At 43.1% G+C, this 123,346-nt stretch overlaps 2 protein-coding genes, 1 long non-coding RNA gene and 1 pseudogene across 8 annotated transcripts in view; 2 read left to right on the top strand and 2 right to left on the bottom strand.

Annotated features, from left to right (window-relative positions):
• The first annotated feature begins 1,710 nt into the window (after positions 1–1,710).
• On the top strand, positions 1,711–28,098 carry LOC147016658 (uncharacterized). The gene is made up of 10 exons (XM_085847948.1): positions 1,711–1,753; positions 1,913–2,165; positions 8,747–8,835; positions 13,809–14,196; positions 14,325–14,428; positions 14,628–14,726; positions 18,187–18,282; positions 18,365–18,487; positions 26,178–26,479; positions 26,586–28,098. Exons 1-10 carry the CDS (start codon positions 1,711–1,713, stop codon positions 26,832–26,834), a joined length of 1,746 nt encoding a protein of 581 aa, XP_085704074.1. The 3' UTR covers positions 26,835–28,098.
• Positions 28,099–37,506: 9,408 nt separating this feature from the next.
• On the top strand, positions 37,507–39,129 carry LOC147016657 (uncharacterized; annotated as a pseudogene).
• A 4,410-nt stretch (positions 39,130–43,539) lies between these two features.
• Positions 43,540–104,642, bottom strand: WLS (Wnt ligand secretion mediator). 6 transcript variants are annotated; one of them, XM_085845533.1, is made up of 13 exons: positions 104,335–104,640; positions 104,133–104,248; positions 101,666–101,926; positions 98,726–98,853; positions 98,429–98,590; positions 72,831–72,967; positions 64,319–64,487; positions 59,089–59,186; positions 58,841–58,904; positions 49,931–50,074; positions 45,447–45,530; positions 44,412–44,547; positions 43,540–44,251 (listed from the first exon to the last, which is right to left on the bottom strand). In XM_085845533.1, the coding sequence occupies exons 2-13, from the start codon at positions 104,236–104,238 to the stop codon at positions 44,157–44,159; spliced, it is 1,584 nt and encodes a 527-aa protein (XP_085701659.1). In that variant the 5' UTR covers positions 104,239–104,248; positions 104,335–104,640; the 3' UTR covers positions 43,540–44,156. The 6 variants fall into 6 exon arrangements, 5 of the variants coding, with proteins under 5 accessions (XP_085701659.1, XP_085701661.1, XP_085701660.1 ...); XM_085845535.1 differs by having other exon boundaries at positions 98,726–98,850; XM_085845534.1 differs by having other exon boundaries at positions 104,416–104,604.
• A 14,773-nt stretch (positions 104,643–119,415) lies between these two features.
• Positions 119,416–123,346, bottom strand: part of LOC147016655 (uncharacterized) — a 28,516-nt gene continuing 24,585 nt past the window's right edge. The window contains exon 3 of the long non-coding RNA XR_015049143.1: positions 119,416–121,158. This is a non-coding gene — a long non-coding RNA (uncharacterized LOC147016655). The remainder of the gene's footprint in view (positions 121,159–123,346) is intronic.

Below are 123,346 nucleotides of genomic sequence, written 5' to 3'. Positions count from 1 at the left end.
ATTTATCGGGGAATGTACAGCGATGAGTGAGAAAAGGAAAGTGGAGGAGGTGGGGGGGGGGGTAAATGAAAGTTGAGGTGGGGGGTAAAGGAAAGTTGAGGTGGGGGTAAAGGAAAATTTAGGGAAGGGGAGGAGGGAAAGGAAAGTTGAGTGGGGTGGGGAGGGTAAAGGAAAGTTGAGTGCGGGTGGGGGGGGTAAAGAAAAGTTTTGGAGGGGGGAGAGGGTAAAGGAAAGTTTTGGAGGGGGAGAGGGTAAAGGAAAGTTTTGGAGGGGAGAGGGTAAAGGAAAGTTTAGGGAAGGAGAGTAAAGGAATATTTTTGAGGGGAGGGGGAGAGGGTAAAGGAATGTTTCGGAGGAGAGAAGGATAAAGGAAAGTTTAGGGGTGGGGGATAAAGTAAAGGGGGAGGGGGTAAAGGAAAGTTTTTTTAGTGGGGGAGGGAGTAAAGGAAAGTTTTTTTTAGTGGAGGGGGTGGGGAGAGGGTAAAGGAATGTTTCGGAGGAGAGAAGGGTGAAGGAAAGTTTAGTGGAGGGGGGTTAAAGGAATATTTCGGAGGCGAGAAGGGGAAAGGAAAGTTTAGTGGGGGGAGGGGTAAAGGAAAGTTTAGTGGGGGGAGGGGTAAAGGAAAGTTTAGTGGGGGAGGGGTAAAGGAAAGTTTAGTGGGGAGGGGTAAAGGAAAGTTTAGTGGGGGAGGGGTAAAGGAAAGTTTAGTGGGGGGGAGGGGTAAAGGAAAGTTTAGTGGGGGGGAGGGGTAAAGGAAAGTTTAGTGGGGGGGAGGGGTAAAGGAAAGTTTAGGATTGGGTAAAAGAAAGGGAAGGGGAAAGTATGGAGTTTATATTTCCTTAAATTTATTTCCTTAAATTCCTTATACACTCGTACCTTTAAGTACGCAAAAGCTGTCTTTCCTGGGTTCGATTCCGACTCGACTGAGCTGTCGAATTGGTGACGCGCAGCACACACAGTGCGACGTCCCTCGGATGGACGTTAAGCCGGCTGTGACGTGTGGCGGCATTATTAGGTGGATATTACAGATGCCATGTATATTTAGTGAAGAGTGAGCTCGGTTATCCGAGGTATCCTGATTCAAAATCCAACTTCACGCCAAAACGGTAACTGCTGACCAGTCCTACACACACACACACACACACACACACACACACACACACACACACACACACACACACACACACACACACACACACACACACACACACACACACACACACACACACACACACACACACACACACACACACACACACACACACACACACACACACACACACACACACACACACACACACACACACACACACACACACACACACACACACACACACACACACACACACACACACACACACACACACACACACACACACACACACACACACACACACACACACACACACACACACACACACACACACACACACACACACACACCTATCAGGGAGCAGGTGGTCGGAAGTGTTTATCGATCCGTCCATCAACTACTTATGGACGTTTCGGTTTCATCGACAACCACATGAACCACCACACGATCCAAGGATCGATTACCACAGGGAAGGGTCGTGACCTCACTGTGCCGTACACCGTACATGAAGGCACGTGACCTCACTGTGTCATACACCGTACATGAAGGCACGTGACCTCACTGTGTCGTACACCGTACATGAAGGCACGTGACCTCACTGTGTCGTACACCGTACATGAAGGCACGTGACCTCACTGTGCCGTACACCGTACATGAAGGCACGTGACCTCACTGTGTCGTACACCGTACATGAAGGCACGTGACCTCACTGTGTCGTACACCGTACATGAAGGCACGTGACCTCACTGTGTCGTACACCGTACATGAAGGCACGTGACCTCACTGTGTCGTACACCGTACATGAAGGCACGTGTAAGTGACGGACGATGTGAACGAACGCCGTACGAACACATCACGAGTTGGAGCAAGTTGTGTTACACGGTCGAGTAAAAACACAGTCAGCCACAGTTTGGGTAAATCGAGCGACTCGGCGAAGGAAGGAAAAGCACAGCTCGGGATAAATTCCGGCGAAGGGGAGGAGGGTGACGGAAAGCACGGCTCGGCCAGGGGCCAGGACACGGCAGGGCGGGGCACGGTGCGGAAAGACACGGCGGGAGAGGGAGAGACACGGTAAGAGCGTGGAAATCACGCACAGAGGGTAAGACTTTAATATCGAGAGGGCAACGATCGAGAGCGAAGAGGAAGAAGCACAATGAGCGCACGGAAAGCACAGCAAGGAGGCTCGCTCGGCACGGCTCGAAGCCTCGAAAGTGAAGGCACGGTAACGTAGGCCGGTTCGTGTTGGGTTTCGGGTTTGAGGCCGACGTCTTGGCGCGGAAGTGTGCACGACATGACGTGTTTACAAGGTAACGACGCTCGAGCTCGGTGACGCCGTCATGGTCCTGCACGGTACGGCCTAGTCGCCAACAAAGCCTGCCGGTGGATTGTGCGGGAGAGGTTTCATGGGGGAGGGAACTTGTGCTGGATTTGTAATGGGGGAGGTTTCGCGGAATGGAGAGGTGGAGATCATTATTGTAATGTATCGAGACAAAGTCGACGGATTACGATCGCTTGTCATCCATTTGTTCGCGCGTCCCACACACGTGCATGTTCACGACCGTGCTGTGCCGTTGGACCTCGAGCGCGACACACCGGAAACGGAAGTCGGCGGCGGGTCACGTGGCGCCGGGGTAAAAACGGGCATCGTTTGCACGGCTGGGCCGTGCATGGCGATTGTTATAATTGGGGGATCGTAGTGATTGAAGGCCACACGGCATGGAGCGACACCAAGTCGAAGTGCTTCGAGATGCACGAAAAGTAAAGATGGAGTGATTTTGATTTGAAGGTTTTGCTCTGATTGTGATGATAATGACAGCAATCCATGAGTCAAGGTCAAGTATACAAAGTCAAGGCTCATGGAAGAGCGAGAATTCAGGACGGACCAGCAGAAAGAGGAATGGAGGGGGTTGGGGGCAACAGCAGAAATGGAGGAGGGGTGGGGGTGGGGGCAACAGCAGAAATGGAGGAGGGGTGGGGGTGGGGGCAACAGCAGAAATGGAGGAGGGGTGGGGGTGGGGGCAACAGCAGAAATGGAGGAGGGGTGGGGGTGGGGGCAACAGCAGAAATGGAGGAGGGGTGGGGGTGGGGGCAACAGCAGAAATGGAGGAGGGGTGGGGGTGGGGGCAACAGCAGAAATGGAGGAGGGGTGGGGGTGGGGGCAACAGCAGAAATGGAGGAGGGGTGGGGGTGGGGGCAACAGCAGAAATGGAGGAGGGGTGGGGGTGGGGGCAACAGCAGAAATGGAGGAGGGGTGGGGGTGGGGGCAACAGCAGAAATGGAGGAGGGGTGGGGGTGGGGGCAACAGCAGAAATGGAGGAGGGGTGGGGGTGGGGGGCAACAGCAGAAATGGAGGAGGGGTGGGGGTGGGGGCAACAGCAGAAATGGAGGAGGGGTGGGGGTGGGGGCAACAGCAGAAATGGAGGAGGGGTGGGGGTGGGGGCAACAGCAGAAATGGAGGAGGGGTGGGGGTGGGGGCAACAGCAGAAATGGAGGGGTGGGGGTGGGGGCAACAGCAGAAATGGAGGGGTGGGGGCAACAGCAGAAATGGAGGAAGGGTGGGGTGGGGGCAACAGCAGAAATGGAGGAGGGGTGGGGTGGGGGCAACAGCAGAAAGGGAGGAGGGGTGGGGTGCGGGCAACAGCAGAAAGGGAGGAGGGGTGGGGTGGGGGCAACAGCAGAAAGGGAGGAGGGGTGGGGTGGGGGCAACAGCAGAAAGGGAGGAGGGGTGGGGTGGGGGCAACAGCAGAAAGGGAGGAGGGGGTGGGGGCAACAGCAGAAAGGGAGGAGTGGAGGGGGGTGGGGGCAACAGCAGAAATGGAGGAGGGGTGGGGGCAACAGCAGAAAGAGAGGAGTGGAGGGGGTGGGGACAACAGCAGAAATGGAGGGGGTGGGAGGCAACAGCAGAAAGGGAGGAGTGGAGGGGTGGGGACAACAGCAGAAAGAGAGGAGAGGAGGGGAGGGAGTGGGAGCAACAACATCAAGGGTTGAAGGACAAAAAAGAAGAGGGAGACTTGGACAACGATGACATTGGGAGGGATGGGGAGAATGCACGGGGTGGACAAGATGGGTACAGAAGCAAAGTCTCAGGAAGGGAAGAGGGCTTGGTGGTGGGGTTAATGAGGGTAGAAAAGATCATGGTTTTGGATGGTTGGGGGGGGGGGTATCTGAGATGGTGGTGAACAGCTGTCTTGAAGACTTGGAGGGAAGAATGAGATTGAAGAGTATGTGGAAGTTGGTTCCAGACGTGGGAGAACAGAGGAACAAACAAGTGGAGGTGAGCAGTGATCCCGGATTTAGGTCGTTTCACCAGAAGGGGGTTGTTGGTGGACCATGTGTGCCCTGTAGAAACCTGGGGGAGACGAGGCATGGAAAGAGCAGAGGGTGCAAGACCAGAAAGGAGGTAGATAGAAGACAGAGAGACTTCAGTAGACTTGTACGAAACGTTCATTTAGCACATCATCAATGAAAAGTCTTATCTACTATACAGCTGCAAGTAAAGGAGTGGTTGTGGGTTTTGACCCTGTCGTTTGTGGTTGTGGGTTTTGACCCTGTCGTTTGTGGTTGTGGGTTTTGACCCTGTCGTTTGTGGTTTTGGATTTTGACCCTGTCGTTTGTGGTTTTGGGTTTTGACCCTGTCGTTTGTGGTTGTGGGTTTTGACCCTGTCGTTTGTGGTTTTGGGTTTTGACCCTGTCGTTTGTGGTTTTGGGTTTTGACCCTGTCGTTTGTGGTTGTGGGTTTTGACCCTGTCGTTTGTGGTTGTGGGTTTTGACCCTGTCGTTTGTGGTTGTGGGTTTTGACCCTGTCGTTTGTGGTTGTGGGTTTTGACCCTGTCGTTTGTGGTTTTGGATTTTGACCCTGTCGTTTGTGGTTTTGGGTTTTGACCCTGTCGTTTGTGGTTTTGGGTTTTGACCCTGTCGTTTGTGGTTGTGGGTTTTGACCCTGTCGTTTGTGGTTGTGGGTTTTGACCCTGTCGTTTGTGATTGTGGGTTTTGACCCTGTCGTTTGTGGTTTTGGATTTTGACCCTGTCGTTTGTGGTTTTGGGTTTTGACCCTGTCGTTTGTGGTTTTGGGTTTTGACCCTGTCGTTTGTGGTTGTGGGTTTTGACCCTGTCGTTTGTGGTTTTGGGTTTTGACCCTGTCATTTGTGGTTGTGGGTTTTGACCCTGTCGTTTGTGGTTGTGGGTTTTGACCCTGTCGTTTGTGGTTTTGGATTTTGACCCTGTCGTTTGTGGTTTTAGGTTTTGACCCTGTCGTTTGTGGTTTTGGGTTTTGACCCTGTCGTTTGTGGTTGTGGGTTTTGACCCTGTCGTTTGTGGTTTTGGGTTTTGACCCTGTCGTTTGTGGTTTTGGGTTTTGACCCTGTCGTTTGTGGTTTTGGGTTTTGACCCTGTCGTTTGTGGTTGTGGGTTTTGACCCTGTCGTTTGTGGTTTTGGGTTTTGACCCTGTCGTTTGTGGTTTTGGGTTTTGACCCTGTCGTTTGTGGTTGTGGGTTTTGACCCTGTCGTTTGTGGTTTTGGGTTTTGACCCTGTCGTTTGTGGTTGTGGGTTTTGACCCTGTCGTTTGTGGTTGTGGGTTTTGACCCTGTCGTTTGTGGTTGTGGGTTTTGACCCTGTCGTTTGTGGTTGTGGGTTTTGACCCTGTCATTTGTGGCCTATCTGTTCAATGTTATATTTTGCACCCAAGTATGGCACCAGTACATCGTTGCACACCTCCATCTGGGTTAAGCTACATTACTCTGACCATGTCTCATGCTTGTGATCATCGAGAACCATAAAAATATTTCTCTTCTCTTCTCTTCTCTTCTCTTCTCTTCTCTTCTCTTCTCTTCTCTTCTCTTCTCTTCTCTTCTCTTCTCTTTTTTTCTCTTCTCTTCTCTTCTCTTCTCTTCTCTTCTCTTCTCTTCTCTTCTCTTCTCTTCTCTTCTCTTCTCTTCTCTCTCCACCGACAGTCACAGATCAAGGGTGAAACCGATCCTTTTGATACCAGAGCGAGGCTGAAACCGATAGGTCAGGTGACTAATTGAGATACCTGTTTGGTTACAGTTACAGTGCTGATGCCTTGTGTGATTTCTCGTTAGCTGTGAAAACTTCCTTTGTGGTGCAGCTCCGAGGTTGTTCTGTCGTCCTAATGTAGAGCTCAGTTTTGTTCATTACCATCAGGTGAACCTCTTTATTTGTCCAATGAACCACCTTCGTTGTAGATTGTAGCCTATATTGCTTTGCGTTATGAATGTGAAATGAAAATAGATCCTTTTTCAAAGACTAAATATTGGTTATCATACATGGCTGCATGGTGGCTGCGGTTATGTGGTTTGAAAACCGTGCTTGAATCAGTTGCTTTTGGTGTCTTGCAATTATAGTTGTATGTGTGGTGGTTGAGTGTTCCACCGTTCGTTATCTTCTCTTCACGGACGACGTGATTATCTGCTCCAAGCTCCAGCAGTTTGAGAAATTCATTGTCCTGGGCGTAACCAGCAGGTCCATGACTTGATAGAGGGGGCTTTCTGTTTGTGAGGTGCGAGCTGTGTTTTAGGCAGGTGTTAAACGTTGCTTGTTCCAGTGTGATTGAGGTATCTTTCTTCGTAGGACCTCCACTGTGGGAACTTTTGTTTAATTTATCCAAACCGGATCATGACATTTATCAGGTGTGTGTTTGTCTTGTCATTAGCTAGTTAGTAACAAGTTCAGGATGATCAGAAACAGACGATCTACATATCACCTATTAGATAAAACACAGTAAAAACTGTAAACCATTCCCCACCTCCCCCACCTTCTGTGTGCGCATCCGCACATACAAACACACACCGGGGCTCAGTGACGATCTTGAATAAGAGTTCTTGGAACAAAACTTCACAACTTGGTTCATAAATTGTGATCCCTTCCCCAAACGGAAGTGGATACTTCGAGCCCTGGGAGGACTCTGTTCTACCTTCTGAAACCTGTATATTGTGATAACAACCAACACATATTCACAAACACACACACACACACACACATACATACGCACCCACCAGTCATAGGTTCCATATATTCCTCTTCCCTTTCCCCCTAACCTCTTCTCGCAACATCTTTCCCCTTTTCTCCCCCACACTCACATTTTTCTCCACCATCCTACCCCACACCTCAATTTTCTATTTCTCATTTGAACACCCACCCCACTGCCACCTTCTTTCTCCATACATGAGATGAAGATGTCACCTATTCCATGACCTATCATGAAGTGGATTTATCAAACGTTTGTTTTTTTACATCGTCTCTAACTATAACTTACACTTGGCCATTTGTAAACATTAGTTGGAACTTTTAATCAAGCAGTCACCTAAAAAAAAATTTCTACTTCGGTATTAAGCTGGAGACTCAACTCATCCACCCAGATATGGAAGGAGGAGAACAGGAAGATGCAATCCATTCATCAACCTCGTCCCTCCTGAAGGGCATGGCGTGCTCACTTCAAGCTCTGAATGTTTACATTCCAAGGCAGAAATAACATCGAAGAGATACCCAAGATTATTTAAAGTAAAAAGGCTGGCAGTTCGATTTGTGGGAGACAACATGAGATGGTCATAAGCTGCCACCTTGAGTAACTCGAGGGAAGGGTGAAATTGGACAGACTAGTAAGGTTATTCGATGAACGCACGTCTGTAACGTGAAGAATGGTTGGCAGAGAAAGCTGAAGGCACGAAACTAGATGAAAGCTGATGGAAAACAGAGATGTTGCCCAACTGTCTGCATTGGTCATGGAGCAGGATGCACTCTTCAGCCTCTTGCCATTGATAGAATGAAGAACTTGTCTTGCTGGTGAAGGCTAGTTTCAATCTGCATTGGCAGACAGATAGAACAAAGGATGAAAATGCTACTGTGGGAGGCAAGGAGAAGCAAAAGCTGTTGCTCCAACAAAGGGTTCACACCTAAAATGTGAGCTTCTCCTTGTTTCCACTGGCGGCTAGCATACTTCGCTCAATGTCCTGTTCATTTCATCCATTGTTATGCCATTGATAACCAGGTCTTAGTAGTCTCCAGTGCTATCTGTGGTTCAAGATAAATACAGGAACCCCAGCCCAGTAAGGAGAGCAATACTCCATTACAATATATGTGAATGTGATGGGAGGACTCAAAAGGTATCTTTGCCCATTGGAGCATGTCTAGTCACCATCTAGCTTTGGAGGCTAGTCTGACTATATATAAAATAGTGAATCATGAATGATTGTCAGTGTCATCATGAATGTTCTTTTGTTAGGATAGATTTTTGAATGGAGTGTAATGTTGGTGTCGTACAGGTAGTAGACAAAAAAAATGGAAACGTCTGGATAAGTGAGGGACACCAAGCAACAGCTTCCACACAGGTGTGGCCCATGTGTTAATTAAGCAAGTAACATCCCAGAATGCTTTGGGTCATGTATAAAAATGCTGTACAGGCCTGGTTGCCTATAATTATGGCAAGCATGGTTGCAAGAGGAGACCCCCCCCCCCGACCCCCCCGATGCGCCCATTCACATAGCACGTGTGGTCGCCCAATGGTTTGATGCGTATGATACTGATGCTATCCATTTTGTCATGGCCTTCTCAGTCACCAGATCTGAACCTAAACGAGCATTTTTAGGATATTCTGGAACGATGCCTGAGACAGCCTTTTCCACCTCCATCAAACAGGTGTGAGTTGATTGACTTTCTTGTGGAAGAATGGTGCCGCATCCCTCCTGAAGAATTCCACACGCTGGTGGACTCCGCAGCACATACAGGTCGTACAGGCCACGTCATGGCACAACGCCCGATTAAGTGACTTGACATTGGTGTTTCCGTCTTTTTGTCCACTACCTGTAGTTGTGTTACCATACGTGGCGTTTTGATCCACAGGTTACTTATTGTAGAACATGATATCCAGGGCATTGTGAACATAAACTTGGTTGAATCAATGGATGGGCCTTGCTAACTGTTTTCTTCCACGTATTTGTCACTTCCATTTGTTCTGCAACAATTTTTTTTAATAAAAATGATATTATTAAATTATTCATTTAATGCTACAGATCATTTTTCCTCTTCATTCTAAGTTTTCCTTTGTTTTCATGCAACTATTGTCTTGGTATTCCCATCCTTTTTGTTTTTTAAGGCCTCAATTTTGTTTTGGCCATTCCTGCTTAATATTTTGTTTCTTGCAGAAGACCGTGGTTAAAATACCACCAAATAAATAGAGAAAAAAAAGAATGCTTTCATTCTTGTGCTGGTTGAAAGCTCAAAAATGGGACGTTATATATTTATTAATAGGAAAGAAAAAAAAAAAAGAAGAGATTTTTGGTCATGATCAAAACAGTGGTCTGTTGCCTCCTCCCCTGGGGTTCAAATTTTTTTTCTGATTGAAAAAAATTATCATTTTCTCAGAGCTTTGGATTGATGTGAAGCAACTTTTACTTCATTATTTTTTCTCCTTGAGGAGTGTTTCCATGTTTCAGATCGGAACAGACGGACAGCATTAGCCTACTCGCAGGGACCCGTGGAAATTCCATGGAATGTAAAATGTGACTTCAAGACGTCAGATCTTCCCTCTCTACCCCTCTCCTCAACCCCACCCACTCCTATACACCTCCCCCTCTACACCCACTCTCTTGTCCACCCACCACTCCCCTCTCCCCCCCCCCACCTTCTCTCTCGCTATCCCCTCCTTGGTCCCTCCTCCTAGTAAAGTGCAGCACTCTCTCCTCCACCCTCTCCCTCTCTCCCCCCTCCTCTCCAATCCCTACCCCTCCCTTGTCTCCCTGCCCCCTTATTTCCTCTCTCCCCTTTCCTCGCAACCAGGAAGATCTTTCAAAGGGGATCTATATAGTATTTCAAAATCTTTTAAAGTAGTTATGACATCACTCCCCCCCCCCATCTCTTCTCCTCCCTCTCTTCTCTCCCTCCTCTCTCAACCACTCAACTCTCCTTCCTCTCCTCTTCACATCCCACTCCTTTCCCCACATCCGGGAAGTGTTTTAAAAAGGGTCCTATATAGTGTGCATGCATCGCATTGCGAGAGGTCCGTCAATGTGTTTAGAGGTCCCTCGAGGTGTTCCACATGAAATCAAATTAAATCCAGGGTAAAGACAGAGCAAAAACCCAAGGGAACAGGTCCAAACTCCTCTCTCCATGGTCGAGAAGAGCTTTCAAATATAATATGCATGCATCTCACAATACAGCAGCAAGGACCTGTTCATTTTCCCCCAGATTTCTCCCAATTTCATTCAGAACACCTCGAGGGACATCTAAAGATGCAAACATGCGTCGACTAGACGTCCACGTAATAGACCTTATGAACAACCCTCTTCACTCTCTGCAGATCCGGATAAAATCGCAAGCTGGTCCAACATATAGAACATGTCTTTCAATCCTGACAAATCTCACACTCATTATGTCTCTCTGAAAGGACCATCTGGAAACCCCCCATCTACTTTCTCAACAATCCTCTTGAAGTCCTTTCATTCAAGCTTCTGGGTCTCACTATCTGCCATGATCTTTCCTGGAAAAGCCACATTTCCAACCTGGCCTCCAAAGCCAGTCACCCAGTGCGCATCCTCTGTCGTGCAAAGTCCTTCCTTGGCACACCTGAGCTGCCCACATACAAAGCTTTCATCCGTAGTCTGATGTAATACTGCTCTTCCCTCTGGCTGGTGCTCCTGCGTCTCACCTTTCTTGGCTTCACGCTGTGGAAACCAAGGCATTCAGGATCATTGGTATCTTCCGTGAAAAGGCTGAGTCTTTGGGCTGCTCAATCTCTCACCGCAGGCAGGTCTGTGGTCTTTCTGTCTTCTACTCTCTCCTCTTCAGCCTCGCCCCCTGCTGTCTTCATTCCTCTTTTTTTCCCTGCCTTTTCGAACAAACTCCCACACTCTCTTCTATCCCACTCTTCCCTTCAAGTCTTCAAAACAGCTGTTCACCACCATCTCATATCTTCCCCCAACCAAAATCTTGATCTTTTCAACCCCTGTTAATCCACTGCAAACCCACTTCCTTCAAATTCCATGCTTTCCTTCCTGAAAGTCCTGTCATGTAAGGACCTGAAAGTCCCTGTCGTGTCCATCTTGTTTACCCTGTGTTCCCCATCCCATCCCTCTCCTTTTCACAGATCTCATGCCTCTGTTCCTCAATGTTTTTTCTTTCTCTCTCCTGCCCCTGTTGTCTCCCCCTTGTTGTACATTCTGTGTGTCAGCTCTTATACGAGTCTCGACATTGTATACAAAAAAATTAAATAAAAACCCCTAAGGGGACAGGTCCGAAAGCGACACATCTATTTAGTTATTTAAAATGCAGTTGTTTGTCGAAAGACGTCTAATTTTGTCCGATTTTCTTGGGATTTGTTTTACTTGGCTTGAACCATGTCAGCGACAGTCTACAATGACATTCCAAAAAGGATATTAGAAGAATAAATCGTGCAATAGCCTCAAAGTGTTTAGCTTCGTGACGTTTCAAAGCATGGAAGTTTTTTTAACATTAATAGAACCAGAACCTGAGACCCACAAACACGCGACATTCCTTAATCTTCTCAGGAAACACTCACCTCTCCAAATATCCACCCGTACACCCAATCAGGTAACCACAGCATTGAAAACTGCTACAGAGAAAAAAATAATGGTGGCAATTCGATTTTGAAGCCTTTCCCTGAACAGCGGAAACCCCACCCTGAACGGACAGAATGGTGGAGAACATATATATATATATATATATATATATATATATATATATATATATATATATATATATATATATATATATATATATATATATATATTGTTAAGGTTGTGGAAATTCGCATTACACCATAAAGAGTCCTCAGGTGAGATATATCGGTAAGTTCATGTGTAGTTAGCCCAAACCCGTTGTATAGAGGACATATGTGATTCATTCGGGCTGCGACGCTTTGAGTAAGCCATTTTTCTTTCTCTATTGTTATTTTCGACCATTAAGCCACCAACAACGCAAGCAGCCACTACCTTTACCTTCACAACTCCATCCCATAAACATCGCTTCACCGCCATTCCCAAACGACGCCCGCCAACCTCCAAACCACCACAGAAAACCCCCCACCACCTTCGCCTATCTCCTCCTCCAACCATCGACCACACCACCAGTCAACCCCAAACGTCTTGCTGTCCAGGGCACATTCGGCGATTGGTGCCGAACGCATTGAGCCGCGAGCGCGAATGGCGTGCTTTCCGAGGGAGAAATTCGGATCAGGAAGGCTTCACGCCCCTCTTCTCCATCCAATGTGTGAGCGTCGGGCGGTATGGCCCCACCTCCAAGCGCGATGAACGTGGATTCTTTACGAGAGGAATTCGGATCAAAAAAGGCTCACGCCCCTTTTTGCCGCACCAATGGCTGAACAGAGGGTGGCGTGGCCCCGCCTCCAATCGCATTTTGATCCTGGAATTTGCATATAGGCTCCTCCTGCGCCCTATAAAGATGCGAGCACAAGGCGACTCGCGGGGAGTTCGCGCGGTTGAGTTGCAGGTGGCTGGTCGGGGCAAGTGAAGAGTTCAAGTTTGAGTCAAGTGAAGACGGCGATCGGCAACGAGGTTGCGGTGTGGGGGTCGCTCGTCTCGTCGCGGGGTCCAAGCCAGCCAGCCATTCCACCCTCCCTGAGCATCAGCAATTTCCTCCCCATCCACGCTGAGATAGTGTCGGGGGCCCCGTTCCTCCCCCACCCTAAACGTGGTGCCAACAAAACTGCTTGCGCGGAGCACGCCGGAGAGGGCTCGCCGACCACGCCAGGGGCACGGAGTCGGGCGCAGCTGCGCGAACATTGCGGCTTGCCCGCCATCGCGTCATGAGGATGCGGGTAAGACCTTCTCGGTCTCGTGGACCTGGTCGCTCCTCCAGGATCCATGCACATTTGTTCCACGGACCTTTCTGCCTCCTTGCCTGTGAGGGTGGCTTTCTTTCCTTTGCTTTTTGTATGAGTGATGTGGCGCCGAGTCCCGACAAGTTGAACTGTATAAGTGTTGTAAATAATTGCCCTTTTATTCAGTCGTATTGCATTTTCTTTTGTTGCATCTTGTCTTGACTGTACTATATGTGCCTTCCGTGTTTCCGTAATAAATGTGCATTGCTTGTTGAACTGTTTCCTGCTTTGCTTCGTCTCCTTCCTTTTATTGAATCTCCATCTTGCATCACGTAAGGGATTCGTAGTGGGTTTCAACATCCCGGTAATTAATCGGAACCGTAAAGGCCGACGATAACTCCGCTCGGTTATCCCTGTAATACGGAACGAACCGCTTTAGCGGTTCGTGTCCGGAGTCAGCCTGTGGCGTGGTACAACTCCTCGGTACGCTACTCGCGCGAGTACTTAGGTAAATCCACCATTCGGTGATCGGACCCTATTTCGCGCGGGTGGAATGTGGACTGAGTTGTGGTGAGGTTAAACCCCCACCCGTGATTGGCTCCGGGTGGTAGCTCCCGGAGGGTCATGACTGAATTGTCCGTTCTGGTGGGCGAGGCGGCTGCTATTGGCTACACGCAGTCGTTCGCACGCTGGCGGGCGCGAATTCACAACTATATATATACATATGTGTATACACACACACACACACACACACACACACACACACACACACACACACACACACACACACACACACACACACACACACACACGTAGTATCAGTTCTTTGCTGAACTTTCCTGCTTTTATTCTTTCCATTTCTTTTCCGTATTGACTCTTCTCATTCTCATCAACTTCCTACAGATATCACATCCACATACCCCACTATGTCGAATGTGCCCCAGCCGACACGCTCATTCTCAGCGTGGCTGTCACAGCGGGGAATGGCTCCACGATTTGGTTGTGCAGTCGCACGCTATCTGGGCATCCGAGACCTTGCTGATTTGCGTGCCTGTGCCGAGGAACCAACCATTCGTGCAGAATTTTTGGATGCCGCACGACAGCGTCTCCCATTCGCTTCATATGCCGCGCTCAGACGCCTCGTAAAGACTATGGCTGTGCCAATGCTGCACTCACCCATTGAGACGTCACTTGGTCCGGGTGAGGTACGGCCATTGGCTCCTGCACTGCTCGAAGCCATCGTGGTGACCCTCAGCACGCTGAGCCAGGAGCTGTTGCAAGCGGCACACAGGTCTTGCATCGCACGTGTGACACTGATTATAAAAATTAATATCCAAGAATACAGTGAATGAATTTCCACTTCTGTGGTTTTAAAGGAATACCCAAGGTTCCAGTAACTGCCCAATTCTTGTTTTGCAGGTTTGCAGCATTGGACCCAGGATTGGATTTAGGGGTGGATATGGGTTTTACAGATGTTCAGGACACGGACATTAATCCCGCCTGTTCGACTGCTATTCACGATGGTGCGTGCATATGTGCGTGTGTGTTTGCTTCCAAGCACCGTCCTTTGTCCCTGTTGGATAATTTGTTGCTTGGTGTTTCTTTTGAGAAACTTCTCACTTTCGAAGGATTCTGAAAACATAAGGATGGCATGGACTTCATCTGATGATGCAATTGGCTCTTCGGTTGTACTTGTTTATTGTGAATGATATATGGATGCAGATGTGGAGGAGGAAGAGGAAATGCTTGAGGAGTCATCCCAGGGCCATTACGCACCTGGTGTGTGTTGTGCAGATCCCATTGCATCTGCAAATAACAAAGGTAACTGTGTTCCTTTTTTACTGATGGATGATGTTTTTTACTTACCTGTATTGGCTTTGTCTATGGCTTTTGCATAATCGACGAACTGATGGACCTGTGCATATTATCAGAGAATCCAAGTATCATCTTGAGTGTACAGCTATTTCTGATTCTAACTGAGCAACATGAACACTTAGCAACCCAACATCCCCTTTCCCTCTGGTGGCTGGGACGAGCAAACTGTTTGCATTGAAATTGTCCTTCAACATCTGGAGATACATTTCTCAATCGACTACCCATTTAGAAAAATTAACCTCTCACTGTTATGTTTTAGAAAATTGCAATTTTACAAATAAATAATCATGGAACAACGTTTATGCCTAATACAGGTGTTATCTCTAACATTGTTAGCATGACGTCTCAGATAAGTCCAATGAGTGATTGAAACCCTCTTTGGAATTTCCTGAGAAAAAAACAATATGAAAGGGTATGGGAGTGATGGGTGGATGTATGGGGAATACATTATGGATCAAGGGGTCATGAACTCCATGATTATTTTTTGCATAGCAGATAGAAAACAACTTTTGGCCATTTTCCCTTCATCCAAGTCTTGGTGGCATATTGATAGGACATGTGCCCTCCTCTATCTGTTCCCTTGCCCATAATGGTGCTACAATGTCCTCACCAACCCTTCCTTCCGCCTTCACTTTCACTAACAACTTATTGTCTAATGTTGTCGTCTCACCAAGCGAAATGGAAAGTCATCTTTCCTGCCTTCATGCATCTTTTGCTACTGGACCCAGACGTCCCAATCTCTTGGGTCCACCAATCCAGGCAAGCTCTTCAGAGCGAGATGTCCCTCTGTCTACATATTTTTAATGTATGTTTTTTTCCAGATCATTTTTGGAAGACGACTTCTATTCCCTTTAAACTTTAAGGTTGCGAGTCACCTCAGTCCACAATAAAGAACCAAACAGATCCTTAAACAGACCGGAAGCCTTCTTATTGTCAGCAGGATCTCAAAAAGCATCATAGCCAAAGACCTCATGACCTACCTTTTCTCAAACACCCTGATTGCCAATCACCAATTTGGACTTCCATCTTGACTGCTTTATTCTGGGCATGCTCCTCCTCTTGTCCCTTATTAACCTCCGCCATCGAAGATCGGAGGTTACTGTTTTCACCCATTTCTGTTTGTTTGTTTGTTTGTTTGTTTGAACAGTATTATGGAAAAACTCGACGGATTTCGACGAAACTTGGTGGGGTGATTAGGTATGGTCCAAAGATCATGTCATTAGATTTTGGACTCGGTCCAAAGTCCAATATGGCCGCTATGGTGGCCATTTTGAAAAAAATATTTGAATTTTTTTTTTTTGCATTTCTACATGTTTTAAGTAATTTCCAACCCCCCCCCCCCCAAAAAAAAATTGTTAGAGAAAAAAAAAATTTTGCAACATTTTTTTCAACAAAATTTCGATTTTTTTTTTTTGCATTTCTACATGTTATAAGTGATTTCCAACAAAAAAAATGCCAAAATTATAATTGCGGCTGATTTGGAACTTCAGGTGGATATACCCACGTAAAATCAATTTCTGTCTCAAGGAATCTAGTTATGACTAATGAATTGAGTATGTAAAAGTTAAACGTAAAAGGGAAAGTTGCAAACTATAACTCTGTGAGCACTGTTGACGTCAAATTGAATGAATAGGATATCAGGTTCACTTGAGTGACCGAGCAGTATTGGCGGCGGAGGTTTTGCACTCTACTGAGTGCTCCCCCCCTAGTTTCTTATGCATGCAGTGGCAATGTCATCTCATGCCAGCAATGGATTGATACCTTGACTTCCAAGCAGGACAGTAATCCCAATGGCCATTTCTCTAGCATTCTCAGTGCTTCTTACAACACTGATAATGTCATGAAGAGCACATTCCATTTAGATTTGGCCATTTTCCATTTTTGTGAACAGGGGGGGTTTTTTTTGTTTCACGTGATTTTTTTTTTCTTGTTCTACTCTCACTTTGACCTCAAGGTAATGTAGCCCAGTAGCATTCTTGGTCTAATATTCTTCCTTCTGTATATTATAAGTTACGACTCAAGTTCCTTGGTAAACCCTTCACCACTTTGTGAATGACTGCAATCAATGTTGCTCATCCCTCATCCCAAATAGAGTCTGCTCATTGACTTCCATTATAAACTAAATATGATGCGACATGTTACAGACTACAATATTTAAGCCTCCAAACCAGTTGAGTCCCATGTGACCAACCTGAGACTGAGGTCCATCCTCTGCAGCTCGAATGTGGGCACATCTGCAACTGGAACGGCACTTGGTAGAGCGCATACCTCCGCCAGGCTGAACAATTTACGTTTTGAATCCCACTGATAGGCCGGATTTGCACCCGGACATTTACCAAAATCTAATTGGCTTGTTCTTGTCACCAACCCATCTCATCCACTGAGTTTTGTTTTTTTTCATAATCCATCCACAACTTTTTGAAATACTGTATCATGCTATGTGTCGTTTTTGACCCCATTTCTCGATGGTTAAGAATCCCCTGGAATTAAAAAAAATTCTCGGATCCAGATCTGAATCTTCAACAAAATCGACTCGATTCATCCTTTTCACACACTCAACCTATCCACCACATTTCGTCTGACTCCATCCACAACTTTCACCAGATTCTTACTTGTTCTGTATATCATTCTTAGCCCGATCACTCAACGGTGAAGAATTGCTTAAAAGCTTCACCAAAATCGAAGTAATTCGTCCTTATCACACACACAACCTGTCCACCAAGTTATGGCCGAATCCTTCCACAACTTTTTGGGATATCATGCTCACAGACAGGGATGAAAATGTAACCTCTGTCCACTTTAGGTGCTGAAGGTAATTAATCTTCTTGGGCTGATGAAATCTTCAGGCTGGCATCCAAGGCAGTTGGACGTTCTCTGCTATGACAAGTCCTTCCTTCATATTTCCCACTTGTGAAAGACCTTCATCTCCAGTATTGTGTTGGAATATTCATATCCATTGTGGGCCGATTCACCAGATTCTTACTTGGCTCTTTTTCAATGCTGTTGAGTCTAAAGCCTTAAGACTCAATGGAATCTTGTTTCAGGAGAACACATTGCAAGGTCTGCTGCTCAACTGTTGTAATATGATTGGTGACCTGCCTGTAATTTGCCACCTTCTCAAAGGTCTGGCTTCACCTGTTATCTCCATTGGTAGTTCCTGTTCAACTTCACATGTATGTGAGGTTTTTCCCTTAGTCCCTTTTTAGCCACCACTATTATTCAATGTTAAGACTTGACCTTTGATTTTTTTTTTTCCCCATTTTGAAACATCATACTGAACTTGAAATATCTCTCCCAGAATTTCACTAGATTCTTATAGCATTTAATGTTGTACAACTTTAAATATTGCATCATGAGGAGTCCCAGAAGAATATATGATTTTTGATAAAGACTGTCTTTGTACTAGATCATGGTGAGCAGACATGGTCTGCAGACAGAGAGGGTTCCTGGGAGACAGTACAAGTGAAGAGAGAAGTCAACGGGGAAGCTGATCCCCAGCCTGGTAACTCACGAATGATAGATTATTAGACCAATCATCCATGGTAATTAGCTACCCTATAGATTTGAGTGTTTTGTGTTGGCAGTGCCAAAGGAGGTGGCAGATGAGGATGCTAATACCGGTGGTGGTGGTGGTGGTGATTGTATTGGAAGTGGTGCTACCCTGGAGTGGAAGGTGGATGTGGACTCAAGAAGCTGCACAATGCGGAGTAAGTTTAACACAAATGTTATATATATATATATATATATATATATATATATATATATATATATATATATATATATATATATATAATTATTATTATTATTATTATTCGTCTGTGGGTAGCATGATTGGCTGAGGGCACGGCTGTGCCGCTGACGCAATGCCCTCTGCTGGTTAGGACAGAAATTTTGAATTTGTTCATGGTGGCGGCAATATGTCGCCGCCTATTTGCGAACCACACCGTGGGATCTTTAACGTCCACCAACTAATTCCAGCAGAGGGACTCCCGTTTAACGTCCACCCGAGGGACGGCACACGGCACAAGGACGGCACAAGTCATTTGCTGTTGGCGGCAATGTGACACAAACTCCTTGTTTCCTACTTCTTCACATATGTAGCATAAGAGCAGCAGAGTACAATGTATAGCCTGTGTTGCAGCCCTTTATATAAGAACATTCCTGAGGCAAGCCTTGTGAGGCAGGACCTAACTGGAATTATGTAAGAGTAGGTGGTCCTTGCAAAAGTGGGTGGGGCTTACAAAAGTGGGCGGGGCTTAGCGGAAAGTGGGTGGAGTTTAGGAAAAAGTGGACGGGGCTAAGTAAAAAGTGGGCGTGGCTTAAAAATGAGTTGTGGCTCAGAAGGTGCTCAGACAAGAGCATTAAGAGAGGTTTGTCATTTCATCTCTGCTCAACAAAGATGCTTACCAAGAACCAAGTTCAGGTATATTTTTTATTCCTACACAATATGGTGATGAGTGTTATCAGAAAATTAAGTTATTCCCTAAAATATAAAATGAACAAATATTTGTTGGTTCGCTGTTTGAGTGTAGTGAGAAATATGATTTTTGGTGAAAAATTGGGGTGGTTAAAAGTGGTGAACAGTTGGGTTTTGGTGAAAGAGGGAGGAAGATTTTGGGAAACTTTGGGGAAGAAAAGTCTCGAAAGTGTGGTCTAAACTCTAAAGGAAGTAAAACAAGGGAAATTGGGAGGATTTTGATGTTGGTCAATGAGTTTCCAAAATTTTTCCCATTCATTTACGTGTAACTTTTTAGGGTGCCCCAGAAGTCCCAAAGTCCTATTACTCGTGTTACACTCACAACTCAAGCGATGGATCCCCTCCTTCCACATAACAATATTAATCAAGTTTCTCAAGATACTGTAGTGGATAGTAGAAAAATCGTGCAAATTGTGATACAAGCATCAAATTTGGCATTTCTGTTCTGCGGGGCTTTCTGATCAAATCTGCCCGATTGGCCATTTGAAAATCCAAATTTTGAAAAATTTGAAGAAAAAAAAAAAAACTTCAAAAAAATTTGAAGTCACAGCTGGCTGAAATTCTTGAAGCGCAAGTGAACATCCCAGACAGAGAACCAAAGGGAGATGCAGTCATCATTGATGGCTCAGCACTTATCAATGCCCTACCTCCACGCACTTCAAAGATATTTGATGACTATGCTAAAGAAGACATCATCCCAAAGGTGGAATCCTATGGTGCCAGGTACGAGAGGGTGGACGTAGTGTTTGATGTGGACAAGAAGTTAAGTCTGAAGTCCGAGGCAAGGTCGAAAATGGGGCAAGGAATCGGAAGAAGAGTGACAGGAACCAGTAAGACTCCAAGTAACTGGAGAAGCTTTCTTCAAGATGACAGCAACAAGACTGAGCTGTTTCACTTCCTTGTGGAAAAGATGTGTGAAGCACAGACGGCAAGCACAGTCGTTGTCACAAAAGGAGAAGATGCCATAAGCAACACAAGGAAATCACTGGATGCTGTGTCTCCATGTTGTCATGAAGAAGCTGACACTCGAATATTTGTACACGCCAGGGATGCAACGACGGATGGTAGCAAGTCCATTATCATTAAGGCTAATGACACGGACATACCAGTCATAGCAATATCTGTACTGCCATCCTTACAGGAACTAGGTCTTGAGAACATGTGGATTGCCTTAGGCCAAGGAGCCAAGGAGCGATGGATTCCAGTCCATGAGGTAGTTTCTGCAATCGGGCCTGAGAAAGCTCGAGGGATCCCATACTTCCATGCGTTCACTGGATGTGACGTCGTGTCTGCCTTCCGCGGTAAAGGGAAAAAAACTCCATGGCAGACTTGGAATGTCTTTGATGATGTTTCTGAAACATTCACCAATCTCAGCCAGCATCCAACATTGATTCGTGATCTTGACTTTTTTGAAGTTTTTTATTTATTTATTTTTTCAAATTTTTCAAAATTTGGATTTTCAAGTGGCCAATCAGGCAGATTTGATTAGAATCCCCTGGAGAACAAATGTGCCAAATTTGATGCTCGTATCATCATTTGCACGATTCCTCTCAAAAATTGCTGTTATCTGCCCCACTAAGAGGGAATACTTTCAGCATCAACTTTTCAATTCAAATGAGAACAGTAGCAGATTTCTTGAATCTCAAGACACCTTGTGCTATTTGGTAAACATTGACAAAATTACTGTCTTAATGCAATCTCACCTGCATCAATGTTTCTGCAATGGCCAGTTTATCATGTTTCCTCTTCTTTGCCTGCCTAAATAAGCAATCTTTCTTCCCTCATTTAATACAACTGGCTCAGAACATTCTCAGATCGTGCAGCAGTTTTGTTGGGACCAGTTGAACTTCACTGGAGTCTATGAGTTTTCTTTGGAGGGGACACTTCACAGCCTCTTTTGTCGACCTGACATGGAATTGTTGGAGCTAATGACCAGCTTGAATTAAAAGCTTGTCCAAGCGTCGTCTTTTTAGTGAAACTTTCTATGATAGCCGTAACACGTCCTCTGTGGAAATGTCGACTGTGGAGTTTGAGCACAGTCTACGATGCCGTTCACTCACCTCCCTCTCCTCATCTCAGGATATCCACTTCTCTGCACACTCCTAAACCTTCTTCCAGCTTTTGTTGATGAAATGGATGACTGGAGACTCATTTTAGTGCTGACAAACATGGATTAATCACTCCATTTTGAACGAGAAATGAGTGATCAGCGATCATGCCCCGAGGTGCAGCCATATTATTTTCGAGGATTCAATCTGTCACCATCCCTTAAGTCCTAAAAACCAAAGCAACCACACCCTCATAACCACAATAAATAAAGTCTCATGTTTGTTCCAAGATGTGCCAGTGACATGTGATTAACTATTCAGTGTCTTCGTCATCATCTGAGCGAACTCGGGTACTTATGATGAATTTCTTGCAAGCCTCACAATCTTCCATAAGAATTGGTTGCTGATCCCGAGTCGGCTTTGTCTCTCTCTCTCTCTCTCTCTCTCTCTCTCTCTCTCTCTCTCTCTCTCTCTCTCTCTCTCTCTCTCTCTCTCTCTCTCTCTCTCTCTCTCTCTCTCTCTGTCTCCCTTTCCCTCTCCCTTTCCCTTTCCCTTTCCCTTTCCCTTTCCCTTTCCCTTTCCCTTTCCCTTTCCCTTTCCCTTTCCCTTTCCCTTTCCCTTTCCCTTTCCCTTTCCCTTTCCCTTTCCCTTTCCCTTTCCCTTTCCCTTTCCCTTTCCCTTTCCCTTTCCCTTTCTCTCTCCACACAGTTGAGAACAGAGTGGCCATGAGCCCTCTTGCCTTGCTTGCCCAAAGCAGAAGTTGTGATACAATTTCCTGCTTGCTTCTCCAACAATGACCAGCAAATCTTAGTCTTCATTTTCTTATAAAGAATCAACCAGTGATGTTTAATCCATTTCCATGAGAGTTGCCATGAAACAAAAGCGTTGCGTGTCTCGTGGCCTAAACATGATTAATAAAACAATAAACAGATCAAATTGAAAAGATAAAGACACCGCAACCAACTGAACCATTGTGATCTGTCTTTTTGATGAGTACTCCAGTATTAAATCAGGCTGATGAGATCCTAATCTTTTCACCTGAAATTTATCTTTGGAACTCAGTCCCAAGAATAATTTCACAACCATATTGAAGTGTAGCTCAATTTGCCGAGGTATGTATAGTCTGTGCCTGTGGCAATGCTCCTCCTTGCTTGCAGTGTTTCACCGTGAACGGGCGCATCTTCTCCACGGTCTGTCGAGGGGGATATCAGCCATAATGCACAACCTCACAAAATCAAGGATGAATTCCTCTCGAAGATCTTTTGGTTTGAAGGCCGACGGCAAAGTAACTTGTCATTTTCCTGATTGTTGCTCAGCATCGCCTCCCTCTGGCAATGACAGCGGAGATCGGCATTTTCTTTTTTCATGCTTATTGCTTGCAAGGTGATCTTCAACTGTTGTCTTTTGCAGTCATTACTGTTGTCACAGAACTTGTAGAACAGAATCTGCATGAAAGTCCTCACTGTACTGCTGAGCTCTTTCAAAAGCACATACAAAACCCTAATTGTGTTTATTTGGGTTTGGAAATGCCATTCTCTCAACTGCAACTCGTTATCGCCATGTTGTTAACTTTCCGGGAGCTTTTTCCCCACGGCCGTTTCCTCGGGTGCGAGCGCAAGCACACATCACCCAGATGCGTCTCCATTCCTCATATCCTCCACAATGCCCCATGTGGTACATTTTGTCATCAGGATGGCATGAAAACATGAGGAATAATTAAATTATAAATGTCAGCGAGTAAAAATAATAAATAAAATCATAAATGGCAGGTGGGAATATTTTGGGAACCGAATCCATGGACAGAGCACCAAACCAAATAAATTTTGATTACGATGTCAATGTATGCTTACCTACAAAGGAAGGACATGGACTTGGCAGTACAGTCCTGTATATACATTGTCATTAACACTCCAGGGTTTAAAAAATTTAATTGTTAAAGTTTTTTTTATTATTATTTTGACAATCTCATCAGTATTTGGACAATTTTTCACCATAATAAGTTTATCCAGTTGTACGCATGTGATGACCGACATTTTGTTTGTAATTAGAACCAACCATGACGTTTTGGTGTAATTTGGCTGAGTCCAAGCGAAGCGAGGTCGAGGCCGTACGTGAAACACCCTGCAACCCATGCCTGCAGAAAAGTTTTTTTTTTTGGAACGCCAGACGCATTTTCCATCCAATAATCATGTAACTTTGTTCAAACATTCTCCAGAGGAAGGCGATCCCATGGTGAAAGTTTTGTGTGAATAGCTCAAGCGGTTGTGGAGTAAACGGATTTAAAAGCGAATAAAGATGAATACTTTCCACGTCAAATTGTTTTCTGTCTTCAAGTCACCGATTCCGTGAATTCTGTGTTTTCTGTGATCACAGAAAATCACTGTTTCTACACTAGTAACTGTTTAACCACATGCATCTTGTCTTGGTGTAGAAATGAGCATGACGCACCGATTGCTATTTCCTGTGTAATGACCACAGTGTGAGGGTGGTGAATCCAATGCTCCCAAAAAAAAATTTTCAGTATACAAAATAGTGGCTCGTGAAAAAGAACACAGAACAAAACTAACATAATGGAAAGGGGAGAGACATCAACAGCAGTGCGGAGGAACACGGAAGAAGAATTGGCATTGGGAAGAACGAGAGCAAATGGGTGGATGAGGACATGGGATGAACAAACATTATACAAGCTCAAACAGAGCAAGAGGAGGAAGGTAAAAACAGGGAAGAAACAAAAATGGAAAAGCATGGTGAGGGGGGTGGGTGACATAACCTGGGAAGGGAGAGTGGGCTTGGAGAAAGTTAATGAGGGTAGAAAGGATCATGAGTATCGATGGCAATGACTGAGGTGGTGGTTGAACAGCCATCTCGAAGTTCTGGAGAGAAGAATGTAATTGAACAGACTGAGGAATTTTGTTCCTCAAGTGACGGAAAAAGAGGAACACATTAGTGGAGGTGAGCAGTGAGTCTGGATTTTGGGGGTTTCACCAGAAGTGGGTTCCCGGCAGACCAGGGAGGGAAGAAGCTGCTGCTTGCCTGTCTGAAAGATAAGGCATGTTGTGCAGCAAAGAGATGAGGAGGATTTTCCAAAGAATCAGAAAGATCTTTGATGAAGATGAGGAACAGGCCTGGGTCTAAGATGCTGCTTTGGTGCACTCCTTTTCTGAAACGGAGAGATGAGAGGATGCCCTTGAGATGCATGTGCTGACTATGAGAATGGAGGAAATCAATGATCCATGAGAGTTGTTGGCATCGAGTGTCGCAGACAGAGAGCTCGGATATCAAGGCGAGGTTCCAGACTTTATCAAATGCTTGAGATATGTGGAGAGAGACAGCCCTGATCTCCTGTTTGAGATTGAGGGACTTTTTCCATTGATTGCAGAACATAAGCAGCATGTCCAAGGTTTTGTGACTGGGTCTGAATTCGACCTGATGGGTTGAGATCAAACTGTTGTAGAAAATGATGGATTATATTACTTTGCTTCCCATTGGAAGTAAGTTAATAACCCTGGAGTTGAGGACTTATTTTTGTTCCATGTTTATATATTGCAGTGGTGTTGGCTGACTTCCAGGCAGATGCAGTGTGATGTAGAGCAAATGAAAGGGTGAACAGAGCAGAAAGAGGATGTGCAATCACAGCAGAGCAGTTTTTTGGGGACACATGTGCTGATGCCATCCGGGCTTGTTTCAGGGTCGGGGTTGAGGGTTTCCAGAAACGTCTCCACCTTCTCAGGTGAAGAAGACTGTCAAGATCCCACTGCCGTCAAGTTGCATTGTGGGTGTTTGCCACACCATTTTAAATAATATGGGAACACTAAAACACACACACATTTCTAACACCCTTGATTGGAAGACTTGGAGATTTTGAGTTGGCCAAGTCACAGCTCCACAGACTGAAAGTTTGTTACAAAATCCGGGTTTGAATGATCTGAACAACAGACTCAAACCATTGATCCAGAATGAAGGAATTACTTTTGGAACTTTGAATATGAATGGTTGTGCTTCCCGCATTTTTCAGGTTCACGTGAAAAGCCTGCTTCAAATATGGGAACGTTGATGTAACTTTGTAACGGGAGACTCGCACCGCCCAAACTTGACACTGCAGAGCCTGATTGGCATTGTAGTTGTAGAGAAAAGTGTTTTTCAGTAACTTATCTTCCACTTGTACTGGTGATTTGTTTTTATTTGGGGGCAGAGGGGGGTTTCTTCGATTGAGGTTAGTACCCGAGTCACACTTCTTCTGAGGATGTTTAAAATTATTATTTTCTTCCGAGGAGTCACCCAAAAGGCAGGAGACCCAGAGTATCAGCTTCTTGTTTTTGCAGTGTTTGCTTGTTGTCACATTTTCCCCTTGTTCTTAATTATCCTCACTTTCATTATGATGTCATAATGTGAGCAGGTGCATGTGCCATTGCATTTCCTAAGTGCTATGGCTGAACTTGCTATTACATGCTGCAGAAAGGGACGTTAAATGGTAAACCTATTAAATGATAAAGCCATTGAGCAATGTGGTGAACACACATCACATCTCACATATTTACACAAATTACTTCATACAAACACAAGATTGACAAAACAAGTCACCAGATCTCAACTGGCGCTCAATCATGAATGTATAATCTCTCTCTCGATTGGTTGTTATCGTTCTTTTTCTCAGTATTTTCATCTTTATAAGATTTGATTGTAGTATGGCTCATTGTGACCGTGCCTGAAATGACTTCTCTTTGAACTTTCTCATGATGTGAAGCCATTTATATTTCTTATTCACTTCTTCAAAGTTCTGTTTTTTTTTTTTTTGTAATTATTTTTATTATTTGAGTTTTGTATATATTTCTGGCCGAAGTCTTGATGTATTACGAATTGATTTCCACCCAGCCCGGTCATTCGATGCTACAAACTCGACCTTGCCAGCATTCTGCAATGAGTCTGAACCCAGCCAACCTGGTCACAGTAATACCTCTAGTCACGAGCCAGGTCGCTCTTCATGGGCCCCAGGAATGCCCACTGCTGCACCCTTTGGTCCTGATATTCCTCCGGCATCCCATATCCTCAGCAGTGATACATCTTGTGCTTGGGATGGTATCGGGTTGACGGACAGGTCGGGCTACATCCAGCAAGGTCGAGATTGGGAACCCGGCCTCACGCCAGGTCCAAGCGGCCCTTCCACCATCTTACAAGTACAATGCATTTGATTTCCCCAGAAGATATTTTTTATTGTCATCGTTTCTTCGTGTACATGTTTTTGATTGAAGGCTTTGGTGATTATTTTGTGGTTGCCTCCAGACTTGTGCGATGCCCATGCCGGTGACGACGGGAGAGTTAAAGCGCCATCGTTGCGAGGAGTGTGGATTGTCGTTCAAGCGCACGCAGCACCTACGAGACCACCGGCGACGGCACACGGGCGAGCGCCCCTTCTGCTGCACGCACTGTGGAAAAGCGTTTGCTCAGTACGCCACGTTGTCCAGACACCGACGGAGGCACAACTTGTACATGGCTCGACTTCCACCTCACAACCAGTCAGCTCTTGGTTGATCTCGTGTGAGAGGGACAGAGATGAAAAGAACCATAACAGGGGATGTGAAAATTCGGTGCAAATATAAAATGTAAGGGGAGAGAGTTAGGATGGGTGGTGAACTGGTTAAATAGAATGATCCATATGTGGTAAACATTAACGATGAACAGCTTTTGTTTTATTTCCTGTGTTGAGTTGAGAGAAAACCAGTTCGGTTGACAACACTAATCGTTACTATCTCCTTTGTTGTTTTTTTTTTCACTTTCGAGACTTGTATGAAAAACACCATCAAGCAGTAAATACAACTTTGTGAATTTGATTTGTATTTTTGAGGAAGCCACATATTGCGCTTGGGAGTCTCTGATTAGTTGTGAAACGCACGTGACTCCCCCGCTGACAGACCCACCCCCAAACTGTCCAGCTTGGGTTTGAATCCCAACTTGAAATTGTCATCCTTGTGTTTCACAGGCAGGTTGATTCATGAATGTGTGTGCCGTCCCTCAGATGAACGTTAAACGGGGGGCCCTGTCTGCTGGCATTAGTCATATGCCAGCAGACAGGACGCTCGTTCACCGCTACCTCAATGGACGTTAAATACCCAAAGGTTTCCCGTTTTAACAGTAAGCACATTATCGCCGGCACGATGAACAAATTATAAATTCTTGCGAAAATCTAGAGGGCAGTGGCACATCCGCATCCTCAGCCAATGATGCTACCCACAGCGCTATGCTGCATTCAAAAGAAGATCCCCCTCCTCCCTACCCCCAAAGGCAATTGGCATGTTGCCATTCTCATATCAACCTCTGGTTTATATGCGGTGCCCAGGTTCAAATCCCACTTCCTGGAAGTTGATCTCACTTCTACTGTCCTTGTAATTCATGTAAAACCTGATTCTTCATGTTAATTCACTGAAGTTGTTTGCTCTTCCAACAGTTCATTTTAATTAAAAAAAAATTTAATGGTAGAATGCAGTCAAACATTCAGTAATCAGGTTGAGTAATTCTCGGTTTTTGGAATTTGACTTTTTGTGTTTCAATAATGAAGACATGAAAGGTTGTGCCGTCATCACATCGTCTGATGCTCTCATCGCAGCATCAGACAGTGCTGTGCCATCACGGCTCTTCTTCAGTATTACGTGAACAGGCAAACGGTAAATTCACAACACTGTGCTGATGATGTCCTTACATTTACACTGAAACTTTAGTTGTGCACCACCTGTGAACATTTGTGAAATCATGCAATGAAGGTGATGTAAAACTTTAATTACATACAACACAATCCATATATATATATATATATATATATATATATATATATATATATATATATATATATATATATATATATATATATATATATATATATATATATATATATATATATATATATATATATATATATATATATATATATATATATATATATATATATATATATATATATATATATATACATATATATATATATACACATATATACATATATATATATATATATATACATATATACATATATATACATATATATATATATATATATACATATATATATATATATACATATATATATATATATATATATATATATATATATATATATATATATATATATATATATATATATATATATATATATATACACACACACACACACATATCTCTCTCCCACTTATTACCAGCCAGCCCCTCACCTCTGGTGGCCATTTATCCAGGTCACGCTGTCTTTGTCTACTGTTATCGGCCAGGTTAGCCGAGCACCTCATAAAGGTAACTGCATTGCCTGATGGAGGCGGTTGGAGGAAGAATTTGAAAGTTGGGTGTCTGGGGGTGCCTCTACCCTGGGTTTGAATCCCGACCCAGCTATAAACTGCCATCCTCGTGTTTCACAAGCAGGGTCATTGATGTGCCGTCCCTCGGATGGACGTTATTCGGGCGTCCCATGTGCCGATATTGCTTGGTGGAGTCCTGCTGAGAGCAGACTGAACACCCAGTTCAACATCCATCGGAGGGAAGGCACACTCAATGACTGCACCACCCGGCCTTCCCTGTGAGGCATCAGTCTGAGTTTTTAATGTCCATCAGATTTTTAAAATCGTATCCAGATTCGAACCTCAATTAGATTGCTCAAAAGGCAAAGCCACGACCTCGGCTGCCTTCCTTCTGGACAAATGCAATCCATCTGTGATGCAATTGGTTTATTTAGTTTGTAACAAATGATTGAGACAATCCACCTTCTACGTCATAAACAGTCAGCAGTTTCATGGGATGTTCGTTTGACACGATGATACATATTTGGTACCATTCCTGGAGTCCCACTGTGTTACTTTACAGGTGGTAACTAAAACTGCAGTCTTTGCATCGCATGTCGATATGAGGGGAAAAACAACTACTCCATGGACACCCGCAGCTTAACCACTTCAAGAGCTTACCGATCCTCATGGCCCCTTGTTGTCATAGCAGCTATGCTTACTCAGGCATCAGTCATATAACATTTCCTTCTTTTTATATCTCCACCAACACTCTCCCTTCCCAATTTTATTTTTCAAAATTCTTTCACTGTTCACATATCACCTCTGCTGTGAGTTTGTCCTGTTGTGGTTCATTGCTGATTTTAACCTCCCTCCAGAATGGTGATGTGTTTGTGAGTTCCAGGATGGATTCAGGACATCTCGATCTGGGAACCCAACTCTCTCTAAACACGTACATGTGCTTTCGGTTGACTGTAAGTATTTTGTTGCAACGTCCACCGTCTTACCGGCCAGTTTCACCGAGTGCGATGAAACTGGCCGGTTCGACGGTAGTTTGAAAACGAGCTGAATTAGAGGCTGCACGGTCATCCATTGGCAATGCCGGTCTTGGCCTGATGAACCAAATTAGTCTTATAAGGTCAGCGAGCTGTCATTTTATGGGTGAAGCCTTGGTTCAGTGGAAATGTATTTTTGTTTACGTCCCCACGACAGGTTTTCAAAAACCAACCCACAGAGGATAAACTACCTTGAACCCAAATTAAACCGAGAATGGCACTCAGTGGAGCACATACCTCCACCAGGCCAAACAGTTGACGTTTTGTATCCCACTGATAGGCTAGTTCTGGATCCGGACATGAACTAAAATCTAATCGGCTTGTTCTCGTCACCTGCCGAACTCATCCACCTCATTGTCACAATTTGTCCACAACGTTTTCAGATATTCTGCTGTATATGGTTTTTGACCCGATCTCTCAAATTATGAAGAATCGATTAAATAATTCTCGTCTTCTGATCCAGATCTTCACCAAAATCAATTCAATTCTTCGTCACACACCCAACCTGTCCACCAAGTTTTGTCCGCGTCGGTCCAGAACTTTTTCAGATATCCTGCTCACAGACGCACAGGGGGTGAAAGCATGACCTTCATCCACCTTCGGTTTCTTCATTAAATGTTTATAAATAATAATAATATATTCATAGTACAAAGGAAATTATCGAATCCATCCACTGCAATGACCACTAAACAAAACTGTTGATTTCACCAAGATGTGTGTTCATGAATTGAAGATTGACTAGTGCGTGCCCGAACGTGCGTGACGTGATAAACGTCGTGGCCGTACGTGTGTGGTCAATTGAGATATCATGTCAAACGAAGAAGAAGAAGAATTGTGACGTCATAGCACCGTGTCCTGTCATTGGTTTGGTCAATAAATGGCCATAATTGGGAACCACTTGTCCGATTAATATCAAACCTTGAAAAGGCACATCCACAGGGCCCCAGCAATATACCTGGCAAGTTTCAATTAGATAGGACCAGTGGTTGTCGAGAAACAGCGGTGACACACACACACACACACACACACACACACACACACACACACACACACACACACACACACACACACACACACACACACACCTGGAATATAGATAGAGTAGTACGTGTCCGTACATTCCTCGCCATACGTGCAAAAAATAATATAAAAAATCTTTCAGACCGCTTGTTAGAAACAACCACACAGGCCGTTCCTTTGCTCTCGCGTGGCCGTACGTGCAAACCCCCCCAAAAAACTTTCAAACAACCACAGAGGCCGTTCCTTCGCTCTCATAAACGAAGACTGGATTGGGGCATTGTGTTTATCTATAAATGCGCATAAGAAATCGAGAAATTATTAGAATACAGTCAGTCAACACGATCCGGAAGTGGTGCGTGCCCGTACGGAATGTTCACATGCATTCCACGAATTATCGCTTTCATTGAAGTAACAACTGCTCTGATACTTACACACACACAGAGTTAATTAAAATCCAAATTAAAATCAAGTTTACCTCCCTGTCTCTTTCCCTCCCATGACATTCACTGCCATTGACCATTGCCACTCTTACGTCACTGGAACTAAATGGCGCCCTTTCCCCATCGGCCACGCCTCTGCAGCAACGTGTCTTGTCATTGGTTTGGTAAATAAATGGCCATAACTTGGGAAAGCACTTGTCCGATTAATATCAAACCTTGAAAAGGCACATCCTCAGGGCCCAGCAATATACCTGGCAAGTTTCAATTAGATCGGACCAGCGGTTGTCGAGAAACAGCGGTCACAGACAACACAGACAGACAGACACACAGATTGCTGGAATTATAGGTTGATGAAACTGATCAATGTCTATAACACCAACACCCTGCCGTGTCCCGGTACGAACAAAATCAAACACATCTGTGGATTCAGTAAGTCCAACAGTCGCTGCCCCACTGGTCCAGCCTGGCCGAGGTCACAGTACACCCAGATCCGGGTGGACGACTCCAGCAGACGGCCGGTACAGCCAGGCGGCTCTCCTCGACGGAGGCTCGCACAAAGGACCGCCCAAGCCGCCTGCAAACCGCGACGGTCCACGAAGTCGGCCGACCAGCGAGCGCGGCGCTCGGGCGCGAGACCGAGTCGCGCGACCGCGAGACCGAGTGGCGCGAGCTCGCGGTGCGAGGCCACGTGGTTCGACGGCTCGGTCACACGAGCGGCTGAAGTGGCCCTCCGGGAGATGCACCAGGAGCGGGTGGGCGTCGAGGAGCCGAGATGTGCGTTCGGCCCCGTTGGACACACTCTGCTGTGCACGACAACGTCATGGCCCTTTCGAGCCCGGGCCGAGGTACACTCGGGGTTCTCTGAAGCTGTGCTGCATCGTTCCGAGGAGTCCGCGTCACCATGCGTTTCTGGGTTCCTCAATTCCAGAAGACGCGGTGGCGGCCTCAACGGGGTCCAAGGTCTTTGTGTAACATCATCACGCCAGGTCGTGAAGCGGGGAAGGCTCCCTGAGGAAGAAAAATGCCAAAGCGCTCTTGAGACGAGTGAGTGTGCGTCTTTACCCGCAACATCCCGACTGCAAATTAACACTTGGGGAACTGCACCGTCTTCCATCAAACCGGAAGGAAGCAGTGAGCGGGTTTGTGGAGCAAGAGTGCCGGTAGGTTGGGACGTCACTTCCGGTTCGAGAATCCACGTGAAGAGGAAATGTTTTAAAGAATAATTATCGCTTATGTGATTTTTTTTTGCGCCTCTTATTTATTAATATTGTGCCAAACAAAACTCCTTCAAAGGCAAGTACAAGGATCTGGAGAAAAGTACCGATGAATGCTCTCTGCCACTACACCGCTCGAGTGTCAACACCAAGCGATTGAATTGAAAAACGAAACTCGAGATCATCTGAAAATGCAAAGCCCGTCCGCTGTGTATCCGGACTTCTTCTTCTTCTTCCTCCGTATGCCAAACGGTACCTTTGACCTTTTTGATCAAATTCTTCATTTATCTTCTCCACACAGTATTGTCTCGTTTATAAAGCTTTGTTGAAAATTGACAACAAAAGCTCAAAATAGTAATTAAAATTTCAGGTCAATTGGATGAAAATTGACGATTTCATGTTAGGGAGAGTGTTGGTGGAGATAATATGGAATAGGCAAAGCCGAGAAGCGAACGTTGAATTCTTCTTACATTCGCTTCTTAAATATATCAAATAAAACAGTCTTTTTGTTATGAATAAATAAATATTACCTCAACATTACCTTCACAACAACAACAACACTGCCCAGAACAGGATCTCATCTGGAAAAAAAAAAATCCTCAACATTACCTTCACAACGACAACTACACCGCTTAGAACAGGATGTCATCCAAAAAAATAAATATTACCTCAACATTACCTTCACAACCACAACTACACCACCCAGAACAGGATATCATCTGAAAAAAAAATCCTCAACATTACCTGCACAACGACAACTACACCGCCGAGAACAGGATCTCATCCAAAAAAATAAATATTACCTCAACATTACCTTCACAACGACAACTACACCACCGAGAACAGGATATCATCTGAAAAAAATAAATATTACCTCAACATTACCTTCACAACCACAACTACACCACCCAGAACAGGATATCATCTGAAAAAAAAAAATCCTCAACATTACCTTCACAACGACAACAACACTGCCCAGAACAGGATCTCATCTGGAAAAAAAAAAATCCTCAACATTACCTTCACAACGACAACTACACCGCTTAGAACAGGATCTCATCCAAAAAAATAAATATTACCTCAACATTACCTTCACAACCACAACTACACCACCCAGAACAGGATATCATCTGAAAAAAAAATCCTCAACATTACCTGCACAACGACAACTACACCGCCGAGAACAGGATCTCATCCAAAAAAATAAATATTACCTCAACATTACCTTCACAACGACAACTACACCGCCGAGAACAGGATATCATCTGAAAAAAATAAATATTACCTCAACATTACCTTCACAACCACAACTACACCACCCAGAACAGGATATCATCTGAAAAAAAAAAATCCTCAACATTACCTTCACAACGACAACTACACCGCTGAGAACAAGATCTCATCCAAAAAAATAAATATGACCTCAACATTACCTTCACAACGACAACTACACCGCTTAGAACAGGATCTCATCCAAAAAAATAAATATTACCTCAACATTACCTTCACAACCACAACTACACCACCCAGAACAGGATATCATCTGAAAAAAAAATCCTCAACATTACCTGCACAACGACAACTACACCGCCGAGAACAGGATCTCATCCAAAAAAAAAATATTACCTCAACATTACCTTCACAACGACAACTACACCGCCGAGAACAGGATATCATCTGAAAAAAATAAATATTACCTCAACATTACCTTCACAACCACAACTACACCACCCAGAACAGGATATCATCTGAAAAAAAAAAATCCTCAACATTACCTTCACAACGACAACTACACCGCTGAGAACAAGATCTCATCCAAAAAAATAAATATTACCTCAACATTACCTTCACAACGACAACTACACCGCTTAGAACAGGATCTCATCCAAAAAAATAAATATTACCTCAACATTACCTTCACAACCACAACTACACCACCCAGAACAGGATATCATCTGAAAAAAAAATCCTCAACATTACCTGCACAACGACAACTACACCGCCGAGAACAGGATCTCATCCAAAAAAATAAATATTACCTCAACATTACCTTCACAACGACAACTACACCGCCGAGAACAGGATCTCATCCAAAAAAATAAATATTACCTCAACATTACCTTCACAACGACAACTACACCGCCGAGAACAGGATCTCATCCAAAAAAATTAATATTACCTCAACATTACCTTCACAACCACAACTACACCACCCAGAACAGGATATCATCTGAAAAAAATAAATATTACCTCAACATTACCTTCACAACCACAACTACACCACCCAGAACAGGATATCTGAAAAAAAAAATCCTCAACATTACCTTCACAATGACAACTACACCGCGGAGAACAGGATCTCATCTCGAAAGAATAAATACGAGAAGCGAACGTAGTATTCTTCTTACATTCGCTTCTGACTTTACCTATAACTTGTTCACAACTGTATACGCAATTTCCGGTTACTTCGGCCTGGATTTGGGATCAGCGATCAAATAATGTAAATCACGATTAAAAATTATTTTTTGATGATGCGGGAGATATCTTTATTAAAATCAGTGGATGAAATATACACCATGTCTGATATTATTTGGGTATTTCATGTCTCCGACGATGCCTTTTTCTCGCGGCATGCATCATTCCCCATGACAAAAACCGGAAACAAAAAAAAAAAAACAGAAACAAAACAAAAGCGGAAGCAAAAGGGTCATAGGCAACGACACGAATTCACAATTGGCAGGGTATATTGTGTTGTTTTTGTTGTTTCCTATTCTCTCATGCGCACGCGTTAATATTCACAAGATAGAAATAAAACCCAATGGTGTTTATACACCGCACAGCGTTTAAAAACAACCGGAAGCAAAAGGTCAGAGCTGATGACACAGATTCCAAATAGCCAGGGGTATTGTGTTGTTGTTATTTCTAGAGTGTACAAGGTGCAGTGGGACGCCAGAAGCACGCGAGCCAGCATCTACTCCGCTTCATTGCGCGTCCAGGAGCACACTCCTGCCACCCCTAGCGGGCGAGGCATGTTATACGAAAACCCAATCACGTGACACAGCACACTCCTCCCCTCGTAAAATGACCCGTCACACGATGAACGGACAATCACAACATGACCATCGGAAACCCATCAACACTCATAATCCTCCAAGTACCGCGGCCGCACCCTGACCCGCCTCGGACGGGCAGCGCCACCAGACAGTCCAGGCTCAGACGTCTCCCGGCTCGGTCAAGGTGACACCCTCGCCGGACTCGCACTTTCCGCAACACCAGCCACCCCCGACCGCCCAGCCTGCTCGACGTCCCCGGGTAGGACGGCATCAGGCGAAGACCCCCTTGGCGCCGGCCCAGCCAGCCCCGGCGATACGTCAGGTGCCGGCGATACTACCGGTGGGGGTCCCGCATCGTTCGGCTCAGGGAGGTGTGGGGGGGGTGACGCTGAACAGCGATCATACATTTGGTCCACGTGCCGCTTCCACACATCCCCACCATCAGTCCGCACCATGCAATTCGCCGGACCCAGCACCACAGAGACCACCGCCGGCACCCATTTGGAACCGTGGAAATAATCGCACACCATTACCCGCTGCCCCACCTCGAAGCTGCGCAGCCGCGTCGGACGCGCCATTGCCCCACTCCCCGACCCTCCAGGTCGCAGCAAATCCAGCCTGGACCGCAAAGCCCGTCCATAGAGACGAATGGCAGGCGAATCACCCGTGACAGGATGAACTGCGTTCCTGTAATTGAGCAAAAAGACATCGACCACCGTCTGCACAGGTGCAACACCCCCCCTGCGCAAAGCCCGCTTCAACACCTTGACAAACGACTCAGCTTGGCCATTCGTCTCAGGGTGATACGGTGCGGACCTTAGATGTCAAATACCATTCTGGCGCATAAACTCATCAAATACACCCGCGAGGAACTGCGGACCATTATCAGAGACCAGGATCTCCGGCAACCCTTTATTAGCAAAGATCGTCCGCAGCTTCTCTACTGTAATGTTTGCTGATGTATGCTGCATTACTACAACCTCCGGCCATTTAGAGAATGCATCGATCACAATCAAAAACATCTTGCCATTAACCGGTCCCGCAAAATCTACATGGACCCTCTGCCAAGCTCGGTCTGGCACAGGCCAGAGACCCGAAGCTCGAGCGGGTTATCAGCATCTGTCTGGCACGTGGCGCAACACTTAACCAACTGCTCAATGTCTTTGTCCAACCCCGGCCACCACAACAGGCTACGAGCAAGACTCTTGGTCTTCACGATGCCAAGGTGACTGACATGCAGTTCATCCAAACACCGCTGCCTGAACCTCGGTGGAATCACGGTCCTCATTCCCCACATTACGCACCGTTGGACCAACGACAGCTCCGCTGCGCGTGACATGAAAGGTTGAAATGCCGGTGTCGAAGGCAGATCGCTCCAATTCCCCGTAGAAATCGCCTGGACAACACGGGCAAGCACCGGATCACGAGCCGATTCCACCGCGACCTGCCTGGCCGTGATGCTCACCCATACTGATGAAGAGGTTGATGTAACAACCAGTTTTGTCCTTCTCCAAAGTCAAAGGGTTTACTTTTGACTTTCCTAAAAAAAGAAAGTACAAATTCCAAATGTCACCATTCAACCACCGCTCCAATAATTTTACTGTAATAGAGACATTTTATTGAAACACAAATCTCTTGTGCCTACCTGTAAAAGGCCGAGGTGAAGTCACATCCAGTGAAGGCATGGTATCAGGTCAGTGCTCTGGGAAGTCCCGATTTGCGCTCTTCAAGAACGTCAGCAATGTTGATGTACGTTTCCCATCCCGCAGTCCATGATGATGTTTGCCATCGACTGGACTTCTCTGCATTGCTGTCCAAGGACACCTATCAGAATCACTAAGACATAATCAGTGTCGGATGTCCTCACCATGACATTCCCTGCCATAATATTTGTGATATGGAAAGCAATGGCCAACATCATCATGGACTGTGGCATGGGAAACAACAGGAAGTATATCAACATGACCAACATTGCTGACATCCTTGAAGAGCACAAACCGGGACTTCCCAGAGCACTGCCCTGATACCATGCCTTCACTGGATGTGACTTAACCTCAGCCTTTTACATGTAAGCACAAGATATTTGCTTTTCAATAAAATATCTCTATTAAAGTAAAATCATTGGAGCAGTGTTGAATGGTCACATTTCCAATTTGTACTTGATTTTTCAGGAAAGGCAAAAATAAACCCCTCGACTTCATAGAGGACAAAACTGGCTGTTACGTCAACCTCTTCATCAGTATGGGTGAGGTGGATGGTAGTGTTAATCCACATGTCACATCACAGTTTGTCTGCCGCATGTATGGACAAAGCAAGACTCGAGATGTCAATGAAGCACGACACAACAAACTGATGCAAATGACTGTCAGAGTTGATCGGTTAATTAAGGCACGACAAACTGAGAATGTGATCGCCATTAAAAAATTAGAATACCTTACAACATCTCTAATCATGCCTTTCATTGACATTCAGGAGAATCCTTTCGCAAACATCAAACGGATCGACTGTGCGCAGCTGCCACCTTCTCGTTGGACCCTTGACATGAAGATTCGACGAACGCAGTATGTAACGGCATTGTAGACAAATGCCGTGACAACATCTCCTGGGGACGGTTCGTCACCAACCAATTATGGATGGTCTGTGAATGACAACATCCTGAAGACAACCTGGTTTAAAGGGCCAGCCATACCAGACAGTTTATTTGCGAATGGCAGTAACAACGGAGAGGACGTGGAGGTCGAATGTGACAGCGAGTCGGAGTTAGAATTAGAAAGTATGGGTGAATTATTGAGAGATTCAGATGGCGAATCATGGAGTCAAGATACAGAATCAGAGGAAGAAGATGGAGATTACTGATAGGAGACCACTCCAGAGAATTTTAATTTGTTTGAATGAATGGCTGACATCTGCTTCTGGTCATTCATATGGGCTATACAGTACCGTATTATGCTCAACATTTTCAGTCGCTTTCATCGGGATTGGTAACTCGTGAGCTCAGATCTAATTCTGTATTTTGGAGTTGGAGAAGGGGTTCCAGGTGTCTGGCAGGCATAACCCCACCACAGAAAATGTCGTCGCCATTCATTTTTGTTTTTTCTTTCTTTGCCTCATTCGAAGGACTTTATTGTTTCATCATATGATAATCGCACTACAAAACAAAAATGTACAGACAAAAGAAATCAAATTCTGTACCGTTGCATGTCAAACAATCTTTCTACCTGGCTTCTGTCATTTCTTTCATTTGGTTTACTGTTTATAAAAAAAAAAAAATCTCCATGTTTCAACTCCTGCAAAAGAGCTCTGGCATGCGTTTTCGCACCACAGCTCATCCTTGTTGCCAAAGATTAAATACATCAAGTTCCATCTGTTTTTTATTCTCTCAACAATCAATGAATAGAACTGTTTTGTTTTCATGTTTAAAACATTGATAGCATCTACTGCAATTGACATTTCTATAAATTGTACTCCTGATTAATCCATACCTGTTTCAGCAGTACGCAATTAATCCAACCATAATCTCGGAAACGCTTTCTTTAAATTTACAAACTTAAAGGGAAATAATAGCTTCGGCAATGTATTACATTTAACAGATAACGTCAGCGTCCTCACAACACCCACTTCAAATGACGTGTTATACCTTCAAAATCCCTTCTTTTCCCATGACTTGAAATAAAACATCTGATTTTCAAAAGTTATGTTGCTGTTATTCCATTGTATTTTTATTCTCAATGTTATTCTCATCAGGTTAAATCACAAACTGATCGAGCTCAATTTTGGGGTGGTGGCATTCAGGGGTGTCTGGCAGCCACATCCCACCAATGAAAATGTCTTGCAGTGATCATTCATGATATCTCGGACTATGCCAAACATTTTCCAGTAAGTGTCATCGGTTAACTCACGAGCTGATCTAGCCCAATTTTGAGGTTCCGGTTATGTAATCTGGCAGGCGCACCCCACCACTGAAAATGTCTGGCAGTGGTCATACATGACATTTGAGACTATGCCGAACATTTCCAACTCAGTTTCATCAGATAAACTCGCATAGTTGATCGAGCTCCATTTTTGGGGTCCCTTTCGAATAGCCCTTTTGACCACACCCACCAGAATGTGCCTGGCAGGCATCCATTTCCTTATATAGACATGCACATGAACCATTGCAATATACTGTACATGAAAATTGGTTAACTTGCCAGCTTGGCTGATCCCCCCTGGGCTCCCTGTCTATAGGTGATCCTTACAAAAGTGTGGAGCTTAGGAAAGTGGGAGGGGTTTAGAGAAAAGTGGCCGTGACTGAAGAAAAAGTGTGTGGAGCTTATGAAAAAATGATTTGTGGCTCAGGAGGTGCTCAAACAAGAGCATGAAGAAAGGTTTGCCATTTAATATCTGCTCAACAAAGATACTTAAACCAAGAATCAAATTCAGATATAGTAAATCTCACCACCCACTGGGGTTACTTTCCTCTAAACTTCTGTGAACAGCAAACAGTTAATAACATACAAGTCAATGAGATACATTCCAGCCTCCCAAAATAAGTCCATCATGTTTATCACCCCCTGCTTCTCGTTTCAAATCGTTATAAATTGTGAGGGCCTGCTGTTGAATGCAAGGACCACCAGTAGGCATGTTTTTTAACGTTCATCTTCCAACAATAGTCCATTTTCCATTATTATGTGTTCCATTGTCAACTTTGTTGATGTGGAAAGTGTATGGTTTTATGATTGTTTTGAACCAACATGGGTCCATTAATAAAATTCAGCTTGGTTGCCAGGGTAGCTACCTTGGGGAACTCTTGTAATTTGCATAAATTCAAGATGGCCGCTAAAGGTCAGACAATGGGGCTAAGTTTTTAATCAGTCAACATATAATCCTGTGTAATACCTCATTTCCATATGATTTTGACAAGAGGAATTAGATTTTAGGGCTATTTTTTACGTTCAGGAATAAATAGAGGTTCACATGAAATGTCCATGACTATTTTCTGCTGAAAATTATGCAACACCAATGCAAAAGTGAAGTCATGAATGGTTCACAACAGTATGTTGATAATCACAAAGCATACACATTGTCATGTCATCATATTGGACATCTTAGGAACTGAGGACATAGAGCCGAGTGGACAACTTACGTATTGTTCATTCCCATTCATTGTACTCGTCCCCTTCCGTATCCTCGTCTCTTTCCAGTTCTGCTTCCACACTCCCTTCTTCCACTTCGCTTTCACTGTCCTCCACAGTCTTGTGTGGGTTGAAGCACTTGTCACTGCAACCACAAGTGCAGTATGGCGTGCAGGAGATATTTGCATGGTGAAAACCGCAACTTGCAGTACTGCAGGCCTTCCCCTCTGCTTTGCATCCACACCGCACAACATCCATGAGGTCCAAAGGGGCTGGTGGAGTAGCAGAAGTTGCTGGCACTGGGATTCCATCTCTGATGTCCCATCCATATTTTCTAATGTCAAGTTGAGGTGGGGCCTGCTGATCAGCTGATTTTGCAAGTACTATCTGTAGATGTGCATGCAAAATATGCAGGAAGAGATCGATCTCAGTTGGATGTAATGGCATGAGCTTGAGGGGCTTGCCAGACTTCCTTGTGTACAGAGAGAACCTCATCTCACTCATCGTGGTACCTTCTGGCTGACCATACAGGGCACAGAAGAATTTCCGCCCTGCTTCCATGAGCTGTTCATGGCTTGCATTCAGCTCCCCAAGTGCAGAATACAAACTTTTGGGTCCAATTGGATCAAAGGTCAAGGTCACAAAAAGATTAAAATCGTTTTTCGCTCATAAATTTGTCAAAAATGATCTGATTTACTTTAAACTAAGGCTATAGTGAATGTTATTTTATTTGTCACTTACAATCCTACTCATTCCTATAGTGAAAAATGCATATTTGTGAAGATCGGTAGGGTCTGAAGTTTTGGGGGTCATGGTCATTGGTCAAAATTACATATTTTCCATTATGAATCAAAAAAGGTTAGGAATATGTGTGTTTACAATGGAAGACATATATCAAGTCCTTTATTAACTTTTATTTGACACCATGACCTATGACCTTACTTGGCCTTGAAAGGTCAAAATTATTTTATGGTCATAACTTTGTCAAAAATGGTTTAATTGACTTCAAAGTAAGACTAAAATATTCCTTATTCTATTCTTTATAATCAACATTCAGGTGAAGGATGTATCAAATTTAAATTTGATCCCCAAAATAACTTTGTGTGTCAAATGGGTGGGATTTGTTGTGCGTGGCACCACTTGTTCTTAATGTTATTCTCATCAGGTTAAATCACAAACTGATCGATCTCAATTTTGGGGTGGTGGCCTTCAGGGGTGTCTAGCAGGCACATGGTGTTACCACAGTGGTGTCTACCACTGAAAATGTTTGGCAGTGGCCATTCATGATACCATGGACTGTGCCAAACTATTTCTTGTATGTTTGACAGGGTTAACTTATGAGCTGATCTTGTTCAATTTTGGGGGTTTCTGGTGGATACACTCGACCACTGAAAATGTCTGGCAGTTGTCATTTATAATATCTGGGACTATGCGGAATCTTTTCCAGTTGGTTTCACCGGGTTAACTCACGAGCTGATTTAGGTCAATTTTGGGGTTCCGGTTATGTAATCTGGCAGGCGCACCCCACCACTGAAAATGTCTGGCAGTGGTCATACATGATATTTGGGACTATGCTGAACATTTTCAATTAGGTTTCATGACATTAACTCGCAGAATTGATGTTGCTCCATTTTGGGGTCTCTCTCATGGCCCTTTTGACCACACCCACTAGAATGTGCCTGGCAGACGTTCATTTCCTTATATGGACATGCATATGGACCATTGCTATATACATGAAAATTGGTTAACTTTCTAGCTTGGCTGATCACCTGGGCTCCCGGTTGACTACTCTTACATCGTTTCCAGTGTTAGGTCTTGTCCCACAAGGGTTGCTTCGGGAAATTTCCAAAGAAATTACACCTACCATTATTATATAAAGGGATGCAACACAGGCTAAGTTTAAACTTATTTTTACTTTCATTGAGAATGGACTACTGTGTTGATATTGAATGGGATGATTTGGAGTTTCTTGGAGTCTTACTATCTATATGGAACCAAGCCTTCAAATTTGATGAATTGGATTCAAATCTCTTGTTTATGGATGTGAGATTTTCTTTTCTGATTTACAGAGTTTGATTTAAATATATAATAATTTAATAATCAAATAAATTAATTAATACATTCATGTTTGCTGTCACAGGTAATTGTATCGGAGATACAAAATGAAAATACTGCTTTTAACACAACTTGGGGTGAAATTGTTGATTTGGTTGAAGACCTTGTGAGTGACCAAGACCCACAGAATGAGGTTGACCATGATGACCTAACCAGAGAGTTATATCTTGGTGACCCACAAAATCCTGAAAAAGAGTTTTACATTGATGTTTATTGTGAGTTATTAAGACAATACTCACTGAACAAAGTTCTACCTCTGAGCCAGAATACAAGTTTTACCTCAGAGGCTTACTAAATTTTGGGAAAATGTATCATGAATTCTGCCTTGATGGTTTCAATACCTATGTTGGAGACTCAGGAAAAGGGTTCTGCCAAGATGGTTCTAAATTTGGAGGCTGCCTTGCTAACACAAATTTTCAAAAAAAAACAAAATCAGTTAATGAGTTATCCTTTCGTGGTTTTAAATATGAAACTAACCTTGAAAAATCAGGAAAGGTGATATTCCTTGTAGACTTGAAAAACTTTTTATTTTGAATTGGAATGTGGGTTTTTGTTGAACTTGTAATGTTATACATATCTTGGAGACTCAACAGGAATGTGCTAAAACCTTGGAGACTTGAAATGTGGTTTCTACCAAGACTCTTGTGGTTGTAAATTTATTGATGTGTTTCTTTGTTGGATGGTGCTTGATGAGAGGTAAGTTCAGTTGATGAGAAATAAATAAAATCATATTATTTCATAGAATATTAGAAAAGTAACATGTATTTATTTTTCAGCAATATCAAGAAAGTTCTGGGAAGAAAGTGCTTGAAAATTATTCCTGCTCAAAATCTTCAAACTTGAAAGTCGTGAAAAAGGTCTTAAAAGGCAACGTGGAATAATCAACATTTGCAAGCAGATACTTGACTGCACAAATATGGAAAAATACTACTGCAGTAAATAAATGTAGTGAAAAGATGGAGAACTGTTGCATTTGAAGAGAATGTTTAATTACACATCACCACACCAGGATGCTAGTTATACAGAAACAAAATGACATCAGGTGAGACAAAAGGCATGTTTAGATAAATGTACTTATTTCGTTTGGCATGACAAATGCAGATTAATTTGTTCAGCTACAGAAAAGGTATATGAATTGTGATATCATCTGCACAGTCATAAATATTGCATGCAATGATAAACTGTCCAAATATACTATTCACCAGACATTTTTTACCTTCATGACCAAAGAAATGTTAATTAAAGAAGAAAAAAACCCTCACATGATAAACTAAATATACATGGAAGTGAAGTTCAACATCAAGGCAGTTGAGCTGAAAAATAAAAATATTAAAATACAAAAGAGAGAAATGTAAATTATGTTCTAATACCTAACTAAAGTGCACTAACTTAGTTTAGTTTCCATACAAAAGGAACCTTCCAAGAGGCAAATGTTAAATTGTCATTCTGAACTTGAACCTTCCTCAAGACTCCATACCTTCCCTTTATCATCTGTCATATGTTGAAGTGTATCACAAACTCCCATGTTCATTTCCTCCTTGATCTGATCATCCTCCACCTCTCCAACACTGCACAATACCTGTCTCACTCTTGTGCTGCTTTGCCAGTGAGACGATACACCTCTGTGGGAGTGTTGCTGCTTCTGGAGAGATGGATTTCATCAGTGCTGCTTTCGGCATCTGATACATAAACGAGGTAAAGCACAGAATATTGTCTTTGTAGCCAGAAAGGTAAACAGTGAATGTGAGTCCATATGCTGTGTTATGGGATCGGAGCATGCAAGATAGATGAGTGCGTGACATCAGAAAATATCAACTCTGTTCACATGTTTTGACTTACTTCCACCTTTGTGAGACGGAGCATACAAGAACATGATGGCAAAGACATAGAGGTTCCACATGCCATAGATGCCTGTGAAGAATGCGCTATTCACATGTACTGTTTGCTCTCCCCAGCGCCAGTGACCCTCATTAACCTACAACCGGACATGACCAAAGATAACATTTTAAGTTCAAACATGTTGCTCTTGTGTATGTGTTGAAATATTCCACTGACCACATCCTAGCATACGTCTCTGCTTTGTTTTACAGTTTATGCATACGAAGTTTCATTTATGACATCGAAATGAAACTCCTCTGCCAAATCAAATGTAAAACTTGATTAAATCAGTTGTCAGAGTTGTTTAAATCCAAAAACTTTAATGGAGATGAGACTACAGAGTTCATAGAACACATGACCCCCATGTAGTGTTGAGAAAAATGTCTTTGTAACTCTTACTTTGAGAATAATATGTACAGTATTAGCTCTGTCTGTAAACTTTGAATAATACAAAGATAAATGGAAGAGACCAGAGCTGACCTTTATCCCAACTCTTCTAGGAGAAACTGATTTTGGAATGATTGTTGAGAAAAGGATGTCCCAAACAAACATCTTTTGGTGCCACCATATTGTTTGAATCCTGGTGTGACTCTGCACTCATTGTGTATGGCAAATTTGATTGGTTGAGATGGAGTAAAATTTTGCCCAAGTACTGTTAAAGGTTTTTTGAAGTGCAAACAATGTGATTTGTGTTCTGTCGTGTTTAAATACATATAGTTTTAAAGGCTGCAGAACCATTCCCTGCTCCCTGACTCTGAACCAGAAGTTACCACCATCTTATGTTACATTAGTTTTTTGATGTCATGAAAAACAGTAAGTTTCCTGTTTGGAATCATTTTCAATTTTGTTTCAATGCCAGACAGACAAAGTACTGCAAAACTGCAGGTTTGATGCATGTTCCACAGTTGAAAGTATTACATTCAATTGTTCCTCAATTATTGAGATCAAATCAATTGCTTTAGATCACATTGCACTCTGCATATGGGGGTGAAATACCTGGCTGATAATGAAGAAGATGACAGTTAGTGCAGCACAAGCCAATGTGCACATCATGAGGAACTTGAACCGGAAGATTAATCCCTGGAGCATACACAAGGTAAAGAAAATTATTTGACATTCCTGTCTGAGCACAACTCATGATGCATCATCCCATGTTGAAATTATGTATACTGAATTGATTTTATTGTGTGTTTAGAATTCATTTAAAAGTAACATGCATACTGGGAGGGGGAGGAGGAGGAGGAGGATCAACCATCATGCCACACCACCTTTGCACCCTTCCACACCTGATTTGTACATGCCACAACCTCCTCGACAGAGAGGGTGGAATGGAGGGAGGGGGGTTATGTGCAACAATCTTCACAAGGCTTTTTTTTTTTGTGATGAGCACCCCCTAAATTATCTTAAAGTGGTATTTAAATTAACCCAAAACCCCAATTTTCAGTCATGCACTACTGTGGACTTCCCTTAATATGCATGCAAATTTTGGGGCTGCTCAGTTTCATGGTTTTGGAGTTTTGAGGAGATGGTCAGACACAGTCACAGCCATGTGACCAGTCCAGGAATGACTGAATCACATGGGCTGTTAACCAACCACAAGCTGAGTTTGACTCCCCAAACCAGGATGACATGCCTTAAGTCTCGATACCTCATCAAAGGGCACAAAGCCGACCGAGGGTTACGTTCTCGCATGGCACGCGAATCAGATATATAACTGAACGGTAATCACTTTTACACACTCCTCCAGCAATAATGGAGGCCAGGCAGGAGTAAGAGTTCATGGGTTGATATTGAATAAAAATAGCACCTCAAAATGGGTGTAACCGCTCAGCCCATGCATTGTAAATGGAAGCAGTGATATCATGATGATGCAGTCAGTTTGAGCATGTTGGACATCATCAAAAATCAAACTTCAAGGTGGCTACCGTGGTGGCTCATGAAAATGGCAGCACGCCCATTTTCAAAAGTAACCTTCCTCGACCCAGCCCCAACACACACTGCAAAAATGGATTTAATCGGACAAGGTGTTCTCCTCGAAATCGATGTAAACCAATTTCAAGATGGCTGCCATGAAGGCCACATTGAAAATCGCAGCGCTCCCATTTTCAAAAGTAACCTTCCTCTACCGAACCCAACATACCCTGCAAAAATGGATTTAATCGGACAAGGCGTTCTCTTCGAAATTGACGAAAACCAATTTCAAGATGGCTGACATGACTGCCACAGTGAAAATCGCAGCATGCCCATTTTGGAAAGGAACCTTCCTCTACTCAGCCCCAACATTCCCTGCAAAAAATAGATTTAATCGGACAAGGTGTTCTCGAAATCGATGTAAACCAATTTCAAGATGGCTGCCATGAAGGCCACATTGAAAATCGCAGCGCTCCCATTTTCAAAAGTAAATGTACACATATATATATATATATATATATATATATATATATATATATATATATACATATATATATATATACATATATACATATATACATGTATATACACAGACAATCCTCGCGTTACGACGCATGTCACATAAATTATTTAACATTTATTAAAAAAAAAATTAAGAAAAATCAAGATAAAAAGAAATAAAAATTGAGGATAAAAAATTGACTTGACCTTGGGACGAAAATGAAAAATCGAGCTCCTTGGGGCTATGCAGGTGCCATTGGGCAAACCAAATACCAAAACCCCTGTCAGATTCGACAAACCCCTCGGAGAAGATGGATTTTTATGTCAAAATTCACAATTTTCTAAGTTCGTGACCTTGTGACAAAAATGAAAAAAAAAAAAAAAATCGAGCTCCGTGGGGCTATGCAGGTGCCATTGGGCTAACCAAATACCAAAACCCGTCAGATTCGACAAACCCCCTGGAAGATGCAGATTGAAATCGGCTACCCCCTAAAAACATGTTTTTTTGGTCGTGGCTCCGCCCATAATGGGCGCACCACACCCGTTCTCAGGTTAACACAACTCAATCATGATATAAACCTCCCACCAAAATTTTATCAGGATCGGATCAAAACCCACGGAGCTATGCTCAAGACAGACAGACAGACAGACAGACAGACAGACAGACAGACAGACAGACAGACAGACAGACAGACAGACAGACACACACCAATAACGAATATAGTGGTCACTTATTTTTTCGTGAAACAATATACACACACACACACACACACACACACACACACACACACACACACACACACACACACACACACACACACACACACACACACACACACACACACACACACACACACACACACACACACACACACACACACACACACACACACACACACCTCCTGACTGTTATGGTGAGCATTGTCGCGGATCATGTCTCGCACGGCAAAACCGTATAATCCGCACAGAGCAACCGTCCATCTTCCACTCAGATGATTATTCCTGCTCATGCAAACCATTCAACCAAAAGGCACGTGATGTTATTAGCAGGCAAATAGAAACATGTGGAGTGTGACGAGCACTCCCCCGATGGACGTAAAGTCCAACACCAAAGCGTCACTTCCAGTCAAACAGACAAAGATTAAATGGTCAACATCAGTTAAACATCAAACGGAGCCACCTATCCAGATTTCGGACTTATTTGCCCTCATCAGGAGGGCATACCAATAAATATCTCACCAATGACAACCACATTCATCATTTAAACATCAATCACACCTCCTTTCTGTTATGTGGAGCATTGCTGCGGATTATGTCTCACACGGTAAACCCGCATAATCTGCAAACAATAATCGTCTGTGTGGCAAAGGGAAAAATGGATAGAGCAAAATAGAGAAATCCGGGAGGAAAACTTGCTGCCCTCTGCAAGAAAGCTGAAATAGGGACAGAAGTTCGCCTTTCAGCACAGCAACGACCTGAAGCACACAGCCAAAGCTACACTGGAGTGGCTGAGGAACAAAAAGATAAATGTCCTTCAGTGGCCCAGTCAGAATCCCAACCGAAAACCAATCAAAAATCTGTGGCATGACTTGAAGATGGCTGTCCATCAACACTCCCCAAACAACTTGAGAGGGCTTGAACAGTTTTGTACAGAAGAACGGGAAAATATTGCCCAATCAAGGTGTGCAAAGTTGGGAGAGACCTATCCCAACAAACTCACAGCTGCAATTGCTGTCAAAGGTACTTCCACCAAGTATTAACTCAGGGGGGTGGACACTTATCCAACCAAGATATTCTAGTTTTGTATCATTTATTAATTTTCTGAAATTTGTAGAATTTGTTTTTCACTTGGAAGTTGGGGGTTACGATGTGTAAATGAAGGTAGAAAAAGTCTGTTTCAGTGCAATTTAATTCCAGGCTATAGGGTAACAAAGGGTGAAAATTTTGAAAGTGGGTGTGGACTTTTCATAGGCAATCAATCTATCTCTCAAGCAGCTGTAACCAACTGTGCCTCTCTGTGTCGCTCTCTCAAGCAGCCACTTAATTGAACACGCATGTGCCATAACTGCTGTTCTGGCCCTGTGCCAGGCCACTCTCATAGTGACCGGAGCTGCAGACTTCTTTGATGCAGATTTATCCTGTACATCAGCCCTGTGGTAAGGCTTTTGCGACTTCCTGCACATTCTCATGGCTTGAGCTGCAAAGCACTCGTGTGCTTTGTAAAGACATGTAAACAGAGGATAAGAACATTAAAAACATACAGCCAGAGTTTTCAAAAGAGGACAAAACAGTAGGGAAAGGAAAACAAACATCTCACTGTACATATGCAACACATATGTATGTCATGCTTATATTAAGAAATGCCAATAAATAACTATTGTTCTACGAAACAGTTGTATTAATTCTCAAAAATCATTCCATATACAGGGTGTCCCAAAAGTCTGGATCCATAGACATTTTTCCTAATATAAAATTTGATATTTTACTTTTTCTTTCAGATCCAACATGGTTTTGAAACTAACAATAGAATATCAAATTGAACTCATTCTCATGTACGCAAGACAGGATTCTTCACATGGAGGAGTTGCTGCCGAATTCAATGGAAAGCATCCTGATAAGCATTCAATAACACATGCCATTGTTAAAGTTTTTCAACGTTTTAAGTTCAGAAATGTTCAACGTTCTTGTATTTTTCATATAAACAAGTGTTACGAAGTCCAAGGCCATCAATTTGAGCATTTACTGTAATAAAACTTTAAAATAAATTTTTGCCTATGGATCCAGACTTTTGGGACACCCTGTGTATATGTATATGTATGTATATATATATATATATATATATATATATATATATATATATATATATATATATATATATATATATATATATATATATATATATATATATATATGTATATATATATATATATGTATATGTATGTATATATATATATATATATATATATATATATATATATATATATATATATATATATATATATATATGCTGTACCATGTGAACTCCAATATATCCAAGCATAGCCTTAGCCTCACCCTGGTGCACCAACCTCATAGTGCAGGCGGCGATTGTGGCTCATGGATGGCAAGAAGACACGCCGCCCACTGATGTTACGAAAAACTTGAATGACCATGAAAACGAGGAAGAAGAAATAGAGACCTGCACACACAGCTGCCACCACAATGAACCCCATCTAGTTTGCCAGTCAAGGATCCACAAAGGTTACCATGACAATATACAACCTCCTTTGTTGCAAATATCTTTTTGTGCATAATATTTTGTGTTCTTGCATTTGCTGTACAGTTTTGCTGTCATAGATGTTGTGACAGATTATGAATTAATAATTTGCCAAGCAAAATGGGTGAGGGTTAGGTACAAAACCTTTGTAGATTACACCACCTTAGATTTATGAATGAAAATTAGTCAGATTAAAAGTACAAAAGCTGGCAGCCTGTTTTCATTACTTCTGTGATGGCCAGACCTCTTCCTGTCAGAGTTTCCTCCAGATTCCAAGTGCCTTTTGATGGTGCAGGAAACTGTAATCACTGACACCTTGACCTCTTTGCAATTTCTCTCAAGGAAAGACCTACACTTTTAAGTGTTATAATGGTCTGTCTGTCTTCCTTTGTTAATTGTCTTTTTCTCACCATTATCAAAGCAATATACTACTTCCTGCAGTGCAATATTGTCCAAATGATGTTTCAGAGGGTGTAGCAACACAGTCTGTTCCAACACTGCTTTTATACAGAGGGTTTATAACTAATCACCAAAAGTTGGGACACCTGTAGGAAATGTTTGCATCAACTTTCAAGGCTTAATTTACTTCCATTGCTGCAGAACAGCTGGAGTTACTAACCCATTACTTATTCCCTGAAAAGGCCCTTTCTTAACAACTCTGAAATTTACATTAATTATTTTTCAGTTTTTGGTAACCTACACTTTTTTTTTTAAACCTCTGCAGTTTACCGCTTAGCTTTGTATCATTTCAGGTTATGTACTGGACTGGAACTGCTTAAATTTCAGTAAAAACTCAAAAATGGGGGTGTTCTAAAACTTTTGACCAGTAGAGTCCCTCTCAACACTTTGGAGTCGGCCCAGTGTTCAATTTTAGGGCAATCTCTTCCATATAAACTTTTGTACAACTCTGTTCTTCGATTCACATGGATTTGCAAGGAATTAAGGCACAGGAGGAGGCCGTTCTGCCCATTATGCCTGCACTACACCAACACCAGATTTAATCAATCCACCGATACCCCTTCCCTTCGTGCACAGCCTTTTTTTGGCTACTACACTGGTACTCATTTCACCGACCTCGGACGGATGACAGGCTGAGTCAACCCCCTGGTGTTAATTCAGCAGCCAACAGGGTTTGAACTCAGCACACTAGGATCCCAAGCCACAACCGTGAAGCCAACACCAGGTTCTGAACATGCGTACATGAGCACATTCTCCAAACCCAAGGAAAAATCTTCAGGTGATAATTATGTACACAAAGACTAACCATATGAACAATAACTTAACAAATATGTCATATATATATATATATATATATATATATATATATATATATATATATATATATATATATATATATATATATATATATATATTGTATTTTATCATCTGTAAATATGCCACATATGTAGTCATTGTTTGCGTCCGTGTGTACGATTACTTCTCATTACACGCTTTTCTTGTTTCTCGTGCACCGTTAATTGTAGTAATCAGTCTCAGATCACCATACAGGAATAAAGCTAAATTTATTAATGAATGGTCATCAAACAAGAAATGACATAATGAGATAATGTAATACGAGATCTACGAGATCTAGTAAACACACAACAGTTAATAATGGCACCCAAACATAAAACGATGGACAAAATTAATCGTGCCAAAAGGCAAAGAAAGATCGACATTGTGCGAAGAAATAGAGTTGTTAAATACGTCGGCAAGAAGTGAAAGTGCGGCATCTGCAGCCCACCATTACCGGATCAATGACTCAACTGTATGTACATGTGAGTCAAATATCCGTGCAAGGGTACCTGCTAGCAAAGCGCAAAAAGCTCATTCCAGTCTTGCAATCCTCATTGAAAGGAAGGATAAAGTGCTTCATGTTTGTTTCGAGGACCAAACAGAAAAAAACATCCTTTCAGTGAATCGGTGTAAGGTAGAAATCATTGTGGATTTACCAACGTTTTCACGAGGCACCTGCGACAGAAGGCTCCAGTTAAACCATGGCTCATGGAACAAATCAAGGCAAAGGGATTTATGCTGGAGCAGGTGTTTAATGCCGAAGAGACGGGATTACTTTGGAAGAGGATGCCACCTCGTACCTTCTTGTCCAAGCAGGAAAGATCTGCTCCAGGTCAAGGTGGCGAAGGATCGTTTTAACGTTCTTTTTTGGCAATGTAGCAGGTGACTTTGTTGTGCTCCCGATGATACAACAGTTATCACAAGTTCTACATCAACATCTTTCTAACCTCAACACTCCCTCCTCCAACAGCATCATCATCATCTCTGAGCAAAGTCTTGTGTTTTCTATCTACAGCAGAGTACAGTACAAACAAGTACATAATGTTTACCCTCACCCACCTCACTGTTTTGCAATACATTTAATGGGTAAAACTCGTGTTGACATAAGGAGATTAAGGGAAAACTTTATGCAGCTTGCGTTACAAGCATGATATTGTATGGTAGTGAAACATGGGTGATCAAAAAGGAGGCTTAATGTAGGTGTGAGCAAAATGAATGAGAATGGTGAGATGGATGTGTAATGCAACACTAAAGATAGGAAACCAAATGTGGAATTAAGAGATAGGTTAGGTATACATTTAATGGGTAAAACTTGTGTTTTTTTATGAAATACCTCCACCACTGAAAGTGAAGGAGGTTATGATTTTACCCCTTACTGTTGGGTCGCCAAAATAGGTGACCCTTATTGTCAGTAATTCTGTCTGTTTGTTTGGATGTTTGTTCGTTTGTCATCAGCATAATTGGTAGTTAACGTGGGCGGATTTTGACCAAACTCGGGAGGTAGGTACATCTTATGACCGAGTGCTTTGGAAATTGTGATGGTTGCTAGGGACGCTTTGGTTCCCGAGCAACAACCAAAAAAACCTTCAAAACCGGTACCGTTCACGCGAAATCAATTCCGAAAGCCAGTATCCCACGAAGGGTTATGAAATTTGGCACGAATGCTCTTCAGGTGATGCTCTATCAAATATATTCCGGTTTTTGTGATGTATGGAATACTTTACCCGCAGCGCCCCCTACAATTAGGGTATACGCGAAAATTGGCGAAAATTGAAGGCCCCCTAGCGACCAGGTGAGTGCATCGATACGAATGAAACTTTGCTGGTCCATGGTACTCAATGAGTACTACAACTTTGCCTCAGGACATATTGACCGATTTCGCTTAGGTCAGGGGTCTAAGGTCAATTCGTACAAAAATCGATAATATGCGAGAGCTGGAGGTGCCTTCCCGCCAAATGCTGCTCCTCCTCGGGTTATGGTCGGATGGTCATGAAAATTCACATTAATCGTTTGGAATACATTGTGCACAAACGATCGAGCCGGATTTTCGATTTAGATCTTTGTTCACCCACAGCGCCCCCTCAAACTTTGGGATTTCCGATTTCAAACCGCATTTTCAGTACTTTTCATTCAAATGGATACCGAATAGTTATCAGTAGATGGAACTGGATGAGATTTGATATGCATAATCTTAAGGTGATTCCCTAGCCGCTATATGACATCCATTTTGCTCTATATCTTATAGTTTCCATGCTCGGCGGACCCATCCGCACCTTCCGGTGTGGAGCTGTTGAACAGCTCCCAAGATGAGAGCAGCCATTTTTAGTAGGATTACCTTTTCTTCAATTGAATGTAGCATTTAATTGAGGAAGCCAAAGCATTTAAAATGCTCTCAGTAAACTACAGTTTTTGACTGTTGGTAATCAAAGCAAGTAGGCTATCTCTCTCTCTCTTTGTCGTGCAGCTGAACATCTGGCTTTCTTGTAGGCCCTTGTAACAACATTCTTTGAGCCTTGAGCTTGGAGAAGCCCGATCATAAATCAGCAGTTTTGGTATAGTTCAAAATGGAACATCTTGCAGTAGAATGAGAAGAATATATATATATATATATATATATATATATATATATATATATATATATATATATATATATATATATATATATATATATATATATATATATATATATATATATATATTGTGATAAAGATCTGCCTGACCAATAACAGATCTTCTTGCTCGTGAAAAGATCAATGCTTTGTCAGGCCAGGACAGAACCAGTGCTGGGGTGTTGTTACTTGCAAAGAATATGATATCAAAGAAAGAAAATATAAACCTGATGGAAATTGGGGAAATCATGAAAACAGATGAGCAGGAAAAAGTATATATATAAAGTAAACCAAACTGCTTGCGGGAGAGAGTTTGACTGAGCTGGGATACTGTAGGTAGTCTCTGTCTCACTTTGTCATGTACTCTTTTGATGTGAATTAAAAAGCTCTTCTCAGTGTGGACATTGCTCGATTTCAATCAGCGGTGCAACATGATCTCGACACCGGCTTGTCTGTCTGTTTGTTTGTCTGTGTGCAGGGTATCTAACAAAGTTTTGGACAGATTTCGTGTGTGACAAGGACGAACTGATAAGACTTTGGTCAAGATCCGGATCCAGATCCGACTACTAGAATTTTTTAAGTGAGATTCTTCACCATTGAGAGATTGGGCCAAAAAACGTTATATAGCACAGGTCAGGTCAGGTATGGGAGCATGTGCCAGTACAGCACGTCGCTGCGTCCACTTTCCGCCGGTACTCCAGGGGCCTCCGTCTGGCCATCCCCCAGGCAGATGCCAGGCTCATCCCCATCTCCTTGAGATGATGGTCAACCTGTTGCAACCATGAGGCACGTGGTCGACCCACTGGCCTCCTCCACTCATGAGACTCCCTCGCTGAGAGAATCTGGTGAGCAGGATCAGAGTCAGGAAAACGAGCCACATGTCCATACAGCCGCAACTGACGCTCACGGACTATGCAGGTAACAAATCTCATCCGAGTCTCTCTCAGCAACCGCTCGTTGGACACAAAATCCGACCAGCGATAGCCAAGGATTCTCCGAAGAGACCTGGTACCAAAGGAATTAAGTCTCCGTCTCAGATCCTTGGTCAGAGTCCAAGTCTCGCACCCATAGAGCAAGACTGGAAGTACCAAGGACCTGAAGACTCAGACTTTCGTCCTCCCGCACAGGTAGCGGCAGCGCCACACCCCATGATCCAGTGAATCCATGACTCCCCAGGCCCGACCCAGACGTCTATTGACCTCTGACTCGCAGCCAGCAGAGACATGAATATCACTGCCAAGGTAAGTGAATCTCTCCACGACCTCAACATCCTCACCACAAACAGACACAGACAGGACAGCAGCATCCAAGATGTCACCGAAAGCCTGGATCTTAGTTTTGACCCAAGAAACACGTAATCCCAACGGCTCCGACTCCTCATTCAGCACCTCGAGGGCCCCCAAGAGGATGTCTAAAGTCTCCGCAAAGATGACTGCATCATCTGCAAAGTCAAGGTCCGAGATCTTGACATTCCCAAATGACGCACCGCAACTTGATCTCTCCGACATCCTCCCTAGAATCCAGTCCATACAAGTGCTGAAAAGTGTGGGGGCAAGTACACATCCCTGACGAACTCCAGTAACAACTGGAAATAAGTCAGAGATGGTACCACCACACTTCACAGCACTCTCAGTACCAGAGTAGAGTTCAGACATCAGATCGATCAGTTTTGGTGGCACCCCACGAAGACCAAGAATCCTCCAGAGGACATCCCGATTCACTGAATCGAACACTTTACAGAGATCAACATAGGCTGCAAGCAGCCCCTGCCGAAACTCTCGTCTGCGTTCGGTGAGGACCCGAAGTGCAAGGATACGGTCAATCGTTGACTTCTTTGGTGTAAAGCCTGACTGCTCTGGACGCTGGTGCTCAAGCAGATGGTGGCGAACCCTATCGAGAATTATCCGAGCAAAGACCTTGCCCGGCACTGAGAGCAGCGTCACCCCTCGGTAGTTGTTGCAGTCTTGGCGATCACCCTTCCCTTTCCAGAGAGGGACAACAAGGCTCCTCTTCCAGTCAGTTGGGATGATGCCTGTGTTTCAAGCAGAGCACAAAACTGCATGCAACGACACGAATGCAGCATTTCCACCAGCCTTGAGAAGTTCGGCATGGATGCCACAGATCCCTGGAGCTTTGCCCCGTTTCAACTGGTTCACCGCAGCCCGTGTTTCCACAAGCGTAGGTGGACCACAGTTGATTCGAGGGTCAGCAACAGGGATTGTAACACCCTTGACGTCCAACTCGACAGTTGGGGGATCAGCCTGGTACAACCGCTCAAAGTAACCGGCCCAGCGGGCCTTCACTTCAGACTCCTCTGTCAAGAGCCTACCACTCTCTGCTCGAACTGTAGTGCTCCGAGGGATGGGCTTGGATGAATGTAATGCGCGAATTCCCCTGTAAGCCGGACGAGAATCACCTGTCCACAGGTGATGCTCTACCCCCTCACAGATTCCTCGCACATAGGCCTCCTTGTCCACCCTCAGTGCACGTACAGTTTTACGCCTCAGCTCCCTGAACAGCTCAGCTCTGCCATTCAGCCTGGCCCTGCGACTCTGGTCAATGGTATCCAGTGTCCCTTGAGAGACAAAATTCTTCTTTGCCCTGCGGTGAGCTCCAAGGCATCCACCGGCAACATCAAGGACGGTGGTCTTGAAGGTGCTCCACAACTCTTCAGGACCCCCCAAAGCACCCAGACCCCCCAAGTGTCCACTCAGCCTGTTCGCAATCTCCTCAGCTACTCTCTCATCCCTGAGCTTGGCAACATCCAGCCTCGGCTGGGATGGTACCATTCTCCAGGATTTAAGGTGCAGCTTTAGAGTTGCTACAACAAGCCTGTGGTCAGTATTGAGGAACTGAGCACTCCGGTAGACCCTGCAGTTCTGGATCATCCTCCAACGACCGTCAATGAGGACATGGTCAATCTCCTTTGCCACACCGCCAGCGTTGGAATACCAAGTCCAGCGATGAGCTTGTGGGCGCTGAAACCATGAACCAGCCACCCCAAGTCCATGACTTCTTGCAAAGTCAAGGAACTTAGTGCCATTCTGGTTCATAGTTCCTGACCCATGGGGACCAACACACACCTCATAACCGTCCCTATCAGTTCCAGTCGATGCATTGAAATCCCCCAAGACTAGAAGTGTATCTCGTCTGGGGCACTGATCAACCACAGACTCGAGTGTGGCGTAGAATGCATCCTTCACGGTGAGATCACTCGCCTCAGTCGGAGCATAAACAGAGACCAGGGAAATGACACCTAAGGAGTGACGAATCCTTAATCTCATAATACGCTCGTTGACCGGTGTTACCTCAATTATCATTGGGGTCAGCTTATCGGACACAGCTACAGCAACTCCTTGGGTATGGTAACCATCAGAGCGACCAGACCAATAGTAGGTGTAACCACCCACCATTATCTCGCCGCAATCCGGTCTCCGAACCTCAGAGAGAGCTGCAATCCCGATGTCCAAACGCTTGAGCTCAGATAATAACAGAGACAGGTGATCATCCTCTCTTGGGGATAAGACATTCCAGGCACCCACCCGAAGGGACCGCCTCAGGTTAACCCACGGAGACCGCTGTCTGGTGGACGACACCTCAGCACCACTCCGACACACTCTCCCGCAATCTGACCCAGGGATGTTACCCCGTGGTTTCCCTCCTATCATCAAAGATTGGGGGTCCCGAAGGCTTTGCCCCAATCCCGTCATCCGGTGAGCTGCCCTGCGAAGGGAAGCTGCACAGGAGGTACTCCCACGGAGTGGGTTTTCAGATTTTTTTGCGTTTTTGCGTTTTGCGGAATGAAGGGTTTTACGGTGGCCGGAGTGCAAATCCTGCCACCAACCTCCTAATAAGAAGTGACCCAACTGCAGGAGGACGTCCGCAGACACAGTTGGGCACTAGATATGGATGGCCGTTGGCTCACAAGGAGCTCCTCCGCTCTTTGAGATATCGTGCTTATAAAGCACGATATCTCAAAAAGTTGTCGACACATTCGGATGAAACTTGGGGGACAGGTTGGGTTTGTGACAAGGACAAATCAATTCAATTTTAGTGAAGATCTGAATCCAGATTTGGATACGAGAGTTATTTAATTTTCAAAGTGATTCTTCATCATTGAGAAATAGGGCCAAAAACGATACAGTACTGAATAGCTTATTTCAAAAATGCATTGGGCCCGATATGTTCTCGTGGATCAGGCATTACATGGAGGAGGTAGGTGCTCTATCGAGTGCCTTTCAAGTTCACACTGTATTTATTGCATTCACATGGTTATTTCAATGTTCACATGAATATATATATATATATATATATATATATATATATATATATATATATATATATATATATATATATATAATATTTACGTATTTATTTCAATTGTAATGTGTTTATTTCCGGCTGCCATCGATTTTCCTCGATATTTTCTTGAAGTTCAGGAACCAAACCCCCGCTTTCCCATTGGCCCTTGGTTTTCACGATTGCGGTTTTAACTATCGTGGCATTTTCTCAGAACCTAACCCCCGAGATCTTGCAGGGTTTACTGTATGTCGTTTTTGGCCCAATCTCTCCATGGTGAATAATCACTTTTCATCCTCGTCACACACCCAACCTCTGCACAAAATTTTGTCTGAATCCGTCCACAATATTTTGAGATATCCTATTCACAGACAGACAGACAAACAGACAGACAGGGGTTAAAACAACCTCCACCCACCTTTGGTGGTGGAGGTAACTAAAACAGAAAAAATAAACCATGTTTCTGCATCAGAACCATTCCCAAATTAAAACAGGTTGTACGTAACCCAAAAGGATACAGCAAGATGTGCCCCTGTGTCTGTGGCCCACACGCTGTAGAATGGGTTCTTGAGTTGTACTCCACTAAGGGAAAACATAATGGCAAAAAAAAATATTTCATACAACATTGAGGCTCATGGAAGAGCGAGAAATGGAGGAATAGTGCAAACAGGAAATTAATTAATTATTGAAATAAGTAAAAAAGGACAGCGGAGGAAATTAAAGGGAGACTAAACAACAGACTGAAACGGACCATCGATCGACTCACCGCTCACAGAGATCGAAGAGGAAAAGACAGAGAGACCCAAAGGTAATGGCTCCCACCTGTTTCCAGTAAAAAGAGAGTCGGTTCCTTTCCATCTGGTCCTAAACACCAAAAGAAGCAACAACATTTTTCAGTTGCTTAACCACTGCAAGTAATCCCTGCAATGAAATCAATGGTGATGACATAACTGCAGTTGTAACAACAAATAATATAGGCCATTACACCTACTCATCATCATTATCATAATCATCGTCGTCATTTCACGGCCGTTTCCACGCTTGCATCTGTAAGCCGTGATTCACCTTATGGCTGCTTTCCAGGCTGCACGATCACTTGCAAGCCCTCTAGTTAGGCCTTTAATTTGAAGATCATCTCTCAGCAACACATCTCTCGTTTTCTTCGGACATATTCTGGCTCTCCTTCCATTCACATTCATATTTATACACCTCTTCACACAGCTGCCCACCCCCCCCATCCTTTCCACGTGTCTGAACCACTTCAACCGAGCACGACACATAACCTCACGAATGCTTTCTATACCTAACCTATTTCTTAATGCCACATTTGGTTTCCTATCCATCAGTGTCACATTACATACACATCCATCTCACCATTCTCATTCATTTGGCTCACACCTCCGTTAAGCCTCCTTTTTGATCATCCATGTTTCACTGCCATACAATATCATGCTTGTAACACAAGCAGCATAAATATTTCCCTTTAATTGGAGAGAGTTACCTCTTGATGTCAATAGGGACAACAACTCCCAAAACTTCCTCCAGCCACTTCTAATTCTTGCAATTGCTGCTTCTTCTGCACCACCACTGGACACTAATCATATCACCAAGATAACAGAATTTATCTACACATTCCACAGATAAAGCCCCATAAACTAATCTCTCTGCTATAACTGGAGCCACTTTTTTACCTGCACAAACAGCACATTTGAAGTTAAGAACCCTCTTGCGCACCCAGCAGTTTCAGGATTTACACAATATTGAATTGCTACTGATACCTTTTTTACAGAGAGCACAAGGCCACCTTCCCGTTTTTTCAACACCACCACAAAAGGTGAAGGAAGTTATCTTTTCAACCCTGTCTGTTTGTCTTTATGCAGGATATCTCAAAAAGTTGTGCATGGATCAAAATTAAATTTTGTGGACAGGTTCGGTGTGTGACAAGGACGAATTGATTAGATTTTGGTGAAGATCCAGATCCAGATCCGACTCCTATAATTTTTAAAGTGATTCTTCACCATTGAGAGATTGGGCTAAAATGATATATAGCACGATATCTCAAAAAGTTGTGGATGGATCCAGACGAAACTTGGTGGAATGTTAGGTGTGTCACAAGGAAGATTTGATTCAATTTGGTGAAGATCCGAATCGGATACGATAATAATTTTATATTCAAAGTGATTCTTCACCATTGAGAGGGAGGGCCAAAAACGATGTATTACATGATATTTCAAAGATATATTGGGCCCGATATGTTCTCGTGGATCAGGCATTGCGTAGCGGAGGTATGAGCTGTACTGGGTGCCAATATAGTTTTCCCTGTGTTCACTTTCAGTCCTCTGGCCTCCATACCCTCCGTCCATACTGTACATTTACCTATTACCTCTTCCATAAGCTTGGTATTGACTTAGTGGTTAGGGTGGCTGGCTTTGGATATTAGGGTCCTGAGTTTGAGCCCCATTAACTGCTGAATTAACACCAGGTGTAGTTGGCGAAATGAGTACCAGTGTACTGATAGAGGGGCACGGCATCAGCAGCCAAGCTGCCATATGCAAGAACAGAACCTCTTCCACACTGTCAGCTATTAGCACTATGTCATCAGCATACAGAAGTTCCCAAGGTAAGCCTCCTCTAAATCCATGTGAAATAGCCTCAAGAACCATAATGAACAGTATTGGCCTCAAGACTGAACCTTGATGAACACCCACTTTCACTTCAAAATCCTCACTCTGCACTTCATTTACCCTCACAGAAGTATTTGAGCCATCATACATTGCCATGACTACCCTAACTAACCAATCCTCAACACAGAACTTTCTCATTGACGATTGCACCACTTCCCGAGGCACCCTATCGAACGCCTTCTCCAAATCCACAAATATAAAGCACAGTTGTTGATATTTTTCCTGTAATTGCCTAACTGTAAAAATTTCCTCTATTGTGCCTCTTCCTGGCATGAAAGCAAATTGCATTTCATGTATATTAACACTCTGTCTTATCAATTTACCTATGACCCTCTCTACCACTTTCATTCCATGGTCCAGCAGCTTCAGACCCCTATCATTGCCCCATACTAAGGCATTCACTACTACACTCTTCAACCAGTCATCTGGGACAGATGTCTCCCTTATAATTGCATTTACCAGTTTTGTGATTAAATTCACTCCAATATCACCAGATGCCTTCAGCATCTCTGCGACAATACCAGTGCTGCTTGCCGTTTTACCATTCTTCATTTCATCGATTGCTTTCTTCACCCATTCATTCTTTATCTCAGGTGGGTGGGCCCTGCACTGGCTCAACTGCCTCCAGAATATCGCTGTTCAAAGGGAACTCCTCATTTAGCAGGCCCTCAATAGTAACTCCTACAAGCATTTCTAATCTCCCCATGGTCATGACACCAGTACATTTCCCATATCAGCCTTCACACATCGTTCTCCGAAGAGATCCTTATTTTGACCGATCATTTGCTTCGCTATTCTAAATATCTCCCCTCTTCTATCTGCATTATTTATCACATCTGAAAGCGAATCCTGTAATTTTTTAGCCTTGTAAACTTTTTCTTGCCCGACGTTTTGCCACTAAGTATTCCTCCTTATCCCCTCCCTTTTTCCAAATCATAAACAGTCTTCTGTTTTTTCTTGAATCACCCAATCCACCACCATGTAGCCTCATGTCTAGCTAGGCCCTTTGACCAGTCACATGTCTTATCAGTAGCACGCAGCAGCCCATCTTTTTGAGTCCCAACAACTCTCAACATCTTCTCTTTCCATGGAGTTTCCAAGATATATTTCCAAAGGTTCCCTATAGAAATGTTCCTTTACATTTTGATCTTTTAGTTTCCATACCCTTCTCCATGGGACATAAGGTTTCCTCTTTTCTCAACTCTAACTAAACTTTACATCACACACTAGCACCTATGTTGTAAGGAACATTCTTCTCTACCTATCGTTTTCACACCTTAACCAACTTCCGATCTAATTGCCAATCTCGAAAATAGTCCATCTCTCTTTATACCTCCTGACTCACAAGTGATCAGTCTGCTCAGCCTCTTCTTAAACAGTGTTGCGGGTGACCATATCTAAAGCATCGTCAAACTCAAGTATTCTTCCAGCCTCAGTGAGTGTTTCTAGCTCTAAAATCTTAGTCACCATGCACACCCTCATATCCTTCTGCTAACTCTCCAACATGTCCATTCAAATCCCCTCCCATCACAACAACTTCTCTCTCGCTAATCCCTGAAACAACATGCACAAGTGTGTACCAAAACTCATCCTGCTCCTCCTCACTTAATCCTCTCTGTGGGGCGTATGTTGATACTATTGTTAATACATGCTTACCAAACAACAGCTTTAGGACAATAACTCTGCATTCACCCTCCAAAGCTCCAACACCCTCTCCACCCATTTCTCAGTCACCAAAAATCCCAACACCACCAGTTCCAGTCACAACCTATCCAAAATAATTTGAACCTATCATTATCTCTGCCACCGAAGGTGAAGGAGGTTGTTTTCACCCCTTTCTGTGTGTTTGTTTGTCTGTCTGTGTACAGTATATCTCAAAAAGTTGTGCATGGATCAAAATTAAATTTTGTGGACTGGTTTGGTATGTGACCACGACTAATTGATTCGATTTTGGTGAAGATCCGAATCCGGATCCGACGACTAGAATTTTTAAAGTCATTCTTTACCATTGAGAGATGAGGCTCAAAAACGATATATGGCATGATATCTCAAAAATGTATTGGGCCAGATATGTTCTCGTGGATCAGGCATTACGGGGCAGAGGTATGCACTCGACTGAGTGCCCTTCTAGTTTCTACCTGTGACCATTCTTGCAGCACCACCCCTTCACCTTGCATTGTTTATCATTTATATTTACTATCTGCATTATTTATCACATCTAAAGGCAAATCCTGTACTAATTTTTTTGCCTTGTAAACTTTCCTTCTTGTCCTACGTTTAGCCAGTAAGTATTCCCCCTTATCCCCTCCCTTTTTCCAAATCCGAAACAGTCTTCCCATGTTAGGGATAAGTATTTATTCGGAATTTACTGCAAGCGTCTAACCCGGTGATCAATTTGAAACACTTGCTGCGTGGACTAGCTTGAAAATAAATAAAATAAAAAGAAATCCCTTCATACTTCTGAAGTAAAGGTCAGCATTTAAAAACAGCCAAAGGCTTATATACATCTCATATCCCCACATGTTCTGCTATTTTGCTTTTTCACACTATTTGTACTTGCTATGATAATCTCATCTAATGTTTCCATTTTCCTGCATTTCTTAATGTACTATAAATGGACGAGGTGTGTGTGTGTGTGTGTGTGTGTGTGTGTGTGTGTGTGTGTGTGTGTGTGTGTGTGTGTGTGTGTGTGTGTGTGTGTGTGTGTGTGTGTGTGTGTGTGTGTGTGTGTGTGTGTGTGTGTGTGTGTGTGTGTGTGTGCGCGCGCGTGCAGAGTTCTACTGGAGCTTTCTGATGGAGTGTGTGATACACCAAATTGATAATCATGACCTCCTGAGTTGATTAGGCTAATTATCTACAAGGAATCCAGAATTCCCATGTTTTAAACACATGCCATGTTGAGGTGTATAGAGCAGCTTAATAGATCCTTCCATGCCATGGCATTCCAATTACAAATGAAATAACAAAAACAATGATAACATTGTAACAAAGCATATATTAATTAATACTAATACTATGAACAACAATAATTGTAGTATCAATTGACAATAAAAATAACAAACATATAATCCCTGTCCTGGTTTCAACACATCTGGGCTTGTTGAAAGGCGAGCTAATGCTCAAGCAGTACAGTAAGCTGGTATGTTACAAGGCCATAAAGACCAATGAAAATTTGGTCCAATGGACCAATAGGGCCACTAGTGTCTTCAAAAGTCAAGAAAAAATGTCCTAAAACCCCCCTGCCTTTTCACCACGAATAACCCTGTCTTTATTTTAATGTTCTCGATCTGAAAACCCTTCCCATCATCTGACCATTAGGTGTTCTCCACAGAAGATGACCCAAAAGCAGAGGAGCAAGGCATAGAAGAGTCCCTGTCTCACATCCCCAAACAACAGCATCCATGTCCAGTTGAATCCAACAGAAAGCCACTCCAACGGCAGATTCACCAATGTCATGGAAAGCCCCAATGCAAAGATGAGCCTAAATAGACAAAAGACAGAAAGAAATATGAAACAAAAAAGCAGCAACGAAAAACAAGAAAGACGTCGTGCAGAGCATGACACTTGCGGAATCCCTGTTAACAAAGTTGACCATAAAAATAATTTGTGGTTGAATTCAGTGACCTGATATGCAAATCCTCTTCAAATTTCAAATCAATCCGATGAAAATTGACGATTTTAGAAATATGTCAACGTAGTTCACCTTTTGACCTCAAAATCAATAGGCTTCGTGCTTACGATCAATTCTTCCATTTTGTGAAGTTTCACGAAGATCGGTTTAAATTGTGACCCACAGGTGATTGACATAGACAAATACAATCAGAAACCAAACCAACCAATATACTGTATTTGCGAAGTTTCAATTTCGGAAATGATAAAAGACGATAAAACAAGAACGTTCACAACACAATACTTGCAAAATCCAAATTTGCATAAAAAAAATTTGGTCCATACATTTTCTTACTGCCACCTTATAGTTGTTTTAGATATTTTGGATGGCCTTGACCTTGACCATTTACCAATATCGATCACATTTTACACATAACACAAATATGACACATATGCTCAAAGGTGTGCAAGTTTAAATTTAATATTGTTGCAGGCCGGGGGGTCAGCCAACCGACCGCTCTGAATGGAGCTGCAAGGCGAGTCAGCCCGACCGATCGCCCGGAATATAGATCGCCGCCCGGATAACTCCGAGTGACGGGTCCTTGTACAAGAACCGAAATACGCCAATCGGCAGATCACGTGGAGTAGGGTTGATTGCCAATCTTCAATTTACCTAATTGATTGATCGTGATCAATCAATTTACGCACGTGATCCAACTACCGGGATATTCGACCATCGACGGAACTCGTACGGAACAAACCGCCGAGGCGAGCTTGTCCATGCGCGATTCCGAGCGGCGTAATCGCCGAGAACCGTCGGTCCAAATGTCCCCCTATTACGGCAAACCAACGGCTTTCTAACTCCCAACACACAAAATGTTCAGTCAATGAGGGAATGGACGCAACGAACAGGTTTACATTCACACAAGGACATTTATTATAATGAAACACGTATGCAATTAAATAAGGCAAAACACGAATGCAATTATACAAGCAACAAAAGCACGACAAAAGAACTACAACCGTCTACTTATTATGTAGTCACTTACACTTAACAGCAGTTCCTACTTATTAGACGGGCCCACGCGCACGCACGCGCACACGCGCACGCGCGCACACACGCACACACGCACACGCACACGCACACGCACACGCACACACACACACACACACACACACACACACACACACACACGCACACACGCACACGCACACGCACACGCACACGCACACGGTGGCTGAAGCCTTTAATCACGAGCTCCAGCTCGGAGAACAGGTGAGCTGAAACTCAGAGCTTGACTCAAACCTTTCCACCTCGTGTGGTCTTCAACTTGTCCGGACCCGGGCTCCAGCGAGAGCGAGCTGGATCCAATCGCCGCGATCCTTCCTGAGCTCCCGCGAATCCTCCCGCGCTTCAACACATGCCGGTGAGACGAGGCGCCGATCCTTCCTGTCGATCGTCGCTTCCCCGAGGATCCAACTCCAAGAAGAGGCCGATGCGTCGCACCAAACCAGGAAACAAAATGGAGAACAAAAAGCTCCACGAACCAAGAAGAGGAAGAAGCCTCCACTCACAGCTCGATAAGAACAACCGGCTCAAGTTCCTTCCAAAACAAAGCAGCAGCCGAAGCTCACTGAGCCAGCCGAAGCAAAAAGCTTCCGAAGGCCTCAAGCCAAGCAAGCCAAGCAGGACCCGATGGCCTGCTGAATGACTGCTCTCTCCAAAGTAAAAAGCTTACTCCTCCCACGGGACTCAGCACACAAACTCTGCCACGGGACTCCCATGAACTCAGCCCACAAATTCAGCCCTACCACGGGACTCCCACACAAACAAAGAAAAGATGTCCTCTTTATACTTTGCACCCCCTCGCACGCACCCGGAGTGACTCATGCCCTCGTGATCCACCCCCCGCTCAACCACGGGTGGGAGGGAGTTGTTGACGTCACCGCAGGGTTCTTCTTCCTCTTCACAGAAGAGGGGGAGGGACGTCTCCATTGTTCGCTCCCTAACTATTAAATCGATCCGCAGCGCATCTAATCGATTTGAAAACATTTAAACAATGGAAGGTGAGCTATCTAGGGAACATGCACTTATCGACATAGATGACTAAGGGAACCTGTATGTTGTGTGCAATTGAATTCCAAATTTGAAACAATATCTTTGCTCCTTTTCAATTGGTTCACCGCAGCCTGCGTTTCCACAAACGAAGGAGGTTTAGAGTTGAGTGGAGGGTCAGCAATAGCATTAGTTACACCGCTGACATCCAACTCAACAGCTGGTGGGTCAGCCTGATACAGCAGCTCAAAGTAACCGGCTCAACGGGCCTTCACTTCGGACTCCTTTGTCAAGAGCCCACCACCTTCCGCTCTAAGTACAGTACACCGAGGGAAGGGCTTGGAGGAATGCAAAGTACAAATTCCCCTCGAAGCAGGACGAGAATCACTTGACCACAAGTGATGCTCAACAACTTCACAGATTCCTCGCACATACGTATCCTTGTCCACCCTCAGTGCATGTGCAGTTTTATGTCTCAGCTCCCTGAACAGCTCAGCTCTGCCATTAAGCCTGGCCCTGTGACTCTGGTCAATGGTATCGAGTGTCACTCGGGAAGCAAAGTTCTTCTTCGCCTGACGGTCGGTTCCAAGACATCCACCAGCAAAATCAAGGATGGTAGTCATAAAGGCACTCCCCAATTCTTCAGGATTTCCCGAAACACCCAGACCCCCAAATCCCCACTCAGCCTGCTCACAAACTCCTCAGCTGCCCTCTCATCCTTGAGCTTGCCAACATCCAGCCAAGGCTGGGATAGTACCATTCTCCTGGGTTTAAGCTGCAACTTCAGAGTTGTAACAACAAGCCTGTGTTCAGAATTGAGGAATATGAACACCACCAGCGTTGGAATACCAATCCAGCAATTAAACCATGAACCAGCCATGCCAAGACCACAACTTCTTGCAAAGTCAAGGAAGTTAGTGCTATTCAGGTTCACAGTTCCAGACCCATGGGGAGCAACAAGTCTCATAACCATCCCTGTCAGTGCCAGTCGATGCATTGAAATCCCCCAAGACGAGAAGAGTATCTCACCTACTGGGGCACTGATCAACCACAGACTCGAGCGCGGCATAGAATGCCTCCTTCACAGTGAAATCACTCGCCTCAGTCGGCGCATATAAAGAGACCAGGGAAATGACACCCAAGGAGTGATGAATGAATCCTGTCTCATAATACGCTCATTTTCCAGTATTACCTCAATGATCATGGGAGTCAGCTTAATGGACACAGATACAGCAACTCCTTGTGCATGGTAACCATCAGAACGACTAGACCAGTAGTAAGTGTAACCACCCGCGATGATCTCACCACTAGCCGGGCTCCTAACCTCAGAGTGCTGCAATACCGATGTTCAAACGCTGAAGCTCAGATGATAGCAGAGACGGGTGATCTTCGGGAGAGGACATTCCAGGCACCTACCCAAAGGGACCACCTCAGATTAAGTTACCCTGTGCTTTTTCTCCTATCATCAAAGAGTAGGGGGTCCTGAAGGCTTTGCCCCAATCACGTCATCCGGTGAGCTGCCCTGCAAAAGGCAGCCGCTGAGTGCGTTTTCAGTTTTCTTTGCGTTTTTTTAATGAGTTTTGAGGAATGAAGTATTTTACAGTGGCCGGAGTGCAAATCCTGCCACCAACCTCTTAGAAACAGGTACCCCAACTGCAGGGGCAGTTTGGTCCCAGATATGGATGGCCGTTGGCTCACAAGGAGCTCCTCTGCTCTTTGACAGGTTTTGCTTCAAAATGTGCTGGGTGTCCATATCCATAAACCCTCCTCACCAGGAAACCTAATGGGATTCAGTGACCCAATTTGCAAATTCTGCTCAACTTTCAAGCCAATACGATGGAAATTGACAATTTTATTTGACATTAACCTTTAGCCCTCAAATAGGCTTCAGTAACCCAATACGGAAACTTACAGTCGCTTCAAATTTCAAGTCAATCAGACGCAAGTGGACGATTTTGTGATCTTGGCCTTTGACCTCAAATCCATTGACTTCTTTTCTTTTTTCTTTCTTTTTTTGTACACATTGTCGAGTAACGTATGGGAGCTAACACACAACACACAATAAGGGTGGCTGGAGACAAGGGGGGGCGGGAGAGGGAAGGACAAAACAGTGGGGAAGAGACTTTCGGAGATCGATGGAAGGGAGAGGGATGGGGCGGGACACACGGTGTATACAAGATGGACACTTCAGGTACTTTCAGAAAGGAAAGCAGGAAATTTTAAGGAGGTAGGTTTGGAGTGGATTAACGTGGGTAGAAAAGATCGTGGTTTTGGATGGGGGAAGATAAAAGGTGGTGGTGAACAGCTGTTTTGAAGGCCTGGAGGGAAGAATGGGATTGAAGAGGGTGTGGAAGTTTATTCAAAAGGTGTGGAAAAAGAGGAATAAAAGAGTGAAGGTGAGCAGCGATTCATTATTTTAGTAGTTTTACCAGAAGAGGGTTGCTGGAAGATAGGGAGGGAGAGCGGGGGAGGGGGAGGCGAGACCAGAGAGGACACGGTAGTAGACAGAGAGACTACCGACCTGTCTGCGGTGAGAGAGTGAGAGGCCCAAAGACTCAGCCTCACTGCGTGAGATACCAATGATCCTGAATGCCTTTTTTCCACTGCGTGAAGCCGAGAAATGTGAGAGGCAGGAGCAGCAGCCCAGAGGGCAGAGCAGTACTCCATCAGGCTGCGGACGAAAGCTTTGTATGTGGGCCGAGAAAGGACTTTGCACGACGGAGGATTCCGACTAGCTTTGGAGGCCAGGTTGGAAATGTGGCTTTCCCAGGAAAGATCATGGCAGATCATGAGACCCAGAAGCTTGAACGAAAAGACTTCTTCCAGAGGATTGTTAAGAACACAGATGGGGGGGGGGGTTCCAAACGGTCCTTTCGGAGAGACATGGTGATAGTGTGAGATTTGTCAGGATTGAAAGACATATTCCACGTGTTGGACCAGTTTGTGATTTTATCCAGATCTGCAGAGAGCGAAGAAGCTGCTGCTTGCTGGTCTGAGGGATGACAGATGGTACGGCAGAGGGTTGAGTCATCAAAAAAGAGATAAAGAAGATTTTCCAGAGATTCGGAGAGATCATTGATGAAAACCAGAAAAAGAACAGGGCCCAGAACGCTACCTTGAGGAACTCTAGCCTGGACAGGAAGAGGGGATGAGAGAACTCCATTTAGGGCCACACGTTGGCTGTGACAGCAGAGGAAGTCAGTGAGCCATGAATGGAGATGAACTTGGATACCATAGGAAGAGGGTTTGGTGAGCAGGGCAGGGTGCCAGACCATGTCAAAAGCACGCGATATGTCTAGGGATATTGCTCTGATTTCATGTCCGGCATTGAGGACCTCCATCCATTGTTGGGAGAGCAGAAGCAGCATATCCAGGGAAGAGTGACTTGGTCTGAAACCAAATTGATGATTGAAATCAAGCCATTGGAGAAGAGGAAGGATTTAATGTCTGAACCGATGATGGATTCCATAACCTTGCTGATGATTGGGAGAAGGCTGATTGGTCTGTAGTTGCAGGGATCAGTTTTTGCACCTTTTTTATGCAGAGCGGGAATGTTTTCTGATTTCCGAGCAGACGGCAGATGACCTTGAGCAAATGAGAAAGTGAATAGAAGAGAAAGGGTGAGCAAGAGCAGAGGAGCGGGTTTTTAGGACACGTGGGCTGATGCCATCTGGACCGGTTGCAGAATCTGAGTCGAGGTTTGACATCAAGACTTCGAGCTTTTGATTGGTGAACCAAATTGGTGACCCAATATATAAATTATTCTCAACGATTTATGCCCTTGACCCTTGAGCGATTGACATCAAAAAGCAATACACTTCTAGCTTGTGATTACCTCTACGAGGTGGTTATGGTTCATGAAGATCAGAGTAAAATTGCAGCTTGTAGGTCATTGAAATACAGACAGGCAGACAGACAGAACAACAGCAAGAATTACTTTGCAATACATGTCGCCTACCAATGTGATATTTTCAAAGACCAAAAACGGCACAACTCTGTGAAAAATTGACAAAACGCCCTGAAACTATAACTTGTTCTGTAACTTATCATATTAAAGCCAGGTACGTAGTTTCAGTTGAATACAGTGACTTCAGAAAGTATTCACACCCCTTTTTGTCACATTTTGTTGTGTTACAGCCTGAATTTAAAAGGGATTAAATTTAAATTATTTGTCACTGATGTAAACAAATGCCTGGTGTTGGCTTAATGGTTAGGGTGGTGGGCTTGGGATCTTGGGATCCGAGTTCAAATCATGCTCGGCTGTTAAATTAATACCAGGTGGGGTTGACTCAGCCTGCCATCCTTCTGAGGTCGGCAAAATGAGTACCAGCTTGCTGGGATGATTCAGCCATTTCAGTATCCTGCGTCGGAGTGGCAACCCGCCCAGGATTGAGCCTGATAGCCCAGCAGACTGCCTCGGCAGCACCAACGCTCTGCACAGAGTATGGTCTCAATGGATGGATGGATCAAAACAAAATACCTCATAATAACAAAGTGAAAAGATGTTTTTAGAAATTTTTCCAAATAATTAAAAGCTTAAATGTCTTGCGTCAATAGTATTCAACCCCTTTGCGACAACAGTCAAAATTGAGGTCAGGTGTATCCAATTTCCTTTGATCATCCCGGAGAAGTCCCGACAACTTGATTGGAGTCCACCTGTGGCCAATTCAATTGATTTGCCATGATTTAGAAAGAAACATACCTTTCTATATGAGGTCCCAGAGTTGACAATGCATGTCAGAGCAGAAACTCTACCATGAAGTCCAAGGAACTGTTCGTAGAACTCTGAGATAGAATTATTAGTAGGCATCTGGGGAAGGGGATAAAACAATTTCCAGTGATGAAAGTTCCCAAGAGCACAGGGAGCTCCATCATTAGGAAATGGAAAGAATAGGAACTACCCAGACTCTTCCGAGAGCTGGCCATCTGACCAAACTGAGCAACTGGGAAAGAAGGACTTTTTGGTCAGGGAGGTGACCAAGAACCCAATGACCACTCTGACAGAACTACAGAGTTCCTTGGCTGAGATGGGAGAACCTGCCAGAAGGACAACAATCTCTGCAACACTTCACAAATCAAGGCTTGATGGGAGAATGGCCAGATGGAAGCCACTCCTGAGAAAAAGGCACATGACAGCACGCATGGAGTTTGCAAAAAGGCACTTGAAAGACTGAGAGCACGAGGCAAAAGATTATGTGGTCTGATGAGATGAAAATTGAACTATTTGATCTGAATGCAAAGTGCTACGTCTGGTGGAAACCGATCACAGCTCATCACCCATCAAACACTATCCCTACTGTGAAGCATGGTGGTGGCAACATCAGGCTATGGGGATGCTTTCCAGTGGCAGGGACTAGGAGACTGTCAAGGACAGAGGGGACAATGAATGGAGTCAAATACAGGTAAATCCTTGAGGAAAACCCAATTTAGTGTGCAAAAGACCTTGGACTGTGGCAAATTTACATTCCAACAGTACAAGAACCCCAATCATACAGCCAAAGCAACACTGGAATGGCTTCAGAACAACAACTTGAAAGTCCTTGAGTGGCCCAGCCAAAGGCCAGACTTGAATCACATTGACAATCATGTGGAAAGACCTGAAGATTGCCCTTCACTGATGCTCCCCATCCAACTTGACAGAGCTTAAGCAAATCTGCAAGGAAGAATGGGAGAAACTCCCCAAATCCAGATGTGCAAAGCTGATACAGACATACCCAAGAAGACTCGAAGCTGTAATCGCTGCCAACGGTGCAACAAAGTATTGACTCATGGGGTTGAATACTTATTAACGCAAGACATTTCAGCTTTTCATTTTTTATCAATTTGAAAAATTCCTAAAAACATGTTTTCGCTTTGTCATTATGGGGTATTTTGTGTAGATCGGTGACAATTTTTTAAAATTTCATCCATTTTAAACTCAGGTTGTAACACAACAAAATGTGACAAAAGTCAAGGGGTGTAAATACTTCCTGAGGGCACTGTATGTTAAAGGGTATGGGGGGGGGGGTCTGAAAAACCACAGCTGGGATGGACGGACAGACGGAGAGCAAACTTATAGTCCCCTCCAGTGAAACCGGTAGGGGACAAATAACAGACACACCAACCAATATACTTCAATTTCGCAAGTAATAAGCTAAGCAGGAGGAAGCAAAATCCTACTTTTCTAGTAACACTGGTGTCCGAGGAAGATTGTAGACACGGTTCCAAAACCAGATAAGGCAGATGAGTATGGCTGGAGTTAGCATTGTCTTCATGGCAAACCACACCTTGGTGAATCCACCATTCTGGTGGATCTCCTGTACAACAGAAGATGGGAAAAATATGTTAGAGGAAAAATATTGGGAACTGGCAACGTACAAAGGTTACAGCATCGCACACATTTAGCTAATAACGCATCTTCCCGAGGAAGGTCAGGTCATGCTTGCACAACCCTTTTGATGTCTCTACTCATTTGAGTCCGTGCTGTACCCAAACTCAAACTCGGCGAGCTTCCGGGCCAAGTCCAAGTCAAGCCGTGTTTGGCTGTCAACTCAGATATTTTAGTCACACTAAATGAAGTAACTGCAGTATTTTGAAATTGTGTGTGGTAGAAATGTGTGTTAGTGTATGAATCTGATGTGCTATAGAATGGTCATGTTGTCTCTCTTTGCGAGTTTCAAAGCAAAATGATACCGTAATTGGGCTCAGTAACTGTTACCCGTTTCGTATTCACCGTAAGACCAGTCGTGAGCACAGGTCTCAAGGCTGGCTGAGTATAGATAGCCTGGCTAAGTATAGATAACATTTGGATTTGATTAGTCAACGCGAGTCATGCTTCGTAAGAAAAAGAATTAAACAATAATATGAAGCAGCAGGCCTGCGAAGATAAGAAGTCTTATCAGGACTTTCATGTCATTGATTTAAGAGTGATCTCTTTCAGTAATAAGCTTCATCATCGTGACAGCTGACAGGTTTAATCAAAAGCAGGCATGTTGTACTTCACACACATTGCATGTATATCTGTGAGTGACATTGAGGAAGTAAAATGAAGACAAATACATGAAAAAGGATCTTTTATAATACGAAGTTGTTGTTATTGTCATGGTGAGGTGTGGTGGATTGTGTGCTCCTTCTGTATACTTTTATAATAGTTTATAGTGCTTCAAGAAATATTATGACAGCACTGTACATATAATTTTGTGTTCTCCTTCCAAAGGGTTCCTGCTTTGGCAAAATAATAAATGTTTCATTTTGAACCACTGTGTGAAGAAACCTTGAGCAATTCTTCGACTTCAAAACTTAGGTTTATTCTTACTTTTATTAAATATCTGTTGAAAGGCTTACATAAGAGTATTACCTGTTTTGTTTTTTAAAGGGACAACCCATGCATATCTACTCCTCAAATCAATAACGGTTAAAGCATACTTGTACCCCTTATCATTATTGAGTTCAATCAAATCAGCGGATCAGATATAATCAACTTCCTTGGAATAAACCTTCCTTCTACGAAACTTTGTGAATATTGGTTTATGTAATTCATCAGCTAATTGCTCTTCAGTCTTCATGACATCATTAGAACCTATAAGTTTTTTGAATTTCCAAGTCCAAGTTTCAATTTAGCACTGATCATCTTCTTCACAATGAACCGATCAACTTTTTCTCTCAAGGTTGGATTTTGTATCAGAGACAAATTATACAACATTTCTCTATCGGCTTCATGCTTTTCTTCCAAAGTTGTGGTATTCCCATAATCAATATCGTGTCTCATGCACACTTCATCAACTCTATTGATGGGTTTTCTCCATGATTTAGGATTGTCTGTCTCATCCAATATTTTATCCAAGTTTGTGCCTGGACCACAGAAAGAATACCCTGGTAGATGTAATTCCCCTGGTATTCCAGTAGTTGTAAATTTACTTCCTGATAAAAACTTTTGTATATCTCCTCCGAGTTTGTGTTTGGAGATAAATTGATTTTTTTTTGAACCACACACCGAACATATACCTTTTTGTATAACCCTGTTATTTTTACTTTTAATAAATGAAATATTTTTAGTATTAGTTTTCTTTTTACATTTGAGACAATAACTCATTTATTTATGAGAAAAATTCCTGCAGAGTGCAAAAACCTTTTTAATTTCCAACATGCACATTTGAATCTTAATTTTTAAAACATAAAGAATCCTTAGAAATGCCTTCACTCTCTCCTCCATTTATTTCAGAAAAAAATGAAAAACTTGAATTAAAATGAATATCTTGTTGATGTCAATAGTCTTGTCAAAAGTATTGCAAATAGACTTGTCAATTCTTTGTTTTCCTCCTCGGTGGGTTGAGTTATTTTCTGTAATACCACCAATCTTTTTTTAATCTCACCGGTTTCCATATTTTGATATTTATTTAGTCTCGCTCTTTCCTCCCTCTCCTCCCCCTCCTTCTCTCTCTTCTCCTTTTCCTCCTCTTCTCTCTCTTCGACTCCTTCCTCGTCCCTTACTATCCTTGAATCGCTTACACCCCATAGAATATCATACATATATTCATCAGGATTTCTTGTTATTCCTGTATCCAAAATAATTTTTTTTTACAACAGGAAACCAATAAAATTTCTTTAAGAGCCTTACCTATTCTTAACTTTATAATTTTTTCATTATTTAACATTCTAATTAAATCTAAAGTTGTCGGTTGATCAACATCAGAATAATGCCAATCTTTTATTGAAAATACCTCATTCTTATGTTGTAGAACATGTATATTAAAATACCGAATACCCTTTTCTTGAAGGTATGCTTGGACACAGAAATGATAATTTTCTTGAAGCCTTCTTCCTGTCATTTATGTATTAGAAATATATGTTAGAATAATATTATGACACGAAACACCTCCCCATCTTCCCATAGTTAAATCGTTTTGTATTTCCTTTCTTATTATATATAATCCTGTTTTCATGATATAAACAAGGGCAAAACCATGATTATATTTACCCTTATTAAATTCTTTTATTTGTTGTTGACTAATCGTGGCTCCACAAAACTCATTCTCCATACCAAGTGGATAATATTCTTCCTTACGAGACTGATTTAATTGTTCCATGTCTTCTAGGTCAATTTTAAATGACCAATTATACCCTAAATCATTCATATCATACCCCCATTGTTCTATTCTCATACAAACGATACGCCCTTCTTTATAAAAAATTATTTTAATTCGAACTGTGAATTCTATATGACCTGGAGATGAAATCAACACTTCTGTATCTTTGGAATACACGGCCATTTAATTTAAGGATATATATTGTGATAAATCGCTTAATCTCACCAAGTCATTCGCGTCAGTCGGGCTTGGATAATTTTTGAATTTATAAGCATTTTTCATATTAATATTTTTGGTTATATTATATTTATGTCGTTCAGCCTGTGCCTTTGTGTAATAATTTGATAAATCAATATCCAGTTCTTGGGATACACCAAAGATAGAACCATCTTTACCAACATAAGTCATTTATATTAGATTAAAAATAATGTCGTAATTTTTTTTATTTTTGTTGAGTTGAAATAACACATATAGACATTATTGAGCACAACACTTGGAATTTAATTCTTGGACTTGAAATGTTTGATAAACACCATTCTGAAAGAATTTTATGACTTCAACAGGTGGTGGAAGACCAAAACTATCAAAATAATATTTGTCTTGACTATTAAAAATACAAACCCAATGAGAACCGTTCCCATTATTATCTTCGAAGTTCATAATAATATTCTTTGTATGTTTAGGCACATACAAATAACCACATTATGAATTTTTAATTTATTACAATATTTGACAAGTTGTAAATTTGATGTTGTATTCTTTCCAAATTCTTTAAACCACTCATCAATGCTCATTTATTTATTAGAAAGATATAATCCATTTCCTCTTTTTGTGAATTTTACACCTGCTTGTGCGATCGAAGAAAGCATATCTCCACCTAACAATCTCGCTTTATCAGGCAGACCTTCAAGTTTTTCAGCAAAACCTACAATTACACCACTTCCACTAATTTGTTTCTCCAACTCTTTGTTATGTCTTTCCAATTCTTTTTGAACCTGGAGTTGAGCCTTCCTTTCGTTGGCAGTTTTCACCGCTGTTGAAATACCACCCGTCAATGCTCCAACCGCACTTAAACCAGCAAATAAAGGAATTAGAAATGGGAGAAATCCTGAACTCGTCTCTCTTAAGGCCCGGTCACACCTTGACGTTTTAGCCAACGTATGCCGATTTTTGAATTTTTTTTTCTAAAACGCTGGCACACGTTGAATACGTTATGGGTAAGTTTTGATAACATTGAGAGCACGCTGAAAAACACTGCCATACGTCGTTGTATGTTGGCTTTAAATGTTGTACTTTTTGGTTGTCCTCAAATTTTTTCATGCTTGAAATTTCATGACGTATGCCGGCGTATGACTCACACGTTCCGCTACGCTGGCCACAAGTTGTATGCACGGTCTGCGATCGTTGACAGACGTCAACACATGCTACTTGTAAGTTAATCATAAGTTGAGACACGCCGAGGTAATGTTTAGCGTACCCGAAACTTATTTCTAACCTATGATTAACGTGTTGTTGGCACGTTACGCGATCGTTGCCACACATCGACAGACGTTACTTTTAAGTTACTCATAGGCTGAAAGACGTCGGTATAATGGATCGTCCTTGCGTCAGCGTCCACGGCCACGGCCAGGACACTTATTTGCAGCATTCTTCAAACTTTTCTTCGGCATGACGAGGATGTTCACACTTCGATGTATAGCTTGGCTATGATTCCAATTGTCCATCGGCAGCGTCTATTTAAAATAGTCGAGTTTGAGCGTTTTAACACGTTCAGAAGAAACGCTTCAAATTTCAAAACCTCAGCATCAAAAAACAAAGGCGAGTGACAGCAATTTAAATCGTTCATTGTAAACAATGAAAATGGCTGAGTGGTACCGTTTAAAAGTCGTTGAGTGTAAAAAAAATCCAATTGTTGAGCGCAAGCGTCTACTTTCAATAGTGGAGTTTGAGCGATTTAGCACGTTCAATAGAAACGATTAAAATTTCCGAGCGCCAGTGTCAAAAAACAAAGGCGAGTGACAGCAATTTAAATCGTTCATTGTAAACAATGAAAATAGCTGAGTGGTACCGTTTAAAAGTCGTTGAGTGTAAAAAAAATCCAATTGTTGAGCGCAAGCGTCTACTTTCAATAGTGAAGATGCAGCCATTTAAATCGTTGAGTGGCAGCCTATGAATAGCAAACCCTACGTCACCGGCAAAGATAAACTGCCGCACGATATGGATAAGTTAGGCTATCGTTGGGCATAGTTTGTGAACGCCGGCTTCACGATAATTATTCGTTGGTATATCGTATCTATAAGTAATCAAAGCGCTCTATGCACATTATTAGTTCATTGTGCATTTGTCCAACCATTATGAATAGACCTAAATCGTAAAAACAAGCTATAGCTCATTGTTGAAAAAGCCCCATAAAAAATTAGCCGCGAAGAACTTCGAACAATGGTGAAAAGATGTCTCCTACCCGTGGACACGCGGACGCAAGGACGATCCATCATAACCCATACCCTCCCCCTCACACTCACCTACTACTGCCAACATGAACAAACTACTACTAATACTAATACTGATACTGTTACTGCTGACATGGACATCGACTCAAAAAGGACTCGAAAACACTGTTGGGTTCCCCTTTTATGAGCAGCATTTTTATATACCAATTCCCAAAACCGCTGGGAACACGTCTTTATATGGCAGTTGTAAGCTAGAAACACGTTCATTTTTTTTTTTTGTCGACCGGAAGACGTCATTGGAATACGTCTACATACGTCGATGTGTGTTGGGACTACGTAAAGAATTGGTTCAAAGCACGTCAAACATAAGTTAGAAATGTTTCGCGTAAAAAAGACATTACCGCGACGTGTTTTGACTTATGAGTAGCTTATAAGTAGCCTTTGTGGACGTGTGTAAGCGTCCACATATCGTTTGTAAAACTTATCCCCATCGCATGTGGAACGTGTGTCATACACCGAGTACGTCGTAAAATTTTGAATATGTTTAAAATTTCTTGACGTACTCTACTTACTACGACGTATGATAGCGTACTTTAGCGTTCTACTCACGTATACCAAACTTACTCATACCGTATTTGACGTGCCCCAACGTTTTAGACACATTTTTCTTAGGTCGGCATACGCTGGCAAGATCGCCAAGGTGTGACCGCGATGTTGACACTTCCATTTCTACGGCAGTTACGATTCGAATCGTTGCGAGTCAGCCTTTTAATAGGCTACGTCACGACATCGTCGGCGATGCGTGCAACGCGCTATGCCTAAGTTAGACTATCGTTGGGCATCGGTTGTGGAGGCCGACAACAGGTTCAGCATTCGTTGGTACAAGTTATCTATAACACAACGAAACGTTCTGTGTCCGTTACCGATGCGTTATACATAAGACCAAGTCGCTATGAATACGTCCGAATCTTTAAAAAAAAAAACATCAAAAGTTCAACGTAAGCCAGATTTTACATACATTTTAATACGTTGCCATCGCTGGCTAAAACGTCAAGGTGTGACCGGGCCTTTATTGAATATTTTTTCAACATTGGTTTTGTCATTTGAATTTTAAGTGAGCCAGTATCATTCAAGATTTTAACCTGTTCTCTTGTGAGCAAAACATCAATTCTTACTGCTCCTTTTCTCTGAATTGTATTAATGTTAATCGTACAAGGCTTTTGATTTTGAACACAAGATGATAGTTTATGAAGATTGATTTGATTAACAGAAACCCCAGTTGGTACTTTTCCACTCATTTATTTAACAAAAAATGTGAGACTAATCATAACACCATTATCTGTATTAATCTGCAATTCTGTTTCTTCCAAAAGCAAACAATATGTATCAACTTCTTCACTCTCTCCTCTTTCAATGTGTGGGGAAGTATCCACTCGATTAGACTTTATAGATTCCTTTTGAGCGCTCAGGTCAAACGCATAGATTGTATACAAACTTTAAAATGCTGTCATATCCAAAATAGGTTCTTTATTTCCATTACTTTCACACACCTTTTGGTAAGACTTGTATGCTTCAGCAAAATCATTTTTTTCCCAATTAATTTCCAATCTCTCTCATGGATAAAATGTTCCATCTGGAGATACGCGAAGTTGTTTCACCTTAGCATCATCACTCAATGCATTATTCTTATCAGTCGCAGTATCACCATCTGGCTTTTTAAAAATGATCCACAGATATCGTGGCTTTCCTTCCAGAACACCCAAATTCCACGTGAAAGTGGTTTGGTTGAGTTTAACGTGTTGACATCTTCTTTTGAGGTATGATACACTGAGTGGTTTCTGTGAGTTAAGTCTTCTATTTTAAGATTCAGAGTATATTCACTAATATACCAACTCATTTCCTCAATTACAAATTTATTCTGATCACCAAAAGCACTACCAACACCAAAAAGCAATCTATTTTCATTATCATTCCTTTGGAGTTGAAATCTAATTTTAAGACCATACAGAACTTTATCATGATCACAAAATCCAAACCTACCTTTAAGAGGAACTGCCACAGTAAAACTATTAACTGCTTTTGCATCATCATTATACGCTCCTTTCCTTTGAGTGTATCCAGGGTCTGTGGTTGTTCCCGTTGACATATCAGGAATAAAACCTTCGACAGACCCCTTTCCCATTCTATCACTGAATGTATAGAGTGTAAATTTCATCATTTCAGATACAGCAGAGACATAATCAACTGCTTCAACTTCTTGTGTTGCAATGTACAAACGCACACTATCAAACATTTCCCAGAAGAAATCATTTACGAGTGTAGCGTTTGTGTTATTCTCAGCCTTTGTGAATTTAAATTTACACAAGAAACTTTTGGAGAGATTCAAATAGGTTTGTTGATTATTTATTTCAAAACTTTTTGTACCATTTGCATTCCAGTTATTGCATTTATCTTGAAGTAATCTTCTTTTTTAGTGGAGTTTGAGATAATAATAGTATCATCCAAATCATAGATACGATCAATTGCTTCCATACTTGTATTTATTTAGGAAAAAAGATGTTAAAACTTTTGAAACCCTGATCCAAGTATTCGAATTATTTTCTGTCGTTCTTGGGGGGGACAACTGAGTTTTGCCTTTCTTAATTGCTTGTAATTTATGAGATTCCTTCTGGGCATCTTTTATGCTCTTTACAGCACCTGCTACATTTCCCACAGCAGAAGCCAATTAGGTCTTTATGTTGAAGAATAGTTGAACCAATACCCATTAGAGTATCAATTATCCCATCTCCTCCAAATTGATGTCCAACACCCCTTTGTCTCTTAGGTTTATAGTATCCTCCACCAAGATACATACCTGCACCCTTGTAGTATGGGGAAAGGAACATCCCTTCCCCTGTAATTATTTTAAATTTTCCCAACTCGTGTTTCCTCACAATAACCATCGTATTTATTTTTTGGAAAACTTCACGTCGGTGAATTCTGATGGATATAACTTCCCCATTAAAATAAATCATACAATTATCTTGGTCGGTTATCCTAAAATGTACTCTGTGTATGTTTTTTTCCTGACACAGGGAGATAAACCAAATTTTTGGGTTCCATATTGAATTTATAACCAATTGGGGTTGAGTATGCACTGAATGAAAATATTGTATTTGTTTTTATTCCATCATTATAAGCAACATCAATCAAATCACAGTGAATTAATACCAAGTTTATTCCTGAGGATATTTGAATGACATTATCACTGTAAAACGTCCCATTAGTTTCAATCTTTTTTGAGGAGAAACCCAAAAACTCTCGAAATGAATTATCAATTGTGAAATCAACCTTGTTGTTATTTTTAAGTTTAATCGTTGATTTTGAAGTATGTTTTTGAATGTCTCTCACAATATTTTTTGGTTCATCACCCTGTTCTTTCATAAGACGAGCAATTTCGGAAGATATTTGAGAAATCTCGTATGCTCCGGGTGAGACTGTTATCGTTTTGTATCCACTTCCCGGATTATAACTAAACTTGTCATTTTTCTCGGTTATATTAAATAAGGTATTATAAGTTTCCATGGACAATAAAGATGCCTCATATTCTTTTGTTGTGTCAAGTTGTAGTGGGTATGGGAATGAAGATGTGTGGTCGCTTGTTGTGAAATTAAAACTCAGGATTGTGCTTCTCATCTTATTTAATATGAGATAAAATGTCTTTATATTGAGATTTATTAATAATTATTTTCATGTTCATCAACTGGTCTAAAATGGCTGATGCTTCATTCAAACAATTGTTATTTCCAGCCTTCTTACTGCCAAACAACAATAACAGTCTATTAACTAATTGTAATGGGTCATTTGGAAGAAAACGAACACCTGAACCAAGGATACTTATAGCCTGAATAATGTGTTTCTCCTTCTCATTCTTCCTACTTTTACCAGAAAGAATAACCCTATAATCAACAGAGTTCAGCAGATCAATATATATTTTATCATATCCAATGGTTTATCAATATACTTTGATTCATCCCTCACAGTTGAACCTTGTCTTCCATCTTTTGTGAGAAGAAACATTAATCTCGGAGTTAGTTTGACAGGAGGTTGAGCAGAACTCAAGAACCTTAATTCATCATTAAATATCAATACCATTTCTTGAACAAGATGAAATATTGCTGGTTGTTCTGTTGGAATGAGTCCTGCTTTGGTTTTTGAATCCGCTGAATATTCATTGTTTTGATGAAGAGCATTCACAATATAATCAGGGGGTCGATTCATCTCTTCCAGTTGTTGAAATAATCCTTCATCATCATATTCTAATTCTCCTATTTGCTCTCATTCTTCCTCCGTCATTTGACTGAAATCTTTTAACATTTGGAGCTTTCTCGGAGTATATTTTGTGGGAACTGTGGAAACATCTATAACTTTTTCTTGGGAAGTTTTTAAAAGTGGTTTAGAAAATTTCTCATTTTCTTTCAAATGCTTCTTCACCCGTTACTTTTTGTCTGCATTTCTTCTTTATGTCTTCCTGTTGTTTTCCAACTTTTGAAACCAACTCTTGATGTTCCCTAAATCTTCATGCTCTTTCTTTCGCATCCATTTATTTATTTATTGGAAAATATAATTTAATGAATTGTAAAGATCAACAGGGAAATTTTCCTTTTCTTCATCATCCAAGTCGATGTGTTCAAATAAATCCTTTTCTTTAAATATTTCATCAAATTCTTTATTAACATTAATACGAGTTGTAATTTCTTCTTCACTAATACTTGCATCTCTGCTTTTCATACGTTTCCGTTGAGTTTCTTCATCAACATCAAAACCGATTGATAAAATCTTCACTCCGCTCAGATGTTTAATAATTTGTCTCGTTCCTTCTGGATTAGTTTCTAATATCCCAAGACCACCAGATTTTAGTTTCTTTAACTCACTCTTACAATGTGAATATTTTGTTGTACCAAGAGAAACCTCCTCAAATATTTGACCTTCATTCCTCAATCGCATCTGTTCCTCCACCTTTTACTTCTCCAGGTCTTATTGCTCTCGTTGTTGTTGATACAATGCGGATCACGGGGTGTTTTTTAAGTAAATTTACAATATTCTCATTTGTACTACACAAGAACCTTGATTTATGAAAGTTTTTTTCCAGAAGCAGATTTACCCACAAGATTTATAATAATAGTTGTCATTTATATATGCAATTGTTTTTAAAACAAAAAAATATATTCCTTAATATCTCATCTTGTTTCACAACAATATATTTATATTTTTCAGTCGTGTGATTCATGTAATCCCCAAATTCCTTTTTACTACATAATGTAGAACAATTATCTCTCCAAAATTATTTATATCTGTTGAATTTAACTTGAATAAAATAAAAGTATAAGCATTGTTTCTGATGGAACCATGAGGAAGTTGAAAGTACGATTGACTAAGATAAATACAATTACAAGAAGAATGTCTCCCTCTTGTGTAGTAGCTGTCCATTACCGTTTGGTTTCTCTCATTAACACAATCATCAAAGATAAAAAGGTTCTTTTTTGATTTATCCAAATTTTGGGGAGACGGAATATCATCCGTATTATCACGAAGAATAAAAGTTAACGGTTTTGATTTCTTTTTACATCTCTGTGTATCACAAAATAGTTGAATTATATCTTCAATGTTGTAATCATTTCGGTTTTTTTGAAGTTTAAATAAACCGATTATATCTTCTTTTTGAAGACCAGCATTAAAACCTTGTGAGAGCAGTTGATACTCTGGTTGAAAACTCGACTTTGTGAAAATTATTAAATTATCATAATCTAAAAAGTTGGGAGTCAGGAGCATCTTCAAAAGTAAGCAGGTTTTTCCACATCCGCTTGAACCAACTCTGAGACATCTTAATGAATTTGGAAGATTTTTATGATTGTTAAATTTTATCTTATTTTCCCAAATGGGTAAAAAAATCATTCATTTATATATTTGGAAAACAGGTTATTTAATTTATTATTGGCTTTTCAGAAACTCTATATTTTATCCTCAGTTCAGGTTTAATTTCAAGATAATCCATTATTTTATTTATGCAATATCTTGTGTTGATATTTCCCTGAAAATCACATCCATGAATAATATATAACAACAATCCTTTGAACATTTCTCTAATACGTTCAGTTTCTTCCCTTGTAAGGAAAGGTGTGTTATCACCCTCATACTTTACATTCATTTCTCTAATCAATCTTGTAAAGTAATTCATTTTTGGTGTAAATCTAAAAATTATTTTCATTTTTAAATTTTTTATTATCATTAATTAGAAGATAATCACAGAATATACATTGTTTGTAGGCTTTTGACTCTGTGTTTAATCCCCGTCTTTCACACGCAGGACAATTCTCAAATTTGTCATATAGAGAATCAGGAAAGTCTAACATATTGTTACGGCTGTGGAAATTCACATTACACCATGAAGGGCCCGTAGGTGAGATATCTCTAAGTACATGTGTAGTTAGCCCCAAATCCGTTGTCTCGAGGGAATTTATGTGATTCATTCGGGCTGCGACGCTTTGAGATAGCCGTTTTTCTGTTCGATCTTTATTTTGAACGAACCACGTCTCAACCGCCATCACACAACAACCACCTTAACCACCACGCCAGCCATCGTCACGAACTACAACCACGCTCCAACCCTCAGACAACAACAACAATGCCAACAGCCACGACCTTTACCTTCACAACTCAAGCCCGTAAACATCACATCACCGTCATTCCCAAACGGCACCATAACCATCAAACCACCACCGATAAACCCTCCACCACCCTCACCTCTCTCCTTCAACGGCCATTCCTGCACCACCTGTGAACACTGAGCGTCGGGCTGTCTTGGGCTCGTTCAGCGATACGCACCGAGCCGCGAGCGCAAATAGCAGCCTTTCCGAGGGAGAATTCGGATCAGGAACACTACACGCCCACTTCTGATCCGTCCAATTAGCAAGCGCAGAGCAGCTTGACCCCGCCTCCAGGCGCGTCTGTGTGAAATCGATATATGCAAATTCTAGGATCAGGGGAGGTTCACACCCACTTTTCCTCCGTCCAATTGGAGAGCGTGGCTCAGCCCCCGAGGTCATCCTGATCCGGATATTTGCATATTGTTTTCTCCTGCCGGCCTATAAAACGGCGAGCGCAAGGCGAATCGTGGTAGAGTGTAGCAGTAGCAGAGTGTGGCAGTAGCAGAGTGTGTCGGCAGGGCAGAGTGAGTCGAGTTATCAGTGTGGCAGAGAGTGGAGTTGGGTGGCAAAGTCATCGGTGTGGCATCGAGTTGGGTTCTGCAGTCGGCTGAGGAGAGTTGCGGGAAGAGGCAAAGGAGCTCGGGTCCGAGGCGAGAAGGTCGGCGACGAGGTCACGGTGTGAGATCGCTCGTCGCGGGACCCAAGCCAGCCAGCCATTCTCCTCCCCCAGGGCATCAACAATTCCCCCTTTCCCCCGCGCTGAGATAGTGCAAAAAGGAGGCCCCGTTCCCACCCCACTCCAAACGTCGTGCCAACGAAACCCGCCAAGGAGCACGGAGTCGGGGCACAGCCACGCGGCCACATCTGCGGCTCGTCCACCAATGCGTCACGAGGACGTGGGTAGGACCCCCCCCCGGTCTCGCCGACCTGGCCGCTCCTCCAGGTCACGCGCACATATTGGCCTCCAGGCCTGTCTGCCGCCTTGTCTATGAGGGTGGCTTCTTTCCTTTGCTTTTGAGTAAATGTGCGTTGGCGCCGTCTGTAAAGTAGAACTGTACAAGTGTTGCCGTGTGTGTGTGTATTTGGTCGTAACTCTGCGTCATTGTTTCTTTTGTTTTAATTGCTATATGTCCATTTTGACTGTTTGGCTGTATATGTGTGCTTTCCGTGTGTCGCATAATAAATGTGCATTGTGTGAACTGTTTTCCCGTTTCGCTTCGTCTTTTCTTTATTGACCCTCCATCCTGCTTCACGTAAAGGGTTCGTAGTGGGCTTAATACGCCCGATAATTAATCAGAACCGTCGAGGCCGACGATAACACCGTTCGGTTATCACTGTAGCACCGAACGGACCGCTTAAGCGGTTCGTGTCTGGAGTCGGCCTGTGGCGTGGTGCGATCGCCCGGTCGACCATTCGCGCAGGTACTTAGGTCGATCGAATATGGCGAGCAACCCTATCCTGCGTGGGTGGGCAATTGGCACGATCATGGTGAGGTTAAACCCCCACCCGTGACTAGCTCCCGGCGTTGGTCCGAGAGGGTCACGACTGAATTGTCCGTCCGGTAGGTGACGTGCCGTGATTCGAGTCACGTGGCCGTCAGCACGCCGGCGGGCGCGAATTCGCAACAATATTTATAAAGTAAAACTTTACTTAAACTGAAATTCATCTACACTTTCAGTTGCATATTGACTCATATTTAATAATATTACCATCGATATCTATGTACTTTTTTTTCATTACCAGATTCAACTACAACATTTTTTTCTATTAAAGGTAATTTTAAAATGATCCTAAACTACTATTGAACGAAATGTCATTTCACCTGATATATTAACATCCTTTATTTCATCAGGATTTACATCTTTAGGGTTGTTGAAAAAAATACAAATTTCTCCTTGCATATTACAGATGGTCTTATCTTTTCTTTCTAAAGCTTCATCCATAAGGTTTTTGTTTTTTGATACTTTTTCTTGTTTCATTGCTTTTTCTATTTTTGAATATATTACCAGAAGGAGAGGAGAAACTTTTGTTAGAGATACTTTAATTGATGTTCTACCAGGTATACTTAAAGCCCTTCCACTGAAGGAAATTGAAGAACTCATCTTATCCACCATAATTGTTTTTATCCAATAGTTGTTATATTTATCTTTGTTCAATTTTACATCCTTGACATATTTCTCAGTATCTTTTACAAATGAATAGATCGATTGAAACTCGTCTTTTGAGTCTTGAAACATTGTATTTATAAAGTGAAAAAAGTTGGAGGATAAAACGGTTTTAAGCACAGATTAACCTATGAATTAAACGAAATTTTCATCAAGAAAATTTTAGTTTAAGTAAAGTTTTATTATATAAATATGGTGAATACAACGTACTGCAATGTTTGTAATCACGAAAATAAACATTATAAAAAAAACACCTTCGAACCAACAAACACACATTTAATCTATTTCATCAAATATCTCCTCTTGAGTTGGAAAGAAAACATTGTGATATCTGCTCAAAGGATGTTTTGAAGAGTAGTTATAATAGACATCTTCAATCACAAAAACACAAGAAAAATGAGTTTAAAGTCAAGGGAGACTATTATATTGAAAACACTGATGGGGCATTTAAAGGGCATATAAAAATAAGGATTTTTCAATTTGGAGAACCCGGTCCATCATCAATAGCTGAATCAATTGAAATAGTGAAACCTGATGTTGAAAAAGTTATTAGAAAGACATTAAAAGAAATGAAAACTTTAAAGTTTTATATGGGAGTGAAAATGAATATGAAAAGACAAGATGAAGAACAAACTCCTTATATGAGAACAGATCTTCATTTTATAACATCATTTCAAGATTTTTTGAATAGTGGGGTTTATGAAGAACTCGTGAAGGTGCCCATCTTGGACGGGCGTCACTGGCAACATATGGTAAAAGACAGATAGCATGAATGTATTTTAAACAATATATTGCATCATTTTTATCCATTGATTATCATTCAGGTTTTCCCCTTCGACTGTCCCCGCAGTAGCACCACTTCGATGACATTACCACGTAATTTAGTGACTACACAACGTGTACCATTCGTGAGTTCCGGAGGATCCAGAGAGCGCATTAAAATTACAGGGCACCCTACTTTAAAGTGATCCAAAAGGCCGCATCAGTTTCGTGTACATATTCATATCTTGTAGATTTTAGCTGGCAGGATCAGTTTCGTCTACATATTCATATCTTGTAGATTTTAGCTGATTCTGAAACTGTTAAGAGCATGTCGATCGGATGGTTCTGTGATTTTCTACGGTAGTAAACAGAAGTTTGACTGAAGCCTGTACGCCACTATGCGGAGACCCGAGGACCTAATATTTCACAACAAACTAAAAACTCACAAAATTTGAAGATATTTTAAATAAACAATTTATTATAATATTAATTAAATATCATTTTTATCCATCGATAATATGAATTGTTCTGTACAGCTATAGATGTTCTCCTGGGATCTGCGCATGCATCCACGATCCATGTTCTAATGAAATGCAGTAGGAATAATAAAAACAGCACCGTGCGGGAGTGCAGGTAATCTCTCCAAAGCTCTCGGAAAGCCTTAAAATGCATCACGATCGGTTTGATTGTGAACAGATATACGGACGGACGGACATCGAGACCGGTTTTATTATGTCATCATGAAGGTACCGCTTGATATTACGCATTGAAATAGAGATATGAATACTCAAGTGAGTTTATTATATGTCTATGATTGATAGCTTATTGACAGCTCAATAACATGAGCAATTTACTATGTCGTATAGTGATTAATAATAACACTCTACAAAAGGTTTTACGAACTCATCTCAGTGGTCCTCTAAAAAATGGGAAACATTTTTATTTCTTTTTGGTGCAATAATTCCTCCCATTTTGCAAATGGAGAAAATGAACTGTTGAACTACCATAATCATCAAAACTAATTTTGAGGGGCCTCTTTAAGAGGACAATAATATCATTACTGTATATGTCAAAGCTTGTTTCATTTCATGCAGGAACAAAAATCTTATGGTGGAACAAAAAAAGGGGCGTGCCAAAATATTAATATAATATAGTAATAAGATTTAACTACCATAATCATCAAAACGAATTTTGAGAGGCCTCTTAAGGAAGACAATAATATCATCTATGTTAATATTTTGGCACGCTCCTTTTTTGTTCCACCATCAGCTTACTATATATGTAAAAGCTTGTTTCATTTCATGCAGGAACAAAAATCTGATGGTGGAACAAAAAAAGGGGTGTGCCGAAATATTAATATAGATAATAATAAGATTTAACTACCATAATCATCAAAACAAATTTTGAGGGGCCTCTTAAGGAAGACAATAATATCATTACTATATATATGTCAAAGCTTGTTTCATTTCATGCAGTAACAAAAATCTGATGGTGGAACAAAGAAAGGGGCATGCCGAAATATTAATATAGACTATCAAGACAAGAGGAGGATGTTGATAATACAGTGGTAGGAAGTGGATTGAATATTTTTTAAAATGATCTTTTTAGAGACATATTCTAAAATCAAACCCTCTTAAAGCTTCTTCTTCTTATATTGAATTACCAAAAGAAATAAAACTAAAGAAGGCAGTTGTTAATATTAAGAACAATGATAATAAATGTTTTCTCTGGTCTGTTCTTGCTCACTTACATCCACCAAATTGTAATTCAGAAAGAGTAAAACAATATATTAAATATGAGAATACCTTGGACATTAAAGATTTTAAATTCCCATGCCACGAACAGATATTCCTAAATTTGAGAAAAAGAATAATCTTTCTATTAATGTTTCTGGATTAATGGATACAAACAAAGTTCAAATATTAAAAATTTCAAACAACTATAAAAATGAAGAAACACACATTGATCTTTTATATTTTAGTGTTGCAAATAATTCACATTATACATACATCAATAATTTATCAAGATTAATCTCTTCTCAGGTATTCAGAACAGCAAACAAAATATATCCTTGTAAGCGATGTCTTAATTCATTTCATACAAAAGAACGATTAGAACAACATTCAAAATATTGTAGTAATCATAAATCAGCTGTAATTACAATGCCTAAATCTGGTGAAAAGATTTCTTTTGAAGATTATAATAAATCTATCATGCACCCATTTGTGATATACGCCGATTTTGAATGTATCCTAAAAAAGATAAATACTGCTTCTCCGAATCCAAAAGAATCATACACAAATAAATATCAAAAACATATTCCTTGTGGTTTCTGTTATGATATCAAATCATCTGTTGGAGAAAAGTATAATAAACTTGAACATTATAGTGGAAAAAAAGCTTCACAAGAGTTTGTAAAACGATTAGAAAAGGATTGTATAAGACGAACTAAATTAATGAAAGAAACAAATGAACCGATGAAATTAACCGAAGAAGAAAAATTAGAATTTAGAAAGAACAATATCTGTCACATTTGTGAGGGGGAAATTGAGGAGTCTAAAGTTAGGGATCATTGTCATCTTACTGGTAAATATAGAGGTCCCGCTCATTCTTGTTGTAATCTTAATTATAAATTTCCTTCTTTTATTCCAGACTTTCTTCACAACAGCGCCAACTATAATACACATCAATTTATAAATGAACTTTCAAAAACACCAGGGAATATTTCTGCCATAACAAACACAAGTCAAAAGTATATTTCATTTACAAAAATGATATTCACAAAACCTTTAACTCGTATTAGGTTTCGAGATTCTTACAAGTTTATGGGAACACCACGAGCCTACCTCGCATCAAATCTAAGCTTAAGGATGAGTTGGGTGGAAAAGTAATGAGTTAGTTTATTGGAGAGAGAGCAAAGGCATATGCTTATAAGTATGGTGATCAGATTGATAAGAGGTTAAAGGGAATAAAGAAATATGTAATAAAGAAATCAATAACTTTTAGAAATTATTATAATTGTTTGATGAATAAGAAAGAAGAATATAGGAAAATGAATACAATAAGAAGTTATAAACATAACATATATAGTAAAGAAGTAAATAAAAAGGCATGAGGAGCCTTTGATGATAAGAGATTTATTTTAGATAATGGAATAGATTGTGTTCCATATGGATATTGTATGATAGAGTGTATAGAATAGATTGTGTTTTAACGATGGGAAGATGCGTTAGGGTTTTTTAAGGGCTACCGCCACGTTTCTTCACAATATTTAAATGGTCAAACCAAGTATTAATCAAACCAAAGAGTGGAGAAAATCTCAGTCTTGGTATATAAATGGAAAACATAATGAATGTGAAAATATCAAATAAGTCTTATTGAAAAAATAACTAAAACAAAGGTAAATAAAACAAATAAGCGAATCAATTTAAAAACTAGCAAGTTAGAGGATGTAAAGAAAAAAATTAATATCCTTGAATGGACTGAAAACTTTGATGGTTATCAATTGAACAATGAAAAAACAATTTACTATAATCTCAAAATGATATGTGGCTCAGGAGGTGGTCAAACAAGAGCATTTAGAGAAGTTTATCATTTTGTAATGGCACAAAAAGGGTATCTTAAAAAATATAAAGATTCAAATGTTTTATTTTTAAATATTTTAGATGGGGATTATTGTGCAAAGAAAATTAAACTATTGAAGGAATTTGAGAATGAACAAATCTTTATAGGTTCAATGAGTGAGCGAAACAATATGCATTGGTTATTTGAAAAAGAGTGTCCAAAGGTTAAAAGGTCAGGTCAGGTCAGGTATGGGAGCATGTGCCAGAACAGCGCGTCGCTGCGTCCACTTTCCGCCGGTACTCCAGGGGCCTCCGTCTGGCCATCCCCCAGGCAGATGCCAGGCCCATCCCCATCTCCTTGAGATGGTCAACCTGCTGCAACCACGAGGGATGTGGTTGGCCCACTGGCCTCCTCCACTCATGAGACTCCCTCGCTGAGAGAATCTGGTGAGCAGGATCAGCATCAGGAAAACGAGCCACATGTCCATACAGCCGCAACTGACGCTCACGGACTATGCAGGTAACAAATCTCATCCGAGTTTCTCTCAGCAACCGCTCGTTGGACACAAAATCCGACCAGCGATAGCCAAGGATTCTCCGAAGAGACCTGGTACCAAAGGAATTAAGTCTCCGTCTCAGATCCTTGGTCAGAGTCCAAGTCTCGCATCCATATAGCAAGACTGGAAGTACCAAGGACCTGAAGACTCGGACTTTCGTCCTCCCGCACAGGTACCGGCAGCGCCACAACCCATGATCCAGTGAATCCATGACTCCCCAGGCTCGACCCAGATGTCTATTGACCTCTGACTCGCAGCCAGCAGAGGCATCAATATCACTGCCAAGGTAAGTGAATCTCTCCACGACCTCAACATCCTCACCACAAACAGACACAGACAGGACAGCAGCATCCAAGATGTCACCGAAAGCCTGGATCTTAGTTTTGACCCAAGAAACCCGTAATCCCAGCGGCTCCGACTCCTCATTCAGCACCTCGAGGGCCCCCAAAAGGATGTCTAAAGTCTCCGCAAAGATGACTGCATCATCTGCAAAATCAAGGTCCGAGATCTTAACATTCCCAAACGATGCACCGCAGCTAGATCTCTCCGACATCCTCCCTAAAATCCAGTCCATACAAGTGCTGAAAAGTGTGGGGGCCAGTACACACCCCTGACGAACTCCAGTAACAACTGGAAATAAGTCAGAGATGGTACCACCACACTTCACAGCACTCTCAGTACCAGAGTAGAGTTCAGACATCAGATCGATCAGTTTTGGTGGCACCCCACGAAGACCAAGAATCCTCCAGAGGACATCCCGATTCACTGGATCGAACGCTTTACAGAGATCAACATAGGCTGCAAGCAGCCCCTGCCGAAACTCTCGTCTGAGGTCGGTGAGGACACGAAGGGCAAGGTTACAGTCAATCGTTGACCTCTTTGGTGTAAGGCCTGACTGCTCTGGACGCTGGTGCTCAAGCAGATGGTGGCGAACCCTATCAAGAATTATCCGAGCAAAGACCTTGCCCGGCACTGAGAGCAGCGTCACCCCTCGGTAGTTGTTGCAGTCTTGGCGATCACCCTTCCCTTTCCAGAGAGGGACAACAAGGCCCCTCTTCCAGTCAGTTGGGATGATGCCTGTGTTCCAGGCAGAGCACAAAACTGCATACAACGACACGAGTGCAGCATTTCCACCAGCCTTGAGAAGTTCAGCATGGACGCCACAGATCCCTGGAGCTTTGTCCCGTTTCAACTGGTTCACCGCAGCCCGTGTTTCCACAAGCGAAGGTGGACCACAGTTGATTCGAGAGTCAGCAACAGGGATTGTAACACCCTTGACGTCCAACTCGACAGCTGGGGGATCAGCCTGGTACAACCGCTCAAAGTAACCGGCCCAGCGGGCCTTCACTTCAGACTCCTCTGTCAAGAGCCTACCACTCTCTGCTCGAACTGTAGTGCTCCGAGGGATGGGCTTGGATGAACGTAATGCGCTAATTCCCCTGTAAGCGGGACGAGAATCACCTGTCCACAGGTGATGCTCTACCCCCTCACAGATTCCTCGCACATAGGCCTCCTTGTCCACCCTCAGTGCACGTACAGTTTTACGCCTCAGCTCCCTGAACAGCTCAGCTCTGCCATTCAGCCTGGCCCTGCGACTCTGGTCAATGGTATCCAGTGTCCCTTGAGAGAAAATTCTTCTTTGCCCTGCGGTGAGCTCCAAGACATACACCGGCAACATCAAGGATGGTGGTCTTGAAGGCACTCCACAACTCTTCAGGACCCCCCAAAGCACCCAGACCCCCCCCAAGTGTCCACTCGGCCTGTTCGCAAACTCCTCAGCTACTCTCTCATCCCTGAGCTTGCAAACATCCAGCCTAGGCTGGGATGTTACCATTTTCCAGGATTTAAGGTGCAGCTTTAGAGTTGCTACAACAAGCCTGTGGTCAGTATTGAGGAACTGAGCACTCCGGTAGACCCTGCAGTTCTGGATCATCCTCCAACGACCGTCAATGAGGACATGGTCAATCTCCTTTGCCACACCGCCAACATTGGAATACCAAGTCCAGCGATGAGCTTGCGGGCGCTGAAACCATGAACCAGCCACCCTAAGTCCATGACTTCTTGCAAAGTCAAGGAACTTGGTTAAAAGGGGAGACAAATAAATATACCTTGTGATAAAAAGGGGGTTTACTTTTTCGGGAAAAAAAAAAATGAATCGCTGAAAATCCCCCATTCATTTACATGGGGAAAAGTGAGCCAGAATCAGTATATTCGCCCCACTCTAGTGTGATGATGGTTTTATTGTTCGGGGTCCACATATCACTAATTCTTGATTCAACATTGGGCGACGCTTGCCGTCATCGTTCCAATGACGTCACCTGCTGGCAGGCGACTTTATGTCTGAAATTGACAATCATCATCTCTGGACTATTATATATATATATATATATATATATATATATATATATATATATATTGCATCATTTATGAAAAATTATTCTGCCTATTGTGTCTATTGATTTTTAAGTTTACATTTTTTGTATAACCATCATCGAATTAAGTTATAAATGGGATAATCTCAGTTTTTGCATACTTTGCAGTAAGTATCCTGACTGAAGATCGAAAGGAGTTCCGAAAATACTGTTGCGATCCGTTCAGCTGCCATAAAACGAAACAACAAAAAGATCTTCGCAATGTGTCAAATGATCTTCTTTCGGCTACTCCCGTTAGGGGTCGCCACAGCGGATTGTCCGTTATGATCCGCATAGCGATTTGGCACATGTTTTACGCCGGATGCCCTTCCTGACGCAACCCTGGTCGCCTCTTACGACACAGGGAAATGGTACACCTATTTTGACCGGGGTATACACCGGCCCAGTACACTGGTACTCATTTCGCCGACCTCGGAAGGATCACAGGCTGAGTCAACCCCCTGGTGTATTAATTCAGTGGCCCAACGGGGCTTGAACTCAGGACCTTTTGGATCCCAAGCCGCTGCCCTAACCACTGCGCCAACACCAGGTTCTATGTGTCAAATGATATGTTGATGAAATTTTCTTCAAAGGTGAAAAAAAGATGACAGACTTTGTACTTCGTGCAGAAAAAAAAAACTTTCTCAGTTATCACCAGAGCGTATTGAAGAATCATCTTCGACCAGTTCGAAATTATCATCAGAAGGTACAATCGAAGGCATTGTAGAATCTATTTCGACAGATGAGGACGAGGAGGTTTTTGAGCGAGAAGCAGAAGTTGACCTATTAAACCAGTCGTTATCGATGATAGGCGAAAGCCCATTTGACAAACGAAAAGCGGAAAGGAACCCAGGGTACGTTCCTGAAAAGCGAAGTAAAGTGGAAGATTCTGTGCGAAAGAAATTAGAACTAGTTGCTCGACCAAGCATTGCGGCGAAAACACAAAATACAGCGTCAAAATGTGATGAAAACTGCATGCCAGAGGTGATCAAAAGCCTGAAAGAAAAATACGTTGTTTTGAGCCGTTCAGAGCAAATACGTATACTGACAATATTTGCTAGGAATATTAGCATCAGAGGGATGATGAGTGAATTCAGTTGCTCCCAAAGAATGGCAGTGCAAGCCAAAAATTTAGAGAAAGAAAATGGTATGCTATTGTCTCCAAATCCCAAACAGGGTAAAATATAGCCTGACGAAGTGAAATCCGCCGTAACCAAATTTTACCGAAGTGATGAAATCAGCCGAATAATGCCGGGAAAAAAGGACTGTGTGATGGTCAGGAATGAACATGGAAAAGACAAAATTCAAAAGCGCCTGGTACTAAACAATCTCAAGAAACTGTTTCAGAAATTCAAAGAGAAGAACCCTGGCTTGAAAGTTGGATTCGCGAAGTTCGCCACGCTCCGTCCCTGGCCGGTTCAGGCGGTACGCCACGTGTGTCCTGGCCAGTTCAGGCGGTACACACAGTGTATGTGTATGTACGATACATCAAAATGTGAAACTCATGATGTTTGGTTCCAAAATGCCACAGATAGCTAAACTTCCCAGCTATCATCATGTGATAGCACGCATAGTTTGTAACCCAGCACAACCGGCATGTTACTTCAGAACTTGTGAAAGTTGCCCATCAATTGAAGACTTCAAAGCCGAGCGACTGAATGCTTATGAACTAGAGGATATTGATGAAATTCAGTTTAAACGGTAGAAATCCACTGACAGATCTGAACTGAGCTCCATGGTCCTGCCTTTGGAAGAATTCATTTATCAATTCTGTCAACGCATGGTGAAAATAGTGAGACACGACTTCATTGCCAAGGCCCAATCTCAGTTTCTGAAAAATAAGAAAGACGAAATCGGTGAAGGAGAATTTGTCATTATTGGAGACTTCTCAGGGAACTATTCGTTTGTCGTACAGGATGCGGCCCAAGGATTCCATTGTAACTGCTCTCAAGCGACAATTCACCACTGGTTTTACTATTTCAAATCGGACGATGGCAAATTAAACCACGATTCATTCATGATTATATCAGAATGCAATACTCACGACGTTGTCTCAGTCCACCTCTTCCAAAGAATGCTCATTGAACACTTGAAATCCAGCTTTGGAAATGTAAAGAAACTTTACTATTTCTCAGACGGTTGCGCTGGCCAATATAAGAATTGCAAAGCCTTCATAAACCTATGTCGTCACAAATCAGAGTATGGTATTGGATGCAGAATGGCATTTTTTGCCACAAGTCATGGCAAGGGCCCATCAGATGGCGTGGGAGGTACAGTCAAACGAGAAGCAACATGTGAGAGCCTGCGTAGACCTTACAACAGTCAAATTATTTCTCCAAAAGATCTTTTCGCCTTTGCTGAAAATGGTTTCAATGAAATGAAGTTCAGTTACGGGATCCAAGAAGCGTATGACGAGGAAGAACGAAATCTGGAAGCGCACAATGATGGAAAATGGTGGCTTGCCTGCATCATGGAAGCCTTTCAGGACATTCATGAAGTGAAAGTGAATTTTCTTCATCCAAACGGGCCCGCAAATAGTTTCTTTTTTCCTGACATTGGAGATCACTGCATTTTAGACATTTCTGATATACTTCTTTCCATAGAACCAAAAACTGCTACAGGTAGAACCAACACAATCAGTAAAAAAGAAACACAGCTGTCAAATAATACATTGGTTGGCAAAAAATCTTGACTATAATATGCGAGGAAAAACTCTTACTCGTACTAGTATCGCTTCCAGTTCCTGCATGTGCATGTGGAAAATGTATGTACAATATACTGATATAGTGTATTGGAAATCTTGTGTTCAAATATTGTGCTATGTATTGTGGCGTATTGTGTGTCCAGCACCCGAGTCCCCGAAGAATAAAACCATCATCACACTTGAACCCATTGAGATCCCATTTTCATTTATGCTGAGGTGTTGGAGTATATGAAGGGGTATTCTCACACGAAAAAAATCGGGACCATCGGTTTGGCTGGGGAGAGGGGGCCCAAGGTCAAAGGGCGCCCCAAACTATAACTTTTTGAATTACTGTTTCGGAGTGATTTTACTTTACGCGATTCGAAAGATCTCGCTTTTACGAGCATTTTGAAACCAAGATGAGCCAAATCGGACCACTACAACCTGTGACATGGCCTCTGGAAGAGTGTGGGGCAGCCGGGGGCACCCAAATTTGAGGGGGCCCTAAAATGGGCCCCGATGGGCCCCCAGGTCTGAAAGTTGGTATTTTGTTTTTTCACCCAAGTGAATAAATGACCAACATATGGGGAGAAAATGAGGTATTAGTGTCGGGAGGGTGTGTACACTTGACATGGAATGCCCCTGCTTGCAGTCCCTGCCAATCTGCCTGACATTGAGGCAGCTCTTAGAGAATAGCCAGAGATGTTGACTTTCACAAGCACATGATCAGATGAAACAATTGGAGCAGAGGAAGAGGAGGAGACATGTGCAGCAAAGTTAGTCATCACCAAGTCCAGAAGGGAGGATTTACCATTGGGAGACTGTCCTGGCAAGAGGAACAGACAGAAGGCTATATATTAAAAACATTAAAAAAAAAATTTTAAAAATCAACATCCACATTATATTGCCAAAATTAATTATCCAAACATCAAAATAATCCTTTTATTATTCCTGCATTTTTGCATCATCCTCGTGGCAAAATACACCACGGAGGGACGCCACTGAGGAAAAGGAGTGGGGACACTCAGCTGGGTGAGACTTGCTTGGACCTGCCTCGTTGCAAGTTAGAGAGACAGAATTTCGGTTTTATGAAAACGGAACATACTTTGCAGCAGCATTTTTTACCCCATACCTTCTTCATCATCATCATCTCTGAGAAGCATGCATAATGACTGTTATACGGTACTGCACTGCATTTACCGTCACGTCGGGAATTGAACCAAGATCAAACGTAGAATTGATATCCCTCTCACAACCTATTGCTACCAACCTAAATTAAATCAACATTACAAAAAGTAAAGATCCCTTTCATCAAATATATAAAGCTTGTATTCATTGTCTGCAAGTAGAATACACCCAAGTATCTACTTGCAGTCCACAAGCATGCCCCACTAGTGTATGTGTGCTAAGCTTACCACCAGACTGAGATCTTCAATAGCACCAATACCCATATTCAGCCTGCTTCTCTCGATGACAGGGAGGCGAATGTTGAATAAGTAGAACTTGTGTCCAAGGCTACCCAACTCCAAGAAAGGCATCATCTGACATTCATATCTCCGCCCTTCGTTTTCTGGTGTCTAATACAGGGTGGGAAAACGGATTTCAGTTGAAATAAAGGCACACATGTTGAAGGATGTGATGAATTTGTTGCAAAATAATACATTACAAAATAATTGGAACATTAACAAGTGCTACGATATTCCAGTTCCTACCATGGTGAACGGGAATGTGCACTGCAGGGTGCGTCTCTCCATAGCACGCACCATTTCTTTCCAGTTTTCTTCACGCGAGTCTCGATATCCTACCCTTATATCCAGTGTCACTGCCGCCCCCTCTTCTGCTTGGTAACACAGAAAGGCAGCAGAAAGAAATATATATATATATATATATATATATATATATATATATATATATATATATATATATATATATATATATATATATATATATATATATATATATATATATATATATATATATATATATATATATAGCAATAACCCCGTCATCACAAGACATTCCCCAAACAAATTTGAATATGAAAGTGGAAAATTACTGGCTTCATTGAGTTAGCCCCGGAATCAATCTAATTTCTCTTGGCTGAACCCCACGTTTGCCACTCTTTGGCCGCTATCTTTAATAGTGACATCTGACCTAAACTAGAGGGTTCATAGAACACCTTACCCCACACATTCTGAAGAAACAAGGACATGGGCAGGCTCTGCAAGCAGAAAATTTGATTGGTCGTGATGATGTAATATTTTGTCCAAGTACAGCTAAATGGAAGGGTTTTGAAAGTGCCAAAAAGGTGATTTGTGTTCTACAGTGTTCATGTGTATCATTAAATTGAAATAAAATGAAGATTTTAAAGGTCGTACAACAACAACAAAAATTTCGGAAGTTTACCGCCGTTGAAGCAGAGTCTTCCACAACACCGTCTTCCACGTTACATTAGTTATCCATGCCTGTTGTTTGTGTCCTTTATTACGTCCTTAAAAACAGTGAGTTTCCTGTTTGGAATGATTTTCAATTTTGTTTGATTTCCAGACAGGCAGACAGAGTAAAATAAATATAGAAATAAATCTCACTCCTCTCTGCGCATGTGCAATCAGTACAAGTTCAGAGACAAAGTACTGCAAAACTACAGGTTTGTTTTCCAAATTAGTGTTCAAAATACAACATTCAATGATTGAAACCAAGTTGTTCCTCAATCATAAACTGACATTTGTCGACACATGGACAGACTAGACGGACCAACAGACAGTGAACCAATTGCTTTACCACTTTTCACTTCACGTGCATGGGGGTGATTAAAAACATGAATGTTTGAATGTTCTACTATTTAAAGCAATCTCAAAATAAAAGCAATCACACCAAATCTCAAAATAAATGGTGGAAAATTGAAACCTGAACATCAATTAAAAGCTTCTCTGTGAATTTGCAATTTTTGGCTACCATCTTTGAATGACAAACTTTCTGACACGAAGCTGCCAATCTGGCAAGTTCATCATGACTTTTGTAATCCACAAATATAATTAATCAATAACAAAAACAAGCTCAAATGAGCTCAGATCCTCGTCCTCTTTATGATGACGTCATAAAAACGAATATGACATCATTGTGATGTATCAGGTTTGCAATAAATTATCTGTGCTAATGCCCGGCTTGATTCCCGCAAACAAAATTCAAACAGCTTGCCTAGTTTCCGAGATAATGGTAAAGGCGATTTCCATTAGCGGCGATATTATGATGTCAACTTTTTTTCTAGGAAGAATTTCCAAAATCGGAGATGGTTACTGCCTGCGCGTCGGCTTTCTGCATATACATGGCAAGTTTCACGAAGATCCGATGAAAACTCTGGGTTGTGAAACAAAAAATGTCAAAAAATAGGAATGACGTCATAAAAATTGATATGACGTCATAGTGATGTATCATATGTGCGGTAATTCATCTCTGCTCATGCCCTGTTCGATTCCCGCAAACAGAATTCAAAAAGCTTGCCTACTTTCGGAGATAATTTTTTTGGCGATTTCCATTAGCGGAGATATTTTGACGTCATAACTTTTTTTCTTGGAGGAATTTTCAAAATCAGAGATGGTTACTGTCTGCGCAGGGTATTTTTACATATATATATATATATATATATATATATATATATATATATATATATATATATGCCAAGTTTCAGGAACTTTCGATGAAAACTGTCAGCTGTGAAACAAAAAAGTCCACAAGAAGAAGATGAACAACAACGTGAGTAAAACTTAGAGATCCTCCACGAGGATCTAAAAAAAAATCATGGCCTTTAGTCCATCTAGCTGATGGATTCATTTGTCGAATCGTCATCGTTACTTATTTTGTGACTTCTTCCATGCATCAAACTATTAGACTATGGACAAGAGTTGAGGTTTGCCTCTTGTTCATTGCCCCGGTTACCACACCCATACCAATACGGCCTAACTCTCACCGTGGACTGTAACATTTTGAGAAAAAATTCCCCATCCCATGTTGAGCTCAGTGTTAAGTATAAGGATAAGTTTAAGATAAAATAACCTAACATACAATTAGTTATTTCCACCACATAACCATTAAATAAAGATTGGCATTATAGCACAGGTCTTGTTTCATGGGCAGCGAGTTGGCCATTTTAAATCACTCAGAAATGTATGCTACTTAATGTCCCAGTAACTCGGTGTGATCTCAACTTTGGGATGTGGTTTCATTTCGGCCCTCCCTTTGGGGATACAGCTCAGCCTTCCACACATCCTGTGGGGAGGCTCAATCCTGATCACATGACTGTAGATGGACTCTTAACCAATGATGCAAAAAAAAATGTTTTTTTTAACTTTCAACAATCTGTATGTAACCGAAGAACACCTGTGAGTTTATGATTGGCAATCCATTATAATGTGTTTCATTGTTATAATTGTTTGTTATGTTGCGTCCTGATATGTTCAGTGTTCTAGCTCTTCCATGAGAATGGGCTCTATCCCCAAAAAAGCATATAACTGTTTTTTTTTTCTCCCCTTTACAGAACAAGTGATTTGAAAAACTTAAACCAAGCTGTGCTAAAACTGTTACTGAAGCACAATTGTTAAATATTAAATCAAACCAAGAAATTTCACACCAGTCCTTCCCTGCAAGCCACCTACCAATCTTATTTTGCTCCCAGTACTGAATATCTAGGTCCAGCACCACGAGCATGTACTGGAACCACGGGCTGAGCTCATAGCCAGGCTGAGGAACGTGGACTGCAAACACAATCTGGCTGGCCTCAATGCGCTGCTCCGTAGCCTCACCAAAGTCGCGCACCTTTTTGCACGAGTTTCTACCCCATGGTTCGAGCCAGCCAGTGTGGTGACTTCGAACGCACTTTGTTGCGAGGTAGTGACTGGCATTCGTGGGGCTTGGAGCTGTGCATAAACATTGAGAAAATAGAATAAAATGGAGTAGAGACAAAATGCAAGGATCACAGTGGAAAGGAAAAAAGGGAGAAAAAAAACCAAGAAGTAAAAATCAATATTTTTTTCAAAACAAGACAGCAAGAGAAAAAGGGGAAGGTAAGTTGGAAAAAAGGAAACAAAACAGATATGGAAGGAAAACATCAGTGATTCAGGACAAAAAAAGACATGGGATAACAAAGGTAAAGGGGAAGGAATCAATTCATTAAGGGAGGAAGAAAAGCTTGGAATGTCAGATTGTGAAGAGGAAGGAGTTGGTGATGGGAGGAAAGAGGAAGGAGTTGGTGATGGGAGGAAAGGGGAAGGAGTTGGTGGTGGGAGGAAAGGGGAAGGAGTTGGTGATGGGAAGAAAGGGGAAGGAGTTGGTGATGGGAGGAAAGGGGAAGGAGTTGGTGATGGGAGGAAAGGGGAAGGAGTCGGTGATGGGAGGAAAGGGGAAGGAGTTGGTGATGGGAGGAAAGGGGAAGGTGTTGGTGATGGGAGGAAAGGGGAAGGAGTTGATGATGGGAGGAAAGGGGAAGGAGTTGGTGATGGGAGGAAAGGGGAAGGAGTTGGTGATGGGAGGAAAGGGGAAGGAGTTGGTGATGGGAGGAAAGGGGAAGGAGTTGGTGATGGGAGGAAAGGGGAAGGAGTTGGTGATGGGAGGAAAGGGGAAGGAGTCGGTGATGGGAGGAAAGGGGAAGGAGTCGGTGATGGGAGGAAAGGGGAAGGAGTTGGTGATGGGAGGAAAGGGGAAGGAGTTGGTGATGGGAGGAAAGGGGAAGGAGTTGGTGATGGGAGGAAAGGGGAAGGAGTTGGTGATGGGAGAAAAGGGGAAGGAGTCGGTGATGGGAGAAAAGGGGAAGGAGCTGGTGATGGGAGGAAAGGGGAAGGAGTTGGTGATGGGAGGAAAGGGGAAGGAGTTGGTGATGGGAGGAATGGGGTAGGAGTCGGTGATGGGAGGAAAGGGGAAGGAGTCGGTGATGGGAGGAAAGGGGAAGGAGTTGGTGATGGGAGGAAAGGGGAAGGAGTTGGTGATGGGAGGAAAGGGGAAGGAGTTGGTGATGGGAGGAAAGGGGAAGGAGTCGGTGATGGGAGGAAAGGGGAAGGAGTTGGTGATGGGAGGAAAGGGGAAGGAGTTGGTGATGGGAGGAAAGGGGAAGGAGTTGGTGATGGGAGGAAAGGGGGAGGAGTCGGTGATGGGAGGAAAGGGGAAGGCGCCGGTGAGGGGAGAAAAGGGGAAGGAGTGGGTGATGGGAGAAAAGGGGAAGGAGTCGGTGATGGGAAGAGGACGGAAGGAGATGGGAGGGGGCAGGGAAAGTGTTTGAGGGGGAGAGAAAGAAGTTGAAGGAGGGAAGAAATTGAAGATTGGAGGAGAGTTGGAGATGGGAGGAAGGAAGGAGTTGAAAGGAAGGGGTTAGAAATGTGGATGTGAGAAGGAAAGAAGAAGAAAAAGAAGAATGGGATGGAAGCAGGGAGGCAAAAGATGGGGATGGGAGAGGGGAAGGAGGAAGAAGATAGGGATGGGAGAGGGAAAGAAGAAGAAGATGGGAGAAGGGAGAAAGAAGATGAGAGGGATGGGAGAATGGAGGAAGAAGAAAATATGGATGGGAGAAAGAATATATGGATGGGAATAAGAGTGGAGAAGAAGGAGCTGGCCGGAGATGGGATAAGCGATAAGGGAAGAGATGGGGTAGGATGGTCGTTGGAAACATTTGGAAAAGGAGACAAATTCGTGGGAAAGAAGCAGCATCGATTATCTGACAAAAGTTAAGTTTTTAGATAATTATATTCAAATTATACAGAACAATGAATATATACATATGTATAAAATCAAGTCAGGTTGACCAATAAGATTATCAAAAGACAAGTACCCTCCAGCAGAAACAAATTAATGTGCAAGATACCCATTTATATATTTAATTCCATTTTTTTTTTTTGTGTAAATCTCAAGAGTTTATATGTTTCGGTTCCAATGAGAGGAAAGGGAGCACCAAATAAGCAGAGCACGAGGGAGGAGCGAAGTGTGGAATTTGTGAGGGAAAGGTCGGATAAATAAATAATAAGTAAAAGAGGAAAGACACTGAAAATGGAGACTGCCAGTGACACAAAGGCAAGCAGAAGTGGTGAAAGGTGGTGCACACGAAGGAAGCTCAGGAGGCTCCTCGCGTCGCCTCACCGATAAGACCCCCGACCATGAACGCCAGCGCTTGTACAAGCAGCAGCGCGACGCCCAGCACGCCCAGCTTTCGCGAGCTCATGTTCTCGATGATCGCTCCCGCCATGCTCGCGTGCCTCAGAAATAATAAAATAAAAATATATAAATATATATGTAAAACAATAAATAATGAAATAACCAAACGGAACCGCGTTAAGATTACCACAAACTTCTCCAAGTCGCGGCTGAAAGGGAAAGTTTCGCGAACAAAAGGTATCCCGGCGGTGGGAACCTGAGGGAGCACCTTGAGGGACGACGTGCGCGCCAAAAAACAACAACGGGCAGGTAACCCTCGCACGGCCGGTCACAGACTCGCCGTGAGGTGGCGCGTGCCCTTGTACGTACTCCGAGGGTTTCGGTTTGATTTCACATTGTGAAAGGAAAAACAAGTTCTTGTGGCGGTTATTTCGTTGTTGAAGGCGCCGATGGTGAGATTTTTCAGATTAAACCAAAGACAGACACAGAGATTGCTGGAATTATAGCGAACGAAGTGAGCTTAATACTTAACGCGTGCACGTGAGAGAATAGGAAACAACAACAAGAACAACACAATACCCCCTGGCTATTTGGAATCCGTGTCGTTCGCTAAGACGTCTTGCTTCCGGTTGTTGTTAAACGCTGTGCGGTGTATAAACACGATTGGGTTTTATTTCTATCTTGTGAATATTACTTAACGCGTGCACGAGAGCAGAGGAAACAACAAAAACAACACAATACCCTGCCAATTGTGAATCCGTGTCATTGGCTATGACCATTTTGCTTCCGTTTTTGTTTTGTTTCTGGTTTTTTTTTGTTTCCGGTTTTTTTCATGGGGAATGATGCATGCCGGGAAATCATGACCGGAAGTGTTTATTTATTTATTAAATTATTTTTTCCCAAAGTTAATTTTATACTTCCGAAAGTGATTTATTTTGTATTTAACATTACCGGGAGTGATTTTGAAACTCTTTCCGGAACTTTTAATTTCTTTTATTCTTGACTAGAAGTGATCGTTTATTTATTTATTTATTCAATCATTTTTTTCCCAAAGTTAATTTTAATAAAGATATCTCCCGCATCATCAAAAATATTTTTTAATCGTGATTTACATTATTTGTTCGCTGATCCCGAATCCAGGCCGAAGTAACCGGAAATTGCGTCAAAATCATCAGCTGTGCGGCGCTTACATGTGTGGTGAATTGAGGTGAATTGAGGGACATGACGCGGGATCACATGTTGTGCGTCTCGCGTATAAGGGGAGGTCTCTGCGGCACGAGTGGTTGTCCCCGGGGCATTGCCATTTACATCGGCTGTTCACTTGATGCTCGTTAACTGAAGGTGCTCATTGACTGGTGAGAATGGAGATTATATCGAACTCCGTGCTTACGCGAATTTATTCTGCAATGATTAATCGCACATGTATACGTCACTGCTTATGTACTCCTAGCTGAACCTGTATTCCCCGGTGTGCCCGCAGAAGCGGCTCCAATCAAATGGAATAAAGCCTAAACTCTGAAGGTTCATCTCTCGCTCTCATTTCAATTTATTCCATTTAATTTTCTCGGCTCTCTCAACCAACGATGGACAAGATCTACAAACCAGAGAGGTTCGACGCAGACCCAAACGCGACTGACGCAGAAATGAAATGGTCACATTGGTTCTGTTCCTTCTCACACTATCTGACCATCATCGAGGAGGGAGCTGACAAATTTGCCGCTCTCGTGAATCATGTCTCGCCCGGCGTGTACAGGCTCTTCTCGGAGTGCGACACTTACGAAGCAGCGATTGACGTGCTGCAGGCGCTCTACGTGAAGCCCAAGAACGAGGTATACATACGACATCTTCTCAACACACGCAAGCAAGCAGCCGGGGAGACAATCGATCAGTTCCTGCAAGCTCTGAATCAGCTGGGAAAAGACGGCAGCTTCCGGGCGGTAAGCGCCGAGGAACACCGAAAGGAAGCCACACGGGAGGCATTCATCCAAGGACTCAGATCAGCCCACATACGGCAACGCTTACTAGAGAAAGCGCAACCCACTCTTGACAAGGTAGTCGATCAGGCACGAGCGATGGATACGGCTCAGCAGCAATCTGAGTCATTTGGGACACCGATGCTGCTAATGAACGCTGCTACGGTGGGAACCCAAGGAACCCCACTGGCACAGACACCGCCAGACATAGGGGATGGAGAAACACCCGAGGAGCCGGATACCCAGACCTCGTCAAACTCCTCAGCAACTGCTCCGGTTGGTAAATGCTTCTTTTGTGGGTACAAAAGGCATCCTCGTCAAAAATGTCCCGCCAGAGATGCCACATGCATGAATTGCGACAAGAAAGGGCATTATGCCAGGGTATGTAAATCTACTCTAAGGAGAAATAAACCCACTTCTGCGGCTCTCTACTCGCAAAATAAATTAACTGCAGCCTCCCCGGGGAATCTATCCAAGGCTATCATCAACGTACGAATTAACGGGCATATGGCTGAGGCACTGATTGATACCGGTAGCTCTGAAAGTTTCGTCAACAGCTCGCTAGTGAAGGGCAGGAAATGGGTAATCCACCCGACTGACAATACGGTATGCATGGCCGCCACCTCACTACAATCCCGCGTACGAGGGTACTGCAATGTTGAATTGGACGTAAAAGGGTACACGCATCGGGATGTAAGGGTACTGGTGCTTCGTGATTTGTGCGCAGACGTAATTCTGGGTCATAATGTCCTCAAGCAGCACACGAGCGTCGAAATACCCTTTGGAGGAAGCAAGCCTCGTCTAATTTTAAATGCGTTGACCACCGCGGAGGTGACGTCCCCCAGCTGTTCGCTAACTTGTCGCCGGTCTGCAAACCGATAGCGATCAAATCGCGGCGATATACCACTGCTGACATGAATTTCATCACTTCGGAAACCAAGCGATTACTGGAAGAGGGAATTATAGAACCGAGCGATTCGCCATGGCGCGCACAGGTGTTAGTAACCAGCAGTCAGAACCATAAGAAACGAATGGTTGTCGATTATTCCCAAACGGTCAATCGCTTCACCCAACTCGACGCCTACCCCTGCCGCGCATAGATGAGATGGTCGAACGCGTGGCCAATTATAAGGTATTCAGTACCATCGACTTGCGAAGCGCCTATCATCAAATTCCCATCCGAGAGGAAGACAAACCTTACACTGCATTCCAGGCAGGGAGGCGCCTCTACCAATTCAGGAGAATACCTTTCGGTGTCACGAATGGGGTAGCTTGCTTCCAACGGGTTATGGACGACATCATCTCAGATGAAAACCTCAAAGACACTTTTGTTTACGTGGATAATGTCACAGTGTGCGGTAGGGATCAGAGGGAACATGATAGGAATCTGGACAGATTCTTGAGCATTGCTGGAAAATATAATCTGACTCTCAACTACGAGAAATGCGTATTCTCGGCAAGGTCAATTGACCTTCTCGGCTACACAATAGCCGACGGCACAATTAAGCCTGATCCTGAGCGATTGCGCCCGCTCCGTGAGCTTCCACCACCTCAGGACTTGCAGACAATGCGCCGGGTGATCGGGATGTTCGCTTACTATGCGAGATGGATTTCGCAATACTCCGAGAAAATACATCCCCTAGTGCATTGCAAAAACTTTCCACCAGATGCCGCTGTTGTAAGAGCTTTCCACAACCTCAAGGATGATATCAGTAAGTCCGTGGTTTTATCGATCGACAGCTCGGTGCCCTTCGTGGTGGAAACCGACGCTTCAAATCACGCCATAGCAGCTACACTTAATCAGTCTGGGCGGCCGGTCGCGTTCTTCTCGAGAACTCTCTCTAAAAGCGAACAGAGACACTCAGCGATAGAGAAGGAAGCGTACGCCATCGTTGAAGCGCTGCGGAAATGGAGACATTATTTACTGGGAAACCACTTCACGCTCGTTACGGACCAACGATCCGTGGCATTCATGTTTGATGGGAAAAATAACGGGAAAATTAAGAATGAAAAAATTATGAGATGGCGGATAGACCTAGCTTGCTACAGTTACGACATTGTTTACCGGCCCGGGAAAGAAAACCCTGCTGCAGATACCTTCTCTCGGGTCTACAGTTCGGCAACAATCAGTCAGGCTTTGCAAGACCTCCATGTGTCTCTGTGCCACCCAGGGGTAACCAGGATGGCACATTTCGTACGCAGACAAAATCTTCCCTATTCTGTTGAAGATATTAAACAAATGAATGCTTCATGCCCTGTTTGTGCTGAACTAAAACCCAGATTCTTTGGCGCGGCATCTGGCAGACTGATCAAGGCCACTTTCCCCTTCGAGAGACTAAACATCGACTTCAAAGGGCCCCTGCCGACCGAAACAGACAACAGATACATATTCACCGTTGTTGATGAATATTCAAGGTTCCCTTTCGCGTTTCCGTGCTCGGATATGACCTCGGGCACTGTCGTGAAATGTCTCTCTGACCTCTTCGCTATGTTTGGGAGACCTTCGTACATACATTCAGACAGAGGGCCGTGTTTCATGTCGGCCTGGCTAAAACAATTCCTACTAGAGCTCGGCATAGCAACTAGTCGAACGACGGGTTACAACCCACAGGGAAACGGGCAGGTGGAAAGGTATAATGGAGTTATTTGGAAAGCCGTAACTCTGGCGCTGAAATCGAGAGGACTGGGCCCCGAGCGGTGGGAGGTTACCCTTCTCGACGCTCTGAATTCCATACGCTCTTTGCTCTGCACGTCCACCAATGCCACTCCTCACGAACGAATGTTTACTCACCAACGACGTTATGTTGACGGTCAAACGGTGCCCAACTGGCTGACCCATCCCGGTACAGTGTTCATGAAACGCCCGGTACGACAAAGCAAGTATGAACCGCTGGTGGAGGGGGTCGAACTCATTGACACTAATCCAGAGTATGCTCATGTCAGGCTCCCGGATGGCAGGGAGACCACTGTGTCGGTTCGCCATCTGGCTCCCTCAGGTACTCCTCCCGCCGGTACACCACCTTCTGGCACTTCTCCTTCTGACATTTCCCCCCCAGGAACTCCGCCGGGCGACGGGGCTGCCGCGTTCCACCCGAGAGCGATCGAGGAGTCATCCCCGGCACAAGTCGAGGCTCACCAAGAGGATCGGGAGTCTCCCTCAAGTGAAACTGCCGTTTACTCCCGGAGAGGTCGACGAATAAGGCCCCCTCGACGACTCAATCTGTAAAGGGGATTATCGGCATTCTCGCTGCTCATGCTCCTATATGCCCATTATATCATATATCGATGCTCATTTCCATGCTCCTACAACTCAAAATAATCACTGCTTGGCATGTATGCTTCTGTAGATCTATTAGTCCGCGTTGCTTGAAATGTATACTCCTATAGTGCTAAAGCAATCATGGTGTGTAAGATGGGCCCCTAGTTACATTTTAAAGGTGAGGAGAATGTGGTGAATTGAGGGACATGACGCGGGATCACATGTTGTGCGTCTCGCGTATAAGGGGAGGTCTCTGCGGCACGAGTGGTTGTCCCCGGGGCATTGCCATTTACATCGGCTGTTCACTTGATGCTCGTTAACTGAAGGTGCTCATTGACTGGTGAGAATGGAGATTATATCGAACTCCGTGCTTACGCGGATTTATTCTGCAATGATTAATCGCACATGTATACGTTACTGCTTATGTACTCCTAGCTGAACCTGTATTCCCCGGTGTGCCCGTAGAAGCAGCTCCAATCAAATGGAATAAAGCCTAAACTCTGAAGGTTCATCTCTCGCTCTCATTTCAACATGTACCATGGTATCGTTGGCAAGTATACAGTTGTGAACAAGTTATATGTAAAGTCAGAAGCGAATGTAAGAAGAATTCTACGTTCGCTTCTCGGCTTTACCTATTCCATATTAGATGGACTAGTACGTGCCCGTAAAAATAAATAAATAAATAAATATTCAAACCGCGAGCAAGAAACAACAACCACACAGGCCGTTTCTTTGCTCTCGCGTGCCCGTATGTGCGTGGCCCGGAAGTTCGCATATTGCAGTTACGATTATTCGCAATTTGGTCTTAATGGCCAATTATTCAATTAGTGCCAATGTATTTTGCCTTTTCGCAATGTCGTCGCAAGGAAAAACAAAAAGAGAAGAGGAGAGAAATTTTTTTTTTACTTCCTGGTTCGGAGCATACCAGCTCACTCTGATGTTACCGAAATTTATGCACCGTCTAATATGAAAACGATCATAACTTGAGGCATTGTGTTTATCTATAAATGCGCATAAGAAATCGAGAAATTATTAGAATACACGAAGTCATCACTCTCCGGAAGTCTGTACGTTGTAACCCGTAATGGGGAACACGGCTGAGGTTCCCTTCCCCCATAGGCCACGCCCACGCAACAACGTGTCTTGTCATTGGTTTGGTAAATAAATGGCCATAACTTGGGAGGCACTTGTCCGATTAATATCAAACCTTGAAAAGGCACATCCTCAGGTCCCCAGCAATATATCTGGCAAGTTTCAATTAGATCAGACCAGTGGTTGTCGAGAAACAGCGGACACACACACACACAAACACACACACACACACACACACACACACATACACACACACACACACACACACACACACACACTGCTGGAATTATAGATAGATAAATCCTTAATTTCTGATAATTTGACAGAAATATCAGGAATAATCAAGCTGTGGCGAAGAAGTACGGCATGTAAATCCTGAGGAAAACCAGAAACATCCAACATCTTGCCAATCTCGAGGATGAACTCACCAACTAGTCTCCTTCCTCAAAGTCAGGGTGGCTCCCCATCAATCCCATCTCCTGATGTGTACTGGAGTCCCTATATACGAGAAGCCACGTGGTACGTCCGAGAAATTTCTGATCACGTGGGTCATGGGCACCATTTTGTTTCCATCGATCGTTCACCGAATGAACACACCATCGTCGATAACTCATTATTTTTTTAAATGACACGATGCTCTGCCACTGAATGCAGCAATCGATGAGAGAAGGTTTCAAAAATGTACAGATCCGCTGCAGATGCCAGAAGAAAAATCATTTGGGAAAAATAAAGTTATTTGTCTGAGATGGAAACCGACTTCGGGATGGTTTCTGTGCCAGGTAGGTTGTAGTCCCATTTGTGTACATTCATGGTGCTGTAATCATGTTGCATTTGGCAGTTGAGTGGGGTGTAACTCGTTTTCTATGTTCGTATGCAGCACAAGGCTGCGGAGTGGCATCATTGGCCATGCAACTGATTGCAGTGCCCTCTGCTGGTTCGAGGAGGAATTTGTAATTTGCTCATGGTGCCACACGATGGCCCACCTACTCTTTGCGAAGTTCATCGTGGGATCTTTAACGTCCACCAACAAATTCCGATAGATAAGACATCCCATTTAACGTCCATCCAATATAATATAATTAATAGGCTGCCGCTCAACGAGTTAAATCATAACCGCACTAGAAATCGAAGTGTCAACATCATCGTCATACCAAAGAAAAAAAAAACCAGGGAGTCTGGAACACTGACGCTAACCATTACATTGACGTGTTTCGACTTATGAGTAACGTACAAGTATCGTGTGTCAACGATCGCGTAGCGTGCCTACAACTTATGCCAGCGTATGCGGAATGTGTGTCATACATGCTGTGTCATACATTTTAAACATGCTGAAAATTTCTCGACGAAATCGGCATATGACGACGTATGCCAGCGTACTACGACGTATGCCAGCATGCTATTAACGTATACAAAACTTACCCATAACATATTCGACGTGTGCCAGCTTGGTTCGGCAAATTTTTCATACGTCGGCATACGCTGGCTAAAACATCAAGGTGTGACAGCGGCTTCAGAGGGGATGGTTTTCCTCATGCCTATGACCTGACCTTGGTTACTACCAACACGTGTGCAATATTTGATGGAGATCGGGCCAGCCCTGTTTTTTCCTAAAATTTTCAGATGTACATACACATTCATGGATTTTGGAGACCCGAGGGAAGCACATACCAAGGCACATAAAGAAACCCTAGGATAGTTATCTCCGTGGTATATTGTGTCACGAACCGGCACCCTCAATCTCTGTCTACATCTCCACAGCGCATCCAAAAATCCCTTACAAGACGCTTTGCACAACATCACACCACAGACATCAAGCCACTCCAACGGTCTTCTTCGTCTTTAATGGCCACCATTATCCCACCATTCTTGTGGGGTCGGCCAGCAGAAGCTTGGCCGGAGTCTTCACAAACTGGCTGGCCAGGCCTGATGTTCAACTAGCTAGTTAGGGTAGGAATTTGGCCAAAGTTATATCTCACCTACTCCACTCCAATGGTGAAAAGCCTGAAATCACTGGAGGATTAAACGGACAGAGCGACTGTGGTGAATTGAAGGTCGTGACGTGTGATCACATGTTGCCCGGCTCGAGCACAGAAGAGATAAAGCTGAGGTTCGGCTCGGTCGGGGGGATTGTCCCAGGGGCATTGTCGTTTTATGTCGGCGGTTCACTCGTTGCTCATTGAATGGTGAGAATACTGATTTATATATATAATACTGATTTATTTTGCGGTGATTAGTTGCGCGTGTATACCTTACTGGTTATGTACTCCATGCTGCGTCTGTATTTCCTGGTGTGCCCGTAGAAGCGGCTCCAATCAAATGGAATAAAGCCTACACTCTGAAGGTTCTTCTCTCGTCTTCATTTCAATTTATTCCATTTGGTTTTCTCGGCTCTCTCAACCAACGATGGACAAGATCTACAAACCAGAGAGGTTCGACGCAGACCCAAACGCGACTGACTCAGAAATGAAATGGTCGCATTGGTTCCGTTCCTTCTCACACTATCTGACCATCATCGAAGAGGGAGCTGACAAATTGGCCGCCCTCGTGAATCATGTCTCACCCGGCGTATACAGGCTCTTCTCGGAGTGTGACACCTACGAAGCAGCGATCGACGTGCTGCAGGCGCTCTACGTGAAGCGCAAGAACGAGGTATACATACGACATCTTCTCAACACACGCAAGCAAGCAGCCGGGGAGACAATCGATCAGTTCCTGCAAGCTCTGAAACAGCTGGGAAAAGACGGCAGCTTCCGGGCCGTAAACGCCGAGGAACACCGAAATGAAGCGACCCGGGAGGCATTTATCCAAGGACTTAGATCAGCCCACATACGGCAACGCTTACTAGAGAAAGCGCAACCCACTCTTGAAAAGGTAGTCGATCAGGCTCGAGCGATGGATACGGCTCAGCAGCAATCTGAGACATTTGGGACACCGATGCTGCTAATGAACGCTGCTACGGTAGAAACTCAAGGAACCCCACTGACACAGACACAGCCAGACACAGGGGATGGAGAAACACCCGAGGAGCCGGATACCCAGACCACGTCAAACTCCTCAGCAACTGCTCCGGCTGGTAAATGCTTCTTTTGTGGGTACAAAAGGCACCCCGCCACAAATGCCCCGCCAGAGATGCCACATGCATGAATTGTGACAAGAAAGGGCATTATGCCAGGGTATGTAAATCTACTCTAAGGAGAAATAAACCCACTTCTGCGGCTCTCTACTCGCAAAAGAAACTAACTGCAGCCTCCCCGGGGAATCTATCCAAGGCTATCATCAACGTACGAATTAAGGCGTATATGGCTGAGGCACTGATTGATACCGGTAGCTCTGAAAGTTTCGTCAACAGCTCGCTAGTGAAGGGCAGGAAATGGGTAATCCACCCGACTGACAATACGGTATGCATGGCCGCCACATCACTACAGTCCCGCGTACGAGGGTACTGCAATGTTGAATTGGACGTAAAAGGGTACACGCATCGGGATGTAAGGGTACTGGTGCTTCGTGATTTATGCGCAGACGTAATTCTGGGTCATAATGTCCTCAAGCAGCACACGAGCGTCGAAATACCCTTTGGAGGAAGCAAACCTCGTCTAATTTTAAATGCTTTGACCACCGCAGAGGTAACGTCCCCCCAGCTGTTCGCTAACTTGTCGCCGGTCTGCAAACCGATAGCGATCAGATCGCGGCGATATACCACTGCTGACATGAATTTCATCACTTCAGAAACCAAGTGATTACTGGAAGAAGGAATTATAGAACCGAGCGATTCGCCATGGCGCGCACAGGTGTTGGTGACCAGCAGCCAGAACCATAAGAAACGAATGGTTGTCGATTATTCCCAAACGGTCAATCGCTTCACCCAACTCGACGCCTACCCCCTGCCGCGCATAGACGAGATGGTCGAACGCGTGGCCAATTATAAGATATTCAGCACCATCGATTTGCGAAGCGCCTATCATCAAATTCCCATCCGAGAGGAAGACAAACCTTACACCGCATTCCAGGCAGGTAGGCGCCTCTTCCAATGCAGGAGGATTCCATTCGGTGTCACGAATGGAGTAGCTTGCTTCCAACGGGTTATGGACGACATCATCTCAGATGAAAACCTCAAAGACACTTTTGTTTACGTGGACAATGTCACAGTGTGCGGTAGGGATCAGGGGGAACATGACATGAATCTGGACAGATTCTTGAGCATTGCTAGAAAATATAATCTGACTCTCAACTACGAGAAATGCGTATTCTCGGCAAGGTCAATTGACCTTCTCGGCTACACGATAGCCGACGGCACGATTAAGCCTGATCCTGAATGATTGTGCCCACTTCGTGAGCTACCCCCACCTCAGGACCTGCAGACAATGCGCCGGGTGATCGGCATGTTCGCTTACTATGCAAGATGGATTTCGCAATACTCCGAGAAAATACATCCCCTAGTGCATTGCAAAAACTTTCCACCAGATGCCGCTGTTGTAACAGCTTTCCACAACCTCAAAGACGATATCAGTAATTCCGTGGTATTATCGATCGATAGCTCGGTGCCCTTCGTGGTGGAAACAGATGCTTCAGATCACGCGATAGCTGCTACACTTAATCAGTCTGGGCGGCCGGTCGCGTTCTTCTCGAGAACTCTTTCTGGAAGCGAGCAGAGACACTCGGCAATAGAGAAGGAGGCGTACGCCATCGTCGAAGCACTGCGTAAATGGAGACATTATTTACTGGGAAACCACTTCACGCTCGTTACGGACCAACGATCCGTGGCATTCATGTTTGATGGGAAAAATAACGGGAAAATTAAGAATGAAAAAATTATGAGATGGCGGATAGACCTAGCTTGCTATAGTTACGACATAGTCTACCGGCCCGGGAGGGAAAACCCTGCTGCAGACACCTTCTCTCGGGTCTACTGCTCGGCGGCAATCAGTCGGGCTTTGCAAGACCTCCATGTGTCTCTTTGCCACCCGGGGGTAACCAGAATGGCACATTTCGTACGCAGACAGAACCTGCCCTATTCTATTGAAGATATTAAACAAATGAATGCTTCATGCCCTGTTTGTGCTGAACTAAAACCCAGATTCTATGGTTCGGCTTCTGGCAGATTGATCAAGGCCACTTCTCCCTTCGAGAGACTAAACATTGACTTCAAAGGGCCCCTGCCGACCGAGACAGACAACAGATACATATTCACTGTTGTTGATGAGTATTCAAGGTTCCCTTTCGCATTTCCGTGCTCGGATATGACCTTGGGCACTGTCGTGAAATGTCTGTCTGACCTCTTCGCTATGTTTGGGAAACCTTCGTACATACATTCAGACAGAGGGCCATGTTTCATGTCGGCCGGGCTAAAACAATTCCTATTAGAGCACGGCATAGCGACTAGTCGAACGACGGGTTACAACCCACAGGGTAATGGTCAGGTGGAACGGTATAACGGAGTCATTTGGAAAGCCGTAACTCTGGCGTTGAAATCAAGAGGACTGGGCCCCGAGCGGTGGGAGGTTACCCTTCTCGACGCTCTGAATTCCATACGCTCTTTGCTCTGCACGTCCACCAATGCAACTCCTCACGAACGAATGTTTACTCACCAACGACGTTATGTTGACAGCCAATCGGTGCCCAACTGGCTAACCCATCCCGGAACAGTGTTCATGAAACGCCCGGTACGACAAAGCAAGTATGAACCCATGGTGGAAGAGGTCGAACTCATCGATACTAATCCAGAGTATGCTCATGTCAGGCTCCCGGATGGCAGGGAGACCACTGTGTCGGTTCACCATTTGGCTCCCTCAGGTACTCCTCCCGCAGGTACACCACCATCTGGCACACCTCCCTCTGACATCCCCTCCCCAGGTGTTCCCCCCCCCCCCAGGGACTCCACCCGAGAAGGGTGACGACGGAGCTACCGCGTTCCACCCGAGAGCGATCGGGGAGTCATCTCCGGCACGAGTCGAGGCTCACCAAGAGGATCGGAAGCCTCCCTCAAGTGAAACCGCCATCTACTCCCGGAGAGGTCGACGGATAATACCCCCTCGCCGACTCAATCTGTAAAGGGGATTACCGGCATCCTCGATGCTCATGCTCCTATATGCTCGTTACATAATATATCGATGCTCATTACCATGCTCCTACAACTCAAAATAATCCTCACTGCTTGGCATGTATGCTTCTGTCGTTTAGATAGTTCGCGTTGCTTGAAATGTATACTCCTATAGCGCTGAAGTAATCAAGGTGCGTTAGCTGGGCCTCTAGTTACATTTTAAAGATGGGGAGAATGTGGTGAATTGAAGGTCGTGACGTGTGATCACATGTTGCCCGGCTCGAGCACAGAAGAAATAAAGCTGAGGCTCGGCTCGGTCGGGGGGATTGACCAGGGGCATTGTCGTTTTATGTCGGCGGCTCACTTGGTGCTCATTGAATGGTGAGAATACTGATTGATATATAATACTGATTTATTTTGCGGTGATTAGTTGCGCGTGTATACCTTACTGCTTATGTACTCCATGCTGCGTCTGTATTTCCTGGTGTGCCCGTAGAAGCGGCTCCAATCAAATGGAATAAAGCCTACACTCTGAAGGTTCTTCTCTCGTCTTCATTTCAGCGACCAAGACAGCGCAAGAAGGGCTGAGCTGTGGCGACAAAAATGCAACGAGGGAAATGAATTACCAAAGGGAGGCCGCACGCAATGGAACATCACATGAAGGCGCAATGCCACGACTTGCCACGAGCTGCACCTCCAACATCCAATTGCTTTGACTGGGTGAAACAGCGGTCCAATGGGAAAGTGAGCGGATCAAGTACTGTCCTCTGCCGCAAATAGAAAACACAAGACTTAGCTCGGAATGATGATGATGGTGTTAGAGGGGGAGGGTGAGAGTAGAAAGATGTGGATATAGAACTTGCGATGGCTGTTGGATCATCAGAAGCACGACGAAGTTACCTGCTGCATTGCCACATAGAAGAATGGAAAAAAACGATCCTTGGCCACCTTGATCCAGAGCGAATCTTCTCTGCTTGGACAAGAAAGTACGAGGTGGCATGCTCTTCACTTCTTGCCGACGTATCTAACAACTCCATTTCTTCGCATAATGTCAGAACCTTTCTCTGCTTTTAGGCACAATTAATTTTGTCCATCGTTTTACGTTTGGGCGCCGTTATTAACTGTTGTGTGTCTACTCGATCTTGTAGATCTAGTACTACAGGATCTCCTTCTGTCATTTCCTGTTCAATGATAATTCATTATTAAATTTCGCTTCGGTCAGGTATGAGCTGTGGCGCTGGGGTAGAACTACTTCTGGTGTTTGCTAGGGTAAGGGGTCTGATTTGTTAGGCTGGGGTCTGATGACTACAATTAACGGTGAGCAAGAAACAACACAAGGCTCGTAATGGGAGGTAATCGCACACATGGATGCAAACGATGACTCATGTCAGCTCAAAAACCACGATTGGCTGAAATGAAATACTGCGATAACAAAATTGGAGCACAATCAGTTGCCGACAATTGATCGAAACTCATAATATTAGAACCCGCGATATCTGAGGGTTTACTGTATTGATTACACTTTAATTTGCCGTGGTTTCTGCAATATGTTTTAAGGTTAATTCAATCCTGTCTGATTGTACGCTTATTCTGATATGTTGGAAAAACGAAAATAAATCATTGAGTCATATAATCTTCCTTTTTGGTGCACAGAAAGAGCGCGATTAGACAACAGACATATTACCCATTACGCACAATGGGCACAGGTGTGTCACCGCGCTCCATGGAAACAAAATGGCTTCAAATTGCAAGTTGTCACTACTCCGATAAATTAGGGACTCGAGAGTATGCTCCCCCTCCCCCTCCTCACCTCAAATTTCCTCACTGAAATGAGGCAGAATGTCTCAACTCAATGTTTGCCTCTACATCATGTGTGCCCATACCATTACCCCCTTCGTACTGTCTACTGGACGTTGTGTACTTCTCTACGACCCCAGATGGCAATGGTCAGTGTCAATGTTCTTCAGAATCTGTTTTTCTACCCCAGTGGCAGTTGACATCATTATACCACAGATGGCAACAGACGGCCCCAGATGACATCAGTCAGTATCCATTATGGCAGGTTCTCATATCTCAAGTCCTCCTCTGCTGCTCTTGCTTCTCCTCTGTGTGCATTACTCAGTCTGTAATTCTCCTTGGCCACATCCTGTAAACCTGGAAGTCAGCAAGCATCACTCTTGGCCAAAATAAGAGTTAGAAAAACAGATTCTCTTAACTACAGACCGTATACTTCTAATTATATGCAAACTTATGGAATCATCCATCATTGCTGCTGATGTCGTTTTTCCTGTTTTCAAAGAGCCTGATCATTGATCATCAATTTTGATTCCATTCCAGTCATTCAACCCCAGCTGCTAATCTCTTAGCAATGCTTGGATACTTCATCTCAAACAAGACATCAGGACAATCTCCCTGGACACATTTTTGGTGAAGCCAAGCTTGCTAGCTGTTGTGGCATACAAGGTGACATCCACACCTGGATTTCTGACTTTCTTCACTCATGCAGTGACTGAGTTGCTATTAATGGATATATATATATATATATATATATATATATATATATATATATCTCTCTCTCTCTCTCTCTCTCTCTCTATCTCTCTCTCTCTCTCTCTATATCTCTCTCTCTCTCTCTCTCTCTCTCTCTCTCTCTCTCTCTCTCTCTCTCTTCCCCCCTCCCCCAGTGTGGGGTGGAGTACCACAAGGCAATTTCTTGGGCCAGATGCCAGATTTTGTTCATCATCAACATAAACATCCTCTCTGTTGCTCTGAAAAAAACCCTCTCTTCCTGTTTGCAGACAACACCACATTCAGAAGTGCAGTACTTAATCCCATTGACAGGCAGACAGCAGCTCTGTCACTCTCTGCTGATTAGGAATTGATGAGATGTCGGTCTGATAAATGGAACATGTCCTTCAATCTTGGAATATCTTACACTCACCTTGTCACTTTAGATGGCTCATCAAATGAACCCACTTGTCTTGTCTATATCCATATTCAGCCACTGGAAGAGGCTCAGTCTTTTGAACTTTTCAGACCACATCGCAAAACTGGCCTGATCTTGAGAATACAATTTTCTTTACTCGTGCAGTAAACCGCAGTCCTTGTCATAATGCCAGTAGAGGGCACTGTATCCCAACACACCGTCCCTTTTGCTAATTTTTGGGTTATGGAAGTTAAAGAAGCCCAATATTTCTCTCAAAAATAGGAAGCCATTGTGTGCCTGCAATCTGGCTAAATTTCCTTCTTAGATCTTAAAGTGAATATGGAAGTGGATTATAAAAGGAATGTGGACATTGATTGTAAGATTCAAGATTAGTTACCATATGTAGAAAAAAAAAATCCAAAATGATAACTAATTGTATATCCCACAAGTCAAGTGGGACAAATAAGTTTCTTTGGGAAACCTGCCTCTGCCAGAAAGATAACAGCACCGCCATGACACCCTCATGTCGAGGTAATGGTAAAATGGTTTGAACTTCAGATGTGACATCTATCCCCTTGAGAGAGAGAGGGTACTCGTTCGCTACTTCTGGAGTCGTTTTGACAGCTCTTTTCTGGTGGGAGCCACCTGGGGCTTCACCAAGCACTCCACAACCCTATCACAAAGCAAGTAACAGCTGAAGGCAAAACCCACTTGGAACTGAACCCCAAAGACGAAACTGCAAAATCCTGCACACCAACAAATTACAAACACCCAAGTTGGTGGCAGGAATGACAGCTGATGGAAAAGGGAATGGGGAGAATGATATGATTCAGAGAAGCTTTCAAACAACATAAAAACAATAGAAAAGGCCTTCAGGGAGATGCACGACATGTTGTACATATCAGACGTGACTCACGAAAGGGCAATCGTGTGGGTTCTCTTGGATTCGGAAGAGTTTGTGGTGTGGGTGAAAATGACATCCATGCCCAAGAATTTTGGCAATAAATCTTTTTAGTCGGTGAATTGCATGAAATGTAATATTTTAACCAAACAAAGGTTTGCCACAGACAAGAGAAAGAGGGCTGTGGGTTTACACTGAACACTTGCTCCTTGTCGAATCCAAGGATCAAATCTTATGTACAACACTATGTTTATTTCCTTGTTGTTTGTTCATGTATCCCAATGTCATACTTCTCGTGCTATACACACAAGCCACTCATGAGTGACCTTTAAAACCTCTGCGTGAAAGTGAGCACACAGACACTCCAAATGATAGAGAAGGGGCATGGAGACACTCTCAATGAGGGAGAAGGGGCACACAGACACTCTCAATGATGAGGGAGAAGGGGCAATGCAGACACTCTCAATGATGGAGAAGAAGCACACAGACACTCCAAATGAGGGAGAAGAAGCATGCAGACACTCAAAATGAGGGAGAAGAAGCACACAGACACTCAAAATGAGGGAGAAGAAGCACGCAGACACTCTCATTGAGGGAGAAGAAGCACGCAGACGCTCTCAATGAGTGAGAAGGGGCACACAGACACTCAATGAGGGAAAAGAAGCAGAGAAACAAGGTGTGCATACATACGAGCTATTATTCAAGGGGTGGTTTATCAAAATGACTGCCTCAGTTAAACCAACACCCAGAAACACCACCTCCTCCTCTCTCTTTTCGTTCCCCGAATTGAAGTGTGGGCTGATGCATCTCGATGGAAATCCTTCTGAGAACGACATGACAAAGGGCAATGTGCAGTTCGAGCTGGAATCAGAGGGAGATCCAAAGGGTCTTATGGGACACGACAAAGGCACCCCTATCATCCTGTGTTTCTCTGTGTCATCGATAGATGGGTGTTTTGTGTCCAAGATACTGTTTGGGCCTTGGTTATTGATAGCGTTGATGGTGATGTGGGTATCGTTGTTTTTTGGAGTTGTTGTTCGGTTGGGGGATGTTTTGAAGGATGGCATTGTAGTGTCTTTGTGGTGTAATTCTCATGTGTCTAGGGGTCTGTGGGTGGTTGGACATGTCATGGCATGGGTGATTAGGGTTGGCACTTGCCGTTGCAAGGAACTGTGCACCTCTCATCTCCAAGTGCTCTTTCATTTTTAGCATTTTTACCTGTGTGTAGGTGCTTGAGGTGTTGTTAATATGCAACCTGTAATGATGCCAAGGGTTTTGTTTTGTATGGTCTTTAAGATGTTGAGAAGTGTCTTTGATCGGCTGGAGGCCTAATATGAGCTTGCGTAGTCAGTGACTGATCGAATGTACTGTTTGTATGTTTGTGATGTTGTTTCTTTGTGGTGTTCGAAATCAGTGCGTGTGAGTGCTCTAAATGTGTTCAGCCTGTGAGTGCATTTTTTTTTAAATGCTTGTGATGTGATTTGAGAATGACATGGATGTGTTCAAAGTGATGCTGAGTATTTTTGTTTGGTGACTGTGTGGGATAGGGATGTTGTTCAGTGTGATGTGTGGTGCAGCGCTATGTTCCTTCGTGTAATTTGTTAAAAGAGTGACTGTTGATCTTGAGGCTTGAGGGGGCTACTTTCAGTCTGTTGAGGGTGAGCCAGGTTTGTAGAGTGCTGAGGAAGGGTTGAAGTTGTGTTGTGGAGTTGTCGTTGTTTGGTAAGTTTATATTGTTATGAGTAGAGGTAATGGTTATATCGTCCGCATATGAGGCTATTTGTATGTATGCTCTCAGGTGGTTGTGGAATGTTGTGCATGAAAAGATTAAAGAGTGTGGAAGAGAGGACTGAGCCTTGAGGGTAATTGATAAGTGGTTATGATATTTGATATTGTCAGTTAAAAGCTAGATGTTGTGGTATTTGTGAGTAAGCATTAGTAAATGCCTGGAAATGAACGATTAAAATTGATGGTTACTTGTTATAAGTCTTGTTTAGCACAGATCAGTAAATTGCAATATAAACTGCTTGATGTAATGAGCTAATTTTGACTGTAGATGGCAGTATTGTATGTAAACTGCCTGATGAGATTCGTGAAGATGCTGGAACATTTTCAGACAAAACTTCCAGTATGGACGAGAATCACAGTTACAAGAAGGCACAGGATTGTTCTGTGATACTATATAAACCCACGGGAGGGAGGTGTAGAGAGACGGGCAACATATGATGAGCCGTGTGTTTCATCATCCCCATGCTCCATTTAAATCTGATGAGTGAACAAGGTATTAATGTTCAAAACAGTTGTTAACGCGTGGAGCCAATTTTAATCAGGTTGAATAAAACTCATTAAGATTGTGCATCGGGAAAGAATTCCTTTGAGCTCTTTAATCATCCTAGATGGACCAGCGTATGAGAGAGAACATCGCGACAAGACTCAATCGTTCAACAGCCCTGGTAGACGAGATGAACATGCGTGAGTTGAGCTGGCAGGACAGAGACACTGGGCAGAAACAACTCAACCTGGGAATTGGAGTTAGACATTGTATGTAATGCTGAACTTCCTCATTTGACTTTGCATCTGTTTGCTTGAAATACAAGTTTTTAAAATGTTACACTGTTTATGTGGTCAATGTAACGTCACTCGGAAGTCACAGACCCCAACTGACAAAGATCCATTTGAGTGGCAGCCGACCGATACGATCGTTCAGACACGTGAAATGCAAACCTTGGATTGCAGTCGTTATAGAACGGGCTGGATTTGGCACCACAAACAACATCCATGCACTGGTGGTCGTATGGCAGCTTAGCTGCCGGGGTAGCTATCACTTCTTGAAGCGCGACTGTGTCGCTGATGCAGTGCCCCTCTACCAGTACACACACTGGAAAGGGTACTCATTTCACCGACCTCAGAAGGATGACAGGCTGAGTCAACCCCCTGGTGTATTAATTCAGCGGCTGACGGGGCTTGAACTCAGGACCCTAGGATCCCAAGCCGCCACCCTAACCACTGAG

The sequence above is a fragment of the Eptatretus burgeri genome, chromosome 11 (assembly GCF_056783735.1).
Source record: "Eptatretus burgeri isolate ZD-2024b chromosome 11, Ebu_testis_v1, whole genome shotgun sequence".
Taxonomy (NCBI): Eukaryota; Metazoa; Chordata; class Myxini; order Myxiniformes; family Myxinidae; genus Eptatretus; species Eptatretus burgeri.
The sequence above is the reverse complement of the archived record's forward strand: the minus strand, read 5'-3'. Positions and strand labels throughout refer to the sequence as shown.

Excerpts from the sequence above, each read along its gene's own strand:
- LOC147016658 (XM_085847948.1), top strand. The coding sequence starts at position 1,711 with ATGAAGGCACGTGACCTCACTGTGCCGTACACCGTACATGAAG. Across the intron at positions 2,166-8,746 it reads GCGGGAGAGGGAGAGACACG|GTGTGAGTTGATTGACTTTC; the intron begins GTAAGAGCGTGG and ends TCCATCAAACAG. Across the intron at positions 8,836-13,808 it reads GGACTCCGCAGCACATACAG|ATATCACATCCACATACCCC; the intron begins GTCGTACAGGCC and ends AACTTCCTACAG.
- WLS (XM_085845533.1), bottom strand. The coding sequence starts at position 104,238 with ATGGCGGGAGCGATCATCGAGAACATGAGCTCGCGAAAGCTGGGCGTG. Across the intron at positions 101,927-104,132 it reads CATGGTCGGGGGTCTTATCG|CTCCAAGCCCCACGAATGCC; the intron begins GTGAGGCGACGC and ends GTTTATGCACAG. Across the intron at positions 45,531-49,930 it reads ATCGCCGCCTGCACTATGAG|GGATTAATCTTCCGGTTCAA; the intron begins GTTGGTGCACCA and ends TGTATGCTCCAG.